The 113,130-nt window shown below is 38.3% G+C and overlaps 1 protein-coding gene across 3 annotated transcripts; it reads right to left on the bottom strand.

Annotated features, from left to right (window-relative positions):
• Positions 1-21,061: 21,061 nt before the first annotated feature.
• Positions 21,062-111,449, bottom strand: FERMT2 (FERM domain containing kindlin 2). 3 transcript variants are annotated; one of them, XM_088025043.1, is made up of 17 exons: positions 111,293-111,449; positions 78,277-78,510; positions 47,232-47,366; positions 42,495-42,527; positions 41,740-41,965; positions 41,303-41,405; positions 39,698-39,805; positions 35,990-36,124; positions 35,238-35,287; positions 33,928-34,052; positions 26,711-26,817; positions 26,352-26,573; positions 24,410-24,433; positions 23,862-23,882; positions 23,104-23,228; positions 22,642-22,783; positions 21,062-21,235 (listed from the first exon to the last, which is right to left on the bottom strand). In XM_088025043.1, exons 1-17 carry the CDS (start codon positions 111,447-111,449, stop codon positions 21,062-21,064), a joined length of 2,121 nt encoding a protein of 706 aa, XP_087881169.1. The 3 variants fall into 3 exon arrangements, with proteins under 3 accessions (XP_087881169.1, XP_027954803.1, XP_027954794.1); XM_028099002.2 differs by lacking the exons at positions 24,410-24,433; positions 42,495-42,527; XM_028098993.2 differs by lacking the exons at positions 23,862-23,882; positions 24,410-24,433; positions 42,495-42,527.
• Between the last annotated feature and the right edge of the window lie 1,681 nt (positions 111,450-113,130).

Below are 113,130 nucleotides of genomic sequence, written 5' to 3'. Positions count from 1 at the left end.
AGTAGCTGGACCACTTTCTCACACCATACACAAAAATAAACTCAAAATGGATTGAAGACCTAAATGTGAGACCTGAAACCGTAAAACTCCTAGAAGAAAACACAGGCAGTAATTTCTTGGCATTGGCCATAGACACATATTTCTAGGTATGTCTCCTCAAGCAAGGGAAACAAAAGCAAAATCAAACTATTGGAATTACACCAAAATAAAAAGCTCTCACACAGCAAAGGAAACCATCAACAAAAAGGTAGTGTACTGAATGGGAGAAGGTATTTGCAAATGATATATCCAATAAGGGGTTAATGTCTAAAATATATAATGAAGTTGTATAACTCAACACCAAAAAAACAAATAATCTGATGATAAATGGGCAGAGGACCTGACTAGATATTTTTCAGAGAAAGACATACAGATGGCCAACAGACACATGAAAAGATACTTAACATCACTAATCACCAGGGAAATGCAAATCAAAACCACAGTGAGATATCACCTTACAGCCGTCAGAATGGCTAGTATCAAAAAGACAAGAAATAACAAATGTTGGCGAGGACATGGAGAAAAGGGAACCCTTGTGCACTCACTGTTGGTGGGAATGTGAACTGGTGCAGCCACTGTGGAAGGCAGTATGAAGGTTTCTCAAAAAATTAAAAATAAAATCACCGTATGATCCACTAATTCCATTCCAGGGTATTTGCCCTCTAAAAAACAAAAACACTAATTCGAAAAGATATATGCACCCATATGTTCATTGTAGTGTTATTTACAATAGCCAAGATACGGAAGCAACCTTTGTCCATTGATAGATGGAAAAAGATGTGGTATATGTGTATATGTATACACACACACACATATATATAATGGAGTAATACTCAAACAAAAAGAATGAGATCTTGCCATTTGCAATAAGATGGATGGACCTAGAAGTTATAATGCTAAGTGAAATAAGTCCGAGAAAGACAAATACCATATGATTTCACTCATATGTGGAACTTAAGAAACAAAACAAAGATAAAGACCAAAAAACCAGACTCTTAAAACTGGTGGTTACCAGAGGGGAGATGGGTGCAATAGATAATGGGGTCAAGATGAGCACTGAGTACTGTGTAGAAGTGTTGTTGCTTTTGTTTGTTTGTTTTTAGATTTTGTTTTTTTAAGTAAACTCTCCACCCAAAATGGGGCTCAAACTTACATCCCCATGATCAAAAGTCTCATGCTCTACTACCTGAGCCATCCAGCTGCCCCAGTGTGTAGAAGTATTGAATGATTATATTGTACACCTGAAACTAATACAACACTGTATGTTAGTTATACTTCAACAACAACAACAACAACAACAACAACAACAACAAAAACTAGATTCGGGGAGACTGCGAAGTCCTTATTGTTGCATGTCCCGGAGTCAAAATGGAAGAATCAGATCACCCTTTATTAGTATTATGTATTTTTTTAGTATTAAATATCTTTTAAAAATTGGAAATATATTTTAGATTATAAACTTGAGCTTGTGTGGTAATCACCTCAAAAGCTTGTTCAATTTTATGTATGGTAAGCATAAAATTTATCATTTTAACTTAAACTTTTTTTTTCATTTTAACTCTTTTTAAGTATACATACAATTCAGTGGCGTGAAAGTACATTCACATTCACCGCTATCCATTTCCAGAACTTCTCTATCATCCCCAAATGAAACTTTATACCCTTTAAATACCAACTCCCAATTGCCCTCTCCCCTTAGACCCCGGCAACTATTGTTCTACCTTCTGTCTCTATGAATTTGACTACTCTAGGCATCTCATAGAGGTGGAATCATACAACATTTGTCCTTTTGTGACAGGCTTATTTCACTTAGCATAATGTCTTTAAGATTCATCCATGTTATAGCATGTGTCAAAATTTCCTTCCTTTTATGGCCGAGTGATATTCCATTGTATGTATATACCATATTTTGTTTATACATTCATCTGTCAAAGGACATTTGAGTTGCTTCCAGCTTTTGGCTTTTGTGAATAATGCTGCTATGAACATGGATGTAAAAATATGTTTGAGTCCCTGCTTTCAGTTCTTTTGGGTATATACTAGAAGTGGAGTTGCTGGATCATTTGGTAATTATATTTTTAATTTCTTGAGGAACCATCATACTGTTTTCCACATTTACATTTTACATTTCCACCCACAATGCAGAAGAGTTCCATTTTCTCTATATCCTCATCAACCTTTCTTTCTTTCTTTCTTTCTTTCTTTCTTTCTTTCTTTCTTTCTTTCTTTCTTTCTTTCTTTCTTTCGTTCTTTCTTTCTCTCTCTCTCTCTCTCTCCCCCCTCCCTCCCTCCCCCCCTTCCTTCCTTCCTTCCTTCCATAGTAGCATCCTGATGGGTGTGAAGTGATATCTCATTGTGGTTTTGATTTGCATTTCCCTGATGATTAATGATGTTAAGCATCTTTTCATGTGATTATATATATCATTTGTATATTTCCTTTGGAGAAATGCCTGCTCTAGTCCTTTGCCTATTTTTAAATTGAGTTGTTTGTTTTTTTTATGTTGTTGAGTGTAGGAATTCTTTATATATTCTGGATATTAATCTCTTACCAGATATATGATTTGCAAATATTTTCTCCCATTCTATAGGTTGCCTTTTCACTCTGTTGATAGTATCCTTTGATACATTAAAGTTTTAAATTTTGATGAAGTACAATTTATTTGTTGTTGTCTGTGTTTTGGTGTCATTCCAAATATCATGAAGCTTTTTCCCTGTGTTTTTTTCCTAAGAGTTTTATAGTTTTGGGTCTCACATTTAGGTCTTTGATGCATTTTGAGTTAATTTTTGTCTGTGGTATAAGGTATGGGAGCAGTTTCATTCTTTTGCATATGGATATTCCGTTTTCCTAGCACCGTTTGTTCAAGGCTGTCTTTCCCCCATTGAATAGTCTTGGCATCCTTGTTATCATTCAGTTTTATCTTACATTGAAAAGAGGAAACTGTTAGAATTACATTACTTTTAGATGTGCATTTCACTTTTAAAAATAGGTTTTCAAAATCTGTGCATCCACCACAGTTTTTCACCAGCCCTTTGCTAAAAGTCAATGGGGGTAGTGACTTTACCTCTATTAGGGGTGACAAGGCCTGGCCCTATGAAGGATTCTGCCAGTCTGATGGTGCTTATATGGTTTGAGGAAACCAGACCTCTCCAAAGTTTCTTCATTGGGTATCCTATAGATTGAGGTTTAACAAACCTCTAGAATGCTAGTACACATGGGAGGAATAAAAAAACACTAGTCATTTACACGTCACTGGGAATTCATTTACATTACATTCCTTACAGTTGATTAACTGAGAAGAAGGGAATTTTTTTTATTTTTTATTGTTATGTTAATCACCATACATTACATCATTAGTTTTTGATGTAGTGTTCCATGATTCATTGTTTGTGCATAACACCCAGTGCTCCACGCAGCACGTGCCCTCTTTAATACCCATCACCAGGCTAACCCATCCCCCCAACCCCCTCCCCTCTAGAACCCTCAGTTTGTTTTTAAGAGTCCATCGTCTCTCATGGTTTGTCTCCCCCTCCGATTTACTCCCCTTCATTCTTCCCCTCCTGCTATCTTCTTCTTCTTTTTTTTTTTAACATATATTGCATTATTTGTTTCAGAAGTACTGATCTGTGATTCAACAGTCTTGCACAATTCCCAGCGCTCACCATAGCACATACCCTCCCCAATGTCTGTCACCCAGCCACCCCATCCCTCCCACCCCCCACCACTCCAGCAACCCTCAGTTTGTTTCCCGAGGTTAAAAATTCCTCATATCAGCGAGGTCATATGATACATGTCTTTCTCTGATTGACTTATTTCACTCAGCATAACACCCTCCAGTTCCATCCACGTTGTTGCAAATGGCAAGATCTCATTCCTTTTGATGGCTGCATAATAGTCCATTGTGTATATATACCATATCTTCTTTATCCATTCATCTGTTGATGGACATCTTGGCTCTTTCCACAGTTGAGCTATTGTGGACATTGCTGCTATAAACATTGGGGTGCACGTACCCCTTCGGATCCCTACATTTGTATCTTTGGGGTAAATACCCAGTAGTGCAATTGCTGGATCGTATGGTAGCTCTATTTTCAACTGTTTGAGGCACCTCCATACTGTTTTCCAGAGTGGATGCACCAGCCTGCTTTCCCACCAACAGTGTAGGAGGGTTCCCCTTTCTCCGCATCCCCGCCAACATCTGTCGTTTCCTGACTTGTTGATTCTAGCCATTCTGACGGGTGTGAGGTGGTATCTCATTGAGGTTTTGATTTGGATTTCCCTGATGCCAAGCGATGTTGAGCACTTTTTCATGTGTCTGTTGGCCATTTGGATGTCTGAGAAGAAGGGAATTTTAACTTCAACTTTATTGGAGGATTGGAGAGAAGTAGAGCAAAAGGGGAAAGGAAAAACACTGCTTTAAGGAAAAGACCACATTCCAAACAGAGCAGGCCTGGGTTTGGTGCTACTATGGACTGCATGAGGCATTGAGCAGAAGAGAAAACTGTAGCCCAGAAGGGGAAGTAGGAGAATCTAAAGATAAATTTTGCCTACTTCACAGCTGGGTCAGGGATAGGCTCTGGAAGTGAGCATGAGTAATCCATAGATGTGCGTGTGCATGACCCAGACCCATCTCTTTCATGTTCATTTTAAAGCAATAGCATATGTTTCTCCAGACCTGGCCATATTTCTTTTAGTTATTTTCTGTCCAATCCTTCTTTGAGGGAAAAAAATGACAAGACTATAGTGCTGAAAAACACCTAACAGAGGATTTTCTTTCTGTGACCCTCACCTTTACCTCCAACACACACACACACACACACACACACACACACACACACACACACACACACACACTTCTCTTTAGGATTTGTCGTGATTTTGTAATTACTGTAATTTGAGTTGATTATGCATATTTAAATAGCAGATACATTTAAAATGTACACTATACCATGAAGCTGGGATACCTCTGGCGAGTACTGGATATTTTTAATAGTTAAATTGATACATTTCAAGAATTAGGATGTTTTTAAAATTATTAAAGACTGACATTCTGTCCCATAAGCTTCTGTGTCTAGTCAAAATCTTCTCTACCCAGCAGAGAAAAGCAGTTTTAAAACTTGGTTCAGTTATCTCTGAAGCACCTTTTATTCACAAAGGAAAAGATGTATCCAGATCACATTCAAAGTTTGTACATCATTAATACCTTAGTAATCTCATTAATGTGGCCGCAGAAGACTTGACCATTGCTGGATGTACTCAGAAAAAGTACGACTGAGGCCAAACCCATCCTTTCTTAGTTCCCCACTAAGGGTTTTCCCTCTTCTGTTACAGAACTGCTTCTCTGTCCCTTCTTGGTCTGTTCTTACTGTTATAAGAGAGTTGACTTGTGACGCTAGAGTATAAGATACCACATACCATTCTAGCCAATGCTTTTTCTCTAACAAATCACACTTGACTATGTTTCAGAAGTTAATGAGAGGGACACCTGGGTAGCTCAGTCGTTAAGTGTCTGCCTTTGGCTCAGGTCATGATCCTGGGATCCTGGGATCGAGCCCCGCATCGAGCCCCGCATCGGGCTCCCTGCTCGGCAGGAAGCCTGCTTCTCCCTCTCCCACTCCCCCTGCTTGTGTTCCCTCTCTCGCTGTGTCTCTCTCTGTCAAATAAGTAAAATCTTAAAAAAAAAAAAGTTAATGAGAGAGGCTGTCTTGTGCTTTCATGAGGAAGCTGGAGTTTCCACTTTTGATTATCTTTTAGCCAGCATCTCCTTTTTTTTTTTTAACTTATGTTGTCCAACTTCAGGACCTCAAATCTCATGACTAATTTCCCTTACTCTTAGATAACCTGTATGACCATCCCCTTAACATGCTGCTTAAAAAAATGTATACAAGAAACAAAAAATATGCTTTAACACAGTCGTGGTTGTCTCGCTTGATTAGCTCATATAGTTCCCTTATTTACATTTTGATGTAAATTGATGTACATTTACACTTACATTTTTCCCTGTTTGGAATTATTACTATTATTTGAGGTAATCTCTGACTAAAATAATACAATAGCTAATAAGTTTTTGAGTAGGGTAGAATGAAATAGAAAGCAGCTTTAACTTTGGGATAAGATATTTCTGACATTTTTCTTTTAAAGATTCCAGTTTGGTAGCATGGGAATATGGGTATGTCCAAACTCATAAGATTGCATACATTAAATATGTGCAGTTTTTCAGTATCAATTATGTCTCAAGGTTGTTTATTTAAAAAATAACTTTGGGGGTGCCTGGGTGGCGCAGTTGTTTAAGTGTCTGACTCTTAGTTTCTGCTCAGGTCATGATCTCAGGGTTGTGAGAGCAAGCCCTGCACTGGGCTCCATGCTCAGCAGGGAGTCTGCTTAAGACTCTCTCTGCATCTCCCTCTGCCCCTCCCCCATACTCTCTCTCTCTCTCTCTCTCAAATAAATAAATCTTTAAAAATAATAATACCTTTTTTCTGTCAAGTAAATACAGGCTTAGTCTTGCTTAAAAAAAAGATTCTAATAAATGGAAAGAAATACCACATTCATGGATTGGAAGACTCAATATTGTCAAAATGTTAGTTTTCCCCGAAGTAGTATAGAGATTGAATACAATCTCAATCTTAATTCCAGCAGGCTTTTTAAATGTAGAAACTGACAAGATGTTTCTAAACTCCATATAGAACTGCAAAGGATCTAGACTTACCAAAACAGTTTTTAAGAAGAATAAAGGTAGAGGATGTAAGTTATCTGACTCAAGATTTACAGTACAAAGCTGCAATAGTCAAAACTGTGGTAATGTCAGAAGAGAGAAAAGTGTGGTATAAGGATAGATATAGATCCTCACTTACTGGGCAATTGATTTTTGTCAAAGGAGCAAGGTAATTCAGTGAGGAAACAATAATGTTTTCAACAAATGGTGCAGGAATAACTGGATAACCACATTTAAAAAAATGAACTTCAACCAATATCCCACATCATATATAAAACTTCATTTAAGATAGAGCCTGGACCTAAATGTAAAAGTTAAAATCATAAAGCTTTAGAAAGAGAATATAAGAGAATACATTCATGGAATAGGGATAGGCAACTATTTTTTAGATAGGATTCAGAAAGCAATAAGCACAAAAGAAAAATTTATAAATTGTATTTCTTCAAAATTAAATATTTTTATCAAAAACACTATTAAGAAAATAATCAGTAGCCTGAAAGGAGTGGCAAAATGTATATATAATAAAGGATTTGTATCCTGAATATATATTATATACTTGTGTGTGTGTGTATATATATGCATACACACACACATACATGCACATACACACACATACACACACATACATGCACATACACACATATATATAAAGAACTGCATAATTCAGTAATAAAAACAATCCACTTTTGGTGTGCCAGGGTGGCTTGGTCGGTTAAGCATCCAACTCTTGATTTTGGCTCAGGTCATGATTTTGGGTCCTGAGATCCAGCCCCATGGCAGGCTCTGCTCTGGGTGTGGAGCCTGCTCAAGAGTCTCTCTCTCCCTCTCCCTCTGACCCTCCTCTGCTCACACGAGTGTGCATGCTCTCTCTCTCAAATTAAAAAACAACAATAACGCACAATCCACTTTTTAAAAGATGGACAGAAACCTTAAATCAGTGCTTCACAAAGGAAAATATATGAATGGTCAGTAAGCACACGAGAAGATGGTCAACATCATTAGTCATCAGAGAAATGCAAATTAAAACCACAATGAGCTAGTGCTCGTACCCAGTAGAAAGACCGACAACAGCAAATGCTGGTGAGGCTGTAAGCAACTCTTATACATTACAGTGGAAATATAAAATAGTACATCCACTGTGGAAAAAGGTTTAGCAGTTTTACCTACCTTTTGACTTAGAAATTCCACTCCTAGGAAAAATGAACCACATGTTCATAAAAAGGCTTGTACAAAAATGTTCACAGTGGCTGTATTTGTAATAGCTCCAGAATGGGAACTTCCCAAATGTGGATCAATAAAAGACTGGATAGACAAATTGTGTTGTATTCATACAGGGAATGAACCAGTGATACATTTAACAACATGGGATAGATCGCAAATATATGCTGAGCAAAAGCCAGATACAAGAGGACATTCTGTGTGATTCCATTTACAGAAATTCTAGAAGAGGCAAAAATAAGGTGGAAAAAATAAAAAACAAAAGCAGTGGTTGCCTCTGGGGGCGGGATTTGACTGGGGAGGATGTGGAGGCACTTTCTGGGAGATGGAAATGTTCTGAATTATAAGAGAAGTACGGATTACATGCAGGTATCCATTTGTTAAGTGGTACAGCTGAGATTTGTGCATTTCAGTATATGTTTATTTTTACCTCAAGAAGGGGCAAAAAATAACGAGTGAGAAGTAGGTTGAGGTAAAGATGCAGGAATGGCAGGATATTGGTAATTGTTAAAATTGTGTGATGGGTACATGGGTATTCTATCTCATTTACTTTTATCTATGTTTGAATGTTTTATTATAAAAGTTTTAAAAAGTGTTTATGAAATATAAAAAGTTAAGTGGATGGATGGTTAATAGATTGTTCTTGTTGCTGTATTTTTCTTGGGTAAGATTCAGTTGTCCAGTGGTTTAAGATCACGAACTTTAGAACCACTTGTTGGCTGCATGGCTTTGACAAAATCCCTTGGTTTCTCCATAGTCCAGCTAGCTCCCTTTGTGAGGCTTCAGTGAGATGAGATATGTGTAAAGTGCTTTGCCAAGTTCTTGCTCAACAAATGTTGGTTATTACCACTCGTGGAGGGAAGATGTGGCAGAGATCATGTTAAAAAGTATATTCTTATTTAGTTTGTTTTCTGTTTAATTTGAGCGGCACTGTGCCCACTGTTTGGGGAACGGACACAGTGGGGTCACACGGGAAGGTGCGCCTGAGAAGAAATCACATGAGGGTCCCTGCCCTTACAGCGAGCCCTTCGGCTTCAGGTTTAACTTGACCATCACCACCTAAACTTTATCTCCATGACACCGTCTTCAAATCCCTCACATAAAACATGTAAAACAGCAACACAGACAATCCTGAGATCTTTTTTTCTTGTTTGTTTGTTTTTTGAATTTGTACTTACTGTTTTCTTTCTAAAGAGCACCTGTGTCTGGGATGCTTCGCTTGTGCTAGTATTTAAATTGGCTCTGTTATCTAACTTCAAAACAGCTAGTGGTAGGGAGAGAAGACTAAGATTTTTGGAGCTAAAAATAGCAAAATAAATAATCTCCAGCTGGCAAATCAAGAAGCAAGCATGTAACCATATTCAGTCTCAGGCCTGGAGTACTGAGTTTCTTCCCTTCGTGACTGTCCTGTCGCCTCCATGTTTTCACATTGTTAAAGGCTAGTCCCTTTCTTTGTGGCTGCAGTTCTTTCCCTCATTTATTCAAAGAATACATCAGAGGCACTGGGAGGTAGGGATGGGCATTGCCCTCTTAGTTCTAGAGCTGGGACACACTAGCTTGTGGGGACACAGGGGGTTGTCCGGGAAGGCCTCCCCAAGAGGTCTTGAGCGGGGGCCCTGTCAGATGGGAAGGGCCCCGCTGGTCTCTTTTTCTTGCTTTACATAGTGTTGGTTATAGTGTTAGGTTTTCGGTGTCATTTTTCCTTAGAGGACCTAAATGGAATTTGCCAGAAAGAGCTGGCTTTGAAAACTTAATTGTGGCGATCATGTTTCCAAATCCCTTACAGAGATCTCTCTGAACACCACAATATATTTTGTTTTAGAAAAGCAAATTTAGGCACATCTGCTCAGGGTCAAAGTTCTCTGCACACCCCTTACCGTGTTGCCGAGATTCCCACGCTTCAGCAGCCTTGCTGGGTGGGGTGGTTTCTCTCCTTTCCTTCAGACCATCCCTGAGGACGTGCTCACATGCTCATGTCTGTTTCTGGCCCTTTCCCCTCTCTCCTCAAATGTAAGGAGCATCTTTTAAAATGGGAATTGGCCTTCCCATGGGTCTTCTGTGACATCTCGTTTTTGGAAGCTTCAACGTGTTCTTCTCCTTTATCTTGTACTTCAGTAAAACTTTTTTGAGGTTTCTCATCTTTGTTCCTCTGCTGCTTCTTAATAATATGAGAATTTATGCTAATTAAGGTGTTAGCTGACGCTTCACATGTGCATGTTATTTTCTGGTTTCTTCAGGATGATTTTCCGTAGTTTATCTCCCTCATATTCTGGTTTCCCCGTCTGTACTTCTGAAACAGTTGGCTTAATTTTGCTTCACTTGAGTAATTCAAAGACATACTAAATTACCTCACAGGATCTCTCTGAGTATTTTAATCAGTTTCTTTTTAAAGAAAAAAAAATCCCCCTTTTAGGGATAATACTTAGGAATTAAATATTTAAACATTTTTAGGGATTAAATGTTTTCACAAAACATTTGAGCACCCGCTGTTTCCTCCTGTTAGGACTGAGATTTTCTCACTGACCTGGATGGAGCCTTGTTTCCAACCCTCCTGCTGTCCTGCCCATCTCCTGCACTTTCCTCCATATCCTTCGAGGCCTGCCGGCTGGGGTCCCCCTAGTCAGGCGGTTCCCAGGGTTGCTCTGACCCCCAGTGCTCTGTGACTCGTGAGCACTTATCACATCCATCAGCCCCTTGGCAGTTAGTCATAAACGGCCGTGTGGCATGTACCAAACTTCTTGCGTACTTGTGCTGCCTGTCATGGTTATAAAGTCTTTTCGTCGCTGGGCCCTGAATCACTTAATATGTTGTTCTCCTCAGTGCTCAGAATATGGGATTTATTAAAAATAAAGTAGAGGCTCCTTGCCTCTACTGCTCCCTCTTCAGCTTCAGCAAACTACTTTGGTTTTCAGCTCTCCAGAGCGTTTCTTCCCTTTCTCAGAAGACTAGTCAGCCATGCAGCTTTACCTGCCTCACTGAGGAGTACATCTGAATGAGTAGATCTCCTGGAAGAAAATGAGCTGACTGGCCTCCAGTGATCTGTGACCTTGTATTTGGAGATGGAACTCAATTAATTATGTGCCAAACAGCTATTATACACATCTTCCCTCCCCCACGCACTTTTAAAAAAATAGTTGCCTAACAGATTGCAAAAGATTATATATCCCGGGCTTTTATGGAACACAGCTTCTTAGTGTAATTTCTTTCTTTCTTTCTTTCTTTTAAGATTTTATTTATTTACTTGAGACAGAGAGAGAGGGAGAGTGAGAGGGAGAAACAGACTCCCTGTTGAGTGGAGAGCCCCACACCAGGCTCGATCCCAGGTCCCTGAGATCATGGCCTGAGCTGAAGGCAGACACTTAACCGACTGAGCCACCCAGGAGCCCCTTAGTGTAATTTCCTAGAATAAAATCAAGGGCAAGGTTTATAATCAAATCTCATAGGTTTAGAAGTCATTTTTGTTTAGAGATCAACATGGTTTGATCTCAGGCAGTTCTTGGGACTAGAGGAAACATTGTTAATTCGTGTTGTTTGCCTTAAAAAAAAAAAACCACAAAAACTGGAAGGCCGCATTCCACAGATTTGTCTTAACCAGTGATGATTAAAGAAAACGTCTGTCCACTTCCCTCTTTAAAGATCTTCATAGGAAGAATTCTGGGCATGTGGAGAGTCAAGTAGACAGTGTAGACCTCCATCTACAGAGCAGCAGGGCCTGGACAGGGGCGTCACAGGGAACTTAGTTCCAGCTTCCCGCTAAGACTAAGTAGAACGTCTTTACTCTTCATTATGTGGTTGCTTTCAACAAAATTTATGAGAAAGCAAAAGGAAGTTTCTAAAATACTGCCAGATGGCAAGTACGTGGATCAATGAAATGAGGCTAAAAACCCAATCAAAAAAGAAAGATAACACATTTAGGACAAGACAGGCCTCTTTTGAGAATACCTGAAACTGAAGCATTTGCAAAACTTGTGTGAAGACATAGGCTGTTTATACAAAATTATTTCTTGAGTTGGAGATTCAGAAATAAAACTCAAACCTGAGTGACAAAGATGACCTCAAAACAGTCTCCGATTTTCTGCCTATTCTGTGCTCTCGTTAGCTAAGTTTCATTCCTATTGAGGCTATTTGTGAAAAGCTGGCTTCCTTTTCCCCATCTTTGGTACAGATTAACTGGTACTGTCCCCCCCAAAACAAACGGTGGCTTTTCAAAATGTCCTCTTATAGGAAAACATATATATAGGTCTTGCTTAGTCCATGATACTGTGTTTTTTCCATTCTCGCTGAAGCTGCCCTGAATTAGCTTTACTCATTTTTTCGAAAGAGCCTTTTTTTTTAAATTATTATGTTAATCACCATACATTACATCATTAGTTTTTGATGTAGTGTTCCATGATTCATAGTTTGCGTATAACACCCAGTGCTCCATTCAGTACGTGCCCTCTTTAGTACCCATCACCAGGCTAACCCATCCCCCCACCCCCCTCCCCTCTAGAACCCTCAGTTTGTTTTTCAGAGTCCATCATCTCTCATGGTTTGTCTCCCCTTCCGATTTCCCCCTCTTCATTCTTCCCCTCCTGCTATCTTCTTCTTCTTCTTCTTTTTTTTACATTTAATGTATTATTTGTTTCAGAGGTACAGGTCTGTGATTCAAAAGTCTTACACAATTCACAGCACTCACCATAGTCAAAAGAGCCTTCTAACAGTTTTACCTACCTGTAATCACTCTTTACTCTGGTACTTTCTGTATGAACCAGGGACATTTTCAAAACAAACAAATCAAAATAGACTCCAGGCATTTTCAAGATTGTCCTGCTACATAGCAGCGGTTTTTATCAACATTGCCCGTCCTGTTGATTTCATGCTCATACATTTATGAGGCACTTTCAAAAAATCATGAAAGCCTAATTTCTTGAGAATCACATCTTGTTCAGAATTCCTCTCTCATAAGGTCAGCCTCTGTAGAAGGTGCGTTCTCAAGTACAGGAACGCCTTTTATATGAATTCAGGCCGCAAGAGAAGATGTCAAGTAAGTTCCTTGGCTCCTCTGCTCTGACTTGGTTTAGTAATATTTGAGTTGACATCTTCACACCTGCTTGAGTAACAATGCTGTCATTTGTATACTGACCAGAGCCTTGAGCTTAAAGTTGACTTTCTAGTTGAGCTGATGGATCTGTTCTCTTTTTATCCAGTCCCTCCTAAGTAACCCCACACATTTACAGAATAATGCTGTGGCCTGTGAGCATGAAACAGAGCAGAGCCAGCTGGACCACAAGGGGACTGAACCCCTGACCCTGGGCTCATTAGCTCCATTCTGAAACTAGGGCAGCCAAACAGTCAGCCAATTAGTGATTCACTGGGCAGCAGGGGCCAGACCCTTGTGCTGATCTAGTCCAGACCTAGGAAAGTATGTCAGAAGCAGAGCGGCAGCCCCCCTTTACCCCCCATACTCCCTATACCCATGAGGCCACAGTGATTCTTAGCGTCACACTGAACTTTAGAATCACCAACAATCTGCCTTTTAAAAATGCAGCTTTTACTCTCCAGTAGAAGAGGAAAATATTTGCCACTTCCTTTTTTTTTTTTTTTTAGTGTTTCAGAAATCTTGTACATTTTTTCAACTTTAATCATACTGTGTGTTCTGCAGCTAAATTTTTGGTTCAGCATTGGGTTGGGATTCATCCATGTTTGTGTATCGGAATTTATTCATTGCTATTTTGATTCCATTTTATAACTAATTCAGTCTACTCTGATGGACAATTTGACTATTGCATTTTTTTGTTATTGTAAGTAGTTTTGCTGTGCATATTCTTGTGCATGTCTCCTGGTATGCACATGCAAGAGTTTCTGCAGAGTATATACATACCTAGGAGTGGAAGTGCAGGGTTGTAGGATAGATCTCTATTTTTACCAGCTGATGTCAAAGTGCTTCTGAAATGCTCAGTTCCAATTTGTACTCCCACCGACAATAAGTATCCTGGTGGTTGGTTCCCCGTCCTAGCCAATACCAGCTCTTGTCAGACTTTGAAAATTGTACTGATATGGTATGTGTGAGACTGCATTTTAATTGTATTTAAAATTTGTGTTTTTTTCCCCATTTTCTAGAATACTAGTGAAATTGAACAGTTTTTGTAGATTGATTGGCCACTCAGTTTTCCTCTTTCAGGAAGTACCCATTCTAAAGTTTTGTCCATTCTTCTTTTGGCTCGACCACTGAGGAGGTGGGTATGTTTCTATTCTAGATGCCAATCCTGTCCGTTATGTGTTGCAAATATCTTCTCCCAATCTGAGTTGCCTTTTTATGCTTTATATCTATAGTTCTCATTTTAATATAATTAATTTGTACTTCTTCTGCCTTGTTAATAACACAAAATATTTCCTCATCATCACATCAGTATGCTCTCTTCTGTTTTACAGTTTTTCTTTTCACATTCAAGTCTGAAATTTGTGTGGAATTGATTTGGACTACTACACATATGTATGAGGTAGTGATCCGAATTCCTTTGTTTCATAAAGATAATCACCAGCACCATTCACTGGGAAGTCCTCCTGTTTCGTGCTGATCTGCAAGGCTGGCTCTCAGAAATTGAGTTTCCGTATGTGTGCATGTCTGTTTCTGCAGTCTCTGTTTGGACTCTTGTTACTTGACTTACACCGGTGCCAAAACTACACTTCGAGTACAGTGCAACATGACTTCTTGCCATCTGGTGAGGTTAGTCCCCTCACCTGTTGGTCTTTAGGAGTGTTTTGGTATTCTTGGCCCTTTGCTCTCCTGGAATAGAAGAAATGTGTTTTCCAAATGTTCCTTCAAAGAGTTAACTGAATTTATAATTAGGCAAGGAAGATAGAAACAAAGTTTAGATCTTCTGATCAGTAAACCTGAGAGTAAATGTGTTTACCTGAATTTTGTTTGGTCATAAAAATAAAACTCACAAAATACAGATTTGAGATGAGAATTTGTGCTCATAAAAAGTGTTTTCTTTATTGTGCAGTGTCTACAAACCATATTAATACAGGTATGTTAAACTTGTTAGTTGGTTGTGCTGTTTTTATCACAAATTTAATTAACATTGGACTTGGACCACTTCCCTGAGCAGTAATACACATAATGCCTGGCCATGAGACTCTAATTAGATTTTGTGAAATAAAGGGTCTCAAATTATTTTAAGTGCTTATAATTTTTAATAATATGCAGGCCCATGCACAAATATCAAAAGGGAAACTCAACTAGGAGCGTATGTGTGCTGGTAACTGTTTACTAAGGCAATAGAGAATTTTAATGTACACATTCAGCCTGGGAAACTTTGTATTGTTTATTAAATAAAGCAGAGAAAGCAAGAGAGGAATCAACACAGTGGAAATAAGGTCACCAGATAAGGCTTTTTTTGCTACCCTGTTTCCTGTTCTGGGTGGCTCTGCAATCCACTCTGAGAATTTCATTCCTTTTACCCAGATTGAAAATTTCCCATTTCCTGTCACTCTCTACCACCTCCCCCATTCTTGAGTTGCCAAACCAAAGCAGTTCAGACAAAGACACAGTTAATTTGTTGAAGAGCGTGGAGCTTTCAGTAAACAACTTCTTCCTGGATATTGCTGTGTAGAGATGACTGGACCCTTATCAGCAGATTAAGAACTGACCAATTTATCGTACCATGTCTCCTGGCTCTTCCTTGCCTTCTTCACAACGGCAGAGCTATAAAAAAGAGGGAATGACTACAGTAGCCGCAAAAACGGTTTTTGGGGGGTGGCGGGATTTTTTGAATCAGTCTACATATTTGGAATAAAGCAGAGCACAGGCAGCAGCTGTGTAGGGTTTGTATGTAGGAAAGGCTTCAGTAAGTATCAGTGATGTTTCTGGCACAAAGGGCTGAATTCCGAAAGCCCTGTTCTCTTATGAATTGTCGAAGTGGTAAAGATGTTGCCATGTTTTAAGTGATTGGTCTAAAACCAGCAGCAGACCTTGTCAAACTTAATTATAGGGATAGAAACAGTTATGAAAGGAATAGGATAGGAATGTGTCTTAGAAGATCAAAAAGAAGTTTTGTGTTAAAAAAAAAAAAACCTCACATTTCACTGAGAAACTACTATATGCAATGTAGGTGAGTGTTGGGTACTTTAAACATTTCTTTAACTCTGTGTGGTATTTTTTCCAGATAAATTAAGGTCAGAAACCCAGGTTGGTCTGATCCCACTACATCACTAACTAGTAACTAATTAAAACACCTTCATGAGACTTTTTTTGCTGAAGTATATTTGACCCACAACGTTAGTTTCAGGTGTACAACATAGTGCTTTGGCAAGTCTCTACATCGTGCCATGCTCACCACCGGTGTGGCTGCCATCGGTCACCATACACCGCTACTAAGTACCAGTGACTGTATTCCGTATGCGGCACCCTTTATCCCCGTGATTCATCCCGTAACGGGAAGCCTGTACCTCCCACGCCCCTTCCTCCATTATGCCCATCCCTCCACCCCCCTCCCCTCTGGCAACCATTGGTTGGTTCTCTGTATTTATGGGTCTGTTTCTGCTTGCTTGTTTATTCGTTGCCTTTGGTTTTTTAGAGTCCACATGGAAGTGAAATCATATGGTATTTGTCATTCTCAGTCTGATTTACTTCACTAAGCATAATACTCTCTAGGTCTATCCATGCTGTTGCAAATGGTAAGATGTCATCCTTTTTCATGGCTCAGTGATACTCCAGTGTGTGTGTGTGTGTGTGTGTGTGTGTGTGTGTGTGTGTGTGTACACACACACATCTTCTTTATCCCTTCATCTGTCGATGGACACTGGTTGCTTCCGTATCTTGGCTGTTGTAAATGCTGCTGCAGTAAACATAGGGTGCATATATCTTTTAGAATTAGTGTTTTTCTTTTCTTTTAAGATTTTATTTACTTATTTGACAGAGAGAGAAACAGCGAGAGAGAGGGAACACAAGCAGGGGGAGTGGGAAAGGGAGAAGCAGGCTTCCTGCCAAACAGGGAGCCCGATGCAGGGCTTGATCCCAGGACCCTGGGATCATGACCCGAGCCGAAGGCAGACGCTTTAACGACTGAGCCACCCAGGAGCCCCGTGTTATTTTCTTTGGGTAAATACCCAGTAGTGGATTTACTGGATCCTACGGGATTTCTATTATTAAATTTTTGAGGACCTTCCAGTTTGCTTTCCCACCAACAGTGCATGAGAGGATTCGTTTTTCTCCAGATCCTCACCAACACTTGTCTTTTTTTTCTTTTTTAAGATTTTATTTGACAGAGAGAGTGCACATGCACAAGTAGGCAGAGCAGTAGGCAGAGGGAGAGGGAGAAGCAAGGAACCCAATGCGGGGCTCCATCCCGGGACTCCAGGATCATGACCTGAGCCGAAGGCAGACGCTTAACCGACTGAGCCACCCAGGCGTCCGTTTGTCATCTTGAGCCTAACCATTCTGACAGGTGTGAGATGATACCTCATTGTGGTTTTGATTTGCAGACTTTTAACATAAAAAAGGAACAAAAACTATGGTATACAGAATGCAAAGAGTATAATCTGCCACACTGTTGTTTTTTGACTTGTGTAAGAGCAGAGGGTCAGGTCAAGAACTGCAAGCGGCTTTTCTTCTACAAAGTTTGTGTCTCTAGGGGATGGATATGTTAACTAGATGGCAGAAATCCTTTCAGAATATATACATAAATCACCACGATGTACACTTTAATTCTTTTTAAGATTATTTGAGTGTGAGCAAGCATGAGCAGGAGGGGTAAAGGGAGGAGTGAGAATCTCAAGCAGACTCTGCGCTGAGTGTGGAGCCCACCACAGGGCTGGATCTCGCGACCCTAAGATCACGACCTGAGCAGAAACCAAGAGTCGGATGTTGAACCAACTGTGCCACCCCAGGCATCCTATACTTTAAATATCTTACAATTTTGTCAGGTATACCTTGGTAAAGCTGAAAAAGAAAATAAGTTCATGTATCTAGGTCCCTGCCCTTTGAAGTTCAAGGTTGTGGTAAAAAATAATTTGTATCAAGTTGAAATTACTGATTAACTACATCATCAGCAGGTCTCTAACTTGCTGATTTAAGAGAAATAGAGTTGGAAGAGAACTTGGTTGGTCTCCTGTTCCCAGTGCCTTCATGTTCACATGAAACTGAGTCACAAAGCAGAAACCTGAAACTGTCTCTGGAGGCTCTGGCCATGTTGTCTCTGTAGACAGACTACCAATGGGGTTCCTCAAGATTCGTGAAGGGTTTGTTTTTAACACTATTGGGTAGGGAGAGGGAATTTTGGTTTTACTTCTAGCTCTACCTTGGCACTAATTAATTATAGCTTTGTTACTTTGAACAGGTCACTTGACATCTGTGAGTCTAGAAAATGAAGATGGAGTGTGTGAATCTTTAGAAGAGATCATGTACATGAACACTCAGCATGCCTCTTAATGCATGAGCCGGTGTGCAAAAACCATGTCTGTTTCCTCCATATTAAACTATGCTGAGGTTGTAAAAATTCTAAGTTGTAATAATTCCTTGATTTCTAAAATAGCCATATTCAATGAACAAATGTGTTAACTGATCCTAGGTAGAAACCATGAGGCTCAGACCTAGTCCTTGAGGCAGTAATAAATGATTATAGGCAATAATCATAAGGATGATTGCTCTTAAGTTCCAAAAAGGACCAAATTCAGTAGCTGTTTACAGGAATAAGAAAATTTGGGGCTGTGAGGAAACTTGGAAGTATTCATGGAAGAAAGAACCCTTGAGCTCTTTTAAAATTTCTAGAACGCCAGAAAGGTGGGATTTGGGACAGGTAGGAGACTGGAAGTAAGTCTGCGGAATGACATGGTGGCGGGCGAGTGCAAACTGTGCCTGGAGAATGTGGGTCGCCCAGTTTGGGAGATAAGGAGGAGAATGCAGGCTGGGATCCTGACCACAGAAGACCTCTTAGCTCCTGCCTGGGGACTTTGCCTGTTATGCTGTAGTCAACCAGGGTCATCAGAGCTGACATACAGCCAGGGCTGTGCTGGGGCTGAATTAATGTTGAAATCGCTAGGATGGAAAGTGGGGCAAAACTCCCAAGAAATCAGCAGAGTGGCTATGAGACTCTATGGGACTCAGGTATGCTTTCGTCTAAATATATTTCAGGGCTGGGGCTCCTGGGTGGTTCAATTGGTTAAGCATCTGCCTTCAGCTCAGGTCATGATCTCAGGGTCCTGGGATGGAGCCCCAAGTCAGGCTCCCTGCTCAGCGGGGAGTCTGCTTTGCCCTCTCCTTCTCCCTCTGCCCTTACCCCACTCATGCACACTCTCAAATAAATAAATATATATATATATGTGTTAGGGCTTTTACTGAGTGACTATACAAGTTGGTGACCTGTATTTAAGGTGAGGAAAGGGAATATATTATTTAAATTTTTTTTTTTTTTTTTTTAGTGGAAGGAGCCCTTATATTTTAAAGTGAGGTTTGTTAGGACCTGACCTTAGAGTACAAAGAAAAGCCATGGAGAATGTGATCCGAGCTTTGCTTTTAGAGGCTGTGGCATTGTGGCAGGCACAGGACAAGGACCTGAATTCAGGTGTCAGTGATAACAATGACAAAAGTTTGCCTGAGGGAAAAATGAGCAAGACTTGGACTGATTAAATGCCAGAGCTAAAGGAGAAAGTCCAGGACTGATGTTTTGCGGTGGAATGAGGATGTAATAGCACTGACAACAGGGAGTAAATTCATACATGTGAGTTGTGGTTTTTTAGACCAGGAGTCAGTTTGCAGTTCAAACAAATTTGGCCCGTCAACAATGTCTGTTCAACTGTCATATTTCTGTTTATATTTCTAATATTTAAATATTATGCAGTTCATTTTTAAGTAGCAGAAAAAGTGACGGGGGGTGGAAGAATCTATTCTAGAGATTAAGTATCACTACCTGGTGATACTCTGGAATACCAGCAAGCTGTCCTCATAAGGCAAGGTGTAGGCAAAAGTTCATCAGATAATTAGTATGTAAACAGTAAAGACAAGAAGTACAAAAAGAAACAAATAAAAGATTTTGCTTTTATTTAAAATAAAATGCATTTATACAGTCTTTAAACCATGGATTATTGGACAATACTGGTAATCCACCCCTCCCGGCACCCTTTTGGGTTGTGTGAGCTAGGAATTTTCTGACTAGCACCAACGCGGACTGTAACAGCGCAGTGGACAAGAACATGGCCAGTCCAGGCATTAGAGTTAAGGACATTGTGGCAAATCATGACTATAATGCATTCTTAATTTAGCAGGTATGAAAACCACATTAATTATATTTTTAAAAGCATTTAATTAAGGCAAAGATGCTACATCTAAGCCATTTGCTAGTTGTGAGTAGTTTTTTAAAAAAACTGTACAATTTTATAAAATTTGTGTTTGTACATTAGTTACACAAAATGCATACTTCATAGACCTTTACTTCATATTGTAATGCAAAAGTTGCATATTTTAGGCAGACAGTGAATATGCTGGTGAATACTAAAAGTGTTGTAATACAACAGGGTGTAAAAATAAAAACACAAGACAATATACATACATGCTTATTCAAGGACAAAAACAAACCAAGCCTAACGGACTGATAGCATTTTCCTTCAAGGTCAATATCAGGCATCTTTTGCAGGCCTGATTTATTTGGGGGTGGGAGTCGGGGGATGGAGAATCAATGGCTATCAGAAGTAGGTATTTTTAAAACACAAGATCAAATTAAACATACATTAAAACACATGCATTAAACATGATAAATAGACTTCATATAGTTTAAGCCCTGGATCGCTTTAAAGTAGATGGCTTGAGTTTCTTGGTTTGGCTAGCTTAAATTAAATCAGTGATTTTTTGCTCCTGACTTGCCCACTACTTTAGTTTTCAATTCATGGCCCTAAGGAATGTGTGCCATATTCAAGTCCATATATTGTATCATGATAGCAGATTAATAGTCGTGCTTGTTAGTGCACTTATTAACTGGTCTGGTAAGGCAAAAAAGTTTTCATGATAAAATGATAAATTTCAAGCTTACTTTATTAAGCAGCATATAACAAACAACAGCTTTCAAAGTTAAATATTGTTATGGCCATGGAGTTTCATTACACAGTATCTCTATTCACACCCAACCACTGGTAAGTTTGTAGAACATCTCTTCATCTAAACTCTCATTTTGGTCTTTTGCACGTGTTGAGAGAAATATGTAGCCACCGATGAATTCATGAACCACTTTGCAATCTACTTCAGTACAAATGAAGGACAATCGTACTTCATCTGCAAACTCTACCGTGACCTGGAACAAAGACCAAGAACCGTCAGTCCCAGGAAAACTCCGTATGGTTGGGTACAAGCGAAGCTAATGTTCTATTTAAAGTCTGCCCTCTCACAAAGTACTTGTTGATCCTCAATTTTTTTTTTTTAAATCCTAAACTTAATAATGCCTTCAATTCCAAAAGAATGAAGTTTATTAGCCCCTCCACCACTCCTTTTTAGTTTTCATGTTCTGAAAAGACTGAATGCACGGGGTTTAGGTCATTATGTTCCCAATGGTCTCTGGTGATTCAATTAATGAGGTCTCTCTTCAAGGCCTGGGAGAAAACCTACTTCCTGTATTTAATATTTGCTCTAGATATTTAACCTTTAGGTATCATGTGTGAATACAGTAGCCCTCCCTTATCCATGGGGACTATATTTTTAGACCCCCAGTGGATGCCTGAAACTGTGGATAGTACTGAACCCTATATATACTATGCTTTTTTCCCTTTACATACATACCTATGATAAAGTTTATCAATTAGATACTGTAAGAGATTAACAATAAAACAGAATTATACTATAATCAAAGTAATGTGAATATGGTCTCTCAACATATCTTATTGTACTGCACTCACCCTTGTGATAATGGGAAATGATAAAATGCCCACGTGATGGGAGGAGGGTGAAGGACACAGCTGACACTGTGATGTAGTGTTAGGCTACTAAATGGACCTTCTAACAATACGTCAGAAGGAAGATGGGTCCTCTGCTTCTGGACCGTGGTTACCACAGGTAAGGAGGGATACTACTGTATTTCAGAAATATGAGATTCTATGCAGTAAGAGAAACTGATATAACGAACCTAATGATCCTAAAACCCATGGCTTATCAGTAAAACATTGCTTATTTTAAATGCCATTCCTTGTACTCCAAGGCTAGGGCCAGCATGCTCTGTAGTAGTAGCTGTGCCAGGTTTGAGAGCCCTGAGCATCTGAGTTTGAATCCTGACCCTGTGACCAAGTGTGTGGTCATGGCGATCATGGCTGTCAGGCCTCTGAGTGCCCTCCTTTGTAAAGTAGGGCCAATCCAACCACCCCAGCAGGCTGTGGTGAGCTGAGGAATAGGGTATGAATGTAGCAACATCTAGCATCAGCACTGGCGCAGGGAAGGCCCTCAATAAACAGTAGCTGCTACCGTGACTGACAGGGATGTACCATTTCCAGAAAACCAGCTTCTAAGCAGATCCTTATGTTCTTAGAATTCTAATAACTGGGCTAGTTATGAAGTGGACAAGTTTAAGTGGGAAATGAATAACCAACCAGGTTTTATACTTTAAGAGGTGATGATACAAATAATCTACAGAATTTATCGGCCTTTTTATTCTTAATTCACTAATTCTTAGCAGAAGGGCTCTACACGCACTCAAGTTAACACTGAGCTTACCATTTTTATTTCCCAGTTTACGTTCCATTGTTTCATGTTACTGAAACGCCATGTTTTAATTGCGTCTCCTGTGCTGGCATCCATCCTAATCAGTCTGTTGTATGCGATCCCAATAAGTTCTTCTTTTTTTCCTCCCTGGAACCTATAGTATTAAAAACATACAAAATGTTTAAAAACATGTTGGTGGGAGTGGAAGGACATGCTGCTCTGGTTTTCTTTTAAGATGTGCACTTTAACTCTAAAAAAAAAAAAATGATACTTTCACATAAGTAAAAATAGAAATCATTTTGAATTTTTAATGTAAAAATTACAAGTACAGAAAATAGGTTTCAATGTTCTTTACATTTTACTGTAAAATTGCTCAGTAGATCTCAGTAGGTACTTTAAATGTTTAATTGAAGTAGATTAAGTAAAAAGGAACAGATTAAGATTTATACACAAGTGTTTAGGAGAACCACTGACCTTGCAATAAAGTGTGTGATGCCAAATTCTGGTAACGACTGCCAAGCTTGAATAAACCTCATCTTGGCTTCAATTAGACTCATCTGAGCTACATTCTGATGGGCCTCCAAGATTCTTGCTGTTATCTAAACATGATTAAACACCACCTTTACCATCAGACAATATTCTTTTATGGGAGGATCAAGACAAAAAGTAAAAAATTGAATTATGTGCCCCACCCCACGATCACGTATTGTAAGAGTTGGAATTAGGACATTTCTACAGCTACATTTGGGAATTTTAGTAAAATGATGAGTCTTCAAAATAAACCTTGATATATTTCTTCATTAATGTCAGTCCCCATATATCCAGAAATAAAAAGCACAATTAGGAGTACATAACTACCACACTGGAGATACATTCCAAGTATACGCACATATGTCGCTGCTTTTATAAAAGGGCGTGTTCTAATCCTTTACATGATATGAGTTTTAAATTTAGCACCAAGACACAATTATCAGAGTGAGTACCTGGAATATAAATTTCTAGCAGGAATATTAGCACCTTTAAAGTACTTGAAACCACCATAATAATTTAAAATTTTTTTCTAAAGGAATCATTAGAAAAGTTAACTTTTAATTTAAATTATACTCCCTTTGGGATGATTACTCCCACAAAGAATGGAAGGAAATTAATCTGTAAGAGGGGATTGTGGCTAGGGCTTTCAATATTTTATGTATTTTTCTTTTTTTTTTTTTTGGTAAATACGGAGAACTTACCAAATCTCTTATATAGCCTGGCTGTAGATGGCAATGCGAAGAAAGAAAAAGGAAGCAGAAAGAAAAAAAAGGCAATCAGAAAAATGGCAATGAAGCAAAGAAAAAGTTGCGGTAACCTGCAAACCAAAATTCCAGCCAAAAACCATGCAAAAAAAATTACTTTAGGTGGAAACCAAGCAAAGTAAATGCAAGCATGAAAATGAAAACAAGGAAGCAGCGATTACTTTCCATTTAGGATACTGAGAAAACACTTCCACATTATTTTAGATTGTTAAGTGTTACTAAAATTATGGGTAGAAAATTTGTAGGGAAAAATAAAGAGCAAATACCCTTTTCCCTGCTCATTTACCAGTTCTTACTGGTTAGGGTAGGACTAATGATTTTAGTAGCAAAATCAAAATTAATATTCAAAAACCTTTAATGTTTTGAGATTGAGTCCGATAATATGACCCATGCACCGCTTTTCAGAAATAAGCTGAAGGTATAAAGTAAGTGCAGTGACCATACTGTTTCTTTATTTACAAAAGAAAAGCAAACCCCTCAGTTACCATCTGTTTTTTGCATCCTTTTTCCTAGAAGGGAAAATGAAGAGTTGCTATACACTACACTAGGAATGGAGGATGTACACATATTAGTCTATTTCGATTTGTAATGACGGTAAAACAGAGAACAACTTTCTTCTTTAAAATGTAAAAATACATTAAGATATATATAGCAAATTTAAATAATATGTAGTTTTGGGGATTTAAAGTAGATTAAATATAACAGAATCTCTACTGATGGGCCCTGGTAGGAATGAAAGAGCCCATGGCCCGCATCTCTTCCTACTGAACTCCTGAATGCCACTGTATTAGCTTAACAATGACTAAACACCTGACATACAATAGCAACTAGACTTCTGCCTGTCAGCCCTTCCTAGGTCTCTACTTTCTGGGAACAACTTATAAATCTAGTCAGAGAAGGGAGAATTAGGAAAGATTATGCATTTGATAAGATGCCAACATGGAAGACAAGGCTGGAAGAATCCTTAACCATGGACCACACATATACTGGCATCCTGCCAGTTAAAGAGTCAAATATTCACTGGTTTTGTCCACAAGAGAATTTTCACTTGACAATCTAGCTGAGAAATCAGGGATAGAAAACGATCTTTTTTTAAAAATGAAAACTATCATTTGAAAGGCTTCTGAGAAAACAACTCAGTACCTCTGAAAACTAAACCAACATTTGGCAGTCTTCACAGTTACATTTTAAGATCTCTTTTTCCTGATACCTGATAGTGAAATGATAAGCTTGCTAAGATTTGAAATTCTTCCTTGCCTTTTGAAGGCAAATGAATCCACTTTCAGAAACAAGTTTTTTTTAACAAGTAATTTTCAAATGAAATATTTAAGAATTAAAAAAATGAAATTAGTACTTGATTCACTTTCCCTTTTTAACTTACAATCTACATTCCACAAAGCTCCCCAGGGCAGCATTTCCTCCATTCCTCACTACTCCCACATCATACGACTGTGGGATAAACAATTTCCATGTAGCTTACACAACCTCTGAAACTTAAAAACAAATACTTGGTGATTAAAACTTATGAATATCTATTTTTAGCTAAGTGATTTCAGACCCATATGATAAACATTATATTTAAAGTTAAGAATTAATAAGCATTCTGGGTATTTCATTGGGCCTTTTCAGTAATGTTTTAAAATTATTCTTTAACAGAGATAAAAATGAAACTACATAGATATGAAATATTTATTTGAAAGGTCTTCTTCACCCCCCACCTCAGACTGAAGCCTTTGCCTTTTATGGCATGATGTTTGGTGTAGCAAATACTGGGGGCTATCCCAAGTGAAATTCCCCTGCAAAGAACCTTTTATGTTGTACCGAAGAACCATTTTCCTAAATAGCAATCCTTTTATGGTATTAATTTCCAGGAAAGGAATTCTAAACAGAGTTAACAAAAGCAGTGAATTTCAATGAAAATTTACCAAACTCTGTCACATCATATAAATCTTGGTTTAGGTTCTTTACTGTTAAGAAAAGACAATGTTGAACTACAGACTATTTCCACCCTTACAAAGTTTATTTCCAAAGCTGGAAAAGTCAATTTCGACAGCAAGAGGAGTTGTTACAGATTTTGTTGGGAAACGCTGGCTGTGCTTTATACCCACACTTCATTATATAAGGAATAAAACCGAAAGCATCCACACCATATTCAATTCCCTGAAAGAACACCCCATTCACAGGGTGGTTTCCTTAGGTTGTTGCGAGTAAATATGCTTCCAACTATCTTACCTCCTTATCTGTGCTATTAAAATGAGAAACTTTTTTTTAAATGACCAACTGATATCTGCAGCCTATTTTATACTCTGGCCACCGGATATGAAATTAAGATTTAAAGTTTTGTTTAAGCAGGGAAACTAAATTTAAAGTATGTACATAAAATCATAAAACCAGAAGAAAATAGATGAAGTAAAATGAATCAAATACCTGCTTGTTCTTGTACTTTTTTAGATAGCGAGGGGACACCAAACATTCAGGATTTATATCAGTTGTGATCTGCTCTGGTATTAACTGAGGATCTGGGTTTAAATGCTGCATCTTCAGAAAGGAAAGAATATTTTGAACTTCTAAGTTATACGAACTGTCTGCCATGGTCTTGCCTTTGGAGGCTAATCTGCAGGCTGCCATCCAGTGTGCATATTGCTTTTCCTGTTGAAAAGAAATACTAAAATATGAAATGTATCACACGATGGGTCCTTTGAGTATAAAACATAAGGATGACTGGTCTACTCACACTAAGGAATCAAAGAAAAATTGAGGTTTTTATTTTTAATTGGAAAACTTACATTGTCACAACGAAGCCAGATTTCATTCATGCCTTCTGCAACTGGAATCAGGAGTTTAATGTTAAATTTTTGCCCTGAAATGTTTACATCTGGGGTAACTTCACATCCTATAATAAAGAAAGTATTAAAATGGTGAAATTTACTTTTAAGAAATCCCAAGCCAATACAGGCAGCCCTCATTTTATGGTATCTTAACGTGCTGAATTTTGCTGTTTTGGAATCTATTAATTGGGAAGAAGTTTTTCTGCCCAATAACTTTGAAGCGGAGCAAAGAGTCACATCTAATACAGTTTGTGGCCTTCATAAAACTTGCCTGAAAAGAGAAGGAAGGGTACTATTAATAAGGATATTACCCCAAAACACCATCCCACATTGTTTTTTAAGATTTGTTTATTTGAGAGAGAGAGAGCCCGACACAACCCTGAGATCATGACCCAAGCTGAAACCAAGAGTTGGATGCTCAACCGACTGAGCCGCCCAGGTGCCCCGATATTGTTTTAATATCATTCAGTTCCTTGAACCTTAAATTATTTGGGGTTTTTACGTTTCTAAATGTATAGGGGTGTTAAAGCATCTTTCTGTAATTCAATTCTAACTTAAAAAAAAAAAGTCATCAAAACACATTAAGTAGTCTCTCTACCCAACATGGGGCTGGAACTCATGACCCCATGCTCTACCAACCAGGTGCCCCAAGAATAAATGACTTTTATGATGCCTTTAAAAAAAGAAAAGGCGTTGTGTGTGTGGGATTCCTAGTTTGAGCTGGGGTCCTATATGGGAGTCTCCTCAGGGCCCTCCTATGCCTCCATGGAAGGAAGAAGCCTAATGGCACAAGGGGAGGGGAGAGGAGGAAAAACACAGGCTTTCCTGATCCAACTGGATGCTCCTACACATATGCCTCTTTCCAAAATTCCAGAGTGCTGGAGCACTTAAATATTCACACTTAGAAATACTTCAATTCAGAGAGTGAGCATCTGCACAAAAATGGTTTCTTTAAAACCGTAATTCCTTCATAGATATGACTCAATTCATAAGTTAACTTTATGCACGATATTTTAGGAGCACATCTACTACAGAAGGTAATGTACACTTACATACTGGGGAAGTCAGCATGAAAATAACTGATATTCAGAACTTTACTGTCAAGTTTTCAGCAATACATAGATTTATGGGCTACAAAATCCATGTAATCGACTCGATTAAGCATTAGCTAGTAGCTTTAGATGGACTGAACATATACTCAGTTAGATGGTGGGATAATGGCTGTCTTAAACAAGTAGTACCTGGTGTAATATAGTGGAGTGGAGCTCTGCCATCTGATTTAGGTTCCACATCTTTCTCTGTCACTTAAACCCGGTGTAATATAGTGGAGTGGAACTCTGCCATCTGATTTAGGTTCCACATCTTTCTCTGTCACTTCATAATTATTGCCAATTTATTTAACATCTCTCCCCAAATTTCCCGACCTTAAACTCTACCTCACTGGAATGCTATAAGGACAAAAAGATAATGTACATGTCAAGCTCTTTAAAGGGTATTCCAATTGTCACCCTCAGTACGTCTCAGGACCATCAAGTAGGCTTGTAAACTGTTAGCAGGGCCTGTGGTCGCCTTGCTCTTTGCACTCGAGCAAATTTCTCTGCACAGAGAGTATAAGAAACAAGATAATAAACCTCTATATATCCACCAAATAAAAAGGACAAATTTTAAAACTGAAGTATATTAAAAGAAACAGAACATTTTAGATAAATGGAAGGTCTTCTCTCCAGAAGCAACTCCTATCATGAATTTGGTGGACTTTCTCCCCCTTGCTTTCTTTTAAAAAATATTAGCTACAGCATTTAACTCTTTCTGTGCAAATATTACAAACTATCAGTAAGTTGTGCGGCAATGCATTTAATCTGCAAAGTTAAAACAAAGAGATGTTTGGGGGCGCCTGGCTGGCTTAGTCGTTAAGCATCTGCCTTCAGCTCAGGTCATGATCCCAGGTTCCTGGGACCGAGCCCCACATTGGGCTCCCTGCTCCGCGGGAAGCCTGCTTCTCCCTTTCCCACTCTCCCTGCTCGTGTTCCCTCTCTCGCTGTGTCTCTCTGTCAAATAAAATCTTAAAAAAAACACACACAAAAAAAGAGATGTTTGAAGATATGTGATCTTCTACAGACTTCATTAATCATTCAAGTGGATTTAAAGTATATAATTCCGTAATAATTAGACCTCTTTTAAAAATAAAATACTGGGGCACCTGGCTGACTCAATTGGAGGAACGTGTGACTCTTGATCTAGGGGTTTTGAGTTTGAGCTCCATGTTGGGTGCAAAGATTGTTTAAATAAATAAACTTAAAAAAAAAAAAGTGGGTGCCTGGGTGGCTCAGTTGGTTAAGCGACTGCCTTCGGCTCAGGTCATGATCCTGGAGTCCCGGGATTGAGTCCTGCGTCGGGCTCCCTGCCCAGCGGGGAGTCTGCTTCTCCCTCTGACCCTCCCCCCGCTCATCTCTCTGTCTCTCATTCTCTCTCTAATAAATAAAATCTTTAAAAAAATAAAAATTAAAAAAAAAAGTAAAGTAAAATACCAAAAAAACTAAAAAGCCCAGAGAGGCAAAGTGACTGGTAACTCAGGTGCCAGTGTAGGTGCAGAGGCACTTAACGAGGCCACATCTCAGCCACATTCACTCCATGCCACCTTGGCTGCCTACTTCAATGGCAACATGCCACACTTCACTATAACCCAATTATGCTTCCTCTGAAATGTTACAATGCAAACAGCCCATTCTAATCACAATCTTCAATCCGCTCTTCAAACTATCTGAGGGACCCTTTGCTGCAACCCCTCAACTTTCTCCCCATCAGCAACATGTTTTCACCTCTTCCTTTTCCTGAGTTCAGCCTGCACACCATTCACCAGCTATCAAGCTCCAATTCCCTAGACTCACTGTCTTTCCATTATACACATTTACCAAAACCTTAACCAGGGCTCAATCCAACCACCTATCTTTTACTTGCTTACATTAGGCTGCTGAACACTCAAAGGGGGGAGGGGGGGGAAATCACAAAACCAAGCAGATAGGTTTCACTAGAAATTCATGGACTCCCAACTTCAACCTGGCCCTCAACACTTGTAGTATTTGTGTTTTCAGACATTCTCAACAATGTTTATTTCAAATCTACTCAGGCCTCCGATGCCACTCACTCTCAGTGGACAACTTCATCTCTTTTTTCCAAGAAAGCCATCAGAAGTGAGTCACAGAACTTCCTGCCACCATGGATGTTAAAGCTAGCTGCCCTCAACTTCCACACAGTGGAAGAGGCACCTCTCAAGGCTCTCCTACACAAGTGGGCTGAGTTTTCTGCCATCCCAGGAGGCTTGATCCATTAAAGAGATCTTCTTCCTCTCCCAAATACTAGATTTCTTTCTTCCTTTCTATTTCTAGTGTGATGTTTCCATCAGCATTTAACTTCCTTGAGTTTCTCCCATCTTAAACCACAAAGTGCCTTTCTCCTCCACCTTATACCTCTCTCTGCTATTATTGCCCTCTTTCTCCTTCCTTGTCACAGATAAGGTTCATCAAAAAGCTATCTTTGTTTCCGATTTACTTCTCCGTGACTGTACTTTGGCTCCCATACTCAAAAGGCCACTGAAATCTGCTGAATCTGTTCTTCATCAAGGCCACTAACCACCTCCAATGAGGTGAAATGCTATGGAGGTTTAACAATCTTTATCTTACTTTTCTGTAGCATTTGATGCTATTGATTATTGTCCTTTTGGAAACAACTTTTACCTTAGCCCCCACCATACCTCATTTCCATGGTCTTCATAAGCATTTGATGTTTCCCTTGCAAGCTCCTCTTCCTCTAATCTGCCCTGGACCTCAAACATGGGTGTTCTGCAGGGTTCTCTTCTTAGGCCTTTTCATATTACAGACAACTGTTCTAAGGCTGCATTTACCTTTAATCCTAAAACTGCTACCATCAGTATCTGCAGTGCCGATCTCCCAGTGATCCAATGGCCTACAATGGCCTACAGCGTATATTCAATAGATATCCCCCAGGTACCTCGACTTTAAAATGACCCAAAATTAAACTCATCATCTTTCTCCCCAAACTCAGGTCTTGTACATTCTCAACCCTATTCACCCAACTGCACAAGCCAGAATAAGTCACTCCCCATTGGCCTCTCCCAAGTCAATCACCCAGGCGGCTGACTGGGCTTCCTGAGGGTCCTCTGAATTGGCGCCCTCTTCCCCATCCATATTGATCACCTTAATCTGGATCACAGTCACCGCTCTAAATTACTCCTCTATACCGTAGCCAATATAAATAGGATGGATCCTTTCATTTTCATGTTAATAATCTTTCAATGGCACGTCACTGCTGCCAGTTTAAAAAACAATCTCACCATTTTTATCCTCTTAATTCCTGCCAATTTCTTCTGCTATTATCACTCATCTTAGTAGGAATCAGACTCAACAGCCACTACGAAGTATTCATCCTCCCCCTTGGACTCTACATTCCAGCAGCACAGACTCCCTGTGGTTGCTGATGCTTTTCTCCACACCGGTCTCTGCCTGGACAGCTTTTACCAACTCACCTTCCTTCCATGGACCTCGAATTAGACCTTGGATCTAACTCTGGCATTATTTCCCCCACAAAGTCTACCTTAATTCTCTCCATTGTCACTGAACACTGATGTAGCAAGCACCCTTACCCCTTCGCTCTTCCTTAGATCTGTTACTTACTTTTTAAAGCACTATTGTCCAAATTCTAACTATTTATCTCCCCAATATGCTCTAAACCCCTCAAGGGGTGGGACTGTCATCTGTTCTTTCTCATGTGTCTAGTATCTAGCACAGTTTATGGCACAGGAATTCACTCAGTATTTGCTTAACTGAATTTTTTACACCTTGCATTTTAGATGTCCAAAGGCCTTGGGAGAGCATCTAGTCTAAAACTCTCATTTCTTAGAGGAAGTTATTGAGAGCCAAAGAGACTATTTTTCTAAAATCACAGGGCTTAATAGCAGAACAGAATCTATGCCATTTGATTTTTAGACTGGTGGTATCTTTGTTAGTGTGATGTGCTGGAAAAGTGCTCTTTTGGGAGGACCCAGAAGAGGTGGCACATCGTAAGCCATTCTCCATACCAGGACTTGACTTCTCAGTCACAAAGGGAGAATGTTAAGGATGGGGGCGCCTGGGTGGTTCAGTCGGTTGGGCATCTGCTTTCAGCTCGGGTCATGATCCCAGGGTCCTGGAATCAAGCCCCGCACTGGGCACCCTGCTTAGCGGGAAGCCTGCTTCTCCCTCTCTCTCTGCCTACTTGTGTTCTTTCTCTGTCAAATAAATAAATAAAATCTTAAAAAAAAAAAAGGTTAAGGATGGAATAGGGGGGACAGAGAAGACAGATCTAGTCTATATATCAAGAGTGGGTATTCTGGGCTGGTCCTGGGCAACCTAGAAGAGAAGCAAGAACAAAGCTGCAATGGATTCTAAGAGTAACAAATAATGAGAGACCCATGATTTAAACCCATGATTCTTACAAGAGAAAGGCAGTGAGCCTAATTAACTTTTAGGAAAATTACAGAATTCTAACACATGGGCACATCAATCTTCTACCCAGGACAGGGATTTCCTATTTTTTAAAACAACAATTCACAGGATTACTGGGCAGAACACAGATTTGGACATTTTGTTGAAATATAGTAAAAATATCTTAATGTACTATGTAGAAAGGAAAATTAAGACTATAGATCAAGGAAAGCACCTCTGTATTTTAAGCAGTAAATGAAACTGTTTTGGGAATCGTTTTTGTGAATGAGTCAGGGGCCCCCTTCTTGGGTACTTTTGTTCAAATATGGATATTTTTAGTTAGAAAGCCATATTGCTTTACATATAATCATAAATGTACATGCAAAATGTAAAAGGGTTAATGGGCTGGGCCAATAGGAATTAACTCCCCGAACACCACCCTCACAACTGGTCTGCCAAAGGCAAGTGCTACCACCAAGAGGCTAGGAAACCAGGAATTCAAGTCTCAATATGAATGCATCTGATTGGAATCAAAACCTCACTGGAAACAAGTCCAGAAAATGTATTTTAGTTTTCTGGCCTTTGTTGTAAAGAGTATGGAATGGTGAGATGCCAATCTACTGCATCCTGCATCAAGCACACTGGTGCCAAGGGTGTGGTGAGTGCAGTTCTCACTGCAAGTGAGCCAGGTGCTTTTAGTAAATATGCCCACAAGTGAAGGGCTCATCAACAATCTGCAAGACCCTGTAAAAAAATCACAGCAGGAAGGAGAAGATTTCCTCTAGCTGCAGAAGAACCAGACCAACCTGGACAGGAAATTCTCCTTCTACCTGAACCACTGCATCAATCAGATAAAAGAGGTGAAGGAGCAGTATGAAGAACCAAAGAAGTCACCCAAATGGCAAATGAAATGGGGTGGGGGGAGAAGGCCAAAGCCAGTAGTAGCTCTGAGCCCCCAGCCCCATCAGCCCAGGCCACAGGAAGCACACTTACCACAAGGGAGTGGAAATGTGTCCAATGACATGTGCCTCAAATACCAGCCCCTAGGGACAGCTCTAGATTTGAAGAGACAAGAGGAAGCCAATGAGATTCAGGTTGTCAGCTAGGAGGAGCCTCAGAGGAGTACCCTGGGGCTACCCCAGAGGCCAGACCAAGAGCTGAGTGTTGAACAAAAATGTGCAGGAAGAGTTACTGGGGAAGAGAAAGAACTTGGTCAAACCCCACAAGTGCCTGCTACCCCACTGCTGAGCCAAAAAAGAGGCTGGGGAACCTGAGAGGGATCAGCTTGTCATCAGTGAAAGTCAGAAAGAGGAGCAGGATGCTGATAAAGGAGAAGCCAGCAAAAACAGAGGAGAGAACTACAACACAGATGAGAATGAAGAAAACCTGAATATCCCAATGCTGAAGATGAGAAAAGAGGTACCACAAATTTACCTGACAAGAAGAAAAGTGGTATCACTTCAAATGAGGACTGCACAAGGAGATTACAACAAAATATCCGTGTGAAATTGAATATTCAAAACTGTGACAAAAACATACCAAAAAAAAGAAGAATCCAGACCTAAAACAGTACCCAAAGGAGTAATGAATCTGCTGAAAAACTACCCCCCCCCCCACCAGCAAAGTGAAAGATTTTTGACTATTAGCCAAGAGAAATTTCTCCATCAACACTGGTCATTCCAAGGCTTTCCTTACCTCTTAGGTTCATCTGATGAACTGGTGTGCCGCTGGATTCTTCTTTGCTCTTATAGCAAGAAATAGATGTATCTTTAAAGGTGCACCAGTATTGCTTGTAACCTTTTAGAGTCAGCTTTTTTGGCCTACGTGTCAAATAGAATTAACAGAAAAACAACTTTTTAAATAACTTTATCAACAGTATTAGCAGCAAAGTTTCACATCATTAAAAGTCTAAGGCCAAGTTGTACATATATTGAACTGAGTCCTTGGGCCAGTGTTTTCTTTTCAATGTTGCTATTATTGGATTTGCCTCTTCTTGACCAATCTACTCAGGAATATCTCACAAAGAATGAATGGGCAGAGGAGAAAGATAGGAGGGGGCCAGGCTTTGAGTATTTCTGTCAGTGGCAGCCATCTCTATCACTAGGTCACATGGAAAGGACAAGAAAAGAAAGGTGAAGTAAATGTCACCAATGGGAAAGCTCCTAGGTCCTAAAATCACCAGCAGGTTCTTGGGTGTGTACAGGGCTGCCTTTGGGGCCTCTCTGGACAGGCAGGTGCACCTAGCACAACTAAAGTGAGGGGAGTGTTTAGCATAACTAAAGTGAGGGGAGTGTTTATCTCTTTCAGGGGTGTATCTGAATGCTGCTTCAACTTGCCAACCCAATGGCAAACACAAAAAAAACAGAGCAGTCATGATGGAGAGTGGATAAGGAAAGGTGTGTAATGGGCGGAGAAAGGGGGTAGGGAGCTGCATCTGAAATCATGCCCCTACCTCAGAAATGATCCATATGGGAAGCTGTTCTAGGTTTAGCTACAGTAAATGGTTTATTCCATAATAGCTTTACATCTTATACTCCACATCACCTCCTCTCCTCTTTACCTCTCGGCTTTAACACCTAGCTCTCAACTGGATTATGCCTAGATTGACAAAAGTCTAGATAAGATACACTGGAATCTTACTATAAAATGTTCCATGAACAAATGAATAAAATGCAATAGAATCTGGGGCTCTGAACAAGGAAATAACCACTGGCAATGCCACTGTACGTCTCAGAGTCTACGAAATGCAATCTAGGCAACAGTCTTTGTTTTTCCCCTTTAAGAAAAATGTTTATCAGAAAAAAACAAGTTCTTGAGTACTGCAGTTTTAATTTGGTAAAGATGGTTATTTTCTCTCATAATTTAGTGTTTCTCTAACTGGTAAATGCTTTTACAGATGCATTTGCTAAACTTACAATAAAAAAATTTCAATAATGTGAATGAGACTATGAAATTGATAGTTATCATTCATTAATATGTGGAATCCCTCCCCTTTTTGTACTTACTTAAAAACTTTAATATAGTCAGCAAGTTCAGGAATAGAAGTGATGTCACCCTAGGGAAAGAATTAAATCATTTTCTCCTGATTTTTCTTGAAATTTGAAACTCTAATGTTTAGTATCTGATATCAAGTATCAGCTTATTCGATAAGCAAAATTACATAAAATACAGATTATGAAGGTTTTAAATGTATAATCATATGGTCATAAGTTACAAAGTCATTTTCAAATGGCATAAAAAGCTAATAAAAGATGCTATCAAAATGGCAATTCATATAACCTTTAAGAACATATTATTGATTCTAATTCACCTAAAACTGTTTATATCTGGGCATATGAAAATTCTGCAAAATCATAACAGCCCTGAAAGTAAGTGCTTCTTCTGTAATAACTAATTCCTAAGCTTTAAAACCAAACTTAGTATTTAAAATTTTTCCTGAGATCTATTCTCTTCTTTTTGTAATATTTCAAATGTGCAGCTCACTAAATGGATTTTGCCGTGACTTGAGACTACCTTTCACTCTGCAGAACTGTTTTCCCACTGCTTGTGAGAGAATGGGCACGTATCACAAGATCTATCTTTACTGTATTTGAAGCACTGGAGACTAGAACAATACTAATTTCTGAAAAGTCAACACCTGTATTCTCTAAAACACGAAATATTTCTCCATAGTCACCCAATATTTATGAAAACCTAAATCCACAAAAAGATAAGCATCAATTCAATCTAATACTAGTAGGAATTAGATTCACCCTACCAAAATTGTTGATGTTTTCCCCCCTTCCAAAGTGATCTCCAGGTCTGAAAGGGCAGCATCAACTTCATCCACTTCTTTGTCACTGTTGTTCAAATGATTCTCTGATGTCATGATTGACAACTTATTGATGTGATACTGAAAACAGAAATATTTTCTTTAAATGACTGTTCTAACTTTAAAACTTTAAAATGAGATTACTGCATCTATACTGAATGCTTTTCATCACCTAACTTGAGAAGATGAAGCTAAGAACTAGAATGACAGGAAAGTAAACGGCACCTGAAATCAGTGTCCTAAATATCCTAATATTTATCCAAAAGAAGCAGGTTTTTGGACATATAAAAATGAATTTAGTTTGGGAAGCCCTAGAATTCAGAGTTAACATGTCCTCCACTAAGCTCCACATGAGATTTTTTTTTTTTTACTGGTTTTCTGCCCCACCCCCTCCACCGCCGCCACTGCAGTATTCCCTGTGTCTAGAACAGATCCTGAAACCAATGAATACTGAATGAATTAACATAATATGCATAAGGTCTTTTGTAAAAATGGATTAACATTGATTACCTTATATTACTGCTATTACCCAGCAGAGGAAAATTTGTCAGTTATAAGTATAAGGCCGAAAGCTAAAGCTCCACTCTCCACCACCCCCCCGCCCCACCTCAATTCAATGCTGAAAACATAATCAGAGGAAGATGTTTATATTCTCAGTTACATAAGAATGATAAGATTGATTACATTTATTGTGAATATATACAATCATATATATGTGTGTGTGTGTGTGTACACGGTGAGTAGTTAGAACAAATACTAACAATCTATTAGATTTTGATGCTAAACCTTACAGAGGTTTCATACAAAGGTAAGCAGAACTTTTAAAATCACTTCATCAGTTACCTTTCAAAGCATTAAATAGCACTCCAAATTTCTCAAGTATCCAATACAGCCTATTCATGGGGAACACTGAACTAATCTGAGGCCAACTGTCAGTGTTCCTATATTTTAAGATTTAGTGAACTGGTAATGAACAGTCTCTCGCTGTACCTTCAGTTATGCTAAAATGAGATTCTTAGTGATAGAAACTTCCATGTTCACAAATCATGGACAATGAGATAGGTTGAAGCCCTTAGTCGCCTCAAATGTTAGAGTAACGTTAAGAATCATGAAGAGAGTTGGTTAAAAATACAGATTCTTAGGTTCATCCCCAGAGATTTTGATTCAGCGAATCTGGTGTCCAGCCCAGAATCTGCATTTTTATTAAGTGAGTCAGGTGATTGTGATGCAAAAAGTCCTTAGAAGTTATCTCGGAAAAACCCTGGCTAAGAATGGGACTGGTCTTAAAATCCAGCTTTGCTTTCAGAGGGTGCATGGGATATCTATTAAATGTTACAATACAGACTTGGATGTAATTGCTTTAAAAACAGTGTTATTACCTTTTTATTTTTTATCCTCACCTTCTTTTAATTGTTTCTTTTTACTACTGTAGATTTATGTTACAAAAGGAAACAGAAGCCCCAAGGAGAAAATAATTCAGTGTAGGCTATGCTGGAGATAAAAATACCAGGCATTTCCTTGCCATCTTTTCAAACTTTCCCCCTTATGGTACTGGATGGGTTCTAGAGCCTTTGGGTCAGTCTCTGGGAAGGCTTCTAAAAACTCAGGAGATTTTTAGTTCAGAATTCTCTCATTAAATCTAGATTCTAAAATGGTTCAGGAGAGCTATGTTTTGGGACATTCAGTTTCCAGACATTAAAATTCATGGTTTCTGATGCATTTTCTACTGCTCTAAAATGGAGTATCTACAATACACGGGGTGGGGGAAAGCTACAAAATAATCCCATTTCTGTGAAAATACAACTGTGTGTACATTTGACCCTTGGACAACATGGGGGCTAGGGGCGCTAACTCTCCCAAAACTTTACTCATAGCCTGCTCTTGACTAGAAACCTTACTAATAACATAAACAGTCAATTAACAGATATTTTGTATGTGTGTTACATACTCATTCTGACAATAAAGCTAGAGAAAAGAAAATGTTAGGAAAATCATAAAGAAAATACACTTAATGTACTATATTTATTGGAGAAAGCCTGCATTATTTAAGTGGACCCAACCCCTTGTTGTTAGAGGGTCAACTATATTCTCATTCAACAAATTTTTCTGGGCGCCTGGGTGGCTCAGTCGTTAAGCATCTGTCTTCAGCTCAAGTCATGATCCCAGGGTCCTGGGATCGAGTCCCACATCGGGCTCCCTGCGCAGCGGGAAGCCTGCTTCTCCCTCTCCCACACTCCCTGCTGGTGTTCCCTCTCTCGCTGTCTCTCTCTCTGTTAAAAAATAAATAAAAAATCTTTAAAAAAAATTTTTTTTCTGAGCACCTATGTGCCAGGCACATTTGTATCTGTTGGGCTTTTTTTAAGTGCATTATTTTTATAATAAAAGATTAAAAAAATACTATATAATAAAAATCTGTGAGTTTTCCCTCAAATATATTTTATATGTATTATTATTCTGTCATTGGCAAAACCTTCACTACAAAATTATAAACCCATATTCTAAGAAAGAAAGATACAGGTAGAAAGCCATAAACCAAGTGAGGTACTCTGAATAAGATTACTCCAGAATTTAATTCAAGAAATTCTTCAGATAGTCTGAATTATCCAGAAACACAATAGAAGACTCTTAACTAGTTGATTAAGCAAGTCTCTAAACTAGCTCATCTGTCATCAAATATTTTCCTTGTCTAAGCTTTGTTTCGATCCCTTTCTTTCATCATGTAAACTGAGAAGAAATGAGCTTTTCTTCCATTACAAAGGACAATTTTTTGAGTCTTAACCAGAAAACTTTCCTGGATGTATAAAAGCATTTAGAAGTTTGAGAGCATTTTTATTTTGTTCTAAAGAGAAGAAAGTAAAATCATTTTTACAGTGAAAGCTTTTTTTTTTCCTTTTTTCTTCTTTAAAAGATTGTATTTACTTGAGAGACAGAGCACAAGTGGGGGAATGGAGGGGCAGAGGGAGAAGCAGGCTCCCTGTCTCCCCACTGAGCAGGGAGCCCAATGAGGCCCAATCCCAGGACCCGGAGATCATGATCTGAGCCAAAGGCAGCTGCTTAACCGGCTGAGCCACAGCAGTGAAAGCTTTTCACAACTAAACGTCAACTCTGCTTCCTGTACTTAAAGCTCATATGCAAGAACCACTTTTGAGATAACACTGGTTTAATCTTAGGAAAACATTAGCTACCTACTTCTTAAGGATTATCATTCTAAAAACTTGTTTAGTTTCATTAAACTATTAAAATTTTTTCACCTTTAAAACATATTTTTGCTATAGCCATTTATAAAATATTATCACCCCCGCTACTTAGGAAATTATGCAATTAATAAGCTTCATTTTAGAAATCTGATTTGCAATACATATATTATTTCTAAGGGAAAATTGGGTAGTTTTAAGCTAATATATATTTGGGGATGGGAGGATATTTTTCTCCTATAGGATACCGAAAAATATTAAGTATACCACTAAACTCTTAGATAAGACAAAAAATTAAATTCATGTACTTATTTTGTCTTCTAAGTGTATTCAATTTCTACAAAGCAAAAAGTAAACACTATCAAAACACTATTACAGTTTTCTAATTCAGTATTTAAAAATAATCCGGTATGCTTTTCCCATGAAAAGTCCCATTTACCAATACAATACTCTTTACTACCTGCAAGGCTGCAAACATCATCATTTCTTCTTCTGTGCACTCAATTTCTTCTAGGAGAATAGCCCATTTGGCCTGTTCATAAAGCTGATTGATTCTGATTGCATCATACTGCAGCAAAAGAGACACAATCCTTTTGTAATATATTACTTTTAACATAAAAAAGTTTGAAAACTGAATATTCACTTTCAAAGCTTGACAAAAAAGTTTTGAAATACATTTTTTTCCCTGGGATTTTTATTCAGTATCAAATACTCAATAATAAAGATACCTATAGGGTTAGGTATATGTATATATACCCACCTCTAATTTTTGCATTAAAAATGACATTAAAAAAACCAAAATGTTATTATTCAGTATTAGAAGTAAGATTCTGTATGCTATTTTACAGGGAAATAATCATTAGATATTACAGAGCTCTTAACAAAATGAACTTGAAAGATGACATTTAAAATAAGGTGAAAGTGACTGCTTTTCAGTATTGTTATTGCAACCTGTCACACTAAAATGTTACAATCAGAGAGTAAATTATTTCAGGGAACATCTTGCCCACTATGGAAAAGCATACTTAAACAAGTGTCCGGTCCCTGGAAACAGTAATTATTTTAAGAATCTGAAATAGAGAGTACATATATATACTTGTAGTAAAGATTTACTTATACGTTACTGAATTATCCATTTAGTTATGTTAATAAAAATTAACAGTAATGTCTTAACAATACTATTTTAGAATGTTAACAAAACAAGCAACTCCCCTTCCCCAGCAAATGTAACTATGTTCCCAAAACAGATTTGGTTTTACCTAAAATGAGACATGATGTGGCCTGAAAGGGGTTAAGATTTTTTGGGGGGTAGTTCTAAATTATACATTTTACTGTTACAAAAAGAATTACTTAAGCACATAATAAAAAATGGTAAGTATATACATTAAAATCTACACTATAATCTAGACATGAAAAGGATGAGAAATAGTCAAGAGAGGTTTTCCCCCCAAGGATGATAAATAAGGAAGCAAAAGATCCAAATCTCTGTGCCATGTGTTTTCTAGGGAAAAATACTCTAGATTTCATAGCAAATTTAATTCTTCTCAGAAAAGCAAAGTATTTCAGTAGCACAGATGATGTAGTCATTTGATAGTAAAAACATTACAATATTTGCCTATTAAATAGGAAGAAATGTAGACTTAAAGAATTTTTCTTTGAAGCAACATCTTTTGCCTTATAATTAGAAATCTGAAAGTCATTGAAAAGGTACTATTTCATAAAACTCTTCTTTTACCAAAAATACAGCTAAAGAGAGGTGTAAAAAAAAATCCCTAAAACTAACTTTACCAATTCTATAGTACAAAGCTAGTGCATTTAAAATACAAATCAATCAAAAATTCAATTATTTTAACAAAAAAGAAAAAGGCTGAATTATGCTTCCAACCTGCTAACACAATAGACTTATTTCAAATACAGATCCTTTTGTCTAAAGCTTGGGTTTTTAATATTATTCAGACTTGCTATATATAAATGATTCCTTAACCCACCAACTGCAAAAAAACAAACGTCCAAATGAAAAAAACAAAAAGGAAAAAAAGAAGAGATCCCTCTAAACCCTCGGTACCTTTGGATTCAAATCAAAAAAGCTGTAATACTTGAATCGAAGAAGCAAGGCCTCATTTTCCTTCACATCTTGTTCCATGAGAGATCGTGAGGAATCAAGCCACCTGGACAAATTAACAAGAGCAGTGGAACAACGCAAGACAAAATTAATAAAATGTTTCTACCTCTAGCTGGAGAAATTCTTCAATGTATCTATATTTTATTTTTTTTAAAGACTTATTTATTTATTTGAGAGAGAGCATGTACACAAGCAGGGGGAGGGGCAGAGGACAAGGGAGAGAGACTCTCAAGCAGAATCTGCACTGAGCACGGAGCCCAATGTGGGACTCGATTCCATGACCCAAGAGATCCTGACCCAAGCCACAATCACAAGTCGGATGCTTAACCAACTGAACCACACCCAGGTACCCCTCAACATACCTCTATTTTATAACTTACCCTTGGTTGATTTTTGCTTTGTCAAGAAGAGCCTGAGGCTTGAACATTTTCGCCAAAATTTCTGGTGATGTGATTGGCTGACTGACAGCAAGTATACCAGGGTTGCCTTCTGACAAAGCACTGTCACCGAACCAAGCAGAAGTCGGTGACAAGGGGCTTCCATCATGAGCATCGTAAGTGGGGGTCATTGTTTTACTATAAAGTCCTGGGCTTGAATATATACTTCCTAATAAATGACATGAAAAATAGGTAGTAAATATGAATTAAGTACAGAATCTTAGTTTTCAATAATACATGCTATATAAAGGAAACTGTGAAACAAAGCTTTGTTCTGGAAGGAAAGCTTAGTACATTATTTTACCTGTCTTGAAAACATGTAACATTAACTCTACCTGTGTAACATAAGAACATATAATAACAAGGTCAAAAAATATAAGTTGGCAGAAATATGGGGGAAAAAAATCAGTTCAAGGGAATTAGAAAAGTTAAGGATATAGCTGAAGCAGACAGACCAAGTTTTTTTTGTTTTGTTTTTTTTTAAGATTTTATTTATTTGACAGAGAGAGACACAGTGGGAGAGGGAACACAAGCAGGGCAAGTGGGAGAGGGAGAAGCAGGCTTCCCGCCGAGCAGGGAGCCCGATGTGGGGCTCGATCCCAGGACCCCGGGATCATGACCTGAGCTGAAGGCAGACGCTTAAGACTGAGCCACCCAGGTGCCCCCAAGTTTTTGTTTTTAATTGTGGCAAGGCTCACCTTTCAGAGGGCCAATGTAAAGAACATCAGTGCCTATAGGAAAGGAAAGAAAGGAATTCAGAAGGTAAAGGAAAGGTAACAATAGAAGACAGAAACAAAAGAATGAAAAGGAAAGGAAATGGAAAAAAAGAAAAAACAGACTTTTCCTAATGTGAACCATAAACTGAAGAAAATATTTCAAGTGAATTTAAGAGTAAAGAATCTTAGAAACTGTAACCTAAATTTTTTTTGTCCAATTCAAAAGAATAAAGTGCTCTAGTCAAATGTCCAGTGACAAACATAATCCACATTTATCACCCTTTGAAATTCATACCTTATTTTAAGATAGCTCAATGTAACTGAATAAATGCACATAAATTAAGAGAATAATTTTATGTTAATGTTTTCTCAGTGAATAGGTAAACTGGTTCCAACAGATTTACAAATAAAGTATTAAATGGGTAGATAACATTTTGCTAACAAAGATATATCTTATAATTAAGTCCCTAAAGGCAGGGATATTTTATTTTCCAATTCCCCAGTGTTCAATAGGGCTAACCATATAGTAGAGGCTATCTAAATAAAAACTTGTTGACTTAGTCAACTGACAATATATCCTCCATCATTTAAACTATAAAAATCAAGGAGACTGGATTAAATTAAGACTTAAAAGTTCAGAATAATGTTAAGTAAAAGCACCTCCCCTAGAAGTCCTAACTTAATTATATATTGTCTTCGTAATTTTTAAAAAGAAAATGTGTAAATGGGTATCACACTGTTAATGGATTATGGAAAGAGAATGGCTGTTTCCCTTACCTAATATAGGAATATACTTAGCAATTTCCTTTCCACTCTAACAACCCCTCCCCACCACCTCACTCAATGCAATGATAGAAACAATTACCTATGAAAAGTGGTGATCATGCTAGAGATTTTTGTAGTTGTCATGATCTAGTCTAGGAAGAGAACACAAAGAAAAAAAAAATCTTGCTAGCCACAGAGTATCTGATTTGATGTCCCTAGTATGTATTCTTCCAATGTTAATAATTAAAACAATTTGCAGTATCTAAACACTAAACATTGTTAAATAAGCAACAAAGAAAGCGGTCAATTCTCCTTTCTCAGCTTTAAAGAACACTGGGATAGTCAGTGATATCCTTAAATGCTAGAACTTTAAAATTATTAAGGGCATTTTGTGAAAGGGTTACTTGGGCACCCCATACTAATTAAAAGGGCTAAAAACATTATTGCAGCTCAGGCGGGCAAAGAATAATCCTGCTATATATGTAAAGAAGGGATAGAAAAACATTATCTTCTAGGCAAAATCTTCTCATTGTGTATTTCAAAGATCTAGCAAATAAATCTTTTACTAGGAATGTCAGAATATTGAAAATTCATTCCTAGTATGATGGACTATAATTACTATTTAGAATTAAATAGAGTTAGAATTGGCAATTTTCTTTTTTTTTTAAGACTTTATTTATTTATTTGAGAGAGAGAATGAGAGATAGAGAGCACGAGAGGGAAGAGGGTCAGAGGGAGAAGCAGACTCCCTGCTGAGCAGGGAGCCCGATGCGGGACTCGATCCTGGGAGTCCAGGATCATGACCTGAGCCAAAGGCAGTCGCCCAAACAACTGAGCCACCCAGGCGCCCAGAATTGGCAATTTTCTTTATGAGGTTTCTAAAACAAAATATACTCCCCTACAATAAACAACATTTAATAAAATCAGCCCTCTCAAATTCCTCTACTTTGTATATTTTTTTTAATTCTTTATTCTATTTTTTTTAAGATTTTATTTATTTGACAGAGAGAGACACAGCGAGAGAGGGAACACAAGCAGGGGGAGTGGGAGAGGGAGAAGCAGGCTTCCCACCGAGCAGGGAGCCCGATGCGGGGCTCGATCCCAGAACCCTGGGATCATGACCTGAGCCGAAGGCAGACGCTTAACGACTGAGCCACCCAGGCGCCCCTCTACGCTTCATTTTTGATCACTTCATTGTTTCTATTCTTATTTTGTTAGGCACTCCACAGTAATAACTTAATTAGTGTTTCCAACAATCCTATTATTCTCATCTTAGAGGAGCAAACTGAAGGACAGAGAGGTTAAGTAAGTTGTCCAGTGTCAAAAGCTATTACGTTTCAGAGCCAAGCTATAAATCAGTGAGTCTAACTGAAGCTATACACACCACCTCCTGGGTACCATAACTTATTTAAGCCATTCCCAATTGGTGTGCATTTATTTGTTTAGAATTTTGTTGACTTCACTACTGCTGCTGCAAACCTACCTTCCAACAAATGCCTTCCAACAGGTATGTTTGTACTTATTTCCCAATTCTAGCAACATTGCTGGGACAGAGGGTATGTGCATTTTACACTCCTTCTAAGTCTCAGTTCAGTGACAATCCCAACTACCTTATATTCCTGATTGCCCAATTTAAAACATATTTGAAGTATAAAGTTATTATAGGGTAAGATGAAGTAACATATTTAGTCAACAACAGAACAGAAGCTTGCTCAACTATACAGAACAGTAACAAAAATTATAAGGAGGAGAGAAAAATTCAACAAGCACTACAGTCTTGGGCCACCTACTACAAATATTAAAAACCTCATGTAACTTTAGAATCTGCCTGATAACTTGGTTACTATAAATTACATTCTTACATATTCTTTTTTAAAAGAGTGATAAAGTATTTAATCCATTTTAGAAAATTTCCCACCAAAATGTCAATCTCATACCATACTTAGTAAACAAATTTCAGGTGAATTAAATTTGAATTAAAAATAACAAATGTTGGTATTACAAATGAGTTAAAATATATAAATATGAAATAATTATATAAAAGTAGAAAAAGAAATATAGAAGAACTTTTCTAGTATTTGTGAAGATTTTCTTTACCAAGAATGAAAGCCCAGAACGATAAAGTAAATAACAAATTTGACTACATAAAAATGTAAAACTTTAGTACAGTAAAAAAGAAAAAAATTAAAAACAAAATGCCAATACAGGGAAAATATCTAACTTATCAGAATATTAGGTTATCACTAAAACACTGGAACTTTTTATTTTTTTAAAGATTTATTTATCTGACAGAGAGAGACACCGAGGGCAGGAACACAAGCAGGGGGAGTGGGAGAGGGAGAAGCAGGCTTCCCACTGAGCAGGAAGTGAGCAGGGAGCCTGATGTGGGGCTCCATCCCAGGACCCTGGGATCATGACCAGAGCCGAAGGCAGAGGCTTAACAACTGAGCTACCCAGGCGCCCCAGGCTGAAACTTTTTAAAAGCTTAATTCACAAACTCAATTCCCCAACCTATAAATATACCGTTTGGAATGGTTTTGTCTTCCAAATTCCTGGAACACTACTTTCTACAACTTTCATTTAGCATTTATATATTACCTCCTTAAATACAGTAACAGTTTTTCAGTTAGCCTTAAAAGCTTTTTTTTTTTTTTTTAAGATTTTATTTATTTTTTGACAGAGATAGTGAGAGAGGGAACACAAGCAGGAGGAGTGGGAGAGGGAGAAGCGGGAGAAGCAGGGGGAGTGGGAGAGGGAGAAGCAGGCTTCCGATCATGACCTGAGCCAAATAGCCTAAAAACTTCTTAAGAGTTAAGGATTTTCTTATTTTTTGGTATCCCCGAAGTTCAATCAGTACATGAGTAGGGGCATAAAGGTTACAAGTTATGTGACGTCAGACGTTCCTAACCTTAACTGTGCCATTTCTTCAACCTTAAAATGAGTAATAACATAATCTGCAATGGGTTGTAGTGAGAATTAAGTGAGTTTCCACAAGTAAAATACATTAAATTTAATTTCCATGAGTATAATGTGTAAAATGGGCATATAGTAAGCACTAAATTGTTTCCATTATCATCATCACCCCACAATTTAAAAAACCAAGAATGAACTGAATTAGTTAAATTAGTTTACTTACTGACTGAGGGACCTACTTCCTAAGAAATGGATTTATAAATGCCATTTATAAATGGCTGATAGACACATGGGAAACTGTAATGTCCAGTCCCTGTGTATGCCCAGGACTAAATAAATAACCATGTAATTTAATTAGTCATCTAGCTCCCCAAAAGACACTGCCTATGCTCCTGCTGAATGCCACATGCTAAGTTAGGTTCTGGTAACAAAAATGTGAGCGACAGTTCCATCATGCCAGGACCTCACAATTTGAAAGGTAAGAACATGCAGTACAATACCAAACACAGAAAAGTCTGGTGTCTTAAAATAGAAGGATACCTAATTCAGGTTGGGGAGGTAATGGAAGGAAATCTAAGAAAGCTTCTTAAAGGGGCAAAACCTTAAAGGAAAAAGGTGAAAAGGCAAAGGGACCAGTATATGCAAAGCACAAAGATTTTAAGTAACCCACAGAAGTAATAATGTCTTAGTAAGTGTGGTTTTCACAGAATACAGAAAAAAGGAACTAAATACTAAAAAACTGTCCAATTTTTTACAATGCAAAAAACTGAGCCCAGTTAAGGTATTGCCCCTTTTTTATTCTTCCGGAGCAGAGAACCAGCCTTCCTTTTTATTGATGCAACTATGAACACCTGACACGATGATTTGCACATGACAGACCCTAGTGGTGATTTCATGATTGAGGGAAAAAATGCTGAAGGAGAGTTTTTTTAAAGTTGATCACTCTCCTACCTATGTAAACCATTTGTCAAAAGACCACAAACATAGAGACACAGCCATGGTTTTCACACTATGCCTCTGCTTAGTCTAACAAAGTCTCACCTGATCCAGGAGTGATAAGAGGCCCCTCTAATTCAAGTGCCTCATCTTCAGACTGGTCATCTAACTTTTTCTTTTTTTTCTTAGTTGGATCTCTGGGTTTTTTCAAGAGAGAAAGTTCTTCAGGGTGTCTGATATCTGTTAAAATAAGAAGAAACATTATTTAGTAGCATAATGGAAAATTTAAATACTTTACATCTGGTAAATCCATCTATTAATCCAGTCCAGTATAATAATTCATAATTTCCATCTGTGTATGTATGTGTTTATGTTTTGCCAGATGTTAATGCCATGCAAAAGACTGAAGTTTGGCACTTCTACAAATAATCTACCAAAGCATTCAATTCATAACCATTTAATGAATGTAGCAGCCTCGAAGTGTAGAGATAACAATCTGCTAGGGTACAGAGAGAAAATATTAGAACTTATTTATTATTTATTTTTTTAACTAAAACCATAAAAAAATTTAAATTTATATCCTAGCCACAGCAACTAGGCAAGAAAAAGAAAAACATACCAATTGGAAAGGAAGAAGTGAAACTGTCACTATGTGCAGATGACATGATACTATATATAGAAAACCTTAACTACTCCATCAAAAACCATTAGAACTAATAAACTAGTAAAATTCAGTGAAGTAGCAAGGTTAAAAAAAAAATCAATATACAAAAACCTGTTGTATTCTTTTTGGGGCACGTGGGTGGCTAAGTCAGTTAAGCATCTGCCTTTGGCTCAGGTCATGATCCCCTTCCCCCACTCATGTTCTCTCTTGCTCTCTAATAAATAAATAAAATCTTTAAAAAAAGGGTTGTGTTTCTATACATAAACAATAAACTATGAGAAACAGAAACTGAGAAAACTGATCCCATTCACAACTACATCAAAAAAGTAAAATACCTAGGAATAAATTTTTGGGTTTTTTAGTTTTGTTTTTTTTTTTAAAGATTTTTATTTATTTATGAGAGAGTGGTGCATGCGTGGGAGCATGAGCACGGGGAAGGGCAGAGGGGGAGGAAGAAGGACAAGCAGACTGTGTGATGAGCACAGAGCCCATTGCAGGGCTGGATCTCATGACCCTGAGATCATGACCTGAGCCAAAACCAAGAGTCAGATGTTCAACTGACTGAGCTACCCAGCCACCCTTCTAAGAATAAATTTAACCAAAGAAGTGAAAGACCTATTCAATGAAAACTATAAAGACTTGATGAAAAAAAAATAAAGACACAAATAAATGGAAAGATATTACGTGTTTGTGGTTTGGAAGAATCAATATTAATAAAATAGCCATGTTACCCAAAGCAATCTACAGATTTAATGCAATCCCTATTGAAATTCTAATAATTCTAATGATACTTTTCACAGAACTAGAACAAATAATTCTAAAATTTGTATGGAACCAAAGACGACCATGACCAGCAAAAATAATCCTGATAAAGAAGAACAAAGCCGAAGGTATACACGCTTGATTTTAAACTATACTACGGGGCGCCTGGGTGGCTTAGCCGTTGGGTGCCTGCCTTTAGCTCAGGTCATGATCCTAGGGTCCTGGGATTGAGCCCTGCATCGGGCTCCCTGCTTGGCAGGAAGCCTGCTTCTCCCTCTCCCACTCCTCCTGCTTGTGTTCCCTCTCTTGCTGTCAATCTCTCCGTCAAGAAAATAAATTAAAAAAAAATCTTGGGGCGCCTGGGTGGCTCAGATGGTTAAGGGTCTGCCTTTGGCTCAGGCCATGATCCCAGGGTCCTGGGATCGAGTCCCACATCAGGCTTCCTGTTCCTTGGGAGCCTGCTTCTCCTCTGCCTCTCTCTTTCTCTCTCTGTCTCTCATGAATAAATAAAATAAAATCTTTAAAAAAAAAAATCTTTAAAAAAAATTATACTACAAAGCTGTAGTAATCAAAACTGTACAGTATTTGCATAAAAATGGACATATAAATCAATGGAACAGATAAAGAGCCTGAGAATATATACATACATATGTGGTCAATTAATGACAAAGGAGCTAAGCATATACAATGGGAAAAGGATGGTTTCCTCAGTAAATGACGCTGGGAAAACTGGACAGGTATATTCAAAAGAATGAAACTGGACCATATACAAAACCTCACTCAAAATGGATTAGAGACTTGAATGTAAGACCTGAAACCATAAAACTCCTAGAAGAAAACATGTGGTAAGCTCTTTGACATCAGTCTTAGCAATTTTTTTTTTTGATCTGACTCCAAAGACAAGGGAAACAAAATAAACAAAGGAGACTGCATCAAACTAAAAAGTTTCTACATAGCAAAGGAAACCAACAAAATCAAAAGACAACCTACTGAATAGAAGATATTTGCAAATCATATATCCAGTAACAGATTAGTACCCAAAATAAGTAAACAATTCATACAACCCAGTAACAGGAAAGCAAACAATCCAATTAGAGGATCTGAATAGACATTTTTCCAAAGAAGACAACAGAGAGCCAACAGGCACATGAAAAGATGCTCCACATCACTCATCACCAGGGAAATGCAAATCAAAACCACAATATTATCACCTTACACCTGTCAGAATGGTTATTATGAAAAAAATATTAAGTGTTAGAATATGGAGAAAAGGGAAATCTTGTGCACCATTTAGGAATGTAAACTGGTGCAGTCGCTATGGAAAACAGTATGGAGGTCCCTCAAAAACTTAAAACTAGAACTAAGATTATGATCTAGCAGTTCAATTACTGGGCATCTATCCAAAGATAACAAAAAAACACTAATCCAAAAAGGTTTATGTTTACTGAAGCATTATTTATAATAACCAAGATATGGAAGCAACCTAAGTGTCCACTGATAGATGAATGGATAAAGATGTGGTGTGTGTACACGTACACACACACACACACACAGACACAGGAATATTACTCAACCACAAAAAAGAATGAAATCTTGCCATTTGCAGCAACATGGATGGACCTAGAGGATATTATGCTAAGTGAAATGAGTAAGAGAAAGACAAACACCACAATTTTATTTATATGTGGAATGTAAAAAACCAAACCAAACCAAACCAAGATGCAGAGATACAGAGAACAAATTGGTGTTTGCTAGCAGAGAGGGGAGTTGTGAGGGGGCAGGTGCAATGGGTGGAGGGGGATCAAGAAGTTCAAGTTCTGCAACGCCTGGGTGGCTCAGTCAGTTAAGCATCTGCCTTTGGCTCAAGTCATGATCCCAGGGTCCTGGGACTGAGTCCCACATTGGGCTCCTTGCTCGGCAGGGAGTCTGCTTCTCCCTCTGCCTGCCGCTCCTCCTACTTGTGCTCTCTCTCTGACAAATAAATAAAAACCTTAAAAAAAAAAATACAAGTTCCCAGTTATAAAATAGATAAGCCACGGGGATGTGATATGCAGCATGGGGAATACAGTCAATAATACAGTATTAATTTTGTATGGTGATGGCAGAATGAATATGATGGTCATTTTGCAATGTATGTAAGTGTTGATTCACTATGCTGTACACTTGATACTATTATAATATTTATGTCAATTATGCCTCAATTTTTTAAAAAAGCTTTATATTATTGGGTAGCCTATATTCATTCTGTATGTTGTAAGTTACACATGATACATGAAGTAAATGTAAATACTTTCATATCATTACCAAATCTCAAAGTTTTAATTGATTCAACCTCTTCTACCTTGTATGAAATGACAAGTTTCTGTGTTTATCTTATTCATATGAAGAATCTGGTAAGAGGCAAAAATGTTAAATGAAAGTAACAAAAAGAATTAACAATGACCCATATGAATAGTTATAGAACATTATATTTTATATTACATACCATGTCCATGAATTGCAAGAATTGTTAAGAAGTCAGTTTCCCCTAAATTGAGCTAAAGATTCAATGGAATCCAAGTCAAAATCCAAACCTGCTCTTTTATACAAGATGAAAAGCTGATTGTAAAATATGTGTGGAAATGAAAACAAACAGAATAGTCTAAGCAATTTTTAAAAAGACTAAAGTTGGAGGGACTACTCGACATCATATAGCTACAACAATCAAGACAGTGCAATTATTAGCTAAATGATAAGGTGTATATATGAAGAGGACCCAGAAGCAGATCCATATATAGGTGGTCAATTATTTTGGACAAAGGTGCCATGGCAATTCAAGAGGAAAGGAAAATCTTACCAATGAACGATGCTAAATGAGAGATTCACAGATTTAAAAAAAAAACCCACATTAACCCTTATCTAATATATAAAAATTAATTCTAAGTGGATCATAGACCTAAAAGAAAATAAGGAGACAAAGATTTCTTACATAGAATACATAGACTCCACAAAAAATTATCCTTTATTAAAAAACAAAACTAACAGAAGCACCTGGGTGGCTTAGTCAGTTAAGCATCAGGGAAATGCAAGTTAAAACTATGAGAAGTATTATATACCCATCAGAGTAGCCAACATTAACAAGACTGTAACAGCCAGTGTTGGTGAGGATGTGGAGGCACTGGAACTCTCATACCCAGCCAGTGGGAATGGGAAATGAGACAATTTTTTAAAAGTTTGGCAGTTTCTTATAAAGTTAAACATATACAACTTCACCATTCTACTTCTACTTATTTACTCAAGAAAATGAAAAGCACATATTGTAACAGTTGTACTCACTGAAGCCAAAACTAGAAACAACCCAAATTGATAAACAAAATGTGGTATTTTCGTATCAGTGGAATACTGATACAAAAATGTAGTGTGTAGATGTTCCAATGTAGAGTAGTGTGATACTACTCACAATGGAACACAACTCATCAGTAAAAAGAAACAATGGAGACATACAATAACATGAATGTATCTCAAAATCCTTACATTAAGTAGAAGAAGCCAACTAGAGAAGCATATATATGATTCTGTTCATAAAATTCCAGAAAATGACAATAAATCTGTGTGAAAGAGCAAATAAATAGTTGTCTGACTAAAGTTTGAGGGCTAATAGAAATATTTTCTATCCTGTGGTATAGTTTCACAGATATAAACATCTGTGAAAACTCATCAAATTGTATACTTCAAATGGGTACAGTTTATTATACACCAATTATACCAAAATTAGGTTAATTTAAAAATAAAGGGTGTAAAGAGGAGAGCCAAGAAAAACCAAAAATGAAAAATGCAGCAGAAAGGAGGAGGACTAGGTCTGTATATTTGGTAACACTACACTCACTGTTTGTCAGTGTCTTAAGTAGAATAGACAACAAAATTCAAACCACTGCATAACTTGTAATGCTACAGATTGCTAAAAATTACTGGATCAGATGGAGTTTTCCATTCGGCAGTTTGTATCTTCAGGAGCTCACAATATCCACTAGATTCAATCCAGTATTACAAATTCAGGAAGCTTTTTGTTTGTAGGGGACCTGAAACCAGGATGGAGCAGACTGCTGTAGAGCTGGTGGGACACAGTTTGAGGCAGAAACACACAGCCAAACTAGCTGCATTCAGATCTCAGCTCCACTATTTATTGTGACGTTGGACAAGCTTACTCAGCTTGCCAGTGTCTGAGTTTTCTCATCTGTAAAATGAGAATAATAGTACCTCAGAAGGTTGTTGTGAAAATTAAATGACTAATACAGGTAACATTCCCTGAACAAGGCCTGGCACATAACAAGTACTTCGTTAAGTACTGGGTATTAATGTCTTTCTCTAGTTAAAAAAATATGCAATTATGGTAGAAATTTGGAAATGACAAAAGTATAAATAACTGAGTCATTTAAAACCTATTCTTGAAAAATGGAATATGGCTATGTAAATAAGGGATTATGTTAATAGACATATAAAATTCTACTGTGTAAATGTAGCATAATTTAACCATTCTTCTAATACTGAGCCCATTATAAATAATGATTTTACAAACATCTGTGTACGTATTTTTCCACATTTTATTTCTTCAAGAATGCATTGGAGTGGAATTACTAGGTCAAAGGTTATAATAATTTTAAGGCAAAAGTGGAGCAAGTTGGGCACATGTGTTTTTTAAAGCTTTGCTTACTTGAAAAACAGTATGTTTATTTCCTTGTTTTAATTTACATTTATTTACTAGTGATGTACATCTCAAGAGTTTTTAGCCATTTATATTTCCTTCACTGATTTTTCTATTAGGTTTCTTCATTTTTTTTCTATTAGGTTTCTTCAAATCAGAGTTAATTTTCATGTAAATTGGATGGTAGCAATCACTGCAAACCACACTGGAGTTTCTTTTTTAAAAAAATCTATTTTAGGGGCACCTGGGTGGCTCAGTCAGTTAAGCGTCTGCCTTCAGCTCAGGTCATGATCCTGGGGTCCTGGAATAAAGCCCTGCATATGGCTCTCCACTCAGCAGGAAGTCTGCTTCTCCCCCTCCCTCTGCTGCTCATGCTCTCTCTCTCATTCTCTCTCGAATAAATAAAATTGTTTAAAAAAATCTATATTATATACACCTCATCCAATGTTTAAAAAATAAGTCCAAAAAACCTTTTACTAACTATATGTTGTTTTTTCTGTTTCTGTATTGGTTATCTGAATTTTACTATTATGAACACACTGGTACAGGTCAGGTTTTTGTTTTGTCCTCTATTTTACAGGCTATTTTCTGGGGAATGTTTTTCTGAAACACAAAAACAGAATTACCAGAAAAACTGTCCTGAACAGACATGTTACCAGAGAACAGGTGACATAACTGCTCTTTAATTATTAATAATGAGGTAAGTACATTTTAAGTACTAAGCAGCAGAAATCATGTTAAAAATAAACACCTGCTCCTTAAATCATCACTTTCTTTTTAAAAAAAGCTTTCAGGCATGTCTGATTTCTTTTTTTTATTTTTTTATTTTTTAAAAAGATTTATTTATTTGAGAGAGAGAAAAAGAACACGAGTGGGGGCTGGGGAGGGGCAGAGGGAGACAGGGAGAGAATCCTAAGCAGACTCCGAGATGAATCCAGAGCCCCATGCAGGGCTTGATCCCAGGACCCTGAGATCATGACCTGAGCTGAAATCAAGAGTAGGCCACTTGACCAACTGAGCCACCTAGGCATTCTTTGATTCTTTAGCTAAAGTTACCTAATTAAAAACCAAAGATTCTCTTTATTCTTGTATATTCCAGGTAAAAAGAAGTTAACCTATCCTCAAATGTAATTTTTGAGGTTTAATGCATTAGCATTAATTGCTTTATGTAGATTCACAATTCAATATACTTCAAGTATATTTTTGAGTCATATTTAATTAATAGAACTGAATCATTATTTCCTATTATTTATTTTTAAAATAAACAAAATTTAACATTCTGAGACCTAATCACTTATGAGTTACACTTTCAATTCTCAGTATACCCTCGGCTTTAAATGCCATCCTGCCATGTTGGGAGATAAGAAAGGCATTACAACATAATCCCAAGCTTCTGAATAATCACTACTTCAGTATCAAGTGTCGGGTAGGGTGGTGGTAGTAATCTATCTCTCCACCCACCATTCATCCCCTCAAAGTAAATCATGTACTGGTACAGGGTGAAAAATCTTAAAAAAGTATAAAAGGACATACAGTGAGTCGCGCCTAAGATACAGGCCATGTTTCTACCACAGTTCACCATAGTCAGGTTTAGTGGGAGAGGGGAAAGCACACATGTTTAATTTGAAAAGGCATCCCAGATGTTTCTGCCATGTGCCTTCTGCTTGAGAATCACTATTTCACATGATTCACCCTTTTGAGATTTTTGTTCCTAGGTCATTTCCTGTCCAGCTCACAAACCAGCTATTAATGTTATTAGAAGAATGAATATTGTTAAGTGTAACTAGCTTTTGGGTCAGTCATAAGCATATAAAAAAGTTCTAAACCATATGTGTCCATGAGAATTGCTCGTGAAGTTAAAAATACTACTAAAAATATATGCTTCAGTCATACCTTCATATACTCTTAGTGACTCAGGGCTTCCAGCAGCTTGTTTAATAAAAGCGCTGGTGATGGAGGTTAACTAGACTTACTGTGGTGATCATTTCATGATGTATACAAATATTAAATCATTATTTTACATACCTGAAATGAATATGTTATATGTCAATTACATCTCAAAAAAAAAAAAAAAAAAGCTCCATAGGTGATTCTGATTCCCACTTCTTGACAACTAGTAGCTTAAGTAAAAGGGAAGGGCGGTGGGGGGCGGGGGTAGAGAGAATGACATTTCTCAAATGATAGGCAGTTCTACATTGGAACAGGGTAGCCACTGACTATACATGAAGTCTACAAGTAAGTTTTCATTTCATTATAAGAAAAAAGTAAACCTATACCTCCACATAATATACTAATTATTTCATTCATACAGGAATTTAGGACTGATTTACTTACCATGCCTCGTATTAAGAATTAAACTGGTGAATTTAGAAATCTGAATCACATGTAAAAGTGGGCCTGGTAAAGAGCATAAGTAATTAAACAAAGTTTATACTTAACTAAAATACACCTGGAGGACTATTTTAAAATGGGTATACCAAAATACAGTGCTGTCTTTCATTCATGCTAAATTTTATACTTCAGTAATAAATATAAACTAGCATTTATGAGTCACTCTACAAAGTAATGATCCAGGACCTCTTTATAACACAAAGATATACTATATAACAATGAAATGTAATGTTCAAAATCAGTATGTTAACAAGTAGAAGACAAATTTGGTGGAAGATGGACTACATAAATGCTATTTATATGTACCAGAAACTATGTGGTGAGGAAGTGGGGAACTGGGGAGCAGAGAAGGGTTTTCAGGTAAGATAATCAGATTTTAGTTTAAAATAAATTTTGGGGGCACGTGGGGGGCTCAGTTGGTAAACATCTGCCTTCGGCTCAGGTCATCATCCCGGGGTCCTAGAATCGAGTCCCACATCAGGCTCCCTGCTCAGCGGGAAGCCTGCTTCTCCCTCTCCCACTCCCCCTGCTTGTGTTCCCTTTCTCGCTGTGTCTCTCTCTGTCAAATAAATAAAATCTTTTAAAATAAATTAATTAATTTTGTTTTGAGAATTTGTTAAACATGTATACCGAACCTGTGCATTTATTTTCAATCCTCTCCAAAATCATACTAAAGAAATAAGTAAAACATGTACTTTTAAGGACAAAAAGGGTGGAAGAAAATATCACATTAAAAAAAGTCAGAAAAATTTTGGGAGACAGAAGCCAGATTGGGAGAGTAATAGATGACTAAAAAAAGGAAAAAAAATAAAATCAAGGTGTTTGCAAAAGGAAATACCAATGGGAAACATACTGACTCATAGTGCCAAACATCAAGCATGACCAAGCACTGAAAATAGGAAAAAAAAAAAAAAAAATCCTGTCCCATACTGGATTAAACCTACCCCTTAAATACATGCCCTTTAGAATCCCTTAGAGGAGAATCTAAACAGCCCTAGGGAACAATCTTTTAGATACAGACATTTGATAAAGCTTGCTCAAAGTCTAAATATCCCAGAGAGGGGTAATAAGCTAAACCTCATTCAATGTAGGACTTCCTATTGGTATTTGTAATGCACCATTATTAAATATACGAATGGACAGTGATTGATAGACATTTGAGAAAGGACTCTGTGGTAGGTCTACAGTTCTAGAAGTAACTCCTTAAAATTTCTGTCCCTGATTATACAATTATACACTAATCTAGGGACTGTTGTGAAAAGGCTTTGCAAATGGAATTAAGGCTACTAATCGTCTGATTTAAGAGAGATTACCCTGGATTCTCTTCATGGGTCCAATGTAATCATATGAGGCCTGCCAAATAGAAGAGGAAGGCAGGAGAGGTAAGCACAGGAAAGATGAGACTGAAGGAGAGGTCAGACAGATGTGAAGAGTAGGAAGGACTGGAGTTGCTATTGCTGTTTTTGAAGATAGAGGAAAGAAGCCACATGTCAAGGAATTTGGGAGGCCTCTAGAAGCTGAGAATGACCTTTGGTAGACAAGCTAAGGAGAAACCCTGGTCCTATAGCCACATGGAACCAAATTCTACCATGAAGAATTCTTTCTCAGAGCCTTCAGGAGGAACACAGCCTTGTTGACACCTTACTTTCAGCTTTATAAGACTAACTAGAACACCCACCTGAGCCACACTGTGCTCAGACTTTTAAACTACATGAACAGTGAGATAACAAATTTGTGCTGGTTTAAGCTGCTGAATTTATGGTAAAATCTGCTACAGCAGCAATGGAATGCATGCACAGTTTCTAACATGAAAAACACCAAATGAAAAGGAAAAGAAAAACAACTTGGGGAACCAGAGATACTGCAGGAAACAGACGAACAAAACCAAACCTTCTTAAATACAATTCTCAGAAAGTAAGATGATGACATCTATGACAGATGAATAGGATGTTATAAAGAATAACTAGAGATTAACAGAGAGATCTGAGATACAGTTCTAAGGAGTGCCTGGCTCAGCTGGTAGAGCATGTGACTCTTGACCTCAGGGTTTTAAGTTTGAGCCCCACACTAGGTGTGAAGATTACTTAGAAAAATTTAAAAAGAAATTCTTAAAAAAAAAAAAACAACAGTTCTAAGAGGGAAATATATAGTATTATTTAAGCCTACGTCAAGGAATAAAAAAGGTCAAATGAACAATCTAATCTTACACATAAAGGAACTAGAAAAAGAACAAAGCCCAAGGTAAGCAGAAGGAAGAAAATAAGATTAGAGCAGAAATAAATGACACAGAGACTTAAAAAAAAAAAAAAAAATCAGTGGAACGAAGAGGTGGTTCTAAACACAGATAAACAAAATTGATAAACCCTTAGACTTATCCAGAAAAAAAGAGAAAGGACCCAAATAAATAAAATCAGAAATGAAAGAGAAGTAAAAACTGACCCCACAGAAATACAAAGGATTATTAAGAGAATATTACTATGAAAAATTATATGCCAACAAATTGGGACAGCCTAGAAAAAAAAAAAACAGATAAATTTCCAGAAAAATACTATCTTCTAAAACTGAATCATGAAGAAATAGAAAATCCAATTTACTCGTAAGTAAATTGAATAGGTAATCAAACACCTACCAAAGTCCAGGACCAGATGGATTCACAAGTGAATTCTACCAAACATTTAAAGAAGAGTTAATACCTATTCTCCTCAAAGTATTTCAAAAAATAGAAGAGGAAGGGAAAGTTCCAAACATGTATCATGAGACCAGAATTACCCAGATACCAAACCAGAAAAAGACACCACACAAAAAAGAAAACTACAGGCCAATATCCCTGATGAACAGATGCAAAATCCTCAACAAAATATTAGCAAACCACTTTCAATAATACATTAAAAATATCATTCACCACAATCAAGTGGAATTTGTTCTGGGGATGCAAGGATGGTTCAAAATTCACAAATCCATCAATACGATACACCATATCAACAAAATGAAGGATAAAAATTATACAATCACCTCAATTGATGCAGAAAAAGCATCTGACAAAATTCAACATCCATTCCTGATAAAAGTCTCAAAAAAGTGGGTTTAGGGAGAACATACCTCAACATAATAAAGGCCACCTATGAAAAACTCATAACTAACAGCATACTCAGTGGTAAAAAATACTGAGAGCTTTGCCTCTAAGATCAGGAACAAGATAACACTTTTATTCAACATAATACCGGAAGTACTAGAAACAGCAATCACAAATAAGAGGCGTCCATATTGGTACAGAAGTTAAACTGTCACTATTTGCAGATGACATGATACTATACATAGAAAATCCTAATGACTTGGCCAAATAACTAATAGAAGTAAGCAGTAAAACTGCAGGGTACAAAATACCCAGAAATCAGTAGCATTTGTATATACTAGTAACAAAGTAGCAGAAAGAGAAACAATGGACAGTTGTTAAGAAAACAATTCCGTTTATAACTGCACCAAAAAGAATAAAATACCTAGGAATAAACTTTAACTAAAGAGGTAAAAGACCTGTACTATAAAACAGATGAAAGAAACTAAAGATGACACAAACAAATGGAAAGATATTCCATGTTCATGGATTAGAATATTGCTAAAATGTCCATACTACCCAAAGCAATCTACAGATTCAATGCAATCTCTATCAAAATACCAACATCATTTACACAAAAATAGGACAAATAATACTAAAATTTGTATGTAACCACAAAAGACCCTGAATAGCCAAAGCAATCTAGAAAGAAAAACAAAGCTGAAGGTATCACAATTCCTGATTTCAAGATATACTACAAAGCTATAATAATCAAAACATAAAAATAGCATTAAAATGGCATAAAAGGGGCGCCTGGGTGGCTCAGTGGGGTATGTGTCTGCCTACGGCTCAGGCCATGATCCCAGGATCCTGGGATCAAGCCCTGCGTCAGGCTCCCTGCTCAGCAGGGAATCTGCTTCTCCCTCTCCCTCTGCCTCCTCCCCCTGCTTGTGCTCTCTCTCTCTCTCTCACTCTCTCTGCCAAATCAATTAAAATAAATAAAAAATAAATCTTCAAATTAAAAAAAAAAGGCATAAAAATAGAGGCACTGATCAATGGAACAGAATAGAGCCCAGAAATAAACTCATGCTTATATGGTCAATTAATCTGTGACAAAGGAAGCAATAAAAATAAAAATAAAAATATATGGAAAAGACAGTCTCTTCAAAAAATGGTGCCAGGAAAACTGGACAGCTACATGTAAAAAATGAAACTGGATTACTTTCAAACACTGTATACAAAAATAAACTCAAAATGGATTAAAGACCTAAATATGAAACCTGAAACCATAAAAATCCTAGAAGAGAACACAGGCATTCTCTGACAGTGACCACAGCAACATTTTTTGGGTATGTCTTCTGAGGCAAGAGAGACAAAAGCAAAAATAAACTGAGACTACACTAAAATAAAAAGCTATTGCATAGCAAAGGAAACCATCAACAAAACGAAAAGGCATACTGAAAGGGAGAAGATATTTGCAAATGATTTATCCAATAAGGAGTTAAAATCCAAAATATACAAAGAACTTAACTCAACACCAAAAACAATCCAATTAAAAAATGGGTAGAGAACCTGCATAGACATTTTCCCAAAGACCTATAGATAGCCAAAAAACACATGGAAAGACGCTCAATACCACTAATCTTCAGGAAAATGAAAATCAAAATCACAATGAGATATCACCTAACACCTGGTCAGAATGATTAAAATGAAAGACAAGTAACAAGTGTTAGTAAGGCTGTGGAGAACAAGGAACCCTCCTGTACTTCTGGTGGGAATGTAAATTGGTAAACCCACTGTAGAAATCAGTATGGAGTTTCCTCAAAAAGTAAAAAACAGAACTACCATATGATCCAATAATTCCACTAGTGGATCATTCACCACAATCTACTAGGTATTTACCCAAAGAAAATGAAACACTAATTCAAAAAGATACATGCACCACTGTTTATTTGCAGCATTATTTACAATAGCCAAGATATGAAAACAACTTGTTTCCAGTGGTAGATGAATGGATAGGGAAGATGTGGAGTGCATATATATATGTGGATGCGCACGCGCACACACACACACACAGGAATATTATGCAGCCATAAAAAGGATGAAATCCTCCATTTGCAACAACATGGATGAACCTAGAAGGTACTGTGCTAAGTGAAATGAGACTGAGAAAGACAAATACTATATGGTTTCACTCATATGTGCAATCTAAAAAAAAAATGAATAAACAAAAAGCAGAATCAGATCTATAAATACGGAGAACTAATGGTTGGGGGGGTTGGGCAAAATGGGTGAAGAGGAATGGGAGATACAGGCTTCCAGTTATGGGATGAATAAGTCACGTGAACAAAAGGCAGAGCATAGAAATACAGTCAATGATACTGAAATAGCATGTATGGTAGGTACTCTTGTGGTAATCACAGCATAATGTATGAACTTGTTTGATCTCTTAAACTGTACACCTGATACTAATATAACATTGGGGCTTGATCCCAGGACCCCAGGATCATGACCTGAGCCAAAGGGAGACTGAGCCACCCAGGTGCCCCCCCCCTCTTTTTAAAGGTTTTATTTATTTATTTGAGAGAGTGAGAAAGAGAGAGAGGAAGGTCCTTTTTCTTCAAATTCTTTTTTTCTTTTTGGTTGAGGTTCTACTTTATATAAAGTCCACAAATCTTAAATGTATTCATGAATACTTGGGTAACAAACATCCAGATAAAAATACAAAACAACCGAAATTTAATTTTGCTAGCCCCAATAAAAAAATCCAATGGAAGACATTAAGTCAGGTAAAAGGATCAATCCAACAACGTCTTACTAGTTACAGAAAGGGTAGAGAAAACAAAAGGGAAGAATTAGGGCATATTACCATGAAATTTCAACATGGCAGAGAAAAGAAAAGATCCTAAAACTAATTTCCAGAGGAAAAAAGCAGCCTACAAAAGGATGAAAACAAAATTAAGAACACTGAAGAATGAAAAACAAAATTAATAGCAATGCTGGAAGCAAAAACATAACTGACTTCCCAATTTTGAGGAAAAATGATTTTCACCTCAAAAATTTATATCTCATTCACCTTTTTCTTACTATGCTGATGTAGGATCTAGTCCACCAAAATAAGTGAGCAAATCAATACTGAGAAAATGCAAGGATCAAATATGAGAGAGGAGAAGACATTTTGCTTGGACAGTGAAGAGAAGTCCTGGAGCTACAACTATACAGCTTAGCCTAGAAAGCATCCACTTCAGACTGGAGCAGGAGGATGCAGGCTTCAGACTGTGTCTAGGAAGAAAAAAAGGGGGGAAGGGAGGAGATTACTATAGAGAATATAGAATGCAGAAGAATCAGCAATGGATATAGGTTGAAAACTAAGTAAATGATAAACAAGTAGGCATATGAGATAAAGTATACACTTTGGTTCACCAAGTAAAAAGATTTACCTTGTTGAAATAATGTAAACAATAATTAGTCAAATATTATAATAGTTGTTAAGAAAAGGGAAAAGAAACATCTGGGTAAAAAGCAGTGAAAAGATATCTAAAAGTAATAAATCAAGAAATAGCAATACATCATTTAGAATTATGGAAATAAAAGTCAGAAACAATACAAGAGTAAGAAGTGGCACTACTGTGATTAGGAGCTGGGGAGAAAGAGGGCAGAAAAGTGGTTTTATGTTTTAAACCCCCTTTTTTTTCAAGTTTTAAATTCCAGTTACTTAACATAAAGTGTAATATTAGTTTCAGGTATAGAATTTAGTGATTCATCACTTATATACAACACCCAGTGCTCGTCACAAGTGACCTCCATAATGCCCACCACCTATTTAACCTACTCCTCTGCCCTATGTCATAAGCCCCCACCCCTTTTAAAGATTTATCTATTAAAGAGAGAGAGAGAGAGAGCACGCACACACAAGAGCACGGTGGGGGGAGAGGGGCAGAGGGAGAAGGAGAGAGAGAATCTCAAGCAGATTCCCCACTGAACTCGGAGCTAGACGCAGTTCTTGATCCCACAACCCCGAGATCATGACCTGAGCCGAAATCAAGAGTTGGGCATTCAACTGACTGAACCACTCAGGCACCCCTGCCCCCACCTTTTTAAAAGATTTTATTTATTTGAGGGGCACCAGGGTGGCTCAGTTGGTTAAGCATCTGCCTTCAGCTCAGGTAATGACCCAAGTCCTGGGATTGAGCCCCACATTGAGTTCCCTGCTTATTAGCAGGGAGCCTGCTTCTCCCTCTCCCTCTGCTGCTCCCCTTGTTTGTGCTAAGTAAATAAATAAAATCTTAAAAAAAAAAAAAAAACAAAGGAAAGATTTTGAGAGAGAGCATGCATAAGCAGGGGTGGGGATGGGGAGACAGACAAGCAGACTCCCCACTAGGCGTGGGCCATCCCCCCCAATGGGGGGCTTGATCCCAGAACGCTGAGATCATGACCTGAGCCAAAAAAGTTAGATGCTCAACCGACTAAGCTACCCAGGTGCCCTTATATGCCCATTTAACTTTAACTCTGTATCTGCTGCTTTGATTAAAAAAGAAATTCAAAATCTTTCTGTTTACCGTGTAAAGTATGTATTGGAAGGAACAAGAATGAATAGAGGAGGCTGCTGAACAGTCTAGGGCAGAGATGGTAGTAGTGCAGTCTATAAGAGTAGTAGGGATGGTAGAGACAGAAAGATGTGAAAACATTCAAGATCTATCCAGGAGGCAAAATGAACACTTCTAGGTGATGAATGAGATGAGTAGGTGAGAAAGACAGTGGGGCTAAGGATGAATGACACCCAAGTTTCTGGTATGTTTATGTGGGATGGTGGTGCTTTTTACTACTGTGAACACTTCTGAGGGACAGAGTGTGGAGAAGTACAGAGATTTCAGAAGGAATAGATGAGTTCAGTTTTGAATATATATAATTTGGAATTTCCATGGAAAGAAATTGTTTTGTTATTAAACATAAGGAGCAAATGATGGCTTTCTAGAAAGGTATAATGCTGGAAGAAAATGAAAGAATGGAGGGTCTCAACTAAGAATGGAGTAATAGGAACTTGATTTACCCTCCTGCTTTATTTAAACAGTAAAAAGGAAAAAGAAGTGCTTTTCAGACATTAGACAACAAGGAGCACAAGAAAGAAGAGAAAAACAAAACAAAACAAAAAACAGGATGAGTCCTTGCAGTACACCAGCTTGCTCCCTAGCAGTTCAGGGCAGGGAGGGGGCACACAAAGCCAGGTCTTACTGAATTGAGGGAGTTGAGATGGAATTCAGGGAGGCCAAGATGCATATAATTTGTGAGTCAGAATACTAGAGAGAAGAGAAAACCATGGAGAGAGCACTGGAGAACTGTGGTTATCCACTGAAGCCTGTCTGAATTCTGATCTGTGTATTTATACGGGGGGAAAGGCCTCCTGATACACAGGGTATTGGAAAGAATCCTCAAAAGGAAATAAGCTAATGATGGCTCTGGGCCTACCCTAACAAAGCTCAAAAGCAAGTATCAAAAGGACCCATCTGATTCCAAGTAATTTAACTATTGACCGGGGCGGGGGGAGGGAGCCAACACTAATTAAAAGGGATATAAAAAGAAATCTAGCCACCAAAAATATAAAATTAATAAAGCCTGGCATTTGATCAAACATTTCCACATATGAGAGTCAGGAAAATACAATCCGTTAGCAGCATTAAAGGGAAAAAACAAAGTAACAGAAGCAGAAGTAATTATCTATGATAGAATCAGTAATCAAAGATATCAAAATAGCTACTAGAAACATATTCTATATATTTAACAGAATAGAGGAAAGCATAAACATAATGAGAAAAGTGAATGATTTACAGATTTTTTTCAAGGCCCAAATCAAACTTTTGGTAATGAAAAATACATCTGAAACGAAAACTACACTGGATGTGACTGACAGCAGATTAACAGGATTATCAATGACTGTTAAGACAAAAATGGACACTATCCAAAATGAAACAGAGAAGACGGAAAAAAAGGAAAAAACAATAATAATCAGTCTAACATACATGAAACTAGAGTTCCACAAAGGATGGGAATTGTAGGAAGGTACACTAAAAATTATTTGAAGAACTGATAAACTATTCAAGTTTGGGGCACCCCGGGTGGCCCAGTCACTTAAGCATCCAAACTCTTGATCTCAGCTCAGGCCCAGATCTCAGGGTCGTGAGTTCAAGCACCATGTCAGGCTCCACACCGGATATGGAGCCTACTAAAAAAAAAAAAAACAAAACATTAAACTATCCAAGTCTGATGAAAACCATAAACCCACAGATCTAAGAAATGCGATGAACCTAGAAGAGATAAACCTAAAGAAAACTATGCCAGGATCATCAGAATTAAATTGCTAAAAAAACAGAGTAAGGATAAATTCCTGAAAGACTAACAGAGAAGACACACAGAAGAATAAATAAAAGAATAATAAAAGACTTCTCTGAAATTACACGAACCAGAAGACAACAGAAAGACATGTGAAAATTACTGGAGGGGGGGAAAAAATCTAGGATTCTTTACCCAGCTGCAATATCTTGTAAAAATGAAGGCAAAAATCGAGACTTCTGTAGAAAAAGGTGAAAGACATCACCAGCAGACCTGAACTATTAAACGGTTATATGAAGTTTTTCAAATAAAAGAAAAAGGATACCAAATGAAAAGTATTCTCACAAAGACCACTGAAAAATGGTAAATGTGTGGGCAATTAAAAAGACCATTTTCCTGGGGCGCCTGGGTGGCTCCGTCAGTTGAGCATCTAACTCTTGGTTTTGGCTCAGGTTATGATCTCAGGGTCATGAGATTGAGCCCCACGTCAGGCTCTGCGCTCAGCACGGAGTCAACTTGAGATTCTTTCCCTCTCCCTCTGCCTCTCCCTCTGCTTCTACACGCACATACTCTCTCTCAAATAAAATCTTAAAAAAAAAAAAAAAACATTTTCCTTATTTTCTACTACTTTTATTTATTTTTTTAAATATTTTATTTATTTGAGAGAGAGAGAATGAGAGATAGAGAGCACAAGAGGGAAGAGGGTCAGAGGGAGAAGCAGACTCCCTGCCAAGCAGGGAGCTCGATGCGGGACTCGATCCTGGGACTCCAGGATCATGACCTGAGCCGAAGGCAGTCGCTTAACCACCTGAGCCACCCAGACGCCCTACTTTTAAAAGACAATTATTGTTTCACAGGAAAATAACATATTGTGACTTTCAGAGTATGTGAAAGTAAAATATATGATAGTAGCAAAAAGGACAGGAAACGGGAAACAGAACTTACTATTGTAAGATTATACTATGTGCATGTAGTGCTATACTATTTGATCATTTGCTATGATTAAGTAAGTCATATATTATAAACTCTAGAGCAAATATTAAAATAAAAAAAGCAGTAAAATCTACTTAAGTCATGGGTAGAAATAAATATAACTTAAACAAACCCCAGTCCATCAAAAACAAAACAAAAAAAAATAGAACATGTAGAAATTTAAAAATAAAATACCATAAACAAACAAATACAGACATGGTAGACTTAAACCCAACCACAGTGATAATCACATTAAATATAAATGGTCTGAACAGTTTATAAAAGGGCAGGGATTGTCAGAATAAATAAAAAAGCAAGTTCTAGCTGTATGTTGTTTAGAAGAAATCTAATTTAAAGACATAAATTAAAAGAAACAGGATAAAAAAGACATTAATACCAACCAAAAGATAGCTGTAGCACTTTTTAAAGACAGACATGGTATATTTCAAAGCTAATATTATCAGAAATACAGAAGGTCATTTCATAGTGTTAACAAAGGAAATTCATCAAGAGGACATAATAATTTTTAATGTGTGCACATAATACTTCGAGAAAACTGACAGATGGGAAAGGATCAAGAACAAACCCACGATTATAGCTGAAGATTTCAACATCCCTTTTTTTTTCCAACCAACTTTACCTGTCATTTACAAAGCACCCCCACCCAGTAATAATACAATATACATTCTTTCCACATGCACACAGAAAGTTTTCTGTTTTGGGATAAGCCTCACTTGATCATGATGTGTTAATCTTTTTTATGTATTACTGGAACCAATTTAAAGTTTTGTTAACGATTTTTGTGTCTATGAATAAAAATCATAAAAGAGATCATCATTGTCTTTCTTCATCAAAATTAATATTTCTGTTCTTCAAAAATACTTAAAAAATTAAAATGTAAACCACAGACAGTGAAGAAGTATTTGCAAAACATAAATCCAATAAATTTTCTATATCCAGAATATCTAAAAAGTACTTACAATTTAGTAAGATGACAAACAACCTAATTTTTTTCTTTTAAAAAGGGGAGGCAAAGAATTTAAACAGATACTTTACCAAAAAAAGACATATGGGTAGTCACATGAAAAGATCCTCAACATCACTAGTCTTTAGGGTAATACAAATTGAAGCCACAAGCAGCTATTACCCCCACATCCCCCACATCCACTAGAATAGCTAAAACTAGAAAATACTGCTAGAAGTTTTAAGTGATTCTTCATTTCTTGTTCATCTTTATCTTTATAGAAAAAGTAATCATTATTATTACTTCTAAAACAAAACTTTTACATTAGAATCTTTCTGTACAACTTAGGCTACCAAAACGAAAATTAAATTTAAAAAAATGTTTTTAAACAACTGAGTTTGAGTTAATCAGAGTTCTGTTCCACTACTACTGTGTGCTTCTCTATCCCTACCAAATAGAGATCTTTATAAGAACAGAAGGGAAAAAGTATGAATGAATTAATATATGCCTAATACCATTAGGCATATACTAATGTCTAAGACTCAAATTGCAAACCTACTGATATGAAATGGTAGCAAGCTCTAAACAGAATATATTTTTTTATAGTGCCTCTACCTAATTGTCAGTTAAACTTTGGGAGAATTTTCATTTCCTCTTAAATAGCCTATATGTCAGAACACATTACATCAAAGACCTTAAAGTGCTTGTGCTTAGCCCACAGTGGTTCTTTTAAAAAAGAAATGAAAGTGTAACTAAAAACCTAACTTCATCATTACATAAAAGCATTTTTTAAGAGTTAATTTTTAAAAGAAAACCAACATAGTTTTTACTAAATAAAAAACTTGAAAGCCAATCTGCCAAAACTCACGTAAGAAAGAGACAATCTGAATAGACCTGTATCTATTAAAGAAATTGAATCAATAATTAATAACCTTCCACAACAGAAAGCACTACGGCCAGACTGGTTTATTGGTGAATTCTACCAAACACTATTTTTCTGGTTGTATTGAGATACTTACATATATCACTGTCTACATTTAAGGTATACAGCAGAATAACTTGACTCATGTACACTGTGAAACGATCACCACAGTAAGTTAACATCCACCATCTCATATAGGCGCGCGCACACACACACACACACAGAGAATCTCTGTGATTGGAACTTTTAACTTTCAAATATACCAAACCAGCATTAACTGTAGTCTTCATGTCATACACCACATCTCCAGTACTTAATTAGAGATCGAAGAAAAGAATAGCAACAATTCTCTGAACAGAAAAGCGACCACTTTCTGGAAGGTAGTATGTGCGAAGTGAATCCGAGGCGATATTTAGAAGGACAGACAGCGGGGGAGGGGGCCTCCGTCAGCCGCTCTAGCAAGTGATAGAGCAGCGGAGCACAAAATCGGAAGTTTGAAAAGTCGACTCTGCTGAGGGACGTCGCTCCAGTGGCTACACGGGGGGGGGGGGGGGGGGGGGGGGGTGGGGGGTGGAACCCTCACGGGACAGTGTGGTCTCAGGACCCTCAGGGTCACAGAAAAACCGGGGGTGCCTGAGTGCAGCGGAGCTCCCAGGAATCGGAGCGGGGAAGCTGGCTGCAGAGACGGACCTGAGGAGCAAGCTCTCAGCTCCGGGTTGCCATAAACTGTGATCGGCAGCACAGTCAGGCCACTGCTCCTCCAGAGCAGGGACCCAACAAGTGGCAGATCCGGGGAGACTCCCCTTCCTCCCCTGGGAGTAGCGGCGTGGGAGCGCACCACAGGGATCTGCTGGGTTTGGAGACTGCATACCCAGTCAGGTGCCAGAGATAGAAACGCTCGGTCGCAGGCCGGGTGAGCACAGGGTGTGGCCGGAGACAGCGAGACGGGAGTGACTGACTGCTTTTCTCTGGGAGGGCACTGAGGAGCGGGGCCCCGAGTTCTCAGCTCCTCCAGGGCGGAGATTGGGAGGCCGCCATTTTCACTCTCGTCCTCCAAAGCTGTATCCAGAGGTCCTGAGAGCAAACCCAAGCAGATTACTTACCTGGACCGACAAGAGCGGGGCAATTCCGCCTCCCGCAAAGAAATCTGGGAACCACGGCAACAGGCCCCTCCCCCAGAAGATCAGCACGAACACCCAGCCAAGACCAAGTTTACCGATCAACGAGAACAGGAGAGCTCCAGCGCTAGGGGAATACTGCACATAGAATTCATAGCTTTCTTACCATGATTCTTTAGTCTTTTGAAGTTATTTTTTAACTTTTTTTAATTTAATTTTTCTTTTTCCGTTTTTCAACCAACATCTTATCAATCCCTTTTTTAAAAAAATTTTTATTTTTCATTTTTAGAGTCATATTCTATCCCTTCATAGTAGTTAGCCTTATTTTTGGCATATATATATATACACACACACACACACACACACACACACACACGTTGTTTTCTCTCTAAAATGGAGACAGTTTCTTCTAACAGATCAAAATATACCCTAAGTCTCTAGTGTACGCTTTGTTCTACTCTCCTGCCTGATCACATTCTCTCCACCCCTTTTTCTTTCTTTTTTTAAATCCTTTCTTTTTTCAAACAACTTATCAATTCCTTTAATAAAATTTTTTATAATTTTCATCTTTACAGTCATATTCCATCCCTTCATCGTATCAACCCTTATTTTGTACATCTATGTCTTTCTTTAAAATTTTGGGAGGCACTTTCTTCTAACAGACCAAAATCTAGTGTGTGGCACTGATCTATGCACCATCGTGATCATATTTGATCATATTGGTTTTTTTGTTTGTTTGTTTTGTTCTGTTTTTATCTTTTTCTTTTTTCTTTCTTTCCCTCTCTTTTCACCTGGTTTCAGGTCTTTTCTGATTTGTTTAGAGTATATTTTCTGGGAATATTATTACCCTGTTAGCATTTTGTTCTCTCACTCATCTATTCTCCTCTGAACAAAATGACAAGACGGAAAAAATCATCTCAACAAAAAGAACAAGATGCGGTACCGACTGCCAGGGACCTACTCAATACGGACATTAGTACGATGTCAGACCTAGAGTTCAGAATCATGATTTTAAAGATACTAGCTGAGCTTGAAAAAAGCATGGAAGTTATGAGAGAAACCATTTCTGGAGAAATAAAAGAACTAAAATCTAACCCAGTCGAACTCAAAAAGGCTATTAACGAGGTGCAATCAAAAATGGGGGCACTAACTGCTAGGATAAATGAGGCAGAAGAGAGAATCAGCGATATAGAAGACCAAATGATGGAAAATAAAGAAGCTGAGAAAGAGAGAGATAAACTACCAGATCACGAGGGCTGAATTCGAGAGATAAGCAATACCATAAGACGAAACAACATTAGAATAAGTGGGATCCCAGAAGAAGAAAGGGGGGGGCAGAAGGTATATTGGAGCAAATTATAACAGAGAACTTCCCTAATGTGGAGAAGGAAACAGACATCAAAATCCAGGAGGCACAGAGAACCCCTCTCAAAATCAATAAAAATAGGTCAACACCCGACATCTAATAGTAAAACATACCAGTCTCAGAGACAAACAGAAAATCCTGAAAGCAGCTCGGGACAAGAGATATGTAACCTATAATGGTAGAAATATTAGATTGGCAACAGACCTATCCACAGAGACCTGGCAGGCCAGAAAGGACTGATATGATATATTCAGAGGAATAAACGAGAAAAATATGCAGCCAAGAATACTATATCCAGCTAGGCTGTCATTGAAAATAGAAGGAGAGATATAAAGCTTCCAGGACAAACAAAAACTAAAGGAATTTGCAAACACGAAACCAGCCCTACAAGAAATATTGAAAGGGGTCCTCTAAGCAAAGAGAGAGCCTACAAGCAGCACAGATCAGAAGGGAACACAGACAATATACAGTTAACAGTCACCTTACAGGCAATACAGTGGCACTAAATTCATACCTTTCAATAGTTACCCTGAATGTGAATGCGCTAAATGCCCCAATCAAAAGACACAGGCTATCAGACTGGATTAAAAAACAAGACCCATCGGCAAGAGACTCATTTTAGACCCAAAGGCATCTCCAGATTGAAAGTGAGGGGGTGGAAAACCATTTACCATGCTAATGGACACCAAAAGAAAGCTGGGGTGGCAATCCTTATATCAGACAAATTAGATTTTAAGCCAAAGACTGTAATAAGAGATGAGGAAGGACACTATAGCCTAAAAGGGTCTATCCAACAAGAAGTTCTAACAATTGGGGCGCCTGTGTGGCTCAGGTGGTTAAGCGACTGCCTTCGGCTCAGGTCATGATCCTGGAGTCCCGGGATTGAGTCCCGCATCGGGCTCCCTGCTCAGCAGGGAGTCTGCTTCTCCCTCTGACCCTCTTCCCTCTCGTGGTATCTCTCATTCTCTCTTTCTCTCAAATAAATAAAATCTTAAAAAAAAAAAAGTTCTAACAATTGTAAATATCTATGCCCAACATGGGAGCAGCCAATTATACAAGGTAATTAATGACAAAAGCAAAGAAACACATTGACAACAATACAATAATAGTGGGGGACTTTAACACCCCCCTCACTGAAATGGACAGATCATCTAAGCAAAAGATCAACAAGGAAATAAAGATTTTAAATGACACACTGGACCAAATGGACTTCACGGACATATTCAGAACATTCCATCCCAAAGCAACAGAATACACATTCTTCTCTAGTGCCCATGGAACATTCCCCAGAATTGATCACATCCTAGGTCACAAATCAGGTCTCAACCGGTACCAAAAGATTGGGATTATTCCCTGCATATTTTCAGACCACAATGCTTTGAAACTAGAACTCAATCACAAGAGGAAAGTCAGTAAGAACTCAAATACATGGAGGCTAAAGAGCATCCTACTAAGGAATGAATGGGTCAACCAGGAAATTAAAGAAGAATTAAAAAAATTCATGGAAACCAATGAAAATGAAAACACAACTGTTCAAAATCTTTGGGATACAGCAAAGGCAGTCCTAAGAGGAAAGTATATAGCAATACAAGCCTTTCTCAGGAAACAAGAACGGTCTCAAATACACAACCTAACCCTACAGCTAAAGGAGCTAGAGAAAGAACAGCAAACAATGCCTAAACCCAGCAGGAGAAGAGAAATAATAACGATCAGAGCAGAAATCAATGAAACAGAAACCAAAAGAACAGAATAACAGATCAACGAAACTAGGAGCTGGTTCTTTGAAAGAATTAACAAGATTGATAAACCCCTGGCCAGACTTATCAAAAAGAAAAGAGAAATGACCCAAATCAACAAAATCATGAATGAAAGAGGAGAGATCACAACCAACACCAAAGAAATACAATTTTAAGAACATATTATGAGCAACTCTATGCCAGCAAATTAGATAACCTGGAAGAAATGGGTGCATTCCTAGAGATGTATCAACTACCAAAACTGAACCAGGAAGAAAGAGAAAACCTGAACAGACCTATAACCACTAAGGAAATTGAAGCAGTCATCAAAAAATCTCCCAACAAACAAGAGCCCGGGGCCAGATGGCTTCCAGGGTAATTCTACCAAACATTTAAAGAATTAATACCTATTCTTCTGAAACTGTTCCAAAAAATAGAAATGGAAGGAAAACTTCCAAACTCATTTTATGAGGCCACCATTAGCTTGATCCCCAAACCAGACAAAGACCCCATCAAAAAGGAGAATTACAGACCAATAACCTTGATGAACATAGATGCAAAAATTCTCACCAAAATACTAGCCAATAGGATACAACAGTACATTAAAAGGATTACTCACCTCGACCAAGTGGGATTTATCCCTGGGATGCAAGGTTGGTTCAACATCCGCAAATCAATCAACGTGATAAAATACATTAACAAAAGAAAGAACAAGAATCATATGATCCTCTCAATAGATGCAGAAAAAGCATTTGACAAAGTACAGCATCCTTTCTTGATCAAAACTCTTCAGAGTATAGGGATAGAGGGCACATACCTCAATATCATAGAAGCCATCTATGAAAAACCCACAGCGAATATCATTCTCAATGGGGAAAAGCTGAGAGCTTTTCCCCTAAGGTCAGGAACGCGGCAGGGATGTCCACTATCACCACTGCTATTCAACATAGTATTAGAAGTCCTAGCCACAGCAATCAGACAACAAAAAGAAATCAAAGGCATCCAAATTGGCAAAGAAGAAGTCAAACTCTCCCTGTTTGCAGATGATATGATACTTTATGTGGTAAACCCAAAAGACTCCACCCCAAAACTGCTAGAACTCATACAGGAATTCAGTAAAGTGGCAGGATATAAAATCAATGCACAGAAATCAGTGACATTCCTATACACCAACAACAAGACAGAAGAGACACAAATCAAGGAGTCGATCCCATTTACAAATGCACCCAAAACCATAAGATACCTAGGAATAAATCTAACCAAAGAGGCAAAGGATCTGTACTCAGAAAACTATAAAATACTCAGGAAAGAAATTGAAGAAGGCACAAAGAAATGGAAAAACGTTCCATGCTCATGGATTGGAAGAACAAACATCGTGAAGATGTCAATGCTACCCAGAGCAATCTACACATTCAATGCAATCCCCATCAAAATACCATCCACTTTTTTCAAAGAAATGGAACAAATAATCCTAAAATTTGTATGGAACCAGAAGAGACCCCGAATAGCCAGAGGAATGCTGAAAAAGAAAAGCAAAGCTGGCAGCATCAGAATTCCGGGCTTCCAGCTCTATTACAAAGCTGTCATCATCAAGACAGTATGGTACTGGCACAAAAACAGACACATAGATCAATGGAACAGAATAGAGAGCCCAGAAATGGACCCTCAACTCCATGGTCAACTCATCTTCAACAAAGCAGGAAAGAATGTCCAATTGAAAAAAGACAGTCTCTTCAACAAATGGGAAAATTGTTGGGAAAATTGGACACCCATATGCAGAAGAATAAAACTGGACCATTTCCTTACACCACACACAAAGATAGACTCAAAATGGTTGAAAGACCTAAATGTGAGACAGGAGTCCATCAAAATCCTAAAGGAGAACACAGGCAACAACCTCTTTGACCTCAGCCGCAGCAACTTCTTCCTAGAAACATCGCCAAAGGCAAGGGAAGCAAGGACAAAAATGAAGTATTGGGATTTCATCAAGATAAAAAGCTTTGCACAGCAAAAGAAACAGTCAACAAAACCAAAAGACAACTGACAGAATGGGAGAGGATATTTGCAAATAACATATCAGATAAAGGGCTAGTATCCAAAATCTATAAAGAACTTATCAAACTCAACACCCAAAGAACAAATGATCCAATCAAGAAATGGGCAGAAGACATGAACAGACATTTTTCCAAAAAAGACATCCAAATGGCCAACAGACACATGAAAAAGTGCTCAACATCACTCGGCATCAGGGAAATCCAAATCAAAATCTCAATGAGATACCACCTCACACCAGTCAGAATGGCTAAAATTAACAAGTCAGGAAATGACAGACGTTGGGGATGCGGAGAAAGGGGAACCCTCCTACACTGCTGGTGGGAATGCAAGCTGGTGCAGCCACTCTAGAAAACAGTATGGAGGTTCCTCAAAACGTTGAAAATAGAGCTACCATATGATCCAGCAATTGCAGTACTGGGTATTTACCACAAAGATACAAAGGTAGGGATCGGAAAGGGTACATGCACCCCGATGTTTATAGCACCAATGTCCACAATAGCCAAACTGTGGAAAGAGCCAAGATGTCCACTGACAGGTGAATGGATAAAGAAGATGTGGTGTACACACACACACACACACACACACACACACACACACACACACACACACACGGAATATTATGCAGCCATCAAAAGGAATGAGATCTTGCCATTTGCAAAGAAGTGGATAGAACTGGAGGGTGTTATGCTGAGTGAAATAAGTCAATCAGAGAAAGATAGGTATCATATGACCTCACTGATACGAGGAATTCTTAATCTCAGGAAACAAACTGAGGGTTGTTGGAGTGGGGTTGGGATGGGAGGGATGGGGTGGCTGGGTGACAGACATTGGGGAGGGTATGTGCTATGGTGAGCGCTGTGAATTGTGCAAGACTGTTGAATCACAGATATGTACCTCTGAAACAAATAATGCAATATATGTTAAGAAAAAAAAAGAAGAAGAAGATAGGCGGGGAAGATTGAAGGGGGGGAAATTGGAGGGGGAGAGCAACCATGAGAGACGATGAACTCTGAAAAACAAACTGAGGGTGGGGAGAGGGTGGGGGGATGGGTTAGCTTGGTGATGGGTATTAAAGAGGGCACGTTCTGCGCGGAGCACTGGGTGTTATACACAAACAATGAATCATGAAATACTACATCAAAAACTAATGATGTAAGGTATGGTGATTAACATAACAATAAAAAACTTAAAGAAAAAAAATCTTCAACAAAATATTAGCAAATAGATTCCAACAATGCATAAAAAGAATTACACACCATGACGAATTGGGATTTATGCCAACTATACAAGGGTGGTTCACCATCCCAAAATCAACATAACCCATCTCATCAGAAGTCTAAACAAAAAAACCTACAGAAAACTCACATGAGCATATCAAAAGATATAAATTTTAAAAAAGCATGGCAAAATCCAATACTTGTTCATGATTAAAAACTCAGTAAGCTAGCATTCTCATCTTGATAAAGAATACCTACAAAAACCCTTTAGCAAAGGACACACTTAATGATAAACTTGAAGCTTTCCCACTAAGATCAAGAACAACGCAAGGATGTGCTCTCTTACCACTGCCTTTCAACATCTTACTCGAAGTACTAGCTAATGCAATAAGACAAGAAAAGCAAATAAAAGGTACATAGACTGGGAAGGAAGAAGACTGTCTTTATTCACAGATACGATCATCATTCCTATAGAAAATCCAAAAGAATCAACAAAAAATCCCCAAATAATTATAGAAAGGTTGCAGGATACATGGTAAATTTACAAAAGTAAATCGCTTTCCAATACACCAGCAATGAACAGTGGAATTTTAAATAGAAAACACAATACTACTTCCATTAACACACAAAAAAGAAATATATAAATCTAACAAAATATGTGCAAGATCTAAATGAGGAAAACTATAAAACTGTGATGAAAGAAATCAAAATATAAATAAATGGAGAGATGTTCCATGTTCATGGATATGAACATTCAATATTGTTAAGATGTCAGTTCTTCTCAATTTGATCTACAGATTCGAAATCCCAGCAAGTTATTTTATGGATACCAACAAACTGATTCTAAGGTTTATATGGAAAGGTAAAAGATTAGTGGTTGCCAGGGGTTAGGGAAGAGGGAAGGATGAACAGGCAGAGCACAGATTTTTAGGGCAGTGAAACTGCTCTGTATGATACTATCATGATGGATACACGTCATTATGCATTTGTCCAAATCTACAGACTGTACAACACCAAGAGTGATTCCTAATGTAAGCCATGAACTCTAGGTCATAATGATGTGTTAGTATAGGTTTATTAACTATACCACTGTGGTGTGGGATGTTGATAGTAGGGAGGTTTTTTACATGCGTGAGGATAGGGAATAAATGGGAACTCTCTGTACCTTCTGTTCAATTTTGTTGTCAACCTAAAACTGCTCTAAAAAAATAAAGTTTATGAACTGAAAAACATAAATGATATAAATGGGTAAGTAATAAGAACTTTAGATGACTAATAGAGATACAGAAACATACTTAACTTTATAAACAAAAATGAAATACTGTATTTTTTCACTCAAAGAAGTGAACACTAAAAACTGACAATATTCAAGTATTAGTGATGATTTGAGACAATGGGTTTTCATGTTGCTGGTTGTAATGTAAATTGGTGCAGCAGTCCCCCCTTATCCACGATTTCATTTTCCCTGGTTTCAGTTTAATTGTGGTCTGGAAGCAGATGATCCTTCTTCTGATGTATCATCAGAAGGTCAGCCTAATGCTGTGTCACAGTGCCTACATCATTCACCTCACTTCATCTCATTACGTAAGCATTTTATCATCTCACATCATTACAAGAAAAAGAACAAAAGTACAAAAGGATATTTGATAGACCACATTCTCATGACTTTTATTACAGTATACTGTTATAATTGATCTATTTTATCATTTATTATTGTTAATCTCTTACTGTGCCTGATTGATAAATTAAGCTTTATCATAGGTACGTATATATGTATAGGAAAAAAGCAGTACATATACGGGTACTATCTGTAGTTTCAGTCATCTACTGGGGGTCTTGGAACATATCCTTCACAGATAAGTGGGGGACTACTATATAACTACTTGAGAAATTCCTACATACAAATACAAAACTGCAAAAAGAAAAATACCCAAAGAGTAATGGCAGTAACATACTGTTTATGGATATGTAAACACACAGATACGGAGAAACGCATGTACATATGTGTGTGTTGATGTATTTTTAAAAGTACGAGAAGGATACACACTAACTTAGGACAGTGGTTGCTTTGTGATGGGAAATTATAAGAATGTGACTCAAGAACTTTACCTCTATTATTGTGACTTAAAAAAAAGTCTTGCAAAATGGTAAAATGTCAGTTATTAATTCTAAGATAACAGGAATTAGGTAATTTTATATTTCTTATACTTTTCTGTATTTTTTTCCTAAAAATTCCATTAAGCTTAAAGAACACTGTAATTTCAGTCATTAGATCAAAACAGTAATGTCCTACATCCCTCCTAAATCTATGATATAACAGAATTATGTACTAGTGATAATGACAATAGTTCACATTTTCTCTGATGGTTGAATACTTCCTATCATATGACATAACTGGGTCAGCCAAAAGTAATCCACATTTCATCTCAGAAAGCATAAACAGAGTTACTACAAGAGTGTTCAAGTTGCACACTGCTTAAGGAAAACAACATTCATGGTCATTTCCTTAGGAGCTGTGTCAGGCCTTCAGTGAAGGAAGTGACACAATGTGCCTGAATCACTAAAATCAAATAGTGACTTATGTGAAGGAAACATTGCAAAACCTACATCCTGAAAATGCCTTTTTTCTTTTCCTTTCCAAGACATAAAAATTAAGTCATCAGAACGAAGTATTACATAATACATACCTGATACACTTCTAGTAAGGAAAGAATCTATATTAGGTTCCTCCTGTTCCATCTTACCTCAGTATTTCTTTATCTTAAAGTAATAAAAAAAACTTTCAAGAATAAAGTGAAAAACTGACATACACATTCAAGCATACATAGCTTGCCCCAACCTACTCTTTGAAATAAGCTGTTAATCATCAGTCATATATACGTCACAAAACTAACACTTTCATAGGGAAGAACTTAATACTTACTAAAAGTCTTACAGATGTCAGAAACAGCTTTGAAGACTCTATCAGAGAAATTCACTTTCACCTTCACATACTTCATGTTGGGAAGCTGCAGGCGGAGCAGTTTGTGCTGGGGGGTGAACTGAAGCTTAGCATCTGCCTGAATGCCGTACTTATCCAAGGTCCAATGTGTTTTAAGAAGCCAAGTTCTCTTCTTTTCCCACCAGAGAGCATGGTCAGACCAATCCTTTTTTACATCTATAAAAAAAAAGCAATAAACAAAACACTTAACAATCCAAGATTACCTTGAGAGAAATTATAAGAAGAAAACTAAATTGGGCACTTAATACAAGTAACTAAATACTAAGTGTCTTTTATGTGATAGGTACAAAAGAGATCCTTAAGAGCTAAGAAAACACTCTGTGCCCTTGAAAGCCCATACACAAAGGTAGCTGAGGCAGAATACACACTGTATGCTCAACATCGCTTGGCATCAGGGAAATCCAAATCAAAACCTCAATGAGATACCACCTCACACCCGTCAGAATGGCTAGAATTAACAAGTCAGGAAACGACAGATGTTGGCGGGGATGCGGAGAAAGGGGAACCCTCCTACACTGTTTGATGGGAATGCAAGCTGGTGCAACCACTCTGGAAAACAGTATGGAGGTGCCTCAAACAGTTGAAAACAGAGCTACCATACGATCCAGCAATTGCACTACTGGGTATTTACCCCAAAGATACAAATGTCGGGATCTGAAGGGGTATGTGCACCCCGATGTTTATAGCAGCAATGTCCACAACAGCCAAACTGTCGAAAGAGCCAAGATGTCCATCGACAGGTGAATGGATAAAGAAGATGTGGTATATATACACAACGGAATATTATGCAGCCATCAAAAGGAATGAGATCTTGCCATTTGCAACAACGCGGATGGAACTGGAGGGTGTTATGCTGAGTGAAATAAATCCATCAGAGAAAGATATGTATCATATGACCTCACTGGTATGAGGAATTCTTAATCTCAGGAAACAAACTGAGGGTTGCTGGAGTGGTGGGAGGGTGGGAGGGATGGGGTGACTGGGTGATAAGACATTGGGGAGGGTATGTGCTATGGCGAGTGCTGTGAATTGTGCAAGACTGTTGAATCACAGTTCCGTACCTCTGAAACAAATAATGCAACATATGTTAAGAAAAAAAAAAAGAAGAAGATAGCAGGAGGGGAAGAATGAAGGGGGGGAAATCGGAGGGGGAGAGCAACCATGAGAGACGATGGACTCTGAAAAACAAACTGAGGGTTCTAGAGGGGAGGGGGGTAGGGGGATGGGTTAGCCTGGTGATGGGTATTAAAGAGGGCACGTTCTGCGTGGAGCACTGGGTGTTTTACACAAACAATGAATCATGGAACACTACATCCAAAACTAATGATGTATGGTGATTAACAATAATAAAATTTAAAAAAAGAATACACACTGTAACTAATAATGCTTACATCACGTACAATATAGGACACAGGGATGAAGAGGGACTACACTGTAGTCACTCAGAGAACAAAGAGAACCCTGGGGACTGGACATGGAAAAATTAATAATGAAGTGGAGTTGGTGGGTTCTAAGCCCAGCCTTGAGGAAAGGACAATATTCTGATAAAGCCAGTGAGAAGGCTGAGGTTTGTTTACGAGACTGCAGATGCGCGCCGAGGTATGTTAAGGAGTAGTGAAAAGTAAGACAGGGAATCCAAGTGAACCAAAACCAATATCCTAGGTGAAGAGCATGGAAAAAAATATCCATGAGGAAGAGAAAAAAAAGCAAAAACACCACATCCCAACTATATATAAGCTGTCCCAAATACATTTCGAGAAAAGTAACCCAACTTTTTCCTCAACATATTTTGGTACAAGTATAACAGAAAACATTAATTTCTGTTAAACTATTTAAAAGCCTTATGCAGGGTGCCTGGGTGGCTCAGTTGGTTAAGCGACTGCCTTCAGCTCAGGTCATGATCCTGGAGTCCTGGGATCGAGTCCCACGTCAGGCTCCCTGCTCAGCAGGGAGTCTGCTTCTCCCTCTGACCCTCTTCCCTCTCGTGCTATCTCTCATTCTCTCTCTCTCAAATAAATAAAATCTTTAAAAAAAAAATAAAAGCCTTATGCAATTAAATTAGATGAAACCAAATAAAAGAATAAACACAAGATTTGGCTTCTTTCAATAAAGCAGGTCATAACAATAAACTTGCAAAAAAAATCCAACTTCAGCTAGTTTTTAAAGTAGCAATAAAAGTATAAAGACTTTTTAGGGCACCTGGGTGGCTTAGGTGGTTAAGCGACTGCCTTTGGCTCAGGTCATGATCCTGGAGTCCCAGGATGGAGTCCCGCAACAGGCTCCCTGCTCAGCAGGGTGTAATGCTTCTCCCTCTGACCCTCCCCACTCTCTCTCATTCTCTCTCAAAATAAATAAAATCTGAAAAAAAAGTAACTTTTTAGATAATTATGCATTAAACTAAGAACCAAAAAAGGGGGACATGATATTTCAAAAAAAGAATAGGCAGGGCAGCCAGGTGGCTCAATTGGTTGAGTGACCAATTCTCGGTTTCTACTCAGGTCATGATCTCAGGGTCCTGGGACTGAGCCCAGAGCTTAGTTCTGAGTCTGCTCCAGGTTTCTCTCTCCCTCTGCCCCTCCTCCCCACTCTCCTCTGCACATACTCTCTCAAATGAAGTAAGTCTTTAAAACAAAAACAAAAAAAGAACAGCCAAACAAAGCCTTCCGGGGAAGGAAAAAAAAAAAACAACATGGAAAATAGCATTCTTGCAAATAAAAACAAAAACTATTATCATGATTCTGATAAAAAGCTCATTTTAATACAGATTTAGAAAGCGTTGGTCAACTTTAAAAAAATGAGCTTAAAAGCATATACTAATACGGAATTTTTTTAAACATAACTTGTATACCTGAAAGCTTCAAATAGTAAAAAATGAAATTTTCACATTGATTATGTGCCTAGAAACACCTTCTCTAGTGATGAAACTTACAACACACGACTGAACTTCTCATTGTGGAAGAAACACATCACAAGTGGAAAAACACTTTCAATTTCCCAGACGTTAAAAAAAAAATTAAGAAGTTTTTTTTTTTTAAGATTTTATTTATTTGAGATGGAGCACAAGCAGAGGGAGCTACAGGCAGAGGGAGAAGCAGGCTCCCCGCCGAGCAAGGAACCCGATGAGGGACTCGATCCCAAGACCCTGGGATCATGACCTGAGCCAAAGGCAGACACTTAACTGACCGAGCCACCCAGGGGTCCCAAATCAGTAAGTGCTTTATTAATGGGAGAACTGTAGTTACTTGTGATTACACTGCCATTTTGAAATTTTAATATTTGTTTTGGGAAAGCCCAGTCAATCATGTTATTTGAAGTCTGGTGCAGAAATATATATAACTCCTATTTCATAACTACTCACTTAATTGTGCGAACAATGTATATAGTACCCTGCATCTTAAATTACCTTTCAGAACAGAATTTGTCAATTAACTTTTAAACATAGAAAATCTGATCTAGCTCACAGAAAACCAAGGTTGGGACCTTTTTATTTATTGAGGTAAATGGTCACACATGTTATATAGGTGATTTCCTTTTCTCTTCATGAATAGAGAACGCAAGACAGAAAAACATAACCTACAAAGAATAAACCAATTTGAGTAAGGCTGAGCTGAACTGAATTAATGGTAGGTAGGCATACAATACTTTCTTCCCCATACCTCAGTCCATTCACTCTGCTGTAGTCTGGTACCAATGGCAGCCATTAAGGAAGCCATATCTCCCCACTGGGGGAGAAGGGAGGAAAAAGCTATATACTACTACTACCACCACCACCACCACCACCACTACCACTACCACTACCACTAAAAGTCTGTAAACACTAGGTTTGCCTTTGGGTTCCCCCAAAAGGCAAACCTGAAATAAGAACTTGAGGGGAAGCACACTTGAGGGGATTAGGAATAGTGAGATGGATAGAGAAAAGTCTATTAAGGGTTCACTGACTGCTGTGGATAACTGGAGTTCAATCCTGCTAAAGACCCCCTGAGGAATTATGTAGAACATGCCTAAGACTTGTCCCACCTAGGGAAAGAGAAGCTGGGGTATCTATCCACTTCCTTGGTTAAAGGTTGCTCCCCAAGGCCACTAAATTCCTACTACTTTCTGGATGTCGTGCATGTAGCTGACCACCCTTCACTCAGGCAGAGCAAACTCACAAAGTCCCAAATATTTGTATCAGGACTTTTAGAGAAAAATCTTGTGGGCCCTTGACGAATGAAAATCTCAACTTCCCATCAGTTAGACTTCAAACTCTAACCTCAGAAACAGGTACCTCCCCTGATCTTCCTCTTTAAAAATCTGACCCTCCCCATCAATTCCACCTCCCTTTCTCACAACAAAGGAGCAGCCCACCTGCATCCAGCAAGAATAAACAGGGGAGTGTTATGTTTCAAAATCATCACCGATAATTCTGAAGAACTGCAGGGGCCCAGGTGTGCAAACTGAGAGTGAAATTTAGAGACATAAGTTAATGTGGGAGTGGAAATGATGAAAGTCTGAGTTGCAATGGCTAGGCAGTGAGAAAGCAGTAATAAGGAATACAGAGACCTTTTCCTGAGTATTTTGTTATAGCAGGGAGCACAATAATGGATGGCAGATGGACAGAAAGGGGAGGACAAGTCCAAGGAGTATTTTTAGTTCTATTTTCAAGAAGAGAAAAGTTATTACAATATCATTTTTTAAAGAATTACATCTTTTTAAAAAAGATTTATTTGAGAGAGAGAGGCAGAGTGGGAGAGAGAGGGGAAGCAGACTACCCACTGAGTGGGGAGCCCTATGGAGGGCTCGATCCCAGAAACCTCAGCCAAGGGCGCCTGGGTGGCTCAGTTGGTTAAGCGACTGCCTTCGGCTCAGGTCATGATCCTGGAGTCCCAGGATCGAGTCCCAGGATCGAGTCCCACATCGGGCTCCCTGCTCATCAGGGAGTCGGCTTCTCCCTCTGACCCTATCCCCTCTCATGTGCTCTCTCTCTCTCTCTCAAATAATTAAAATCTTAAAAAAAAAATACTTAACAAATTTTGTGTGTATATGTGTGAAGCAGTATATCTTAATGCAATAACTCTTGAAAGTACTTAAGTTATCTAGTACGCTACAGTGCAACTGTAACTGGTATAAACACAATGTGCACAGGAGTAGATTTCCGATATCAACATATGTATTTACATATTCCTCCAATTAAAGACTAATAGAAGCGTAAAAACTTTGATTTTAAAAATAAAATGGTCGTCTATAAAATAACTATGAATAGGGGCGCCTGGGTGGCTCAGTCGTTAAGCGTCTGCCTTCGGCTCAGGTCATGATCCCAGGGTCCTGGGATCGAACCCCACATCGGGCTCCCTGCTCGGCGGGAAGCCTGCTTCTCCCTCTCCCACTCCCCCTGCTTGTGTTCCCTCTCTCTCTCTCTGTCAAATAAATAAATAAATAAATCTTTAAAAAAAAAAAACTATGAATAAATAATGAAAAACAACTGAAAATGCTATTGATTTGTAAAATAATGATTTTTCTTGTGTGGTATTAGGATTTATAAAGAAACAGTTATTGAAATTCTCTACATATGCATAACTGAAAACTTTGGAACAACTTTCCATGTATTTAACTCCCTTCCACATCAAAATCTGAGCCCTGCACCATGTTCTAATAAACAAACATACATTTCTGATTTTTCAGAATGGCAGCCTTGGGGTTTCAAATGTAGCATCAGACAACTGAATGCAACACACACATACTCTCACACATAAGAATACTCCTGGGTGGCTCAGTCAGTTAAAAGACTTGACTCCTGATTTAGGCGCAGGTCAGGATTTCAGGGTCGTGAGACTGGGTCGATGTCAGGCTCTATGCTGGGTGTGGAGCCTTTTAAGATTGCTTAAGATTTTCTCTCTCCTTACCCACCCCCCCATCTCTTTAAAAAAAAGAAAAGAAGAAGAAGAAGAAGAATCAGCCTGGCACTTGCTATAGTAGAAGTTAGCAAGCATCACCATAAAGGTGACTTGTTTCATCTGTATTATAAAACCATTCAAGGGGTAGATCATGCTCAACAACATGTTCCAATAGTTTGTCCAATGTTAAGATTTCAGTTATGCTACAGGTATAGTGTAACCACCTTCTTATATTTGGTATACTGTGACTTTAAAATTTTGTATCTATATTTTAAGAAGCAACATACCGTAAGTACAAATCTTCTCAAAAGAAAACCTAAGGGGGAAAATGTACTACTATAAAGAAATGGTTTTCTTTCTTGCGGGAGAAGATATTTCTTTAGTTATTCATAAATTCAGCCTTTTTAGTGACTTTTTAGTAGTCAGGAACTACTTAATTATGGTTTCATATACCCAATAAGTCATCTATAATAAATTTTAGTAATATGCATTAATTTTTCAAAACATTTTGACAGCTTGTACACCTGAAACTAATATAACACTGTATGTTAATTATGCTGGAATTTATAAACAAATTAACTTTTAAAATTAATTAAAAAAATTTTTGCCACAATTCTGTAAAGAATTATTCCTGTATTCCTCCCTTTTTTTTCTTTTAAAGATTTATTTATTCATCTGACAGAGAGACAGCGAGAGAGGGAACACAAGCAGAGGGGGTGGGAGAGGGAGAAGCAGGCCTCCCACCAAGCAGGGAGCCTGATGCGGAGCTTGATCCCAGGACCCTGGGATCATGACCTGAGCCGAAGGCAGACGCTTAACGACTGAGCCACCTAGGCGCCCCTATGTTCCTTCCTTATTTAATAGATCCAATCATGTTGTTCTCTCTTCCACATAAAAATAATACCCTCTGACAGACACTCAAATTCATATCATTAAAATTGCAAATGGCTAAATATCATTAAAAATCTTCTCACTTGACTGTAATAGAATGCTCTTCAAATTCAAAAGTAGTTGAGTATTTATCCTCAAAGATACCATGTGTGTATTCTAAGGAACTGAAGGCTTAGGGGTTTCATTATTGGGAGGCTGAGTATACAAACATTGCTTATTCTACCAAATGGCTTTTGGAGCATTCACCCACTCCAAGAGTCACAAACGAAAATCAAGTTATTTCAAAAAGCTTTCTGCTAAGGAAAATACTATGTCCCTCTTTATGTAATGACAGCTACGTTACACTCTAGAAAATATGAGCACAGAGAAAGGAGATACACTATTAACACCCTATTTAATCTTTTCCTAATAGGGCCACAATTCCTTCTTGACCATTTTGATACGCAATTCTAGAATGCAATTATTTACTTTCATTTTTTAAACAATTTTAATTGTTTAAAAAGTAAAAAAAAAAGACAAATAGTTAACTGAATTAACTTATTTAAGTACCCACATTTCAAAAATAAGTAACTTATTAACAATTTGAAATAAACAGGAAACAAAATGTTACTTTAAAGTGGCTTAGATTTCTGTTTGCATATTTAAGAAATAATAGTCATTCAGGAAGGAAATACAGAATTTGTTTAGCATTCTCATAACTTCCATAAACCAGAAGCAAAGTTTACATTAGATAATCTTTGGTAAGTCAACATTTTATTTTAAATTATAAGTACACAAATGCTTTCTGGGCACATACCTTATTTTTTGTAAACAGATTTTTCTGTTGTGCTAATACATAGTTTCTTCTGTTTCCTTTTGTTTTAGGATCCTCTTAAAACCCCAAATTAGGTAGTATAACTATTGCATGTCAAGAATTTACCCTGTCTTTAATGACGGCAAAAACTCTTCAATCCTAGTAAGCTATTAACGAAGCTACCAAGCAACTGGTTCTGACACCACTGCAAGCAAGCCATGTGACACCACTGCAAGCAAGCCATGCAAACTGACCAGACCAGATAACATCATAGGCCAGTGTCCTCTTGACCTTCAGAATAAGACTTTCCAAACTCCTCCATCACACCATTTACTTATACCACCTAGTCACTCATCTATCAAACTTAAGGGATTTTCCCTCTTTCATTTCACAACCAGACTGAAACAATTACAGGCACACCTCCTTTTATTGTCCTTTGCAGATACTGCCGGGCTTTTTTGTATGTTTGTTTACAAATTGAAGGTTTGGGGCAACCCAGCTTTGAGCAAGTGTATTGGTGCCATTTGTCCCAACAGCATTTGCTCACGTCATGTTTCTGTCACATTTTGGTAATTCTTGCAATATTTCAAACTTTTTCATTATTTGTTATGGTGATCTGTGATCACTGATGTGATTTGCTAAAAGCTCAGATAATAGCTTTTTAGTAATACAATATTTTTTAAAGGTTTTATTTATTCATTTGATAGAGACACTGCGAGAGATGAAACACAAGCAGGGGGAGTGGGAGAGGGAGAAGCAGGCTTCCTGCTGAGCAGAGAGCCTGATGCAGGACTCAATGACAGGACCCTGGGATCATGACCTGAGCCGAAGGCAGACGCTTAACGACTGAGCCACCCAGGCACCCCGTAATAAAATATTCTTTATTTATTTTTATATTTTTGTATTTATTTTTTATAAATTAAGGTGTGTGTATTGTTTTTTAGACATAATGCTATTGCACATTTAAAAGACTATAGGGTAAATGTAACTTTTATGTGCACTAGGAAACTAAAAATTTCATTTGACGTATTTTATTGGGATGTTCATTTTCTTGTGGTGGTTGGGAAGTGAATTCAAAGCATCTGAGATATGCCTGCACTGTAAATTTTATGATCAACATGGTCTAAGATATCACTAGGCAAGCCTGTGTTTCCTCAGTCCACCACTGTATTTCAAATTTCACAACCATCCTCAAATTGCTGACTATTCTCCCTCCTTCTAAGTAGACAATCATGGATTCTACTTCAGAAAATACAGAAGCTATCAGATTGGAACTATTTCACCTACATGCCAACCAAATTTACAAACCTTCTTGCATTTATTTATACCTGTATGGGTCTCCTGCCTTTGTGTTATGATTAAAGTATCTATTTATCTCAAACCAATCCTGGTAACTATGCTCTGCTGCCCTTCTCACCTTCTAGGAACCATGTACTTCTTACACTAGCTCCCTAGGTATCTCATGGCATCTGTACACTCACATTTCTAAGTTTTATCTCCAGCCCAACCTTCTGCTTAGAGCACCACCTTATATATCCTACTGTCTATCCCGTATCTCCATCTGGATATGTCACAGGCATCCCAAATTTAATATATCCAAAACTTAACCCAATTTTCTCCTATCTCTACTATTCCTAAATAGCACTCACCATCAACCCAGTTGGCTCAAACCAGAATCTAGAAGTAATGGATTCTTCTTTTCCCACCATTCCCCACATTGATCAGCAATCAGTTTAACTTCCAAACATCTCCAATTTCCACTGGCATGAACCCATATTGTTCAGGTCACTAGCACCTCTTCCACTGATTACTGCAATAGCCTCCTAACCAGCCTACTGATTCCATTCAGCACTTTCCACACAACATCCAAGGTGATCTACTCAACGTTGACTCATATCATTCCCCTGATGAAAATACTTTAACAGCTTCCAAATGCACTCAAAATAAAATCTCAATGCCTTATCATAGTCTACAAAGCCCCACACACTATGGCCCATCTGCTCCTCTGAATTTATATTATGCTGCTCTTCCTCTGCTTCAACCATACTTTCCTTCTCTTTATTCCAGGAATAAGTAAGCTCTTTCCTGCCTTAATGGCTTTGCACATGCTATTCCACTCTGAATGTAGAATTCCCTCTCATCTTTCTCAAATTTTAGTTTAAATTTCATGTTCCCAGAGAAGCCTTTGTAACCACCCTAAGATAAACCTTCCAATGTCCTATGTCCCTTCATTATACTCTATTTTAGTACACTGTGATGTTGATGATCAAAATTTGCATTCACTGTTGTTCGTGGGAGGGGTGTCTTTCTTCCCTACTAGACTATACTCTCTAAAACAAAAACAAGGTCTATTTCAATCATCATCATATTGCTAGCTCCTAGCACAGTGCCTGCACACAATACCTGATAAATGAATAAATCCTCATTATGAAAAATTTAAAGATCCTTCATTACTACCCCAAGAAAATATTATCCAACAAGGATTAATTTAGTTGTATGTTTAAAAAATTCATTTTTGTCTTCAACTTCAGAATTAAAACATGCTTCTATACTAACCAGAAGCACAACAGAGATTTCCCTAGATGTGGGAAAATAAAACTGAACTGACTTCCTCTTCTTGCTCACATCTTCTAAAAAGGATGAATTACTTTTTCAAGACAAACCCTATAATGTGAAACGATTATATTCCAAAAATTCATTTTTAAGATTCTTTTTTTTTTTAAGATTTTATTTATTTGACAGATAGAGAGAAAGCACAAGTAGGCAGAGTGGCAGGCAGAGGGAGAGGGAGAAGCAGGCTCTCCACTGAGCAGGGAGCCAGATGCGGGGCTCGATCCCAGGACCCCGGGATCATGACCTGAGCCAAAGGCAGCTGCTCAACCGACTGAGCCACCCAGGCGCCCCCCAAAATTCATTTTTAGGTCTTAGAATTCAGATTTGCCACAAAGAAATAGTATAAATAATAGCTAGGTTTCAAATCATATTGTTGCCCAAATCTAAAATAACCCAGAGCATATTACTAACAATATTATACTATACTGAACATATATCACAAGGTTTTTTGGAAAATTTATGGTCAATGCTTCAACTTGAGATATAAGGAAAACTGCTAGTAGCAGCACCTGCAGAGTCCGGATTAGAAAGGGAAGAAAGAGAACACTGCTGGTAAACTGTCAGGGAGACAAGGGCTTCTCCCTAGTCCTCTTTCCACAACTCCAGGAATTAACCTGCCTCCTTCCTCTTTCCCAGCTGTAATTTGCTATCTTAAGCCAACCTTAAGCCAAGGTTTCTTACATGTACTAAGCTACTGACAGTAGAAGAGCTTTAGTTTCTGCTTTCCTCTCCAATTGCTGAAAGAAGTACACAACTCTTCTAAGGTTTCTAATGAGATGTCATTGCCACTAATGTGTAAAGATAGGATCTACAAGTAAAATTAATGCTTAAATAAGTTTAAAAATTATCTCTATGATGTTATCTCTAATATTTATTGAAATTTAAGGACATCAGATCTTAATTTCATTATTCAATCACATATTATTTTGTACTGAAGAACTTCTTACTCTCACCCCTTTAGGTTTCCTTCCTCCCAAACTTTTAATTTCAAGTGAGGATGCTGAGGATCCTCCACCCTTGATTTTAGGTGTGCCTTCTTGTTCTGGTCTCTTTAGTTACTCAGACCTTCAAAAAGGGAAAGAGGAAGCAAATGGATGAAGACTGTTACTCCTCAGGTGCACAATCAATAAATGAATTAAAAGACATTTTCCAAGTATCTACCATTTGCCACAATGAGTTAGGCCATGGGAATATAAAATTAGTAAGAATTCCCATTCGAGAGACACAGCCTAAGTAAGGGACACAGACAAGTAAAATGAGCTAAAAAGATATAAAAAAAACAAAATGCCACAGAAGCAACCAACTTTAATGTAAAAGAGGAATTAGGCTCTGAAGAAGAGGTGGTATTTTACCTGGGTCTCAAGAGATGTGGGAGACTTCCAACATGTGCCAAGAGGAGCTATCCTATAGACAATGAAGTCTCTAAATCAGATTTTTTTTATGAAGATAATTATGATGGCCATATGGAGACTAAATCAGGAAAAGGAAGAGCCTGGCACCAAGAAATTTACTGCAATATTCTGGAAGCAGAACCTGACCTAAGGCAGAAGCTGAAGAGAAGGAGCCAAATATGAGGAACATGTCTAAGAATCACAGGTCTTAATGATATTGACTATAGATGAGAGAAGACAGCTGGAAGGTGAAAAAGGAAAGCTAGAAAGTTCCTAGCTTGAGAATTAAATGGACAGCAACAAAAGCACTAAGATTTGGGGCGCCTGGGTGGCTCAGTCGGTTAAGCGTCTGCCTTCAGCTCAGGTCATGAACCCAGGGTCCTGGAATGGGAGTCCCACATTGGGCTCCCTGCTCAGCAGGGAGTCTGCTTCTCCCTCTACCCCTCCCCCCTGCTCGTGATCTCTCTCTCTCGTTCTCTCTCTCTCAAATAAATAAAATCTTAAAAAAAAAAATATAGAATGGAAACACCAGGTCTTACCAGGGGGAGCAATGAGAAGTGAGATATGCTTCACATGAGGATTGTATTTCCTCCCTTCCCTTCCTTAGCACCTGCCTTTCCTACCTCAGAGCTAAGTGACCTGCACTGGTAAGAGCAATATTATGTAGATTTCAAGAAATCTTTGTTGTTTAGCCAAACCATGGAAAGAGCCTAGAAGTCCATCAACAGGTGAATAAAGAGGATGTGGTATGTGTGTACACACACACACACACACACACACACACACACACACACACACACAGGAATATTATGCAGCCATCAAAAAATGAAATCTTGACATTTGCAATGATGTGGATGGAACTAGAGGGTATTATGCTAAGCGAAATAAGTCAGAGAAAGACAAGTATCATATGATCTCACTGATATGAGGAATTTGAGAAACAAGACAGAGTATCATAGGGGAAGGGAGGGAAAAATGAAACGACGAAACCAGAGAGGGAGACAAACCATAAGAGACTCTTAATCTCAGGAAACAAACTGAGGATTGCTGGAGTGGTGGGGGGTGGGAGGGATGGGGTGGCTGGGTGATGGACACTGGGGAGGGTAAGTACTATGGTGAGTGCTGTGAATTATGTAAGACTGATGAATCAAGACCTGTACCCCTGAAACAAATAATACATTATATATTAATTAAAAAAAATCTTTGTTGTTGTTTTTAAAGTAGGCTCTATGCCCAATGTGAGGCTTGAACTCACAACCCTGAGATCAAAGGTTGCAAGCCCCATCCATTAAGCCAGCCAGGTGCCCTAATTTCAAGAAATCTCAAAGGCAAAGGGCTGCAGCAGAAAGTAATATTCTGGTGAGCGTTTCAACAAACTTTCCATTGAGTCTGACTTCACCAGATCTTACTGCACTTGCTTAGTCTGTGCCTTTCCCCCACCAGTTTCAGAGGGATGCCATGAAGCTTGGTAAACTGGGACCTGAAAATGTCCTTAGAAATTAACCCAATCTAAATTCTTCCTATAGATAAGAAAACCATGTCCAGTGGGGCTAGTGACTTGCTTGAGCCCCCACAGTTCCTCAGTGCCAGACTATAGAGCTGAGATCAGAATTCAGTTCTCACAGGTATCTGTCAACTGAATAGGTGGCAGTATGAAAATATGGGTTCACAGACTAAATTTATGTTCATCCAGCTCTGCCCAAAGTAAACACTGCCTGGCAATCACAGAGAAACCTTGTCACCAGAGAGACTGCTATTTCATTTGGGTCTCCAAGTTAGTCATTCAAACCATTCCATTTCTTTGTTCCAACACCATCTGTATACTGGAATATCAATTTATTAATATATAATGGACCCCATCGCCTACCACATTTACCAGTTCATCACCAAGAAGCTAATCAATTCAAGATATATACTAAGAAAGATAAGAAATTACACCAGAAATTTATGAACTACACCAGGGAAATGGTAATTCACGTGAGGGAGGAGCTCGTCTTAGGAGGCCCTGGCTAGAACCAGCTAAAACTACACAAGTCTCTCATCAGGTCACTCTCCAACACCAAACGTGAATGAAGGAATATTTAAACTATGCATATCTTTAACTGATTTAATAATAGAAACTGCAGGAATACCTCATTTTATTGTGCTTCACTTTACTGCTTTTTGCAGATAGCGTATTTTGTACAGATTGAAGGTTTATGGTAACCCTGTATCAACCAAGTCTATCTGCATCATTTTTCCAACAGCATCTGCTCACTTTGTGTCTCTGTGTCACATTTTGGTAAATTTTGCAATATTTCAAACTTTCTCGTATTTGTTATGGTGATCTGTGAACAGTGACCTCTTATGTTATTTTGGGGTACCACAAACCATGACCATATGATGGCATATCTAATCGACAGCTCTACTGGCTGGCCATTCCCCCATCTCCTTTCCTCTCCTCAGGCCTCCCTATTCCATGAGACAAAACAATATTGAAATTAGGCCAATTAACAACCCTATTACGGCCTCTAAATGTTCATGTGAAAGGGAGAGTTGCACATCTCCCGCTTTAAATCAAAAGCCTAGTGTTGAAAGCTGAGATAGGCTTAAAGTTAGGCCTCTTGCACACACATAGCCAACTTGTAATGCAGAGGAAAAGTTCTTGAAAGAAAAAGTGCTACTCCAGTGAACAAAGGAATGAATGATGAGAAAGCGAAACAACTTTATTGCTGATATGAAGAAAGATTTTGTGGTCTGGATAGAAGACCAAACCAACCGCAACATTCCCTTAAGCCAAAGCCTAATTCAGAGTAAGGCCCTAACTCTTCTATTCTAAAAAGGCTGAGAGAGGTGAGGAAGCTGAAGAAAAGTTTGAGGCTAGCAGAGGATGGTTTAAGGAAAGAAGCCGGCTCCATTAACATGAAAGTACAAAGTGAAGCAGCAAGTGCTAATGTAGAAGCTGCAGGATACTACCAAGACGATCTAGCCAAGACCATTAATGAAGGTGGCTACACTGAACAAATTTCCAGTGTAGACAAAACAGCCTTATATTAGAATATACCTTCTAGAACTTCCATAGCTAGAGAGAAATCAATGCTTGGCTTCAAAGCTTCAAAGGACAGGCTGACTTTCTTCTTAGGGGCTAATGCAGCTGGTGACTTTCAGTGGAAGCCAATGCCCACAGACTACTCCAAAAATCCCTAGGGCCCTTAAGAATTACCCTAACTCTACTCTGCCTGTGCTCTATAAATGGAACAACAAAGCTTGGATGACAGCACATCCATTTACAATATGGCTTAAAGAATATTCTAAGCCCACTGTTGAGACCTACTGCTCAGAAAGAAAGATTCCTTTCATATTACTGCTCACTGAAAATGTACCTGGTCACCCAAGAGCTCTGATAGAGAAGTATAATGAGATTAATGTTTTCAAGCCTGCTAACACAACATCCATTCTGCAGCCCATGGATCAAGGAAGGAGTCATTTCATCTCTCAAGTCTTATTATTTAACATTCATAAGGCCAATGCTGCCATGGACAGTGATTCATCTGATGGATCTGGGCAAGGTTAACTGAAAATCTGGAGAGGATTCACCATTCTGGATGCCATTAAGAACATTCCTGATTCATAGGAAGAGGTCAAAATATAAACGTGAACAGGTGTTTGGAAGAAGTCAATTCCAACCCTCACAGATGACTTTGAGGGGTTCAAGACTTCAGTGGAGGAAGTAACTGCAGATGTGGTGGAAACAGCAAGAGAACTAGAATTAGAAGTGGAGCCTGAAGGGCGCCTGGGTGGCTCAGTTAGTTAAGCAACTGCCTTCGGCTCAGGTCATGATCCTGGAGTCCTGGGATCGAGTCCCACATTGGGCTCCCTGCTCAGCGGGGAGTCTGCTTCTCCCTCTGACCCTCTTCCCTCTCGTGCTGTCTCTCACTCTCTCTCTCTCAAATAAATAAATAAAATCTTTAAAAAAAAAAAAAAAAAGAAGTGGAGCCTGAAGATGGGACTGAGTTGCTGCAACCTCAGGATAAAACCTGAATGGATGAGGAGCTGTTTCTTATGCATGAGCAAAGAAAGTGGTTTTCTGAGGTGAAATTTATTCATGACCTAAGCTTAGTTGATAAAGCAGCATGAGGGTTTGAGAGGACAGACTCCAATTTTGAAAGAAGTTCTACTGTGAATAAAATGCTATAAAACAGCATTCCATGCTACAGAGAAACTGTTCATGAAAGGAAGGGTCAATCAATGAGGCAAACTTCATTGTTGTCTTATTTTAAGAAATTAATTTAAGAAATTAAATGTGGCCACAACCACCCCAAACCTTCAGCAATCATCACCCTGATCGGTCAGTAGCCATCAACATCAAGGCAAGACCCTCCACCAGCAAAGAACATCATAACTTACTGAAAGCTCAGATGGTGGTTAGCATTTTTAGAAATAAGAGTATTTTTAAATTAAGGTATGTATATTGCTTTTTTAGACATAATGCTATTTTGCACACTTGACTACAGTATAGTGTAAACATAACTTTTATATGCACTGGGAAACAAAAAAATTCATTTGACTTGCTTTATTGCAGTGGTCTGGAACCAAACCAGCAATTATCTTTGAGGTATTCCTATAAAAGAAAATGGTTACTGTTAGCAGCTATTTAAGTATTTCAAGAATGCATATACTAATAAGCAAAATTAAAATGAACTTAGACAAGTGAAAAACACAGATATGAATTGCAAAGAAACAATAAAGAAAAATAATTTTTCTTTTTTTTTTTTTAAAAGAGAGCACGGGTGGTGGTGGGGGGGATGGGGCAGGCACAGGGAGAAGAAAGAATCTTAAGCAGGCTCCACACCCAGCATGAAGCCCAACTTGGGTTTCAATCTCACAATCCCGAGATCATGACCTGAGCTGAAGAGTCAGACACTTAACTGAGTCAGCCAGGCGCCCCTAGAAAAATAATTTAACAACTTTCTGTTTCATATTTTAGATTTATATTATAAAATGAATATTCTATCTAAAAATAATTGGAATACCTTCCAAGTCATTTCCTCTCTTCCCTGTTTAAGACTCAAGAGTCTAAATCATTCTTAATCTTATTTTAGAAGGATGACCCTCCCCCCTTCCAGAACTACCCTTTAACAACAGAATTCTGAGCAATGCATTTTACAATACACCACTACAACACCATCAACTAAGACTTAAGCAAATTTCTATAATATAGGCATCATACATCTAGTATACTAGACGTTAGAATTCCTGATTTCCCACAGCTATGAAAACCAGAAACAGACTGCTTAGAGAAGGTCCCAACACTAACTTAGCAGACATATTCTTTTGTGGAAAATGGAAAACAAAACAACAACCCACTGGCAATTTGAAGCATGCAAATATTTCATGACTCAGAAACTGTCCCTCATTCCACCCCACCCCATCCAACCAATTATGGGAAGACTACACTAAGATCATGCACATAGAAATTATATTAGCTTAACCTTTAAATCTTTGAAGTTGAATGTAACTCAAGTCCTATTCTGTTTCTTCCCGTCCTTCAATTTTTCTTGGAATTTACCTCTTAAGCAGCTGTTTAATTTGTCCCTTCCTCTCCTTTTACATTGCCTTACTTCATGTCCTCAACATCTCTTGCCTAAACTACTTTGCATTTTTGCAAAACTAAGTTATCTTTTAAAATGTAAATTTGGTGGGAGCCCTGGGTGGCTCAGTCACTTAAGCGGCTGCCTTTGGCTCAGGTCATGATCCCAGGACCTGGGATGGAGCCCCACATCGGGCTCCCTGCTCAGCAGAGAGTCTGCTTCTCCCTCTCCTCTGCCAGTACTCCCTCAGCTTGTGCGCTCTCTCCCTCTGATAAATAAATGAATAAATAAATAAAATCTTTTTTAAAAATGTAAATTTGATTTTACTTCTCTACTTAACTTTTCAAGTCCCTCTCTTGCTAAGGTGTTTTATAACATCTTAATAGGTTAAACAAATCTTAACCATCTGTGCCCCACAGTGCCCTAGCTATCCTCAGGAACAGCTCATGCTCTGGCTGAGTTTGTGGCACAACTGGGTGTTTCAGAGCTCCTTAATTGGATACTTTTCCCTTTCCCCACTCAGAGAGTGATAAAATCCTACATAAGAATCAGCTCAAATATTACCATCGCCAAGTCTTCATAGACTCTCCTATCAAAGCAGTTAGGTTCATCTTAGCACTCTGAATAATCATTACACTTTGTTATATTTTACATAAATAACTTAGACTAAGGGTCTTTGAGCTTATTCACCTTGTATCTCACAGACAAAACCCAGAGCCTGGCACACTGAATTAAACCAATAAATATGTGTAATGTACAGGCAACATGTGAAAAAATCTTAATATGTAAAATTATAATTATTTCATGAGAAAAGTTCTTGTCAAAGATTAAAAACTGTCGGTCTTAAGTGTATACAGGGAAATGAAAAAACAGAAAAACTGTTATTAAGTGCACTGTAATTTAAAACATTAGAAACACTGAGAAGTGTTACATTTCTTTGTAAAAATTAATCAAAAGTAGTTTAAACAGTATTTGCTTATGCCTTGGCAAGTTGTTGTACTCCTAAGTTTGGGTCGACTCCCATTTTATCCTTTGCACTTTCAGTGTCACGAAATATCCCTGAGTTTCTTTAAAACAATTTTTTTTGCTGGTGTCACTTTCTGTGAGACATCTTCATCCTTTTTGTCACACCATTTTCCTCACTTATGTCAATAAATCTGCCTTCACTAAATCCTTTTGGCTGCATATCTAGTCTCTCCAATGGCGACAGCCATGGTAAGCTATTTCTTCTATAACTCCCCATCTATGTTTGAGTCAAATTTCACTTCCAGTATTATCACTTTCTGTTTCTTTGCTGCACATTTATCTTTGTTGGCCAATTTCCTCTTTCGATGATCCATTTTTGTAAAATAGCTCATGAGTTTATCAGCGGGAGACAGAGGCAACACAGCTACACGCTTTGCTATCTATGCATGAACTATGTAACAAATACACAAGTGACAAATCATGGACAGACTCTGAAATAAGTGACATGACTGGTCACTGGTCATGATGCACATCTGCTATTTACATAATGAACTATGGACTGAAAAATGAGAAGGAGTTTTCACTTCGTGCAATTATTCATAAAGTATGGTGGTAACTAAAGTATAAATCCTATTGTTGGATGATTAATGCTACTTAACTGTGATAACTGAAATGTGTATACTGAAAGTGTGCAAAGCACTGACAGTTTACAAAAATCTAGCTGGTATGTCATATTCTTTTTAAAATGTTTTTAATCTGGTGGTGCCTGGGTGACTCAGTTGGTTGAGCCTCTGCCTTCGGCTCAGGTCATGATCTCAAGATCCTAGGATTGAGCCCTGCGTTGGGCTCTCTGCTCAACAGGCAGTCCACTTCTCCCTCTCCCTCTGTTCTCTCTCTCCTAATAAATAAAATCTTTTTTTTTAAAGATTTTATTTATTTATTTGAGAGAGAGAGAGAACGTGCACGAGATCCAAGAGGGTCAGAGAGAGAAGCAGACTCCCCGCTGAGCAGGGAGCCCGATGCGGGACTCGATCCCGGGACTCCAGGATCATGACCTGAGCCGAAGGCAGTCGCTCAACCAACTGAGCCACCCAGGTGCCCATAAATAAAATCTTTTAAAAAAATTAAAAATAAACCCTTAAAAATGTTTTTAATCTGTTAACAGATGCTGTAAACTGCTTCAAAGTTTACATATCATTCAAACTGCCATATATTTCAATTAAAATACCCCATTCGATTTTAAAGTTAAAAATTATTTTACGTTAAGTCTTCAATGACTGACTAAAGCAGATGGACTGACTGATTATAGAAAACATTTAGAACCTAAACTGATAAAAAGTGACAAATTGGTATATCTTTGATATAGCTAATGACTGAAAATTTAGGAATTTGCTCATCAAAATGAAACAGAATTGGGGCGCCTGGGTGGCTCAGTCGGTTGAGTACCCAACTCTTGGTTTCAGCTCAGGTCTAATCTCAGAGTCGTGAGATTGAACTCTCTGTTGGGATCTGCAGTCAGTGGGGGAGCCTGCCTCAGATTCTTTCTCCCTCTTCCTCAAAAAAGTGATCAAAAGCACTAACTATTCTATAATTCAAAAAAGAAGTAATTTAGTGAAAATATTTTATTGGCTTTGGCATTTTAAATTTATCTCAGAAAGTACTAACAAATCTTAATACAGGAGTGTAGACTACTGAAATAAATATTTCCTGGAATCCAAGAGGCTTATTTTTGCTTATATCTTATGTTACTGACTTATATATACTTGATGAGCTGCAAATTTGTAAAAATCTGACGTCTCTCCGTGTTTAACATCTTTTATTGGTATCTGATAGCTCTTAGTATATGTAACGCTAAATGTTTTAAACCTGGTTTATAAAGCACTTTAAGCACTTGTTTCTTAAGCCTGTCAAGCCACTGGTTCCCCAGGACTGCTCTTTCATCATTAGACCTCCTTCAGTTCCTCGAATGGCACCCTCCTCGCTCCACCTCTCCTGCTGGGGCTTCTCGTTTTCTCCCAACCCGTGGTTCTTCCATCTCATGCCCTTAGGCTAACATCCTCTGCCACTCGACTGGCTAATTCCCACCCCACCTTCAACTCTCAGCTTAAAAGTAATTTCTTCCAAAAATCCTTCCCTATATACAAGGTCACATTCCCCATTAGATAACTCCTGTAACTATTTCAATTATGATAATACTCATCACATTATAGCAATTACATATTTAAAGATGGTCTTGTCCCTATGACCGTAAGATGAGAATAAGGAATGAGCTAATTTTGTTCACTTCCTGTCTCTCCCATTCGTAGTACACTGTCTAGCATTCAGTAAGTTCTCATTTAAAATATTAAGTGGGTGAGTGAAGGAATAATAGAAAAGAGTATCACGTCCTCACTTACTGAACTTTTATCTTTCCTCTCTATAATCTTATCTTCTACTTCCCCAAGCTATTACCCAATACACCATAAACACTGCAATTGCTATCTGGAATGCCTTTCTTCCTAACTTTTCACCCTGGCCAGGCATTGCTCCTTCTTCTAAATCTCCATCATCTTCCTGTACCACTTTTTGGCACTTCCCAACCAGAAGCTATCAACTCAAAGCAATCTTCTGTTTCATGGTGGTACTAGAAAGCCGCTCACATTTTAAGCAGCTACCTAATATAATGCTTGACCCTCCATAAATGTTTGCTGCTGCTACTCCTGATGAAGTCATGTTCATGCACCTCTTCTAGCCCCATAAAAGTGTCCTGCTATATACCGCTATAACCTATCAAAAACAGAGTGTGAGTGTAAATTATTTTTATACAGTAATGTTTACACACAAATGTCCCATCTCTAAAGCGTTTCTTTCCTAGTCTGAGTTCTTTAAAAGGCATTAATTTATTCCTTAAACCCATGAGGTAAAGATCTTAGTAGGGATATTCCAGAGGTCCATGAGGATCCTCAATAACAACTATTATTATAACTAGTACTTAGTAGGTGCCAAGAACTGTTCTAAGTACTTTACACATATACATTCATTTAACTCTCACAACAAACCTTTAAAGTAAATATATTATTACCCCCATTTTACTTGTAAGGAAACCAAGCCACAGTAGTGTTAAATCATTTGGCACAAGGTCACAGTGCTTCTAGGGAGTGAAGCTAGTATTCAAACCCAGGCAGTCTGGCTTCAGGTAAGGTATTCAGAGAGTTTAGAACCATTCAACAAAATTTACAAAATTAAGAAAATAAGAAGGGGTTTCTGTTTAAATACTACATAAATACAATGAAAACAGACTGCTTCAATCTACAATGAAAACAAATGAGACTGCTTCAATCTACAATGAAAACAAATGAGACTGCTTCAATCTACAATTCAAGTTTACATTTTAGGTTTACACAGTATTAGAAGTATAACATTTTATTGAGCTCTTACTAAGCATTCTACTAATTACCAGGGATTCTGTTAATCCGTTTAACACCTTACTTAGTTCTTATACTAACTCCAAGAAACAGGTAAGTAAACTAAGGCTAAGTGAGATTAAATAATAAGAAGCTAAGTAACATGCCAAGGTCACATATAATCATAAGTAGCCATGTCTTAGACTAAGTTCTTAAACACTAACAAACTTTACCTTTTAAAGAAGGCATTTGCCTAAACCAGAATATAAACTTATTGGAAATACCTTCACTGCAGCACAGTTTATCTATAATTTTATAAATATTAGAACATAAAATCTACTGCTTCTAATACATTCTTGTCATCTTCTTTATAATATTACCTATAGTGATGCAAGGTGGCACAATAAAGTTAAAATACATAACTAATATGGTAGAGAATAAATTAGTAATATTTGGCTAACCTTTATAAAAGATACTTTCTTGATCTTTTATAAAATAGCATTATTTCTCCAGTTCAGTAAAAGGGAAAAATTTACACACCACTAAAATAGTCTGGACTACAATCATCATCATCACATTTACAAAGGCTATTCTGAAAACACTTCATATTTATTAAATAACTTAATCCTTTAATAATCCTATGATAAAGTTACTATTATTATCCCTATTTTATAGCTGTGCAACCAGAAACACAGGTAGGTCACCCAGCACAAGGCTGTACAGCTAGAATATGGTAAAGTCAGGACTGTCACACCAACAGGCTGTCCCCGACCCCAGTTATTCTCCCCAACAAGAGCATTCTATCGCAGCAACAGAATTCAACATCTTGCATGAAACTGTAAATTGGTAACAGCAATCATTTGTTTTTTTTCCAAGTTATTTTTAATTTCAAAAGTTAGGAAATTCAGGAACTACATTTAAGGAATATTAAGCTGGGTGTCTATTATCCAATAGACATCTTCATCTATCATCAATAATGCTGGCACTTTATTGGTGTTTTATTCACAATCCTGAGTGTTCCATTAAGATACCTAAATCATTACACTAATGCTTTGAAATTACAGTCTTTAAAAAACCTGATACGGTTTTTAGTTACAGAATAATATAAAAATAAGACAAATATCTGAGAAAGGATTCACTACAGATTCTAAAGCAGATTTCACCTCCTCTGAATTGGAGGTTATCAGCTTCCTAACAATGAAAATTATATACGGGTTGTCCAAGGAAATACTGAGGGTGGCTGGTCCTTATATAACTAGATAGCAGATAATCAAGTTCAAAAACATGAATCATGGAAAAAAAGAAAAAAACCATGAATCATGAAAGAAAATCCAAATGTAAACCTCACATTTTAATCATTTGCTGCTTTTCTTTTATTTATACTAATTCACTTAGAAGAATTATTGAAATGGAGAGAAAATACCAGAAGATATAGTTTTCAAAACATTTTACCAGGTCACTCTAGGAGAGTCACTATGAATAAATAGTCTCAAGGAAGGAAAGTAGACCATCCACAACAGGACTGTCTTAGAATGCTGTTATCATCTAGTTTGGGAAAAGTTACCACATTTGAAAAAAAATGGTCAAAGAACTCTAATAAAATTACAAAGAGAAGGAAACAAATTTAAATAAAAACTTATCCTGTGTTTATCTGTACTGTATAAGGAAATTGAGATTCTGAACACTGATCACTTTGACTTAAAAAAAAAAGCAACACACAGCTATTGAGTGGTAGGGCCAGGATTAGAAGCCAGACCTAATTCTTTCTGTAACATTCCTATAACATTAAACCCTAAAACCTGGGGTGCCTGGGTGGCTCAGTCGGTTAAGTGTCTGCCTTTGGCTCAGGTCACGATCCTCGGGTCCTGGGATGGGCCCTGTATCAGGCTCCCTGCTCAGTGAGGAGACTGCTTCTCCCTCTCCTCTCTGCTCATGCTCTCTCGCTTTCTCTCTCTCTCTCGAATAAATAAAATCTTCAAAAACAAAATAAACCCTGAAAGTTTTCTTTGATTATTCAAAGATGCCTCACGATAGGGGCGCCTGAGTGGCTCAGTCGTTAAGCGTCTGCCTTCGGCTCAGGTCACGATACCAAATCAAGCCCCGCATTAGTGGGAAGCCTACTTCTCCCTCTCCCACTCCCCCTGCTTGTGTTCCCTCTCTCGCTGTGTCTCTCCGTCAAATAAATAAATAAAATCTTAAAAAAAAAGATGCTTCACTATACTCAATATTTATGACTGAAGTTCTAAAAATCTAAGTTTTCTAGTAGATTAAAAACAAATTGGTTTTCATCGGACATCTCAGATTAGGCAGATTTCTTACATATGACAATCTTAAAAAGCTCAATCCAGAGAAGAAAAAAATTGATAAAATGGGCTTCATCAAAATTAAGAACTTCTGCTCTTTGAAATATACTGTGTTAAAAAAATGAAATGACAAGCCATAGACTGGAAGGAAGTACTGCAAAACACATATCTGATAAAGGACTTATACCTAAAATATATATAAAGAATACCCAAAACTCAGTAAGAAAACAACACAATTAAAAAAAAAAAGGCAAAAAAGGTGGTGGCGGGAAAGAAAGAAAAGAAACAGGCAAAAGATGAAGACATTTCACTAAAAGGATATACAGATGGCATAGACACATGTGAAAAGCTCCCCATCATTAGTCAGTAAGAAAATGTGATTTAAAATCATAATGAGATACCCTTACATACTTATTAGACTAAAATTAAACAAAAATATAAACAAAAAGACCTGACAATACCAATGTTGGGGAAGGACCCAGAGCAACTAGAACTCTTTTTTTTTTTTTCAGTTCTCATACAATACTGCAAAATAATGTGGCCACTTTGGAAAAGGTGACAGTTTCTTATAAATTTTAGCATACACTTAGAATACTATCCAGGAATCCCACCCCTCAGCAGTTATCCAAAAGAAATGAAAATGTATGTTCATGCAAATGTTTACAGCAGCCCTATTCATAATCTCTTCAAGCTAGAAACAAACGCCCTTCAACTGGTGAATGGATAAACTTGGTACACATCCATACAATGGCTACACAGCAATAAAAAAAAAACTACTTTTACACTCACGATAGATAAATCTAAATGTATTATGTTAAAAAAATTTTTTTCTAAGTAAAATACATTGTGCTAAGTGAAAGAAACCAGACTCAAAGCTATATGCTCTATGGTTCTATTTATAGGAAGTAAAGGCAAACTACCACTGTTTTTCAGGAGCTGGGGTTAAGGGGATGGGCTGATTTATAAAGGATCACAAGCAAACTTCTCGGAGTGCTAGATAAATTCTGTATCTTATTTTTTTTTAAGATTTTATTTATTTATGTGACAGAGAGAGCGCACAAGCAGGGGGAGCAGCAGGAGCAGCAGCAGAGGGAGAGGGAGAAGCAGACTCTCCTCTGAGCAGGGAGCCTGATGTGGGGCTCAATCCCAGGACCCTGGGACCATGACCTGAGCCAAAGGCAAATGCTTAAACAGCTGAGCCACCCAGACAGCCCTTAATTACGGTAGTTTAACATGATGATATACATTTGTTAAAACTCAGCATATTTTACCAAGAAGGATGAATGTTAATGAATTATAAATTTTATCTTAATAAGCTAGGTATTAAGAAAAAACTGATCAAAAATACAATTATGCAAGTAATTTGTTGCAATGAATTATAATGGATATGAATTTGTAACCATAAATCCAAATATAGAACATCACATCTCAATTAAAAAATTATTTTAAAATATTCCTTTACAATATTCATTTAACTCACACTGGGCATATATACCATTTTGTATCATACCATGGCATTAATTTTTATTTCAGTAAAATAATTATTTAAATAAAAATACTGCATACGTTAACTTTTTTCTGAAACCACTTTCATTAGTTTCTAAATGGGCTCAATGTTTTCATGTGCCAAGAAACAATTTTATATCATTCCTTTGTTAAAATTGGAAAAAAGATCACTCTTATAAAAAGAATTTACTACTGAAGCCTTCGTGGTTATAAATTTTTCAAATCTCTGTAGTACCATCATCCACTTATTGGTCCATTCGACTTCAGAAATCCCGTGAAAACAGCAGTTAAATAGCTTTTATTATTTTAAAGAGGTAGGTGTGTGTTTGGAAGTGAGAAGAAGGGTGGAATGATAGCTTTTTCTTGTTGTTTGGGGGGTGAGAACACAAAGCAGTCCCAAACTAAACTCCTCTGAGTACAATTCTCTACCTTCAAAGCTGGAACCTATTCAAGTTAAATAGTTTAGATTACATTTTAACTCCTTTTAAAAGCAGTTTTTCCCCTCAGTTCAGTATGCACAGGGATTCTCACTGCCACTGAGAAACAGCCACTCTCATTTGTACAGCATGAAGAGTTTATAAATGCATTTTCACACATTATTATCTCTTTTAATTCTCACCAAGACCTATGAGAAAGTGTGTTGTTGTTGTTCTTAATTTCCATTTTGTAGATGTCAAAACCCACTCAGAAGGTTAGATTAGTCGTCCAAAGATCATAGAAGCCAGTTAAGTGTCAGGGCCAGAATGCTGTTTCACATTATTCTGTGTATCCATTAGCATCTACTACTAGTCTGAAGACAGACGACATTATGGGAAAGCTATACCTAACAATGTCTAAAAATATTAGCAATACTTGGTAGCCATTGTGTATATTAAAGGAGACTGTGTATAGAACAGTTTAGCGACAACTAAATATGGAATGGAATCCTAGATGGAAAAAAACCAACGGCCATTACTTGAACAGGTGGCAAATTTGAACACATGCATATTAGACAGTACTATCGAATCAATGTTTAATTTCCTGAATTTGATAACTGTAATGTAATATATAAGAGAAAATTCTTGTTCTTAGGTAATACATATTTTAAGTATTCAGGGATGAAGGGTTATGATGTCTGCAACTTACTGAAAGTGGTTCAAAAAAATGTATGTGTATATGGGGAAATCAAATGGCAAAATGCTAACTGGTGACCTAGGTGAAGATTACGCAGTGCTCAGGGCGCCTGGGTGGCTCAGTTGGTTAAGCCACTGCCTTCGGCTCAGGTCATGATCCTGGAGTCCCGGGATCGAGTCCTGCATCGGGCTCCCTGCTCGGCGGGGAGTCTGCTTCTCCCTCTGACCCTCTTCCCTCTCGTGCTATCTCTCATTCTCTCTCTCTCAAATAAATAAATAAAATCTTTAAAAAAAAAAGAAAAAAGATTACGCAGTGCTCACAGTTACTTTTTTTTTTTTTAATTTTATTTATTTGAGAGAGAGAGAGAAAAAGCATGAGCAGGGGGAGGGGCAGTGGGAGAAGCAGGCTCCCGCTAAGCAGGGAGCCTGATGTGGGGCTCGATTAGAGGACCCTGGGATCATGATCTGAAGGCAGACACTTAACCAACTGAACCACCCAGGCGTCCCTCATGATTACCTTTATTACTGAATTTATAATACTGAAATTGCAAAAAACAGAGTTGAAGATAAAAAACATTAATTTTCTTTCAATTTTCTTCAATAGCTATTAGACAGCTCCAACGAGATCTTTTGTTAAGAAACTGAATAAAAGGGACACCTGGGTGGCTCTGTCGGTTAAGTGTCTGCCTTCAGCTCAGGTCATGATTCCAGTGTCCTGGGATGGAGTCCCACATCAGGCTCCTGGCTCAGTGGGGAGCCTGCTTCTCCCTCTGCCTGCCACTCCCCCTGCTTGTGTGTGCACGTGCATTCTCTCTCTGACAAATATATAAATAAAATTAAAAAAAAAAAAAAAAAGAGGTGCCTGGATGGCTCAGTAAGTTAAGCATCTGCCTTCGGGTCAGGTCGTGATCCCAGGGTACTGGGATCAAGCCCCACATTGGGCTCCCTGCTAAGCAGGGAGCCTGTTTCTCCCTCTCCCTCTGCCTGCCACTCTCCTTGCTTGTGCTTTCAAATGAATAAATTTTAAAAATCTAAAAAAAAAAAAAAAAAAAGAGAAGAAATTGAATTTAAAAAAGATATTCTTTTTAGTGCCTGTATTAGTGCCTAACTTATTTAATGCTAGTTGCAATAAAAAAAAAATATATAGGGTACAAAACATGACAGCAAGTCACACATAATATATCCAAGGAATAGCTTGTACTTTTTTAGTACTATGAGAATTTAATATAATTTACATACTGTCCCCTATTTTTAAGAAGGTTAATATTTGCTAAGAGCAGATAAAATTCCAATGCCATTTCTTATGGATCATTAATAGTATTCTAAACAGAATAAATCTGCTATCAGACAGTACATACTTAACTAAATTCAACCCATTTTAATATATATGATTTTACCGCTGAATTTTTCTCCCATCCCATTCTAAAAGACTTAAAAAAAATGTTTTTATAATTTTGATATATTTCAAAGCAAGTGCTGTGAATCTGCACCATGTAGATATTTCCACGAATTCAACCATAAGCCTTCAGGGAAAAAAAACAGGATTTCAATAGCACAGACACCATTTCACGAGATAAACATGCCTTCCCCAAGGAGCACTAAGCACAAGTAGGAGAAGGGAGCTGTCCAGTTACACATGCTTTTCTCCCTGTGTTCATATTGCCAAGCTTCGTTCTAGAATTTAAAGTATTTTTGTGCAACAAATCCCCTAATGCAAGCCAACCTCTTCATCTGGTGCTCAACTAAAGAAATTTATTTTTAAAGTTTCTGAAGGAAAAACTAGCTATTCTGCACTTCTCGGAGATGGAATGAATAATACAATTCATGAACATTTTAAGGTATTTTTAGGGGTTATTTTCACTAAAATCTACTTTGTCATGAGTGCCAACCTCACAACCTAACTCCATCTGAACATGCAATTCCAACATAAATGTACTCTATTTCATTATTTACAGCAAGAACATAACACACTTCAAGGACTTCTTTATAAAGGCTATATTCAGAAACATTCCTTAAACTTTCTACATCAACTCCATACCTTTCTTTTTAGTTACTCCGGAATTCCCCAATCTGTACTTTTTTCTCTGGACTATTATTTAACCTGATCTAGCCCAACTTCTATGTTCTTCCTACTCATAGAGTAAGAGTGAAAAGAAACTCAGAAATCAGTCTATTCCTCCCTCCAAGCTCATAGAGCTGCTGGCTGGAGACTCCAGTGAGTTCCATGTAACAATAAATTCCTTATCCTCTAACTAATATGAATTTCTACAGAAAGGTAATATTTAATTGTACAGAGAAGTTAAGAAAAAAAGTTCAGAAAAGACACTTATAAAGCGCAAAACGCAGTGAAACAAAGCATCTCTGGCATTTAGAATCCTCGATACTAAGTTCTGAATACTAGTGAGTAGAAGAACAGTTTTTTTTGTTTTGTTTTTTGTTTTGTTTTTTAAAGATTTTTATTTATTTGACAGAGACACAGTGAGAGAGGGAACACAAACAGGGGGGAGTGGGAGAGGGAGGAGCAGGCTTCCTGCCGAGCCAGGGAGTCTGATGTGGGATCAATCCTAGGACCCTGGGACCATGACCCGAGCTGAAGGCGGACGCTTAGCGACTGAGCCACCTAGGCGCCCCCAGAAGACCAGTTTTAATATTTCTTGATCTCCGGGTGCCTGGGTGGCTCAGTTGGTTAAGCGACTGCCTTCGGCTCAGGTCATGATCCTGGAGTCCCGGGATCGAGTCCCGCATCGGGCTCCCTGCTCAGCAGGGAGTCTGCTTCTCCCTCTGACCCTCTTCCCTCTCGTGCTCTCTCTCTCTCATTCTCTCTCTCTCAAATAAATAAATAAAATCTTTAAAAAAAAAAAAAGAATAAAAAATGTCTGTTTAAAAAAAATATTTCTTGATCTCCTGGGCGCCTGGGTGGCTCAGTTGGTTAAGCGACTGCCTTCAGCTCAGGTCATGATCCTGGAGTCCCAGGATCGAGTCCCGCATCGGGCTCCCTGCTCGGCGGGGAGTCTGCTTCTCCCTCTAACCCTCTTCCCTCTCGTGCTCTCTCTCATTCTCTCTCTCTCAAATAAATAAAATCTTTAAAAAAAAATATTTCTTGATCTCCAGAACATAAGGGAATCCCATAAAATTGGGCTTCTTCCTTAAAAAATTTTTGAATACAATTAGTTTATAAATTTATTCTGATGTCTTATTTTTATAATCTTTAACCCTTATGTTTTACATATTAACTCTTTGAAATAAAAAAACACTAAAAAAATAAAATAAAAAACACTATACAGGTTTGAAAAAATTTTTTAACAAAAACTAATAAGTTTTTCAAGTTCGATTTCAAGCTTTCAACCTGGATTTTTTAAAATGGCCAAAATAACAATTTTTCATTTTTAGAATGAGGTATAAACATTGAGGGCACCAATCTTGAGATAATTTGTCTAATACCAGCCTAAACTAAGTCACAGACGCAGAAAGTTTTCTGTGACATCAGGATATAATTCCCTAAAACCCACTTCTTCATAGCATACACTCTATTTTTTTAAAAGGTTAGTGCAGAATGACAGATGAATTTTACACTTAGATTTAAAGGAGGCCTTTCAGATCTTTGAATCAAACTCATGAATCAAAGAATCATGATTTAATGACCTTAACTGAAGTACAAAAGTTCTTTACAAAAGTTCTTTATAAAATTCTTTAGCTTGCTTAATTAAAGTGCCTATGTCTGAGCTGACCACTATACCTTCAGGGTAAGGCTGACCTTCAGGGGTCAAACCCAGGGGTTGTGTCATAACTTTTTTTTTTTTAATCACAGAATCTAACGAAAGCTAAAAAGCCTCTTCTCAAAAAATTCCATATATGTACATACATACAAAATTCTATTTATTTTTTAAATATTTAAGTAATCTCTACACCCAATGTGGAACTCTGAACTGATGACCTTGAGACCAAGAATCACACACTCTTTCAGACTGAGCCAGCCAAGTGCCCCACATACAAAATTTTAATACAGTCTTGAAGGGAGGAGGCACCAGAGAATCTATCAATCCACAGGAAATAATTGTTATCACTGATTACATAGCAAGAAAGCCTTAAAACTTAATGCTTTTGGTTTTCGTAGATTCTGATCTGAACAAGGTACCAGAGAGGCATTTGGAGTCTGAAGACATTGGTCAAAGCTGTGATACCTTCTGTTCCCAAAGTACCATAACTGTCCCAAGGCCACAGTAGCCAGGTTCTGCCAATTGTCCATTCCTGCTCTGCAATCCCAAGACACAAGACCCACTGCTATCTCCACCTCTAATCATCTAGATCCTGCAAGCTGCTTGGATCTACTGTTGTTGCTGACAAGTAGCCACCCAGTCCACCCTTTAATACCTTCAGTGACACAACTCAGTGTTTCAAAAGGGCAGGCCACTGCAGTTTTAGGCACCTTTCAAGAACTGTAAAGTTCCTTTCTAATTTGACTAACCAGGTTTGTAAACTTTAAGCGCTAACCTACTGAATTTCTCCTCTTTTCACTTATCAATAGGTAAGAAATGAGCTTACCATTCAAAGTATCTAATCCTAAAACCAAAAGCAAAAAATCATTTAGCTCTACATGCACCAAACAGAGAAGTCAGAATAATGATGAAAAGCACTTTCTATTTGGAAGTCAAAATATAAGAGATCAGTACTGGTTCAGTTCAAGAAAAATGCAAGGTTTCCACATGCCCAGTTTGTTGGGCTTCTTTTCACCGCATAAAAAAATTAAAAATGTATCAACATTAAAAGATTCAGATTACAGTCACTTAAAATTAACATCAGTTCTGTCTGCAAATAGTTTATTCTCTATATTTCTATTTATGTCTGTGATTCTGTAATAAACAGTTCTAATCAATGCAATATAAATATAGAAGCCATTACTTATTCATTAGATAAAGACTGGCTTTCAAGAAACTATTAAATTGTCTCAATCATCTTCACCAGCTCCTTTTTCACAATAAGAAATATCTCTTATTGAAACCAGTGTATTAATAAGGTCCATTTATCATATATAAGCAACTTGTGATGCAAATGCTTATTTCCTCTGAAAACAAAGGAAACACTAAAAATTATGTTATTTTTTCCTTAAATGATCCCACACTAATGCTGGACAAAAAAATTCACAGATATTTTACAGTGATTGATGTAGTCATATCAGGTAAGAACAATGTTAACCATCAGTTAATTGGATTAAACAATACAGCAAAATCTCATTTTCAAAGGACTACCCAGGGGGGCTTGCTTTCCTGGGCCAAGTCTTAGAGAGCCAAACAATGCACAGCCCTAAGGAAGAGTCTACCTTGTAAGGGCCTTCTTTTTGGTCCTTCAATAATTAAACTTCCTGCAGAGATACAAAGATCCACCTAAATGAATTCTGCCTTATTTTGCAAATACCATCGGGGTACTAGTTCCATAGATTTATATGGTAGGTATACAACAATCCCTTGGTTAAGAAACATATTTCCTGATAAACAAACACTTCTCTACTTTTCCAGACTGGCTTCAAGAATAAATGCTGTTTCAAAAAGACAAAAAAAAAAAAAAAAAAAAGGCAGTGCCACACATCACCTTACCAGAACTGCATGACATAAAAAAGGCATGTTAAGCTCAGGAAGACACACCTCTGAGCATTTCTGGGATAAAATCATCTACAGAATCATTTTAGTTATTTCTTAAAACTGAAAACTAATGCATCACAACCAAAATACATACTATATAATTTTCTTACAGTCCGTATTGTTGGATACCCTATTATTTAAAATTAAGTCAGTTTTAAATCAACGCAGTATATATTTGTACCCAAGCGAATACGATGAATCTCGATTTAGTTTAATTATGCCTGTTTTTTAGCACAAAATTCTTTCATGAGCTTAATATACAATTGAACACTCGAAATAGCTTATTTAAAGCACAGACTACTAGATAGTCAAACACTGCCCCACCCCTCGTTAAGAGTGGATGACTGGAACATTTTAATACACTCCATCACGTAGTAGCACAGCTAAAGAACCTTCATATTGGCGCCAGAAGTTGCATCTTTTCCGGTGCAATTTATACTTTAAAAAATTTTTGCATCATCCTCAATACCAGATGTCACCGACATTCAGGTACACTGAAGATAAGTGATAACCACAAGCCCTGTAATTTCCCCCCCTCTCCAAATAAACGCGCTTTTCTCATTTCTTCTAACGTGAAATCGCTGAATGTAAAGAAATAAGGCGTTCTCGCCAGTAACTACGCAATTTTTATTAATTGGGAGGCTGGAATCACCACATTAAGAATATTTCAAACTATCAACGCAAAACAAGATACAAAGATGAGAAAGTCTTTTTGCTTAAGTACTGAAAGATCTTACAATTTTGAAAAGTATTTGCGGGATGCCAAGCAAGATTTCCAAAACCCACCCCTCCCCCAGCCGCAAGGCGCCCCCGCCCCCACCCCCCCCACGTCCCGGCCTCAGCCGCCGCCTGTCTGGAGGTCGTTATCTAGACGCGGCTGGAGGGCTGAGATGCTACTCACCAAGTTTTTCCACCAACTTGAGCATCACCCCTCCAATGTGCACCTCCCCGGTCACTCTTAGGGTGACATCGCGGTTCAGGTCCGTCACATGAACACTCAGTTCCCACGTCCCATCCGCGTAGCAGCCATCTGGCATCCTTATCCCGTCCAAAGCCATGGCTCCTTCCTGCGAGCACGGAGGAAATGGCTCTCGTAAGCGTCACTCCCCCAAAGGAAGGCAAATCCCACCGTATTCGCAGAGTCGACCGCGGAGCGGGAGAAGGTGGAGGACCCGAGGGTTTCCGCACGAACTCGGGAGAGCAGCGGCGGTGCGGGATTCTGCTCCCCGCGCCCTTCCCGGCGGCCGCCCAGCACTCCCCTGCCTGCGGCAGCCCTCGGCGGACACGGCGCCGCCCGTCCGCCCCGCGCGGCCCCAGCCTAGCGGCCCTCGCCTAGCGGACCGCGGCGGGCTTCACCTGCCGGCCTGCAGACCGCACCCCGGCCCGGGAAGACGCCGCCCGCGGGCTTCACATTCCTCCTCTCCGCCCGCGCTCCCCCTCAGGTCCCAGCCGGGATCCCGGCCCCTCACCGCAGGCTCCTCGCGCTCGCGGCCAGGGATTCGCGCCGCAACAGGCGCGGGGGCGGCGGCTCGTGGGGCGCCTGCGTCCGGTCCCCCTCCTCAGCCGGCGAAGCGCTGCCTCCCGGCTGGAGCGACTAATGGAGTCCTGTCGTCGCGGCCCCTTCGCCTCTCTCCCAGCGCTCCACCCCTCTCTCCCCGCCCCCTCAGTCGGAGTCCGGCTCTGGCAGGGCGCGCCTGCTCCCTCCTCCTCCGCCCCGCCGAGCCGCCCGGAGCGGGTCGGGCCGCCTCACCCACGTCCCTCACTGTCCCCCCGTGGCCGCGCTGCGGGCTGGGGGCCGCGCGCACTCCCGGGCTGGGGGCGGGGCGGCGCGCGCGGCAGGGGTGGGAGCTGTTGGGGGGAGGCGGGGGGCGCCCGCTGCGCAGCAATCTCAGCCCCGCCGAGCCGCTGCCCTTTTATGGAAATGAAGGACCGGGCGTAGGGATTGAATCCAACATCCGGGCTTTCGGCGGCGGGACCTGAGGAGGGGGAGCGAGGGGAGCTAGGGGAGCGCGGGCGGCCTCCCGCGGGGGCGTGGGTGGGCCGCGGGGCGCTGCGTTTTGTGCTCGTGTCTTCGACTTTGCCGGAGCGCGTCGCGGGTGTCTGTGCTTCCAGCGGGAGAAGGGGGCTTGTCCGTGAGAAACGGCCACAGGAAATTCCCAGGGCAAGGTCGTTTTCAGGGAACAAAGTCCCCCGCCCCCTCCCCACGCCTGGAGCAAGTCCAGAGTCTCGGGGCGGGAAGAGGTGCCACACTGCGGGAGCTGGAGAGAGGGGTTTGGGACGTAAAAACTTTAGAAAGTAAATGCCCAGGGCAGCTCCATGAACATCCCACAAAAGAATGAAAAAACCCAGAGGGAGGCGAACCACAAAAATTGCTTTGTAAGCAATGTCCGGCACAACCAGCAACTCCTACTGGGCTCCCAAGAGTTTGCTTGCGCTCTTAACCCGTTCGGAAGCTCTCAACCAGAAGCAGGTCAAATACACCCTACGATGCTCTTGTTTGGGGCGGGGCGGGGGGGAATGCAGTGCAATGAGTTTTACTCAGAAACTGTTTCTTCAGCCGCTCCAGTTCTTTGTGTATTTTTATATGCAACTTAGAACTAACAGTCTACTAAGGCTTTCAGATGGCTAAACATCCTCTACCCCACCCTCAGCCACACCTTGAAAGAATTTTAATAGTTCTGGAATGGTGCCAACAGGTACCGAGAAGAACTAAAGAACTCTACCTGTTCAGACTGACTA

The sequence above is a fragment of the Eumetopias jubatus genome, unplaced genomic scaffold (assembly GCF_037043125.1).
Source record: "Eumetopias jubatus isolate StellerSeaLion01/CBP00866 unplaced genomic scaffold, mEumJub1_p1.0 scaffold_7, whole genome shotgun sequence".
NCBI lineage: Eukaryota > Metazoa > Chordata > Mammalia > Carnivora > Otariidae > Eumetopias > Eumetopias jubatus.
Note: the sequence above shows the minus strand (reverse complement) of the source record. Positions and strands in the feature narration are given on the sequence as shown.

Excerpts from the sequence above, each read along its gene's own strand:
- FERMT2 (XM_088025043.1), bottom strand. The coding sequence starts at position 111,449 with ATGGCTTTGGACGGGATAAGGATGCCAGATGGCTGCTACGCGGATGGG. Across the intron at positions 24,434-26,351 it reads AAAAGTACAAGAACAAGCAG|GAAAAAGGATGCAAAAAACA; the intron begins GTATTTGATTCA and ends TTTCCCTTCTAG. Across the intron at positions 23,883-24,409 it reads AAGGATGCAAAAAACAGATG|CCAGGCTATATAAGAGATTT; the intron begins GTAACTGAGGGG and ends TGCCATCTACAG.